The sequence below is a fragment of the Anopheles arabiensis genome, chromosome 2 (assembly GCF_016920715.1).
Source record: "Anopheles arabiensis isolate DONGOLA chromosome 2, AaraD3, whole genome shotgun sequence".
In the NCBI taxonomy this organism is placed as follows: Eukaryota; Metazoa; Arthropoda; class Insecta; order Diptera; family Culicidae; genus Anopheles; species Anopheles arabiensis.
The window spans coordinates 33,239,214-33,341,159 of NC_053517.1; the positions used below are offsets into that span (position 1 = coordinate 33,239,214).

General features: G+C 45.8%; 3 protein-coding genes and 1 pseudogene across 14 annotated transcripts; 2 read left to right on the forward strand and 2 right to left on the reverse strand.

Annotated features, from left to right (window-relative positions):
- Nucleotides 1-1,619: 1,619 nt before the first annotated feature.
- On the reverse strand, nt 1,620-36,613 carry LOC120904298 (signal peptide peptidase-like 3). Of its 9 annotated transcripts, XM_040314220.1 has the most exons (8): nt 36,500-36,515; nt 34,385-34,507; nt 33,616-34,280; nt 4,126-4,827; nt 3,935-4,057; nt 3,206-3,854; nt 3,019-3,139; nt 1,620-2,926 (listed from the first exon to the last, which is right to left on the reverse strand). In XM_040314220.1, exons 4-8 carry the CDS (start codon nt 4,481-4,483, stop codon nt 2,858-2,860), a joined length of 1,320 nt encoding a protein of 439 aa, XP_040170154.1. In that variant the 5' UTR covers nt 4,484-4,827; nt 33,616-34,280; nt 34,385-34,507; nt 36,500-36,515; the 3' UTR covers nt 1,620-2,857. The 9 variants fall into 9 exon arrangements, with proteins under 9 accessions (XP_040170154.1, XP_040170128.1, XP_040170136.1 ...); XM_040314194.1 differs by lacking the exon at nt 34,385-34,507 and having other exon boundaries at nt 36,500-36,613; XM_040314202.1 differs by lacking the exon at nt 34,385-34,507 and having other exon boundaries at nt 36,429-36,542.
- Nucleotides 5,613-8,348, forward strand: LOC120904345 (solute carrier family 25 member 44). The gene is made up of 2 exons (XM_040314266.1): nt 5,613-5,945; nt 6,276-8,348. Exon 2 carries the CDS (start codon nt 6,752-6,754, stop codon nt 7,715-7,717), a length of 966 nt encoding a protein of 321 aa, XP_040170200.1. The 5' UTR covers nt 5,613-5,945; nt 6,276-6,751; the 3' UTR covers nt 7,718-8,348.
- LOC120904354 lies at nt 21,792-23,191 on the forward strand (annotated as a pseudogene).
- A 3,058-nt stretch (nt 36,614-39,671) lies between the features above and the next one.
- On the reverse strand, nt 39,672-86,212 carry LOC120896462. Of its 4 annotated transcripts, XM_040300597.1 has the most exons (5): nt 57,019-57,360; nt 54,180-54,439; nt 43,748-44,257; nt 42,407-43,685; nt 39,672-42,129 (listed from the first exon to the last, which is right to left on the reverse strand). In XM_040300597.1, exons 2-5 carry the CDS (start codon nt 54,237-54,239, stop codon nt 42,107-42,109), a joined length of 1,872 nt encoding a protein of 623 aa, XP_040156531.1. In that variant the 5' UTR covers nt 54,240-54,439; nt 57,019-57,360; the 3' UTR covers nt 39,672-42,106. The 4 variants fall into 4 exon arrangements, with proteins under 4 accessions (XP_040156531.1, XP_040156529.1, XP_040156530.1 ...); XM_040300595.1 differs by lacking the exon at nt 57,019-57,360 and adding an exon at nt 85,752-86,212 and having other exon boundaries at nt 39,672-43,685; XM_040300596.1 differs by lacking the exon at nt 57,019-57,360 and adding an exon at nt 76,876-76,955 and having other exon boundaries at nt 39,672-43,685.
- Between the last annotated feature and the right edge of the window lie 15,734 nt (nt 86,213-101,946).

Genomic DNA, 101,946 nt, shown 5'->3' on the forward strand with positions numbered 1-101,946 from the left:
CTTCCTTTGCCGGAACCCCCGGAGCCCTCTTCTGGGACCTTCTGCTGGAAACCGAAAACCGACACACGAGATATTCGAGTAGCACGATGAGCACGATATTTTGCTGCTGGTGCGCCCGTACTACACGCGGCAATGGGCTCGTTCGGCTGTGTTTCTGTTTTCTTCTTCTTCCTCTTCTTTTCCTCCTGCTCTTCGCGCTCTCCTCTGCGTTATCACCTGGTACCAGTGCTTTACAGGCCGCCGCGTTGCGATTTCCGTTCCCTTTCGATTTTGGGGGCCGTTCCCCACTTTATTGCGCCCGAGCCACCACTGCCCGATGATACGGCCGTCTCTGATATCGTGCCGTCGCTCGAACGGCCGGGGGGGGGGGGAGGAAGGGATAGGTGGTCGACCCCACCAAACAAAAAAACCCGCGGCGACCCAAGTGTGCGCGCGGGTTGCACCAAAATTTATGAGCGTGGTACGACGGCCCGATTAAAGGATTAACACGACGGCTGGCAAGACACGGCCGCACGCACACACGGCGGTCCGAACGGTCGAAAACGTAGCGCCACCACTCGTGCCATTTTTGCCAAAAATTAGTGTGGGCTCTGCTCCACAAAACATAAACAAGAGAGCGCCGCTGGAGCGCGTGCAGGGAGCGAAAGAGAAGGTGGGAGAAACTGTTGTTTCTGTTTCTTTCTCTCTCCGTTGCAATAATTATGGCAATAGGGCACGGGTTGTGGGTACCTTGGGTTTGGAACTAAATCCACCGCTTGCATGTATGCACCTTGGGCGAATGTCAACCCGCGCGCTCGGTAGGGTTTCGTGCAGTTTGCTCACCTGTTCGAGCAGTGCGCGCTCACCGTGCAGCGAGGTGTAAGTGGATTTGTGTGCTCTTTTGAACAGATTCGTTTGCATTCGTTTTAGTTGTTTTTCTTTCCATTTTTGCAACCACTTTTGCACAATTGTGATGAGTGTAGTTGTATTTGTCATCATGAGTGAAACAATAGCTTTCGATTCCGTAGCATTTCTCTTCAGAAGATTCTTTTCTGGAAAAATTAAAAGTTATATTTCTTTTTCACTATTATTAACAGTACTTTTGATTATAGAAAAAAAAAACGTATGTAAAGTATACATTCGAGACGGGGCAGAGATTTATATGAAATTATATGAAAATTAAAATAAAACAAAAAGGTAAAGAAAGAATTATCACATTATGTATATCGAAGTGTTCGGGTTCCATGCAAACTCACGTATGCCCAGCAGCACACGGTGAAAGCAGTTTCACCGGGTACAACATTTATCGGCTAAAAAGGTGTACGATGATCATGATCTGGATGAACGAAACGCTGAATCTGTTTGTAACGAATTGCCTTACCGGATGCCTTTGTTTAGCCTTCTCTGTCCCTCTCTCTCTCTCGTTCTCTTTACAATTCACTCACGAAAATAAAAGTTGTCAATATGAGTCAACCCGGAACGGAACCGTAGTTAAAAGGTGATCTATGCTCTATACGGTTTTTCGTTTTAGTATTCGCATTTTGTCTTACAGGCCAAAGATGAACCAGCAGATGTAAGCAGTGCTGGTGCGGTGCGTCGTATAGGTACGTTCAGTTTTTACATGATAGTTTTAACATTTGTTTTTTTTTTTGTATGAGAGCAATTGTATATCCTTTGCTAACCCGGGTACAATGCGATGCATCTATACCAATTCGCACCTACTCAAAAATTCAGAGATGAGAAAAAAGTTTAAACATAATTAATATTGTAGTTGCATTAAGCCAAACAGTACTGTGCTGTAACGGTCAATAAAGTTATCCATCCGATTCGCTAACAATGCTAAGGTACGAAGAAAAATGCGTTCTGCTTTAAATTTAAAATATCCACGGCCATATCATGTTCCTCCGGGCAGAGAAAAGAGAGACGGAAAGAGTGATAGAGAGAAAGCGAGAGATAGCGAGAGACAAAAGCTGCGCGATTAGAAAAAAAAAACACAAAAGTATGTCGCGCGCAAAAACAAAAGAACACACCTTTATCCGGTATAGCAGGTAGTAGGCGGCAGGCAAGTCAACGGAAGCTTGCACTGCACGCTGCAACGTGACTCACCAGGCGTGTATGAATCGTTCGTTGGTGTAATATGCATAGGAAAGTGGGTTGTGTACAGAGACGATGCAAAATGAGATGTAATCCTATAATAACCTAACTCGTACGTCCGCGCGCCCGAGCGTACACCTGTACCGACGACACTCTGTCGTCTCTGCTCTTTTTGATTAGCGAACGTTTTCTGCGTTTTCTGCCACCGGCACACGGTTCTGAAAACACACACACACATACAAACACACAAACGGCTCTACTAATTCCCTAACGCCTAATCACATTCAAATATTGTTAAACTACCTTAAATGATTCATTCGTGCCATGTCGCCGCCCGCCCCTGTTGCTTGCATTCGATCCCTTCCCGTCACGTTAAACCTAACCACAATCTAAACCTACACTGCTGCTACCGTGCCCGGAAGGTATTTTCCGTGCTGGTCTCGAGTGCTTTCCAGGAAAGGGGGGTGTGTACTAGAAAAAGGGATCTTTGTTCAAGAGTTTTGTTCAATCTCGGCACATCCACACTGCCCACTTATTGACTTTCCCCCCTCCGGCCCGGTACCGTCAGTTGGGCGGTACCAGCATGCGATACGCTATGTACGGTTGCATATAATTGCAGTAGTAGTTATAGTAGTAATCCTTTTCCTAGTACACTACTACGATCGATCGTTCGCCCCGTGTACGTGTGTTTGTGTAGTTAGTTGCACTTAATACTATTTTGCGTACAGAGTTGTGTGTTGCTGTATTGTATTCGCTTCCGTGGAGAGCATGTGATCAGTGTGGTTTATACCTCTAGCTGCTTCGAAGCTTGTTGGATGATGAACGGTTCACTCCACATGCGTCGCAGATCACCCTGACGAAATGGGGAATGAAAATTTGAAAAAAGAAAAAGAAAGGGATTAGCATATTCATGTCGCCCGCGGTAACGCGCCAGTCCAGATTTACCTTCAGATATGCCATCGTAAGCAGAGGTAGCAGTGTAAACGGTACGAGATACAGCAGCGCAGGCTGTGCTGCTTTGAATACTTCAGAACTGACAGTCGCGGTTAACAATCCAAGGAAGTAACTGTGGCGATGAAAAGAAGACCAATCATTAGAACGTAACGACCTGCACCCGGCCACCCGCACTCACCCTAATAAGGAACAATGAAAATAAGTAAGCTTCGAGCCAACTCCTTTCGGTGGTGGAACGCCGGCCTCTGCCGTCTGGGTAGACTGGGACTTTTTGTAAGCGTCGTAGCGCAGCACAAAGCACAGCAGCAGCCCCGGCATCACGATATCGCCCAGACCGAGCATCGAAAAGTGGCCGCTGTTGTGGATGCTCGGAAACACCAGCTTGCCGGGCAGGTTCAGCTTAGGCGGTTCCTTCACGATGCCCCCCAGGTTCAGCTTGCGCGCCACAATGCCGACCGGATTGTCGGCCGGCCGGGTCGCCACCTTCACCATCACGTTCGTGCTGAAGATGTACGAGGAAAAGAACACCCAAAACACGTCGTAGATGAGCAGCCCGGTCAGCAGCAGCGTCGACACCTTCAGGCTCGGCAGTCGCACAAACGCGATGAACGCGACGCACAGCCCCATGCCCATGGCGTCCATCAGCAGCCAGTGCCCGGTCAGCACCCAAATGCACACGATCGATACGGCGAGCGAAAAGCTAAACAGTTCCGCCGCCGTGAAGCGTCCACACACGCCGAACGATATCCGATTGCCGTCCGTGCACGGCCGGATAATGTACTGGCACATCGGGAGCAGCAGAAAGGCTAGGGCAACGGTGGCGATTACTGTGGCGATTGGAGGAGAGAAAAAGAGAGCATTAGAAGGGTCACTATTCCGGATATGGACGGGTTTGCTCGATACATACTTGCTGTGCAGACCGCAAACAGCATCTGCATTGAGTCGAAGAAGAAAAACATCACTAGCAGCGAGATCGATGCGCCGAGAGGTAAGCACAGCGCGTGCATCGTGTCCAATGTGGCGAATTTGTCTGCAAACAAAAGGAAAACAGTTCATCAGGCGTCTGAAAGGGGGGGGGTCCACAACTCGTTGTCTTACTCTGTTCCTGCTGGACCGGTTCACCGGTCAGTAGGTTGTTCATGCTTTCGCTCTGTCGTTTCTTTTCCTTCTCCCGCTGTTCCTGCTCCATGTTCAGGCTCCGGAAGCTGCCGTACACGATCAGCAGCATCGAGATGAGACAGGTCGAGACGCGGGACGAGTCCATGATCGTGCCGTACGCCCACTGGTATTCGTTGCCGTCACCAGCACCACCAGCACCACCAGCACCACCGCCGTGTCCGAGAAGGTTGTCGTCCACCACTAGCTGTCCTGCTGCGGCAGCTGCTGCCGCTGCCGCTGCTGCTGCTGCTGCTGCTGCTGCTCCTTCCTGTTGGCCGTTGCCAAATCCTTCCGACATGGCGGTACGGCCGAGCCAGGTAAAGGAGCTGGTGATACGCGGCGGGGCGTCGTCCGTGTGTGTGTTCGCTTTTGAGGCAGCTGTCCAACTATTACCGACACACAAACACACACAGGAAAATGAAACGAAAAAGCTGATTGTCGCACCGCACCCACACGCCCACCCCGTTCTGCTCGCTATGCTCGCCTTCCGGTGCCCGTCGCGGAGCCGGAGCACAGTACCGGACAACGAGGAATTATAATGACAGCGTCATCGTGGGGCCCATTGGTGGTGGTTTCGGTGGACCTTTCGCTAACCTGATGGCAGATGTTTGACCGGCGCACCTTCTAATTCGGGGCTCTTATCTGTACCGAAAGGGTGAGGCAGGAAAAAAGAGAGAGAAAAAAAGATAAGTAAAAGCATAAATATATGCATGTTTGCATGCAGGAATGGTACCACCAGCGGGAAGTTGTGTCTGTCGTACCGAAACCCAGCTAAACCAAGTGGATGATCACAACATTGCCCTCAAATGTACACAAACACACACGGTACAGCCGATTGACTATATCGAACGCCTTTTATCATTATGCAAACAATATCAGCGTAAATAGAAGGGTGGCCATCGGTACACTTCAGTGAGGAAAGCTTTTTTTCCTCACACAAACAATCCAGCTGATGGATGAGAAAACATCAATTCTGCGCTGTCAACAAATGGTTACGAACATTGGTGCAATGTATTGAAAGATTGAGTTTAGATATTTAGATTTATTTGTTAACATTGTAAAAAATTCAAGAATAATAATGCAAATCACAGTAAACAAAAAGTTGCACAAACATTAGTAACTAACAATTATGCAAATGCATTGATTTTTCATAGTTTCTTCAAGGTGGCAATTCATTTTAAATTTAATTGTATAGTTTTTTAGACACTTAAAACCAATTAATATTTTTTAAACCATCATAAAAAAGGGACAAACAGCATAAAAAACGGACGGAAAACAAATTATGCACCTCGACCACAGTGCATTCAAAACATTTTTGCATCGTAATTGCTATAAAAATTATAGCAACCACATTGCCATAAAATTTTGACAGCTTCGCACAGCGTGAAAGAGAGACGGCGAGGCAAACCACCTGTTTTCTCTTTCTCTCACGACGTCAGCTGTCACATTGATTGTTTTTTTCCTGCATCATTTGCAACACACAGAGACACGAGAAGTTTTCTCCCTCGCCTCGAATGTGATTTCGAGAAAAAGACGGACTTTTTGGTGCAAATATCAGCAATACACTCCTTCGTCTACGCACAATGGATAACGGCAACCGGCGGTGGCACCACAAATCGACGGAACAGGCGACTTTCTAGCCGCTAAAACCGTGTGCCGTGTTGGACCGATTGGTGGCTGGGCAGATAGCTTTCGATAGGACCGTTCCATGCCATGAAGGACACTGGAGAACGGGGAAGGCGTTGCAGTGCAAAACGAAGGTGAGTGGGTTTTGGGATGTGACTTCCGGAAGGCACTTGTGGTCGAGCGTGCTGTGGAAATGCACTTTTGACCAACGTAGTGAAGCGAGAGGGACTGCGTATGTGTGCTGTCGGTTGCGACCGTGTGAAGGAGTGAAAGAGCAGCTACCGTGTCGAAAGAACACCATCGCTACACAACATTACATAAACAGTGGCTGAGAGACGTACCCATCGTTCCCATTGTGATGATGATGATGATGATGACGGTGGTGATAGTGTGCCTGATAATACAACACGAAAAGGGAAAACGCTCCTGATTGCACTAACTGACGTTCGCTTTCTTTCCGGCAGGATTATTGGCTCCGGTAGTAGTGGTCGACTAAAGCAACGGTGAACCACAAACGCACAACGAACCTAGGAAGGAAAGCTGCTAACACAACCAGTTGACCTGTGCTGACCCTAGGCACGGCCACACTGCCATACATCATCAAGGTCACAGCCACATCCGGCAGCAGGTTGCTTTTAGGTTCGTGATGAAGTACATGCAACATATTTCGCCATCAGTTCAGCAGCTTCTGGTCTGACGTCACTCTCGCCGAAAGGAATTTACATCATATAAATCAGTGCAAACATCAGCACGCACAAAAACACATACACAGTGACTGCCAAACCGGCGATTATCAGCAAGATAAGTCACTGGAGGCACCGTCGTGCCATCAGCTGTTGATAGCGTGCGCATTTGGTTATTTAACAACCAAAGGTAAAGAAGGCAGTTCCGCATAGGAAAAAAAAAACAACACACACTCTGTTACCCGCTAGTGAGAAAGATGGCAGACCCTGCAACGAACGGCAAGTTTCTGCGCACCATCGAGTGGGACATGATGGACAAACGCAAATTTTTCCCACTCTCGATGCTGAGCTCGTTTTCGGTCCGCTGTGCCCTGTATCCGCTGACCGTGATCAAAACGCAGCTCCAGGTACAGTTCCGGAACGACATCTACAAGGGCATGATCGATGCCGGCGTTAAAATCTACCGCGCCGAGGGCGTGCCCGGCCTGTACCGGGGATTCTGGATCTCCTCGGTGCAAATCGTGAGCGGAGTGTTTTACATCAGCACGTACGAAGGGGTCCGGCACGTGCTCGGTCAGTACGGGGCAAACCAGCGGGTAAAATCGCTCGCTGCGGGCGGGTGCGCTTCACTCGTCGGCCAAACCATCATCGTACCGTTCGATGTGATTTCGCAGCACGCGATGGTGCTCGGGATGGGTGCGCACGGTGGCAAAAATGGGGCAGTGAACCCGCTCGGTATCAACTTCGACAAAGGCAGCAGCCGATTACGCATTACGCACGACATTGCGCGCGAAATTTTGCGTCGTGACGGTGTGCGCGGTTTCTACCGGGGGTACACCGCCAGCCTGATGGCGTACGTACCGAATTCGGCCATGTGGTGGGCCTTCTATCACCTGTACCAGGACGAGCTGTTAAAGATCGTACCGCCGTGGGTGTCGCACCTGTTCGTGCAGTGTGTGGCCGGTAGCTTTGGTGGGTTCACCACCACGATCATAACGAATCCGCTCGATATTGTACGGGCCCGGTTGCAGGTGCAGCGGCTCGATTCGATGAGTGTCGCGTTCCGGGAGCTGTGGCACGAGGAACACTTTCACATGTTCTTTAAGGGGCTGACGGCGCGGTTAGTGCAATCGGCCGCCTTCTCCTTCAGCATCATTCTCGGGTACGAAACGATCAAACGCGTGTCGGTGAACGAGCAGTACCGTCACATGATCAAATGGTAACGGTCTACACGGTCATGCTTTGAGGTGAAATGTTTCTTTTTGTGTACAGGCAAGCAAGTGCGATCGTTGGTAGCGTGTATCATCGTCGTCATAATGTTCATTCGTTTTGTAGATTCGTTTACACCAGCGTGTATATCTCATCATGGAATGTAGAAGCTAAGGAAAACCAATGTTAAAATGCTAGAACGTGTTCCACAGTATCCGTTGAACAATAATAAGAAGAAGAGAGAAAGTGGGTAAGAAACATAGCAAATAAGCAGGTTACATTAACAAAAAAAAAACACAGTTTATAACAATTCGATTGATGTGCAATAAGTAGGTATCGCAGCTAGTAAAAGGCACGCAACAATGCACGTGTGAAACTTTAAGCTGGACGCAAAAAAAAAGTTGCGCATAAGCATAACCAGAACGAACGATCAGACAATATCTATTGCATCTAGAACCAGTGCTTCGCACACACGCAGGAGAGGGAAGCAGCAGATAGTGCAACTTTTTGTAAACCAACCCGTTCGGGTGCGCATAGACCATTATTTAAGTTGGACTTAGAAGAAATTATGTATATTGTTTTTACCTCGTAGGTTGCTCTCGCAAAAAAGCAAATCCCGACCGGTGGAGCCGATCGACTTCTTGATCACTTTGCCAACTTACACTTACAGTATCACATTTACTTTTATTTCTCCACACACACACACCCGAAAACACGGAGCATGTTTTGTGTTGTCACCTAAACAGAGTTTAGTAATACTTCTGGGAGAAACAGAGAGAAGGAGAGAGAATGCAGGATAGAGAGGGTTGTCTTTATTTATATTGTCATTTGTAAAACAAAACAAAAGCTGACAATAGCAACACAGCACGATATTGAGAGATATACCGAGTGTCTGTAGCGGGTAAAATTAAACCAAAAACTATATACAGAAAACAGCTTTAATAAAGCATAATCAGTTTAAACTGTTACCAAAAAAAAAACTAGGTTGCAAATGGAGGACGTGTCTGTTTTACATCCGAAGATATTTGATTAGTGTTTCTATTTGTAAATGAAACAAAACGGGAAGCTTTAATGTCTTTTAAAACAGCTGTTGAAACATGGTGTCAGCAGCGTGGACGAGGCATATTCAAACTGGATGCTGGAGAAGAGAATTCGTTTGTATACACAGTTGCCCATCCTAACGAGGCAATCGGCTAGAGCCATTGAACACTTGCGTACAAAAGCGTCGCGATTTGTTGTAGCTATTTATGTTAAACTGCTGCTTGCGATGCATTTCTCCCACGTTCCAGCAACAGGATGGTGGCGCTGGTTAATTAAACAATGAAAAGCTGAGAAGAAGCTGAAAGAAGCAGCCTCTTGAAACAAAAGCGTGGAAACAACGGGTAAAGTATGCCACCGCGGTGTCTAGGGCGCGTTGCGTTCGTGCCTACCGAATTGTTGGTGCAATCAATGGCGAAAGAGCTGTACAAACAATCTAAAAGAGATGTGCATTCTTCCCTCCCTTCGACCATTCTCGGGAGAGTACCGCAAGCCCCCCATCCTCCCCGCCCAGGTGCCCATTGTAATGCACGCCCGCTGTCCTCCACGGTGGTGTGGTAAGATTCTTAACCCAATATTTGAACGTTCTGCTGCGGCCCTTCGCGCGATCGTGATGAAAACATTTGGACATGGATTGCGTTGCGCCCCGCTTTAGCATTTAATTGTCTGCTGCACCAACGTGAGGAAACCAACGGGAATAGCGAAGGCACTCGGAACTACAGATACTGGGGCGGATACTGCTGCTGCTGCTGCTGGTACTGCGCCCATTGCTTAGTAGTATGAAGATACCATGGCGCGATCGCTCTTAGCCAAGGGATGGAGTGCCAGCAGTATCGGTTGCATGCTCGTAACAAAATCATAAATGGGAGCACCCGGTACCTGCAACATAAAACATGGGGCGGCGAGAAAAAGCATGACACTCACAATGCAATAAAGCCAAACCCGGCAACAGCAACAACAAAAGCAACCAAATAGAAAGGCAAGAACGGCGGGGCTACACGGCAACCCCAGTGGATGAAAAACAGAAGATTAGCCTTAAATGGATCAACCCCAGAGCCCGGAGCCCGGCTTGCGATTGGAGACAAACTGAATTCTCACGATGATGATTTTCCTTCCTTGCCCCTGCCCGTGCGATCATCACGAAACGATCTTGGGTTTCTTTCGCTTCTTTGCAGCAATTTGGGTTCGGTTTGGGTCACGGGGCCACGCAAGGGCGGATTGAATCTGGTGCGCGGGTATAACAGGGTGGTACCGGGAGGAATAAAAACTAGGTGTATATGTTTTTTTTTTTGTTGCTTTGCCAGTAAGCTCGTCCCCAAAACAAGATCATACCATTGAAATGAAAGGGTCTATAGGTAATGGGTTGCGGCTTATTCTCAGGAGGAGTGGAAATGGGATAAAGGGGGATTGTTTTCTCTCCAGTTTTTTTAGGGAAACGAAGCTAAAGCTTTCATAGCACAACTGATAAGATCATACTATCCCTTACTGAAGAGATCGAAAGGATTGACATTGTGATAGCTTTTTAATGATTTATGATATGATTTTTAATGATAATTTAGAAATTGTTTAGACCAGCGTTTCAGTGATAATGAAAGACGTGATCATCTAGCCTTTAACCGTATCGACAAATCGTAATAAAGTTATTACTAAATAAACCTTATTGTTATATTTTAATATTATTCCTATCGGGAGACCCAAAACAACGAACCCCAGAGCTGAAACCCAGCTGAGGCAACAAATTAATAGATAATTTGACGATATTTCCTTGTAGTTATGTTGTGATTTCTTGTGTACGTTCCTGGGGAACGTACACTTGCTTAATTAATTAAGATCCTATAAAGTTATCCATAAAATCTCCTTTCTGTTGTATAACTACACACGAATAACACACCATCGGAAGATACCATTTTAAAACCAATAAAGCGCGTGAAAACCAACGCCACTGCACAGCGTTTCAGCCATACATTAATGCCGTTCGTACATTTGGGACTAAAAGATTAACAAAAACCGAACCGTACAATCGTGCCAGGGGGGTTGGTGCAACCCCTTGCTGGCAAATCGCTTGCGGGGCTCGTCTGTGCAAACTCATTTATCACCATTAAAGCAAATGTCTAGTGGCGTCACCTTTAAAGGCTGGAGCTTCCGAGAGACCGGGCGGGCCAGTTAGCGCTCCCAATGCTCCTCCCCCCCCCCCCTTGCGCCAATGGCACCCAAGAGAGGTTATAGGTTGTGTGCAGAAGTTAAAAGGTTAGGAAAGATGTTGCTGCCACCAAACTCACTGGACGTGCGCACCCCGCCAGTTGTGTGTTTGTGTGCCGGCTGGCCGGCTGGCTGGCTCTGGCTGACTGCCTGTTGCAGCAATTGCGCTCTCGCGTGCGACCCTGTTATAAAAACAAACACAATTGTGGCTTCATTTTCGCCGCCATCGTGCCAGTTTCTTTCTTGCGCGCTCTTTGTCTCTCTATCGCGGACTCTTTTTTTTATTAGCTGGAAATCTATGCCACCTACCACTATTGCTACCACTTTTCCGCCCGCCCGTTCACCGGCGTAGTTTGAAACAATGGAGTCACATTCATAAATACACGTGTCCTGTCCTGGGCAAGCCCACGGATTGCATTCGTCAGTATCAACAACCGGCGCCATGGTTGTGCAGCAAATAGCAGGGGCCGCCGACGTCGTCATCCTACACCACAGCCACCCACAATCGGGCGAGAAAAAATGGCCAACACAACCGTGCCCAGCACCAGGAGGAGCAGTGAAACAATAGGCCAATGCCGCTTGCTGCCTGCACAAGGGAGCGTAGAAGAGGTAAGGAAATGTTATGAAAGATTTTAAGTGCTTTGTTGGCTGGAAACACACAAAGCAATTGGCCAAGGGGGAAGAGGGAGCATAGCGTGTCTTTCTCCTTCCCATTCCCCAAACTTAAGGGTTCACGATCGTGCAATCTTCACAATTCGCTCACAACAACAATCTAGAGCGAGAGAGAGAGAGAGAGAGAGAGAGAGAGAGAGAGAGAGAGAGTGAGAGAGAGGCACACTTACAATGCAAACGTACGAAATGAAAGAAGCACTAAAACACAGCCGCCTTGGCGATGCCCGCGGATGAGGAAATAGTAATTCCCCACCGCTCATCGATCATCGGGCGAGCAGGAAAAGCGAGAAATGGCGACCCGACAGAGTATGACATAGTTTTTTGCTTAGTTTTCATGTTGTTTTCCCCCCTTTCTTTCCACTCGCCACCTTCGCAGCAACTTCCGCCTCTTCCTTCCCGCGCGCCGGTCGGTATACACACCGGGGTGAAGGAAAAAGTTCCACCGGGCAGTGTTCGATGATGGAGGGGTGCATGACGGGGAGCGAAGGAAAATTGCTCGCCAACGTGGAATGAGGAAAATGGAACGGTAGAGCGAAAACTCACTCCACAGACGTTGGGGACTTGGAGCGGATGGAGTGTGGCAGTGTGGAAATTGTCTGCGATTGCATTCGTTTCTATTGCTTCACATACCGACGGCTCAGCGCCTGTGCACGACGGGACTAGGGGGGGGGGGGGGGGAAGATTAGAGTAGACATTATTAGCACACGCCTTTTGCAGCAATACGCCGTCGATGTTGAGGCCGTTCCTGCACGGGGAGCGGAGTAAATGGTATAATAAATATTGATTGATTTTCTACCCTTCCTCGTGGGCGGCGATAATTTACGGTAAGGAATAAGTTGTACAAACTAGTGATGGATAAATTTGGCATAAATCCGGAGTCGACTCCGATCCGACTCCGATAAATTCGAAATCGACTCCGGAAGGTAGGTCTAGCCTGCATCATCCAGAGCCGTCCGGAGTCGTTCGGAGTCGTTCGGAATCGCCCGGAGTCGTCCGGAGTCGTTCGGATTCGTTCGGATTCGTTCGGAGTCGGAGTCGTTAGGAGTCGTTCGAAGTCGTCCGGAGTCATTCGGATTCAGAGTCGTCCGGAGTTGTTCGGAATCGTTCGGAGTCTTTCGAAGTCGTTAGGAGTCGCCCGGAGTCGTCTGAATTCATCTGGAATTGGCTATAGATGGAGTCATCCGGAGTCGTCTGGAGTCGTCTGGAGTTTGGATGTCGGCCTTTGAAACAAAGGCCTGTATAAGAAGTGCACGCGCAAAGTAAAAGACAAAAAAACACAACGAAAGGAAATGCCTGATCAGAAGCACAAAGGCTCCTGTTGACTCCGACCAACTCCGATTCCGGTCGACTCCGAACGATTCCGGACGACTCCGACTCCGAACGATTCCGGACTACTCCGACTCCGACGACTCCGGACGACTCTGAACTACCCCGGACGACTCCGACTTCGAACGACTCCGACGACTTCGGACGACTCCGGACGACTCTGAACTACTCCGGACGACTCCGGACGACTCCGACTCCGAACGACTCCGACCGACTCCGGACGTCTCCGACTCCAGACGACTCCGGATGACTCCGGACGACTCCGATGGACTCCGGACGACTCCGACTCCGATCGACTCCGACTCCGATCGACTCCAAACGACTCCAAACGACTCCGACTCCGAACGACTCCGAACGACTCCGAACGACTCCGGACGACTCCGGACGACTCCGGAGGACTCCGGAGGACTCCGACTCCGAACGACTCCGACGACTCCGGACGACTCCGACGACTCCGGACGACTCCGGACGATTCTAAACTACTCCAGACAAATCCAGACGACTCCGACTCCGAACGACTCCGGACGACTCCGACTCCGATCGACTCCGAACGACTCCAAACGACTCCGACTCCGAACGACTCCGGACGACTCTGACTCCGATCGACTCCGAACGACTCCAAACGACTCCGACTCCGAACGACTCCGAACGACTCCGAACGACTCCGAACGACTCCAAATGACTCCGAACGACTCTGGACGACTCCGGACGACTCCGAACGACTCCGGACGACTCTGGAAGGCTCCGGACGACTCCGGTTCCATTTTTCCATTTTAATCTAGTGGTTCCATTTTACCGTAGTCGTAATCGGACTAACAATAGTTGGAGTCGGATCGGAGTCGTGGGTGCGCTCCAGAGCGCACATCACTAGTACACACCATCGGAAAACTTGCCATTCCATTGCTAGGAAAGAGCTTTTCCCCCTTCTGCAAGGGTTGTTAAAATGACGCGTAAATAGACCGCCAAATGCCAGCGAGGGATCAAGTTTACACTTCACGGTAAGCAAATCAGTAGAAAAATTGAAATTGAAATTCAAACAATTAGCTGCATTTCAGTGGTTGCGTTTTTTCTTCTCTCTTCTGCGTGTTTGTTATGCACTCACAGGCTCACAAATTATGTCACACTTCTTGTTATGCTGGGCGGGAAGGAGGCCTCTGTCTGGCGGGTGCGCTAACTTTTACGCTTCGCCAAGCGCGGTTCTACGGTTTCCGTTCGATTGTGCGATTGTTTTAAGCGCATTGTTTGTGCGGGCAACGGTGTCGTCCCCCGTGCGCAGCGTGACAAACCAACCCGCCCGGCAGGTGGAACAATAATTGTTACAGCGAGGCGAAGAAACCGAGTAGAAAATTTAATTTCACACTTGTGAGCATCAATTATAGCAGGAGGTTTAGAATTGCAGGGTTTATTGACTTTAACACACGATGACGGTGGAAGCATCTCAACCCAGTGCCTATTATCGTACTGATTTGCGTTGTTGCTATTGTGATTCTTAATTGATCGCAAAATTGCAAGATGATTTTTAAAATTCAAAATGATTGTTGTTTAAACTCATACCCATACAGATATTGGGGATGTATATATTCCGTGTACTTGCTTGAGCGGCGGAGGGAACACAATTAACGCGTCCACAATTAACCAATTTTTAACGAACAACAATCCCAAAAACTCAATCACCTTCTTGAGTGCGCTCGTCGCTGCTGTGTCTGTTAATTGTGGTTTCCTCCTTTTGGGTAAACGGGCAAGCCGCTATTACCCATACCGCTGCTCGTTCGGTTCGTTCGGTTTGGTTTTGAACGCGAGCCGCCGTCAGACAGCCAGTCTATGTTGGTGGTAGTACACTTCCTGATGGTAGCCTGATGCAACGTAATACTACACACGCTACCAGTATGATGCACCACCGCACTCACACACACACACACGCGTTAAATGGCGTCCCAAAAAAGGGGGCCAAACTAATGTTTCCTGGTGAGAGGGGCTTGCTTCCTGTCGATTGCTCGCTTATGTCATCAACACGCCGCCATGGAACGCCGTTGGTGGTGGTGGTAGAAATGGTGTAAATGTTTCTGTTTTTGGTAGCGGCTTTTTAAAACCATTTCTCCAAATTTACCCTGCATCTCCAGGCACCTTAAAGTGCAAAATACTTTCACAGCGAAACATTCAACGTAACTGGCTCATGTGGGGAGCGAACAGGATTTTTTCGCTTGTTACTGTACTTCATGTTTCATCTAAAAAAAACCCTTCAAAAGCGTGAGATTCAAAACGACCTCGCGCGCAACCTTCAACACGCAGCCGAAAACGTCCGCAAACACACACACACACTGGCTATTCAATTTGTTTAATGTGAAATTTAGATCCATATTCAGATTTCCGTGGCGTTGGCGGTCGGTAGCGCTTCCTGATGATTAAATTAGCCATTTCTATTCGCGTCACTTCCCACTTCCCAAACACAGTCACCAACAAAAGCCACCGCCATCATGTCCAAGCTGGTGGGAAGCTTTATTCAATCAAGCAGTGCTTTAGCAGAGGTTATGTTACGATGACCTAGAATGAATGGAAACAGTACGAGATCGCTGGTTTGTTATTGCTTTGCTCTAAACTATTATTTTCAATTTGTCAAACAACTTGTTTTGCCTCGAAATAAGATACAAACAATTAAATTCGCCATTATTCTAATGTACCACCAGCATGTGAACATCGCACTATGTGGCCAGCTGCCCGTCAGATACAACCAGAAGCATCCCCCAATCAACCCCGATGGTGGAAGTGAAAGAGCTTTAACGCTGGCAAATGCCTGAAGAGCACCGAGCAAATGCTCATGTGAACTTTTTCATTTTCCCCACCGTTGTGCTGACCGCTCTACAATTACTTAATCCCCCCTCCTGCCGTCATACCCACATCCTCCGATTTCTTTTCTCCCCCCGCGTCCGTGGCCACCGCTAACCAGTTCGAAATGAAAACGGAACCGGGTTTTTTACTGCCCGACCGGGTCCGAGAGCGCGAGTATGGCCGCGTGCACTCGGTACGCCGGCAGCATACGCAGCATACAGTGCCCGGACGACGACGACGACGAACATGACTACTTTCTCTTTCAACTGCGCTCTCACCACTTTGTGTGGTCAGTTTGTGCAGAAATGGGGTTTTACTGGCACTGGCTGGGTTAACTTTCTGGGGCGAAAGCACTACCGAGCGTTGATGATCGTGTTTGTTTCGCATTTGACCCCGCGCGCGCGCAAGCTCTGTGCGACTGTGGTAACATTAACATATGCAAAGTGATCTGATTTAAGCGTCATTAAGTGTATTGTCCGAACAAAAAAGAAACACTGTACAGCGAGGGGTTTCACTGTGGTTCGTTCCACATAAAGCATAACCGCTGGTTAACATCGTCCCTCGACGAAAGTGTTATATTGTGAGCTTATTAAATCAAAGTTTTGAAATACAATTATCTTAATTGCATGGACTTAAAGGTGCCTAAAATGTACATGTTTTACGGACTATTTAGCAGTTTTCATACAATTTTAGAGACCGATTATTAAAAAAACAGTTGTTTAATTTAATTTTCTGAAGCATATGAAAATACTTTTTTAAAGACATAAAAATAAAACATGAAAGAATTAAAAAACGGACCAATAATATAGAAAATTTATCCAAAATCCATGTAAAATTTATGATTTTCTGAGCAAAGACAGCGACTTGTTTTTTTTTAAAGTTCCTTTTAAACCATTTTCCACGCGTTTTTTTTTTAATTTTTACGTTATCAACAGTTTATGCCACCAAATACTGTTCTAAAGAATTTGAATAGACCTAAATTTTCCACTACAAACAATTTGCTTCATTTCCGCGAATTCAACATGCGCTTCGTACTGTGAGGTGATCTCCACATACTATTACAAACTGACTCTGCACCAACAAACTTAATTATTTCATTTTTCATCACACGTTCATCACAATGCATTCAAAGCCCTAATTGGCAAATCCTAAACCAAGACATTTGTATTTTCGCAGCAAACCGTCACGTGCATACAGATCAGCAGCCAGCAACCAGGGCAGGTCTTACAACACCCATAACACAACGCACAGTAACATATTACTCAACAAGGATCTTAAATTCCTTCAAACTTTGCATTCATCTGAGCGTGCGAGTACGAGTACGAGAAGTTCCACCACTTCACTCGCATTCAACGCACAGCAAACGTTTGCGCGGGAACCGTTTAGCAGGCATGTGAGTGTGTGCGGTAGGAGGAAAAAACGTGATACGGTTTCCCCGTTCGCGGCGACGCTACCGATTACGTCGTCGTGCATGAGCTGCGGCGATGCCCTTCTCCTTGGAGGTGTGTTACTGGTGATCGAATTTCACCACCATCGCAGGATCACGGGCAAGGCGAGACAAAGAGAGAGAGCGGACTGAGGGCCGCGAGTGAATTTCCGTACACCTACTCCGCACGGCCAACGACACAGCGAAGTCGACAGGCGAAGCCGGAAGGGACCACCACCACCACCACCATCACACCCGGCGAATGAAGGCGGTGCAAGAAGACGAAGAAGACAAAATGTAGCCGATCCGCCAAACACACTCCACAGCACCCCCTGCCGCGCGCTTTTGTCGCTGGTAGCAATTTGACTCCGACGTTACAACAAAAAAAAAGAAGCTTTCCAATCCGTTGATGGGATTGTGTGTTTGCCTTTTTGCAGTGGAGAGACACATTCATGGCAGAAAAGAGCAATAGAAGGACGTGTGCTTACGTGCTGCCGGTTGGTTGGTTGGTGCTAGCAGACGGAAATGATGGTCTAAATATTTGGAGCATAGGTTGCATAATGGTACGCTACAGCTGGTCATGGAAGTTGGGGCTGGCCGCACAAAAGCCCTGCGAAGCCGTGGGGCACTGTCATGGCTTGGAATTTGAGCGTGGTAGAAATTGTGATTAATATTGCAATAGTAAAATAGTGTCTCGTAGATTGTTGTACATCGTCTAATTTTCTTAACAGTGTTCTTAACAAACAAACAGTTTATTTAAAAAAAACTATTTTCAGCACTGGCTTGTTCCCAACACTTTTCATCGTACTACATCTTCTCTATGTCACTCCTGCATTAGTGACATTTCCCTCAGCTTACACTACCTAAATGGCTTCCCTGCAATGGATTGCAATACCCTTGCGACCACTACTACCATCGCGAAAGAGGAAAGCCATGGCACAGGCCAATCGGCCACTACAAAACTAGAAAAAAATCCGCCACCTTCGTCGATTCCCACCGTTTCAACATCGTGTATCCCCCAAACCATCCAAATGCGTGCAACAACCCGCTGGCTGGCCACTCAGCAAGGGACTGGGAAAGCCACCGGACTCGCACTGGCCAGCAATTTGACAGTGATTGATTGTGGAACGACAGAGAGCAGATTTGGCAGATTCGTTTCGGCGACAAACTGGCCACACTCAAAACGCGACCGAACGAACACGTTTTGGGCTGAAAATGCAAAACGAAACTACATTACTACACACAAGTGTGAGTGTGTCGTTGTTTTTCCCTTTTTGGGGTGTAAGTTACACTGGTTCACTTTCGCTGTTTTTGGATGGGGTGGGTGGGTTTTGTTTGTTTTTGACGAACAATTAATGCTGCAGGGAAGGAAGGAACGAACACAAAACAGCTCCACCGGGGTATGGGAAATTAAAGCCAACCTCTCCCGCTAATGGTCCTGCCCACCCGACTGCCTGCCTGGAATGAAATGTGAAACCAAAAGGGGTAGAGAAAAAGGGGAAGGCAACAAAAAAAAAACCCGGCGTTTGGAGACGGGAGGCATCGGTGGTCATGACATGTGGCCGTCGTTTGATGACCTGATTGATATAATGCTAGCGCGCGGTGTGATGGCTAACCCACGCCTTGGGGAATGTTTACAATTACCATCATTAACATTAATTCTTCCACCGTTTTTGTGCTGAACTCGCGGTGGAATTTGTTTTTTGTTCCATCACGAACCGATCGATTTTTCCCGTTCCGTTTCGGCGGACGAAGGGGAATCAATTTATGACACCGAACACCTCACCAAAGACAAGGAACAAATTGATAGTAAGTTTCATCGCCAGCGATCAAATGATAGGGAAAGTAAACTCTACCAAAGAACGTAAAGCTTAATGCGGGTTTTTTTTAGTATCGATTGGATCTAGAAATAAACGGTTGATTAGAACAGCAATTAACGTTCGTGGAAAATAATTTTCAAAAATAATAGACACAACAAATTCTTTTATATTACGTCACTATATGTTTTCACTTAACCTTCACACCTTACTCTTTAAGTGCCTTTAGGTGAAACAATGCTTTGAAGAAAATCTTTCCCCTACCATCACTAAAGGATGGTGAATTGATCCGGAATCGGCTCCGGAATCGGAATCCGTTCTGGAATCGACTCCGGAATCAGAATCGGTTCCGGCTTCTAAATCGGCTCTAGAATCGGAATTGGCTCCTAAATTAGAATCGGCTTCCAAACGGAGTCAGTTTTGGCATCGCGTTTGGGTCCAATCATACTACGTATGATCCAATCATACTCCGGAATCAGCTCTATAATTGGCTCCGGAATTGGCTCCGAAATCGACTCCGGAATCGTAATCGGATCCGGAAATGATTCAGAACACGGAACCGGAATCGGGTAGGTACAATTCCGAGTTCCCACCACTAGTTTACATGGGACAAATCTTTCGTGGATTCGCAAATGGCAAATGTATAATCTTAAAGCGAAAGGCCACGGGAGTGACAAAATGCTGACAAATTTTTCAAAATGTGAGCTTTTGTCACTTTTTTGAGCTTTTGTCAAAATTTTGTGACCTGGAGCAGCCAGGAAAAAAAGTTGACAAAAGTAGACAAACTTTGACATTCGTGAAAAAGCGTAAACAAACAGCTATTTGGCGCAGTTGTGACCCATTGTTATGATAATAATGCTAAAATGCATGATTCTAATTGATTTATGTACCTAGTTAGTGCTTCTTAAACAAAATATCGATGATATTCAGATGTTGGAGCTTTTTGTCGCTCTTGTGTATGTTTTTGGTGCGGCCACGAGAAAAGCTCTTTTTTGCAGTTGACAAGCAATTTTGACAAAGTTGAAAAAATTTTCAACATTTTTTCAGCTCCGTGGCCACGCGCTATTACATGTATTGCACTTTGTCGAAATCCGTTGACATCCATCCTCTTGTTCTTGACCTTCACTTACTAAAAGCAAATGACTTTGGATAATCATGGAAAACACAGGAGGATAAATACTTTCTATCTAAATAAGAAAAAGAAGAAGTAGCTCTTGGTCTTCAATGGCCAACACAAGTCTTTAAAAATCAATTTTAAATTTAGTTGATTCAGAGAATTCATTTGGTTTTTACGATTAACATATATACAATAACGTTTGCATTAAAAAAATGGACTTTTTTCAGTTGGCTATAGACTAAGCTTATTTCCATGTACATCCTTTGAAAAGTAATTAGTTAGGCTCATTTGCAAAAATAAAACTACGACCTTGCAAACTTCTTGCCGTGAGATATTTATAATTTTCATCATATCGGACGAAAACATGTGCGGAGGCATGTTTTAAGGTCTACCTTCGATTTTTATCAATTCTTCCTAGGTATTCACATCAAAATAGTTGAAGTAGAGCGTTTGCATCATGGAAATTTTCGTTGGGACACAGCTAGGGGATGTTGGACCAGTTCGCGGACTAGGGTGTCATATAAAAATCCCCAAAATTTAAAAAGGTCGCATTGTGTTTTGGCGTTATTGGTTGCCGCTTCGAAGCCAGTGGGCGCAATTTCTGCTTCCTGATATGTTTGTTCATGTTCCCCAGGTACTAATTCACTGTTTGGCCGGTTGCATTAAACTCCCGGCTAAGCTAACGCAGCAATGTAGCCACATATCCCTCGGTCTTCATTTTCAGCTTCCTTTGGAATCTCTCAAGTCGCTCAGAATCGTCGGCCATTCAGAACTGGGCTTTCTTTCGATGCTCTGACTGTTGTCTAATAGTGCCAAGATGTTGTAGATACCGGAACAGGCTTATACGACGTCCAAAAACTGGCACACGGAGTCTGTTTTAGACGCTACAGGGTGTCGTTCTATGTTCGCACACGCTTTTAAACGAAGTTGCTTCACTTTTTTGGCAACCACTAGTTAGAGTTCGACTGATAGAGGTGTCAAATTTTGTCTACTGTCTCATAGGATACTATACAAAAATATCATAAAATTAGTTATAAAATGTTGCACAAATTGCCTAGCCTTACAGACATGTTTCGAAAAATAAAGAATTTAGCTAATGTTTGCCGTGTAATGTTCAAAATACAATTGACATCTAAAATAAAAATTTAACCATCCGAACACCGTCTGAACGAAAGTTCTACATTTCAGGATTGCTTGAGCTGAAGTGATTGCGGGCATAACACAATCCAAAATAGAATAACATCACAACTTTCATCTAACTTGACCTACATATACTACCAACAACAAATGGCTCTATTTATTTACACGAGTTTTTGCCACTCGCCTACACCACTGTGTTCGTTGTCGCTAATCAGAATTTCATCACAAGCGCACGCGTCGCTTTAAAAACCTCAACGCTCAATTCCGTTTCGATGTTTTCCTTCGGCATTTACGAACCAATCTAATTCCATTGCCACCTCAATGCCCCTTTCACCTGATACCGTCGTATCGTCATTTCCTTCCACTCACTCGGTGCACACGCGTTGTAGGGGGGGGCAAAGGTTTCTTATCTTATCATGGTCAAGCCAGTGCGGGCACCACACAAGGATTAACGCGAGTTCGATTGTAACAGCAAAGAAAAATGTGGAAAAAAGTGCGCACTCCAAACAACGACCAACGCTAAAGCGTCCATCACTTAATCGACGACGTGCGGGACGTACGGTTGTGGACGTCTGTACACATTCGAAAAGTTAGTAAACATTCAGTGAAGGACGCGGAAGGTGTGCTCGACATTCTCTCTCTGTGTTTTGCTGCTGCTTGCAGTCGGCCGGCATTGAAAATGGAGTTGAACGTTACAAACCCTGGCTATCTACAGCAACGGTGGGATGCATTCCTGGATGTGGTCGGTAAGGAAGAGGGTGCAGCATCTTCGTGCAAATCCGTTCTGCTACACGATGTGACAGACCGATAGTGATCGATTTGTTTGCAAGTGACTTTAGTCGCTGTTTCCCCACTGTGCACTAATCAACGAACTTTCTGCTCTTTTCTCTCGCATCTAACATCAATCCAATCAATTAATGATGCAAATTAACGACCCCAGGCGATGATCCGGAACGGTTGTACGTGTGGGGCCTGTCCTTCTACATACACACCCTTTACTGGGTGCTCGGATCGTTCTTCGTCTTTATGGACGTGTTCCAGTGGCCGCCGGCGCTCAGGAAGTTCAAAAACCAACCCGGACTCAACGAACCACTCAGGTGGGCCGACCTGCGAAAGGTATACGGCGTAACACCACGGGGAGAAAGTGCTACACATACATACACACTAACGCAATCAATTCTTCCAGATCGTTCGCACCGTACTGATCAACCAGCTGTTGATCAGCGTTCCGATAACGTTCTTCGGGTTCCGGGCCCTGCTGGCCAGCGGTGTCGCAGTGAACGTGCGTACCCTCCCGTCACTGTACGAGGTGGTGCGGGATCTGCTCGTCAGTGCCGCCGGCTGGGAGCTCGGGTTCTACTACAGCCACCGGCTGCTTCACTCGAAGCATCTGTACAAGCTGATCCACAAGCAGCACCACGAGTTCACCGCACCGGTGGCCTGGGCCGCCATCTACGCGCATCCGATCGAGCACATCTTCAGCAATCTGCTGCCACCGCTGATCGGCATTCAGCTGATGCGCAGCCACGTGCTGACGTCGGCGCTCTGGCTAACGTTTGTCATCCAGGACACGATCACCGGACATTCGGGGTACCACGTGCCGTTTCTGAGCAGCAACGAGGCGCACGACTACCACCACATGAAGTAAGTGCAGACAAAAGAGGGTATTATCGAATCATACGATCGTACATAATTCTGCCCCCTTTCTTCGACAGATTCAACCAATGCTACGGTGTGTTCGGTTGGCTCGACTGGCTACACGGTTCCGATGCTCAGTTCCGGGCATCGCGGTACTACAAGCGGCACCAGATGCTGCTCGGCACCAAATCGGCCCGGGAGCTGATACCGGATGACAAGAAACAGCACAAAAAGTGAAGTTTGTAGAGTATTTTGTATAATAAAACGAGAAGGCTGTATCAAAAGATGATTCCTATGGTGTTTGGTACTACATCGTTCGTTTTCTTAGAGTGGTCTTTGCTGACGGTTGGTATTAGAACTTGGAAGTTAAGTGTTCCTTATAGACTTCTTACGAACACTTAACTTGGGAATCAATAGATGTTGGTTAGAGTTAAAAGCTTATCTATGGCCTTCTATATCCTAAGTCGAAATGCTTGGACTTCGCATTAGTATTCCTCTGTAGTATTCCCATAAATCTTGAGGCTTGATCGTTAGTACTTCTTTACGATTTTGATGCTTCAATCTGCTATTGGAATTGTATTTGGAAATTGTCATTGTATTAATCCTATCATGGTTTTAAAATAAATTTACCTTTAAATAGTTTCTTGAATTGGTTTTAGTACATTAAATTAAATGAAAATCTTGTAAAACACACTACTGCACATGCAACGGTGCATCCTTATCCTACCAGAAACAGTGTGTCATTGCCCTAATCAATTCGTTGTCTTATCGTTGCCCGGTCGATAAGAATCAATCCACTTACAGCACAAATTCTGCTGTTTCATCGTCTTCGAAGGGCTTTAAAAATCACCCCCCAAACGGCAGTGTCGCTCAGGCTTATCAGATGCGAGCACAAGCGAGCGAACGCGCTGTGTATGTGATGGTGGTAGTAGCGCGTACGATAGGCAGATAAGTAAATTAGAATAGAGCATCCTCTATGGTTCTAAGCGCCTAGTATCCGAGCGTACTAGGTAGTGCATGCGGAAGGAATGCGGTACACTATTAAAAAGGATCGCGTTCGATCCTCGAATAAATATTTTCCCTTCGTCCTCATCAGGACATTTTTCGAGTAAGGCCAGGAATTTCCTAATAAAAACCTAGTATGCACTACACAGAATTAGAAACATAATTTAGCGTTAGAGATAGGTGTCCAGGGCGCGGTAGTAGAGGATCGCGTTCGATCCTAATATATTTTTCGCCTCACCTAAGGAAGAATATTTTTCCTAGAAAAGGATGTTATCCATCGCTAGAAAAACACGCTGTAAAATCATCCCTTTCCTAACTGAAAATAAACAAAATGAGCTAAGCAAGAGAAACGAAACGCAATATATTATTTCACTCCCGAAGCGATATAATCTTCGAAAGCTTATTGATCCGCTATTGGACCCCTCCAGTGGTAATCCTCGGCGGACACCAGTAGGCAGAAAGGCGAAGTCGAATCCGATCTCTGCTCGCTCACTCTCTACTCCTTGAGCTTCTCCTCTTGAGAGTTTCTGCGGTAAAGGTTCCCCTTCCATCTGCATAGCCCCCCGAAAGCCTGGGGAAACTAGCTGGAAGGCAGTCGCTGTGAGGCGCGAACTTTTGCCAAAGGGATCTCGAAGGCGGAGTTCCTGGCGGTGTTAGTGAAGCGGGGCTTAGTTCGAATTGCTGCTCGTCTCCACGGCGGACCCAGGCACCAGCTACCTTCGCGGCTGGTCGGTGCGGCGGAGAGGTCGGGCAACATTGGTGGCTCCAGAGAGGAACTAGCATCCGTTAGTTCCCAAACGCTTAGACGACTCTAGGCGTGCGGATACGTACCGCGAACCAAGGAGGTTCGTACGAGACCCGATAGCGTGATCGGACCGGTGGAGGAATAGGAGCTGGTGGATGATCGTATCCTGAACACAGACAGTGTTACAACGGACGGCGCTGCCAGACCATCGCATTTCATCGAGAATTCCGGCAGACGACATCAGCGGTACTCGGCAACCCCGCAACGAAGCAGGTGAAATGGCTACGAAGCAAGATACCAGCCAGACGGCCACGACGGTATCTAAAAGGGCGACCACGACGGCGCCCATAAAAACGACCACGAGGAAGGAATTTTTTGTGGACAACAAGAAAGGGGCATGTAGATTATGCCACGACCCGGACGAAGAAAAGGAACATATGGTCCAGTGTGACGACTGTGACCGGTGGTTCCACCTGGAGTGCGCGAAGCTTAGCGTACCCCCAACGCCGGATGAACCTTTTTGTGTATCAAGTGCGTTCTACGTCCGAGCACTTCGAAAATGGAAGAACCGGCCATGGCTGGCAACAACGATCGGTCGCTTATACAGGAGCTCGTAAAAGCTCTAAAGAATGCAGCGATTGAGCCCAACCATGGTGAAAAGGCGCTTGAGGTGCTCATAAAGAGGGAGAGCATTCTCTCACTACCCAGTTTTGATGGGAAGCCTAAGGATTGGCCGCTGTTTAAAAAAAACGCTGCTGGATACATCAAAACATGGAAATTTCTCGCAGCTAGAGAATTTGCACAGAATTCAGCGCTCCCTACGAGGGGAAGCGGAGAAAAGCGTGAAACCTTTGATGCTTGATCCGCAGAACGTTCCAGCAATCATCGATAGATTAGAAGAGTCCTTTGGCAGGCCAGAATTGGTGTATCGCGATCTGGTTAAAGACGTGCTGAAGGTGCGTATTGATAATACGTCCAAAATACCAGAACTTTCAGACGCCATAGACAATTTGGTAACCAACATAACGGCTCTGAATTGCACTCACTATTTGAACGATGCAAGACTCATCGATGACATTGTGGCAAAACTGCCGATGTCGTACCAGCTTCAGTGGTTCGACGTGGCAGAGTCGGAAAGAGATGCCACGATCAATGAAGTGAATGAATGGCTAAAAATCGCTGCTCGAAAGATTCGACGCGTAATAAAACCAGCGGGACGAGATCATGTTTGCATCCACGAAGGTGAGTTGGAACGCAAGCAACCTCAAGCAATCCCAAAACGAAATAACAAGTCAAAGCTGCGCTGTGTGGAATGCGCGAACGACCATTCGTTACCACAGTGTGAGACGTTCAAGGCGAAGACGATCAGCGAAAGATGGAAGACAATAGTAAGGGCTGGTCTGTGTCACGGCTGTTTACGCTTCACGAACCATAAGCTTACTGATTGCAGAATCTGGAAGGGCTGTGGTGTGAACGGGTGTACGGGACCGCACCACCCCTTAATGCATAACGAAAATAGAGCACAATCGGTAAATCAACACCACGAAGTTGTAAGGGAGCACCATCCTATCACATATAGTGAAAGCAACGCCCAAACATCATATCATCATCTGCAACATGACGAAGTTTCAAGGGCGAAACAAAAAATATATTATCAGATAGTGCCAGTTACCCTACGAAACGGGACTTTAGCCGTCAGTACATACGCATTCCTTGACCCAGGTTCCTCATTAACACTTTTAGAGGAAAGTATAGCCAAAAAACTGGATCTAAAGGGAGATTGCGATCCCCTTAAACTGAAGTGGACTGGCAATATAGAAAATTTTGATTCGAAGAGTCGTAGAGTAAAGTTCAACGTAACTGGAAGCAACAACGTAGAACACTTCATAGATGATGCAAGAACGCTCATGAACTTGAACCTTCCTATGCAGACCATTAATGCAGAAAGACTTAAAAAAGAATATCCTCATCTTTCAAGCATTCCACTGAAGAGCTTTGCAGATGTGAGACCAACCTTGCTAATCGGCCTTAACCACAGCCAACTAATCCTTCCGCTTGATCGGAAAACAGGGTTAGACAACCAGCCCATCGGGATAAAGACTAAACTTGGCTGGTTAGTATTCGGAAAAGAAAACGTACTCAGTGACGATCCAGAACGAGTAATGATCATGCAAGAAGAAGAAAGCATGAACACAATGTTAAAAAACTACTTCTCTACGGAAGATTTTGGGGTAAAGCTTGAAGCTAAACAAGTATGCAGCGAAGAACATGAAAGAGCTTGCAATATCATCAAACAAACGATGAAGTACGAGAACGGGAGGTACGAGATTGGGCTTTTATGGAGAACGAATGAAGTTCAATTCCCCGACAGCTATAGGAACGCTCTAGGCAGATTACAGAGCCTAGAAGGGCAACTGCAAAAACAACCCAAACTAAAGGAATGGGCGTTGCGCACATTCAAGGAGTATATCTCAAAGGGTTATTTGCGAAAGCTAACGGCAGCAGAACTATTGAAACCACCTACCCGAGTGTACTATTTGCCACACTTTATTGTGACAAACTCGAACAAACAAGAACCAAAACCTCGCATAGTCTTCGACGCAGCATCGAAAGTGCAGGGAATATCTCTTAATTCGCAACTGTTGGCAGGACCCGATGCAACGACATCACTCTTCGGAGTATTATTGAGATTTCGGGAAGGCAACACGGCAGTTGCTGGTGACATCAAAGAGATGTTTCACCAGGTGAAGGTGCGTTCGGAGGACCAATACGCACAAAGCATACTATGGCGAGAATGCAACGAGCAGAAAACACCAGAAATATTTGTTATGCAAGTAATGACGTTTGGCGCTACCTGTTCTCCAGCGTGTGCTCAGGCCGTAAAAAACGAAAACGCTTCACGTCACAAGGCGTCCCACCCCTTGGCATACGACGCCATCGTGAGCCCGCACTACGTGGATGACTACATCGATAGTTTTACCTCTGACGCTATTGCCCAAGAAACAACCAATCAAGTGATTAATGTTCACGAACATGCCGGGTTTTATATCCGCAACTTCATAAGTAATTCGGATACGCTTCTACAGTCAATTCCAGCAGACAGAAGGCAGGTCGGTGAAACCATTGTTTCGTTTGAGGAAAAGAACGGACCCTATGAAAAGATTCTCGGGGTATATTGGAACACCAAGTCAGACGTTTTCGGCTACAACCTCAACAAACTGCATGTACGAAACGATTTGCTGCGTTCACAACGAAACCCAACAAAGAGAGAAGCAGTAAGTTTGGTAATGAGCGTCTACGACCCAGCAGGCTTGATAAGCCATATCACCATTCAAGGACGAATACAGTTACGTGGAATACACATCGCAGTAAAAGATTGGGACCAGCAAATACCGTCAGACCTAGCTGACGCCTGGCGTAGTTGGTTGAAGCAGTTAAACAACATCGGTGACTTCGTCGTACCACGGTGCATCAGACCAGCAGCAGCCTTGTTTACGGAGATCCATACGTTCGTCGATGCATCTAAAGACGCCTTCGCCGCGTGCGTTTACGCAAGAAGCTATGATGGCAACATCTTCACAAATCATCTACTTGCGGCAAAGGCGCGAGTGGCACCCATTAAACAGCTGTCAATTCCTCGTCTTGAGCTACAGGCAGCGCTACTAGGAACTCGACTAGCGAAGACAGTGATAGCGGAACTTCGCATTGAGATTAACCGGTCCGTATTTTGGAGTGATTCCCAAACTGTCCTCGGGTGGATCAAAAATAGAAAACGGAAGTACCAACAATTTGTAACCCATCGTGTGAGTGAAATTCTAGAAACAACGACAATGGACCAGTGGCGTTGGGTGCCAAGTAAGGAAAATCCTGCAGACGCGGCAACCAAAATCACGAACAACGAGAATCTGTGGAAGTATGGACCCGAGTTCTTATTGAAACCAGAGTTTGATTGGCCTACGTCAAAGCGAGAGTATGAGACCCAAGAAGAGATGGTATTGACCATGTCAGAATCAGGCGAATTAATATCCGTAGAAAACTATTCTAGCTGGACAAGACTGGTTCGCCACACGATATTTCTTCGAAAATTTGTCCAGTACATAATCAACAAAAGGTCATTTGATCCGACGATCAAGATGTCGGATGCAGAAGCAGCACGATCATATCTTTATAAAATGGCGCAATCACATGGCTTTCCTGAAGAGATCAAGGCTTTAGGAAATGGTCAAAATGTGAAAAGGGAAAGTGCGCTAAACAAGTTAGTTCCTTTTATGGATGAAAGAGGTGTCATCCGTTCCAGAAGCAGATTGGAGAAAATCCAGGCCATGCCGTCATCAGCAAGAACTCCAATCATCTTGCCTCAGAAACATCGAATCACCAAACTTGTTGTTCGTGATTATCATGAGAGGACATTACATCAGGCGGACAATGTTGTGATCGGCGAATTACGACAAGAGTTCTGGATAATCAATGTGAGAGCAGTCCTAAACAACGTAAAACGATGCTGCCAGTGGTGCATCCTGCACTCTGCGAAACCAGTTTCTCCGATGATGGCCCCGCTTCCAGAATATCGCGCTACGCCATACAACCCACCATTCCTGCACACCGGCGTAGACTACTTTGGACCGTTAGAAGTAGCTGTAAAACGTTCGACGGAGAAGCGTTGGGGTGTACTATTCATGTGCATGTCAACGCGAGCTGTACACCTTGAGCTGGCAAAGAAGCTGGATACAGACAGCTTCCTAGTCTGTCTAAAGAACTTTCAGCACCGACGAGGAAAAGTCAGCCACCTTTACAGCGACAACGGGACGAATTTCGTCGGAGCAGAACGAGAACTACGTCAACTACTGATGGATATAGATGCCTGGATGGGCAAGGAAGCAGCGTTGCAGTTCAAAATTGAGTGGCATTTCAACCCGCCATCGGCTCCACACTTTGGCGGAATCTGGGAACGGCAGATCCAGACTATAAAGAAGGGACTTCGACAGATGATGGAAGAATACAGGCTGAGGAAACCCTCACCAGAAACGTTAATGGCTACGTTACTTCAGATTGAATTCATTTTTAATTCACGGCCATTAACACACATACCCACCACTAGAGACGAAGAGGAGATCTTAACCCCTTTTCATTTTTTGATAGGTAGGAGTGGTACTGCAATTCCACCTATGGCGCTGACTACCTCTAGCATCGAACGTCAGCAATACAAATTAGTCCAACACCACTCTAAAATCTTCTGGGACAAATGGAAAAAGGAGTATTTACCAACGCTTCTTAAGAGAGACAAATGGACGAGCAAAGTGGTACCCTTGAAGGTGGATGACATCGTGGTACTATCGGACGACAACGCGCCTCCGGGAAAATGGCTAAAGGGGCGGATAGTTGAAGTGCATCGAGCTGCAGACGACCAAGTACGATCGGTAGCAGTGCAGACCGCCAGCGGTATAATCAAACGTCCAGCGGTAAAGGTAGCGTTGCTGGATGTCACTGCGAAGGAACACATATTAAACTTACATAGCAGGAAAAGAAAAGGGTTTAATAATGGAACAACTAGCGTTGCTAAATCAAAAAGGTGTAATCAATAGAATTGAAAGCCATTCACTAAGGTACAGGTAATCCAACCAACGGGTTGTATTACGAGGGGAAGGATGTCGCTCAGGCTTATCAGATGCGAGCACAAGCGAGCGAACGCGCTGTGTATGTGATGGTGGTAGTAGCGCGTACGATAGGCAGATAAGTAAATTAGAATAGAGCATCCTCTATGGTTCTAAGCGCCTAGTATCCGAGCGTACTAGGTAGTGCATGCGGAAGGAATGCGGTACACTATTAAAAAGGATCGCGTTCGATCCTCGAATAAATATTTTCCCTTCGTCCTCATCAGGACATTTTTCGAGTAAGGCCAGGAATTTCCTAATAAAAACCTAGTATGCACTACACAGAATTAGAAACATAATTTAGCGTTAGAGATAGGTGTCCAGGGCGCGGTAGTAGAGGATCGCGTTCGATCCTAATATATTTTTCGCCTCACCTAAGGAAGAATATTTTTCCTAGAAAAGGATGTTATCCATCGCTAGAAAAACACGCTGTAAAATCATCCCTTTCCTAACTGAAAATAAACAAAATGAGCTAAGCAAGAGAAACGAAACGCAATATATTATTTCACTCCCGAAACGATATAATCTTCGAAAGCTTATTGATCCGCTATTGGACCCCTCCAGTGGTAATCCTCGGCGGACACCAGTAGGCAGAAAGGCGAAGTCGAATCCGATCTCTGCTCGCTCACTCTCTACTCCTTGAGCTTCTCCTCTTGAGAGTTTCTGCGGTAAAGGTTCCCCTTCCATCTGCATAGCCCCCCGAAAGCCTGGGGAAACTAGCTGGAAGGCAGTCGCTGTGAGGCGCGAACTTTTGCCAAAGGGATCTCGAAGGCGGAGTTCCTGGCGGTGTTAGTGAAGCGGGGCTTAGTTCGAATTGCTGCTCGTCTCCACGGCGGACCCAGGCACCAGCTACCTTCGCGGCTGGTCGGTGCGGCGGAGAGGTCGGGCAACAGGCAGTAACATAACATTCAAAACAAATACCATACCACCACAATCCACTTAAATAACACTTGATTCAACGTTAGCCGTGGAATTCAATAAGCAATCGGTTACGAGTCGAGTCTGGGCCTAGTAATGGAAATACAATATTTACAAAACCACGCGCTGCCCTTTTCCATGCAAAGTAGGAAAGTGGGAAATGAAGAAAAATCCAAAAACCTCCAGTTGCACTCAGCAAACCGTATTGCAACCACACGAGCAACCACAACATTCAGCAAACTGCACGCACGAAACGGTTGGCCCGATGCAACGCAGCATATCCGTGCAATCGATAGGGTTGATCTGATTACCATACACCCGCATGGTTCCGCTTACAAAGCGCCACCGGAATGAAGATGTAAATAAAGGAAAGCAACTGATCGCGAAGCAAATCTCCGTTCCACGATCGACGTCACGCCAAATTTGTTCCATAAATTCACGCAACGAACTACATTGAACCGGGAAGTGTTTTCGTGATGTTCTCTTTTTCCCCCTCCGATTCTTCTCCGAGCCCTAAGGAGAGTGGCGATTGGGCCCAGGGGATACCATTTTCCATGCAGCCGGCCACTTCCTCCAATGAAGAATGCCGCCTCGAATGAGTGTATGCAAATGGTTCGCCAACATCCGGTCCACCCCGGCCCTTTTTCTTCGTGCGAGTGCGTGGTCGTACGTAATTCCAGCTTTAATGCACATACACACTCATTATCGGTTATGTAGCCGGCACGGGACGGGAGAGGCAAGCGAGCGAAAGAAAGGTCGATCCTCGCTCGATCCTCGTCAAGGTGTATGTGTACTTTTCTTTTCCATCAGAAATTGATCTACATTTTAGCACACAGCCATTTCACCACGAGCGTACGTAGTACGTGCCAGGATGGCCGTGTATGCTTGGCCGTGCCATGGCAACTTTCCAAATTCGATCCGACCGCGCCGCGTATCGTTAAACGTTTTAGCTTCAAAACGTAGGGACGACGCAAGAGTAGCTTCATTGAAAACGTGCAGAAAAGTGAATTTGCAATGCAAACAAGTCGCAGGAACGAGATGCAAACATGCACGCTGGAGGGAAAATGCAACGCTACCTTCTCGCCCAATCTCTACTCAGGTATCTAGTGCCGGTTGTGCAAAGTGTGCGGCGAAGGCAAATGAGCGTGGCGGGCACATCGGGACAGGGTACACTATTTCCCTGCTGTACACTTTCGATCACATTTCCCATCAATTCGCACCTAATTTAAGGGAACTTGCCAAGCTACAGTGGACAGGGCGCTTTACGAAAGCGCTGGCGAATCTTTGACTGGGCGTAACGTAATGGCCCTAGGACTGTTGAATCGATCCAAGCGATGGCCATATTTACATGCCGTTTTTTCGCCTCCAACGACCAACGTTTGATGATGCGAGCAGCTAAATTGCATTCAATTTTGCTCAATGATTGAAAATTAGCACTTGCACTGCAAAAACGTGTGCGCAAAGTGGTTAAATGGTCGCGTGAAATTTGATTGGATTGGGTGGTGCAAGGCACAGGGTATTAGATTGATTGAGCATGCATTTTGTCTGCACAGGCGTCAATAGACGCATTATGATGATAATTAATCTGCGAGCATGATTAAGTTATATTAAATTATCATTTCAAGCGCAGGAAAGCTCCTGCGGAGATGATTAGTTTTTCCCTAATAGGTGAAAAGTGAGGTCATTGTACATGTCTCGAAAGGGTTGCAAAGGCTTTCAAATTAAAGCGGCTAGGGCTCAATTAAAGCGGCTTCATATTCCACATGAACCTGGCAGGAGGTTTAAAAGACTTTCTTGTGCTTTCATCTCCATACATGAATATGAACATAAACTGAAGATCATATAATTTAATTCACTTGAACCTTTTTTACGTATTAAAAACAGCAACTTTAACAAAATATAATTAAAATGCAGTGAAAATGGTGTGCGAATTTTACTTTTGATTGTAAACTACTACTACCGGAACTACTACATTCAATTCGTTCTTAGACCGATTTTTGTTTTATCGTTCTGCTCTAAACTATTAACGATTACGACCCATTGAAGAAATTCTTGATTTGTTAATTACATAATTGATTTTTTCATTACTTTTGTTGGCATTCATAAAAAAATGGGAAATCACAATACACAATACTACAATAGTATTCGGTACCACGTTATATCATATGTTTATATCAGTGTTATTTCAAAGATCTTTTAAATCGTTAAGTTAACATATATATAAGACCTTAACAGCAGCACTCAAGAGCATAATGTTAGTTTGTTGCACCATCGAAATGACCTTGGAAAATTAGCAAACAGAAAAACAAACATCCTTCCAAACTTCGTCCCAAATACATCCTAAGCGAACGGAGCAGATTCGAACTAAATTTAGCATAAATATTGAACGCTTACCATCCAAACCGCTAAACTGGTTCCAGCCCGATCCACTTGCGCCTGTGCAGCCCGGTGAATGTCGTCCACTTCGGATCGCCGCCGTTGTCGTCGTCGAGGTCAAGCACAAGATTCAACTCGTACAATCATTTGATCATCGGCGAGCGTAGCTGCAGCAACCCCACCAACAACGTCCGACAAGATCCTCGGGCCCGATGGATTATCGGCACCCACACACAGCCACGCGCAAACGATGCGGATAAAGCGATGTATTTGAAGCTTTACTTAAATTTTTGCATCCAGCACCAACAGCGGGGCACCGGGAGAGAAGGATGTTCCAGTGTTCCAACGAGCGTACGATCTGGGCCCACTACAACCGATTCCGCAACGTGAATTGGGAACAGACTGGCGGGACGGCTTCTCTTTCCACCCCCGCCGCTTCGATCGGGAAGACTGGTGCTGGTGATTTTGGTTTGGCGCAAAAGGTCAAACACGACGCAGCGCTACTACGCTCAGCTCAAAACAAACGCACACGTACGCACACACCGAACACAGCTTGCTTCTATTGGGCAATCGCGCACACTTTCTCACGCTCACACACACACTCGCTCACGCACGACACAACACGACACAGGGAGAGGGCGGATGAATGGACGCCGTCTGCTGTCAATAGCGCGCTGACACAGCTGATTGGGTAATAATTGAAGCAAAATTAAATTTCTTCTACCATTAGAAACCTTTCCCCGTTCTTCCCACATTCGCTTCGTTCGGGAAGGGTTTTGTGACGTACGTTTTGTAGTTATTAATGGAAGCTTTTGGGACAAGCGAAGGAATCCCTCCAATGTGTACCGTATGTTTGTTTATTCATAATGCTGATGGCGATGAATGAACGGTGGAAACGTTCATTTTCGTGCTGGGCAAAAGGATGGAAAAAGGGGGTTAGAAAAACGCGGTGAGAGCAGAGGAAGGTTTACCGACAGCAAACAGTAAACAAACAATGATGTCACATTTATGGAGAATGATTTCCCTCTAGCCAGGCGAAAAGAGAACACAACCCCATGATGTTTGACGTCCCTTCCCCTGTCGGTATGTGAAAAAAGAAAAGCCAAATCTGTTCAGGTGACAACCGTGCTGTTGCACCGCTGTCGACAGTCTTCGTTCCCCACAGAACTCCTCCTGCTTTCTATTTTCGGGGAGGAATCGTACAAGGTGTGAAAATGCTGTACATCGAAGCAGCCCGGTTACCGCTGTAACCCAGTTACCATGCCAGTTCACTGTCGCTGTACTGTAGCGACGCGTACAGCCCTTGTACCTCGGTACAGCCGCGTGAGGCGATGGATTACGTTCGCTTCTCGTGCGCCCTGCTCACTTACGCCCAGGTGAGCCAGCACAGCACAACACGGCACCGAGCCGTGCCTTTCACTTGTCTGCTAACTGAGCGGTGCTCACTGCTGTTCACTCTTTTCCACCCATCTGGCTGTGTTTGTTTTCCCTTTGGAAGGCATCTCAATTTTCCCCATGCAGCTTCAGGCCGACCAGAATCACTACCCACGCAGGAACACTTTTTTGTTTACACTGTGTACAGAGCAGCACTGCACAAGGACATCGGTTGAATGGGGTTATTACTTCTTCTCGGCAGCACATACACCGTCCCGGTCGGTCACAAACGTTTCTTGAAACTGTATGCAAATTGAACTGAATCCCACGCAATTTTCCATCGTTTTTTTTTCACCTTTCTTATTTTTGCATTTACGAAAATATTAATCGCACGCGTACGCAAACGAAAAAAAAAACTACCGGAAACTGAATTTTACAGGGCAGGGGGTTTCTTCACGCTTCTTGTTCCACTCCGCGGCTCGAAAGGAAAACCGCACAACTCGCTGGCCACTGGCACGGACGGACTGGGCGACACAACACAACGGCAGCCACACAACGACTACCATCACCATCACCACCACCACCGACGAGAAGTTGGTTGTACGGTGAGCGTTGCGGGTGCTTCCCTTACGCGTTCCGTTTCTGGGCCAGAGGAGCATAGCTTTCATTCAGGGTCCACCACTACTTGCCACACGGCGCATTCGCTTTTCGCCCCTCTACCACCCCTTCCCCTATCAACCATTCGCCTACTGACAATGGTTGTGCTTTTTTCGAGACCTCTCCTATACACATCTACACAGAAAACACTCACACACACACAACATACACAACTAGACGTGCAACGCACACTTCTATGCGCAAGCATACACACGCATACACACAATGACAGGGGGTATCTTTCCCACCCCACCAGCAGGCTGAGGTGTGAAAACTCTACCCCTGGAGATGCACGAGCTGCATTTTGGAGCAAATGTTGCTCTGCACTCCACGGCATCGGGGATTGTTTTTACACGCTCAATGTGCCCTTTTCCCATAAGTGCGTTACTACAGTGTAGCGATGGAGAAGAATGCATGCTTCCACCAAAATGTGTGGAGAACGGTCCCGTTTCTCTTTTCCTTTGCTGTTTTCATTTTTCCCCCACAGCTGTCAATTGCTGTATTCGCTCGAAGTTTGGTATCCAACAACGCGTTTAGGTTGATGATTTGTTTTAATGTTACTGCTCGCAAGTACATTCAGCTCAACCAATCTGTTTTGCGTTCTCGTTGTTCACGTTCTCATTGCTCCAGCACCGATGCCCTCTGGCATTCTGTTAACTTTGTCACTCTTCCCAAGATCCAGCACCAACAGCTCCTGCACAAACCTGCCCTTGGTGTGGATAACAAAACAAAAAACCTGCCACCATAGCTGTATGTTGCCTTTTCCTTTCCGGCGTTTATTCCGTCCGTTCAACACTTACTTCGCCACAACACACCAACCGAAAATGGGTAACAATTGTGTAAAGCAAACCAATCGAAGAACTTGACCCACCGTAATTCATCCGCAACAGCGTGCGTTCGGAACGATATTCCTAGGCTAATTCTTCACAACCGAACGCAAAGCCTGCGAGTGTTTGTTTATGGTTCGTCTGACATTTGGTGAAGTGGCCTCTCCACCTGCGCAGCTTTTGTCACGCGAGAACTGTGCCGAGAACATTGTTCACAATCTGTTTTTGCTTGATTTACCTTCTGTTTTGGTTAAAATTTCCATTATTCTTCATTTTACATTTCACTTAACATATTCCACGCAAATATTCGACGCAGGTAACGAACATTTTGTTTTTATTAGGAATAGTACAGCGAGCAAATACTTTATGAGAAATCTGACAGTTTGCAGGGTTCGCTCTGCCGTACGCTTGCAGTGCTACTCAACCAGTTGCTCTTTTTATTGCTGAGTGTTGTAAATGGTCTGCTCTAAAGAAATTTGAAATTGTTTATGTTTTACAATATGTCTGCTATTTCATTGCGATTTTTGAAAAATTTCAACAATAGTTTATAAATGATGGTGCGTGGAAATATTTAAAATCTATTTTATAATCATCCTGTCATGCTTTCCATATCGTGTCGCATATGCAGTACAGGTTGACTCCGAGTTCTCGGATTTTCGCGTATGTCGAATCACGCGGTTCAGGAATCACAAATCACCAGCCGAAATATAGCTACTTTTCGTGTAATTTGTAATGGGTTTTTTTTCCAGATAGACCGGAATCAGCCATGGAACTTCATGCTGCGGTACCACTTTCTTGGAAAGTTGATCCGGCTGTTAGATCCGGCGACCCCATCATTAATGGGGTGCAATGCAAGGTGAGAGTATCGAAAATGACGTCGGAATCGTTCGAATCTCACAGGGGTCTGAGGCAAGGTGACGGACTCTCCTGTCTGCTCATCCACATTGCTCTGGACGGTGTCATTCGCAGCACGTGGCTAGACAACGACATCCGTGGCATCCAGAAGACTAAAGCCCGCACGAAATGTGAGATATATCCCAGTGGCTCGCTATGCACAAGAGTCGTGAATCATCCGAGCGGAGGATTCAAACGCTCTGGGCGTGTATGAGCGACTCATTCTCCGGACCATCTTTGGCGGTGTGTTGTACGTTGTAAGTTTCCTAACGGAAGCGAAGGATGGCAGGATACGATTACTGGGGCATGTTATGAGGATGCTGGACTCGTGCCTCACCAAGAAGGTGTTCAACAGCAATCCCCAGTTCGGCATAAGGCGCACGGGAGCACAGCGAACTCGATGGCTGGATCAGGTGAAGCGAGATCTGTCGGAGATCGGGTGTCTACATGGATGGCCCAAGCGCCACAGATTAAGCTTAAACGACTGGAAAATTGAATATCCATAGAAAAAATGAAAGCTTCACAGCTTCATTGGTTTGATCAATAGATGGCATATTACAACTCATCATTATATTGCTATCCTTTTCTTGCAATGTGTTTCGACAAGTTTCATCTTATCATGACCTATATAGCCTTCTAACTTTCCGAGCAAAAATCTATATGTGTGGGCCACGCGAAGGATGCGGCCTTGTAAATCAAACCCGCTCGGGTAACAGCGATCTTCTCAACCGTTCAACACCAATAATAAACCTTCCCGCTAGTTGCTCTCTCAAGTAATTTGAGGAGCCTATGCAGAAGGGGTGAAGAGGGATGAGAGATTTCTTTCTTGATCCGAATATGCAAAATTAAAAAAGACGAGGTTTCTAAGAGTTGCAAAATCCGAATGGTTTGTTTATTAAAAGTTCGGTCCCTTTTATACCCCCGGAAGCCCATACAATTTTTAGGGTGTTAGTTTATCCTTTCCGAGGATAATAGTACATAAGTGTACGTACGCGTGAGTGCCGCATGTTAGTGTATGTGACGCATTTTTATTCCGCTTTTACACGTAGCGTTCCCGGTTTCTAGATTAAGGTGATCGCGCACCACGCGAATTTACAATTTGACACGTCCGTTACGAATTTAATAATTGCGAACGTAACAATATGAATGGTCGTGTGGTCAGATACGTGGGTATCAACACCAACTACCATTATTCAAATCTCACTTGCTTCAATGCTGGTGGTTTCTATTGGAGTTTAGTCCATCGTGAGCAGGCCAACAATAGAGAGAGAGAGAGAGAGAGAGAGAGAGAGAGAGAGAGAGAGAAAGAGAGAGGGTGGTCTCATCCACTAAATTAATAATTCGATATAATTCTGACTAAAGACTTCAATTTTGAATATTTTCGAAGAAATTTTAAAATTCGATTGAAAAAATTGCAAAATATTTGCATTTGACAATTGATTTTACTATTCAGAAAACCGTGTATCCCCGCATCTGCGTAAAAGGTACATCTCGGGGATTACCTGTATACGGCATTTGCTAGAGCACTGCATAAGCCATCTGTACGAAGAACGAAATACAGTTTCGCTACTTCCACATAGATGGCGCCACTATGAAGGCCGTGGACAGTGCTTGGCAAACGTGTTTTTCTAATCGATTCGATTAAAATTAAAAACATAGTCAGAATGCTACAATAGCTATAAGCTATAAATTCAAAATTTATACACTCCTCTTGTAACGTGTATTTTGTTTTACATTCTGGTCGTGTTGAAGAGACCTTCAAAATCAACAAAACCACAACTAGAAAATCAACAAAAAGACAAACAATAACAAACCAGTAATAAACCAAGAAACGTTATGTATTTCAACGACATTTTTATTGGAAAAGATTATTTTGAATGACTACATCTACAAGATGATCTTCTTCATGTCGGTCTTTACATGGTTCCTAAACATAAGCACTGCACAACCAGATAGTCGACTGCAACGGGAGGTTGGTCCGGTTGGGATTCGATCGTCTCCTGGATTGTTTGCGCATGTTCTTCTTTTCTTTTTGGTGTAGCAATTTACACGGTCGTGCCTATACAGGCTTTCAGCATTTATTTAATATCACGCATTCGGATAATCAATTCTCAGGATCCTCTGATCCACACCGGCTTCAGACGCTGTTAAGTCGATCGAGTTGACGACTGTATCACGCGCCCGTATTTATTATTGCGTATGTAATATTCTGAAATCTGTTGTGATATTAGGCAAGACAGCGTGCAATATTACAGATGCACATACATCAACACTAAGGTAGATAAGCTATTAGACAACAAAAAACAAGGATACACAATAGTCTTTCATTACTAATCACTTTATTTTCTTCAACTATCTTTCTGTTCAATAAATATTTACAATAATATCCACGTCGCTGATATTTGCAAGGAAGTAGTACCCGCAACTACGCGCTGCTCGATCAACGGATTTCACGAGTTTACAATACACACAACAACACACCCTGTTAACTGCCTGTTTCCACTAGAGTTTTGGCGAGCGAGAAATGGAAATTGAACAAGAAACCAAAACAAAAATGATACACATTCCTAAAAAGAAAACAATCCAGAACACAATTCAACCCTAACCATTACTGCAGCTTCGTGCTTCGTCCTATTGCAAATTTTCAAACTATTTTGCTTTTGTCTGTTTTTTTTTCATCTCCTTCGCGCAAAACTTTTCTCGCCCTCGCGTTACGCGTTCGTGGCCTTTTTCTACGCTTCCTCGGCTCGCACCACACACCACACCTTTGCGCTTTTACACCTTATCTTTTACGGCCCCTTTGCATGGGGAGCAAAACAAAAAAAAACACAAAAAATACTGTTATCAAGCACAATCACCAAAAACTATTCGTACAGTACTGGACCGGAGAGAGGGGGAGTGGATATAGTGACTCCGCAAACGGGCGGTCGATCCATTTTTCGTACTCCTTTTCACTCCAACAGGAATGCTTACATCCTAACCCTATTTCAATTCTACGTATCAAACGTTCGTGCTGCAGTTTGTCGTTGCTGCGGCGTGCCGCCTTGCTTTGCGGCATCCGTTTCTTGTTTGCGTTTGCGCACGGTATAGCGCCAAGCGGAAGCTTCAAGTCATGTCGCGTCTTTAAACACTTGAACCGGTGCACCGAACGTCTCCGTTAAGACTAGGGGCGACATCCAGCAAACGGTCAACTTTTAAAAACTTAACACACTCTAAACCACCTGCTCTCTTTCCATATATATATATTTATATATGTACGGGTAAAATGATGAAGAGGAGGGGAAACAGTTAAGAATGGTACAGGAAAAAGGTGCACCAAGCAAAAGCCAAAACATAAAATATCCAAATAACATAACATAATGAACCGTTTTTGTGCGTGCGTGAAAAACAGCGATGGAAAACAGAAAAGCGTCGCTCACGCAGTATTACACCCCGTAGTTTGCTTGTGTTTGAGGAGGTGTGTGTGTGTGTAATACAGTGTAGTTGTGTGGGTGAAAACAGACCAACGAAAAAATGGAACGTGGTGACTAAGAAAAATAGACAGAAAATTAGGGAGATTAAATAAATACTCTTTTGAAGCAAAGATACACGTCCTTCATAAGATCGAATGTCCGTGTCCGTGAGGATGTCCTCTATCGCCGCGAGAAGGCTGAGAGGACGACCAAATGGAGACGACATTCTCCCCAATGAATAAGCTGATGGGTGATGGTGATAATTACTATAATAAGTGCCTTTACAAACTATCCAGCACATCGTCGAAGAACGAGAGAGAGAAAGGGAAAAGTTGGCCCAAACTCTTCTTCCTAGGGATGTTCTGTTCCCATGTTCTGTTCATCTGTCCAAATTTTGTGTCACTGTGAGATGAGCAAAAGATTTCTCTTCGCTAATGCCCTTGCCCTTGCGGCAGAACTCACTGTCACACACAGCGCGCAAGCAAAAACCTCCGAACAGGTAGCGCTGGAGATGAGGGAAGGGAATGATCGGTTTGGATCGGTTGGGGTGATGTACAGGATGATAGTATCGAGTTTCGAGTTTGGAAGAGGGTGGAGCAAATAAATTAAATGTTGGTGGTATGGTAATACACAATCGTTTGGTATCGTACACTAAGCGCAAGAGAAGCAGCTTGGAAGGACTGCCTGAGGGAGAGGGGCATGATAGAGGGAACTCGTTCGCGATCATATTAACCGATTCGATAATAATAATATAATAATAATAATAATCGTAATAAATTAAGAGGCAATCGTGTTAATGGTGGCGCGGGCACGCACCGGAAAAGGGGACGATGAAATGAGGTTGTTAGATGGTTGCTAGGCTACACGGTTGTCGGAAGGAGGGAGGGTGGATGGATTTTAGCGCATCTTCGCGAACTGTTGGAGCAGCCACGATCGTCACCCGGTTGCGGTGCGATTGCTGCGACAAGTGGTAGTAGATTGCATTTCGTACGATTTCACAACGGTCCCTCGTCCTTGTCTTTCGATCTCCAGTATCGACCTCTCCAGAAGCTTCCTTTCCTTTCCCTGCACTAAACCGCACCGTCGTGACGCGCGAACGAGCAACTGATCTCTAGGATGAGATGGTGCTCAGGTAACAGGAGTGTTCAAGCTGCAGAGTGAGCCCGGTGCCGAAAGATGTTTTCAGATGAAGGATGAAGATGCTCCGGCGAAGGTGCAGAACGGAGGGAGAAACTTTCCCGAGCTTCATGCGGGGTCAAGGGTCGCTCGGGACACGAGGACCGACCCACGGACGGGGTTCGTCGCTTAGTGTCCGGAGAAAGGATTGCCTGTGAGGGTTCAGAATGAGTGCGCAAGTGCGGTGCGTGGAGTGCGACATGGATCCCAGGGTGATGTGTGATGTCCCACAACATGATTGAAGAGTGCAATCCGAAATCCAGGTCCACACGAACCGGGTGGCGTTTGCGTGCGATGAAAGAGAGAAAAGAAAAGATAGATAAGATGAGCTGTTCGCAAAGGGAAAAGGAAGCCGAGACATCTCGCTGCCTGCGCCTTAGGTCCACAGCTCCGACAGTACAAAGTGCGGTCGGCGGCTGGCGGTCGTACCTTTCCGGTCGAAGTGTCGCACGCGCACGAACAGGAAGGCCGCTACCAGGGACGCCACGGCGAGCACGAGCAGCAGCATCACCAGTCCGCCGACGAAGCTCGGCACCGACATGCAGATCGTTTCCGGGTCGACGGTTCGCTGCGACTGGATCACGACCGTCTCGTTGCCGGACGCGTTGTTAAGCGCAAAGTTGACGTCTCCCGGTGCCACCACCTGGATGATGCGCTCGGTGTTGACGTCCGTCATCTCCTGGGCGTCGCGCTTGTAGATGCGCGGCCGGATCACCACCGACATCGTGTCCCGTCGTCGGCGCACACCGCGCAGATCGTCCAGTCCCTCCACCGAGCGGGGCCGTCCGCCCAGGCTCACCAGATTGCCGCTGTTCTCGCCCGACAGTCCATCGTCCTTCTTTTGCTGCTTGGTCACGGTGACGTACGACGTCTGGCCTGGTGGCGGCGGTGGCGGCATGTTGATGTGGTCGTGGATGTCGTTGGACGACGGGTTCGCGGACTGTGGCTGCGATTCGATGCGATCGTTAGCGTTCACTGGGCCGTCCGATTTGTTCTCGGCCGAGTTGGCGGACGTTTGGGCTTGCGGGGCCGGCACCACACTGTCCTGGTTCTCCGAGTACGCGCCGGACGCGTCGGACGGGTGGCGTGGGTCCGGGTAGGCCGCTGGCGGTACACCGTACTCGGACAGGTGCGGTGGTCCGTACTCGCCGCTCAGCGGTCCCGGTGCACCGTACTCGCCCGAGATGCCGTTACCGGTCAGCGCTGGCAGTCCGTAGTCGCCGCCGGCACACTTCGGCTCGGGGCAGTTGTACCGGCACACCTGGATCACGCACTGGAAGTGCACGTTCATCGAGTCGGGGAACTTGAACGCCTGGAAGTAGGCGAACGAAACGACCGACGCGGACGGGCCAAAGTTCTTGATCTTCTGGAACTTGCTCATAATCTTCGGCCGCACCACACAGCCATGCTGGTCGACCAGCTGGATCGGGGCGCGCTTGCCGTCGTGGGCCACGCAGTTGCGCACCAGCATGTCGAACTTGTTCTCGTCGTCCTTGATCGCCAGCACCATCGTCATCGTTTGGCCGATCTTCACGATGCCCGACACCTCGGACGCCCACGGGCCCTTGCCGACCTGGATCTGCATCCAGCACTGGAGGTTGTCGCCCAGGAAGTTGGCCGTGACGGCGTGCAGCATATCGACCTGGAACGGCCGGAAGGTGACCGCCTTCTCGTAGAAGTCGTACCACGTGCAGCGGAGTTTGCGGGCCTGAAAGTGAGATTGTCGTTAGCGCCACGACCCATCAACGCTGCGCGTCCACGCATACATACCTGATCCCAAACCTCCTGCACGTACGGATCGTACTGGATGATGATCGTGTTCTCGACGTAGCTACCGGACGGCGTCGGACCGCCGAAGCTTGCCGCATTGTGGTTGGCCGAGCTGGACATACCGCAGCTGTTCAGGAAGATCTCGAAGGTGGCGCTCAGGTGGCCGGTGCCCGGCTTCAGATGCACGCAGTGCGGATCGCTGTAGAAACCCTTGGAGAAGATCATGCCGTAGAACGGCCGGTCGAACTCGATGTTGACGCGCATGTGCGTCTTTTCGCACTGCACCTGCAGATGCTTGATCTGCGGGCTGTCGTTCGAGGCGGACAGTGGCCACGGGTCGTCTCCGCCGCCGCCACCGCCGCCGCCCCCGATCAGGCCGCCGCTACCTCCGCCGCCACTCAGCAAACCAGGCGTACCGTATACTGGTGAGGGTGCAGGCGGACCGTAGACGGCTCTGTGTTCCAGCGGCAGCGCTGCCGAATCGACCAACGGTGCATCACAGTGGACATTCTGTGAAAAGAAAAGAAGAGCGAAGTAATTAGTAACGTAACGAATTAGTACTTTGCCAGTCGTGTGTGTGTTTGTGTCTTACAATCTCTACGGTGTTTCGTTCATTTTCGTTCAATTGTTTTCGTCCCAAAGCAACAAACGCGAGCGCAGAGCGCGCGTACTTTCTATTTTCCCTTTGCAATTTCCATTTCTATGCGCGAATTAATGCTTGGATTCAATTTATTCCCGTCCGCCCGTCCGTGCGATGTGCGCCGTAGCATTGTGGGGATGCGAAGTTGCAACGGGGCGATGGAAATGGTGCGCACTGCGCTGCGCTTTCATTTGCCAACCGGCCCCGTGAGAGCCGCAACATCGCTTTCCCAAATGTGTGATGCGTAGTTGTGTATGTGTGTGTGTTTTTTGCCGCTTCTCGTCAAAACTCCACCAACCGGGGAAAGATTCATGCTTTTTTCTTGCCTCCTTTCTTGTGCCCTCGTCAACTGGACTGGTACCGTACGTCGTACCGAACCACCCGCCTTAACGATACCGAACACCATTACGGTCCAGCGATCATACCCGGTGTCCAACTGCAGCCGGAGAAGCAGGCCGCTAATAAAACACCGGCCACATTTTCTTTATGAGTCGATGAGTCGTCCCCAAGGGAGGAAGCGGATGGGGGGAGAAAAAAAAGGTAACACAGCGCAGCAGTAATTAAATGAAACCGGTACAGATTTTCCTTGCGCTTTCTTGTTTAGGCGGCAGCCGTATGGAGACCGCAGGCTGTGTGGAGGTGCGCGAACGGCCTTCTGGATGTGTGTGGTAAGCCTGCGTACGTTGTGAGCATTCCAGCGTTGATGTTGGTCTGCTGCAGTACCGTACGGTCGGTCCACACGTGGTTGATGCGCTTTCTCTTCATCGTATCTTAGACGGTACGGCTGAAGATTTGAGGCTCACGAACATCATTGCAAAACTGTTGCCGTACGTGTTCCAAAATCTATTGCTTGAGTAGTGTCATGAGACATTCAAACATTCGTATTGATCATTTACATTTTTTTGTTAAACAGAAAACATGTATCTATTGTAAATCTGATTCTTATATTCAATTGGAATCTTTTAAAACCAAAATAAAACATAAACAAAGATACCAAAACACTTTCTTAGTACATTAGTGTTTGTCTCTATCAAAATCTTCAACGCGATCGCAGCACCATCTAGCGGATTCTTAAGTAAAGCAAATCGACATTTCTCCAGAATCATACATCCACTAACCGTAAGATGCGCTCCGATTCCTCTCCTCTCAGCCGCACAGTGCAACGTTTGCGTCTGTTTGCGCCAAACAATCCGCCAAAGACGCTCGCCACATAATTGGGTCACTCCAGCAGATAAACAAGCTACTGTTCCTCAAAACCGTTCGGTACTTCCCATACGCCCATAGAGAGGGGGAAAAAACAGTCTCCACCCCATTGCTCCTACTTGCTTTTGCTTTAATTCGATTTTGACGAACAGTTTGCGCTGCCCGGCGGCAGATCCACCTCGGGTTTAAAGATGCGTGACTGATAACCCAATTACAGATGGGGCCGGCGTGAAGAAAGTTGACTATCCTGCCATTCAACAACAACAACACACAAAAAAGCATCTAATACCACGTGAGCCCAACGATTTTGCTGAGAAGTTAACACTTGAGCGGTCTGTCGGGCAGGAAAAAACAATCTATCCGCCCACCGAACATGCTTAATGCACACTCACGAACATGGAGGCGTTTGGGAAGAGGCGCTTCGGTCTATTATTATATGTGCCGATTGATTTAATTCCGTTTTGTTTGGCTGATTTCGGAGCGAGGCACATTAGAGCAGCGAACATCATTTATTTGAAGGGTTCTTTGAAGTAGTTCCCTGGTAGAGATGGTAAATCTTACTCTCAACTGTTGTTCTGAGAGTAGTAAAAGATCGTGCATCGACAACATGGGCTCGGCTGGGTTGCGTGCGTGTTTGTGAGCAGTGCATCAAAACATCCGGTGAACCATCGACTGTGGCCGGCTTTCTACTTCCACAGGAAAGGGCAAATTACGATGCAAACATTACCATACACTAGATCATCAGTGTGTGCAAGTCACGGGAGTCTTCCACCCTCCCCTGTTTGCTGCGCTTTACCGAAGTTGTTGCAAAAATTTAGTACAAAAACAGACAACAGAGATTTGTGCGCTACTCACAAGCGTAGTGCAGCAAGCGATTTAGCCTTAGCGCTAAAACCTTAACCTACAGCCAGATTCCTTTTCTACCAAGGCATTTAGCGAACCTTTTCTTTCCCGATGGTTAATTCCACTCAGCAACGCATTATTCAAATCGCTTTCTCCGTCTTTTATCCAACCGTAAAACCGTATCTCTATATCATCCCCTTCAAAGTAGCCAATGTTGCTCCGCACTCTGCGGTGCGTTTGCATCGAACAGGCTGGCTCTGGTTTTACGCAAAAAAAAACTACCCCTCCCCCCCCCCAACCCACCTATGAAAATGCACTCCAAGTGCACCAACGGTGCACCAACGGACAGGTATGGTCATAATTGCGGGCACAGGCTCGACAGTGTGCCCTAGAAAACGCTAGTATCGTCGTCGTCGTTACACTTTCTTCTTCGATTTGCTTCACCATCGCCCCACCGTTCGACGTGTGCCGGGCGAACTGAATCGAATCGATGCCAAACCGATGCCACACGCACGGTGCAGCCAACCGCCTGATGGTGGCTCAGGGTAATGTCCCTGAGGGGGAGGCGGTGTCGCCGGTGTCCGGAATTCCGGAGCGCTTCAAAGTGACAGATAGCTAAATCCCTCCGTGGACGTGGCTTTTGATTGGATTGGAATCGTACCACGCGAGTGTGTGTGTGTGTGTGTTTGAGAGAGAAAGAGACAGATAAAATGGGAGCTAAGAAAAGTAGCCGACACCTTCAGCGAGAGTGAGTGTAAGAAATTCCGAACCTGTCGAGCAAGAGCAGCAAAACGAGTCTACACGCATCAGTATCACTTTAGGCAGGTTTTGCTTTGCGCAGAAGCAAGTTGCATTTGCGGTACAATTTGTGTTGTTTTGCAACAAAAAAAAAGAAGTTATACTTTTTTGGAATCCGTTTTGTGTCCTCTGTGTGGAAAGTATCCTTCAGTCAATTAGCTGAGTGAATCGGAAATAATTAGGGATGCCGTTGCCGTTATTTTTTTCTTCTTTTGCTCCAACCCGCTTGTTTGTAGGGGCGAAAAGTGAGTGAAATGGTTGGTTACGCTCACTAAGTAAACAACCATACCGGCAAGTGATCATTAACCTGTCGACTAATCGATCAGTGATCGAGCGAACGAGTTGTCAATGGATGCGCCCTGAGTGTGCTTGAGCCTGTCAATGGTGCGATTTGTTTGCATTCATTATCGATCAGCCGATCGATAAGCTGTTTCCGAGTTGGATTTACATACTTATTGGCCTACATTAGCAGGAGGAGAAGATAGAGAGCATATGGAGACTGTGCTGGAACTGGTACCGTGATTCAATAACGATGACCAGGAAGTTACATTGTAGAAGAGCCGAGAGAGCAGGAAACATTGAGAAAATGTTATTTATCTTCCTAGTCTATGTATTTGGAGTAGTTCAATTGAGTACTCAGTACTGCGAATTTGAATTTTAACGGTTAGTTCTTTGTATTGAAAGTACTTTTCAAAGATATTTCCAAATAAATTAGAAGCGCGTGAACTACATAAATACGACTATTATTGAGAATTTGATGTTTAACTTAAACAAAAGAGTTATATTATGTGACAGTTGATTTTTATTTTATAAAAAAAGCTTCGCACCATCCCACATTGAGCTAGCATGATTGATGAACAGCTCGTAGGTTGTCACATTCCTGTACTTCCTCTTTCAGTGTTACCTTTTACACACCCAGTTCGTCCTAGAAAGGCGAAGGAGAGAGAGAAAAAAGTTCGCCTCAATCGTGCAAACGATAGGCAGTGGACTCGCAACCCCCCATCTACCCTAATGACAGTGTAAATGACCGAACGATCCTGTTTTCACTGCCAACCCTCATCACATAGATAGCATGATTGAAAGAAAAAGTGATCCATCCATTTCTCCTTCACCGCGGTCAACAGGCGGCGGCGCCCACCGCAGTGAAACCCGCGGCTTGGTTGGAATAATTAATTTCCTGTCCTGATCACCTTCCCAACTGCCTACGGGGTGGCCCGGCCATGGCTTCCCTGCTGAGGGTGTGCATGTGTGTCGTCGTGTGCATGTGCTCTGCCGAAACCACCAAGCATATGGTGAAGATCGTTTCGATAGGAACTGGGTCATTGTATCCAAAATAGCGAAATTCGTTAAAGGGTTGTGCGAAGAACGATCGAAAACGATGATGTAGACGCGTAAGCGGATGGGTGGACCTTTGAATGCTGCCACACCATGACACCGGACTATCGAGCACTCTTCAAGCGCTTTCCTGGGTACGGCCGGCACGATCCAAAAACCGGCCCGCTAATCGAAAATCGATTCCGGACGCTAATTGCTGGTGAATGATTTAATAGTAGTTTATTGCAGATTACTCTTGGGGAGGGTGTTTCCAAAACCAAATCAACACCCATGATTAGGGCTTGTTATGGGTGCGGGATGGTGATTTGACATCATTTTTATCAACCCCAGACCGGAAGGCAAAAGTTGAAGACACAGTACATCACAATGTATTCATCATTTAAAGGGGGAAAATAGTTTCTTGCATTCAATTTGCCCACGAAAGAATGAAAAGAAAGCCTTCAAAATTAGCATTCAACATCAAAATTGCTACAATCGATCATCAATAGGAGTTATTGGAAAATAGAACCCAACCGTTCGTCCTGTTCAGGCTTGCTAGCCATCGAAAGTAAACATCAATCAGGTGCCCATTGATGGTCTATTCAGTAAAACATTGTACACAACACCCTTCGCTAATGACTTTCCAGGCCAATGCCAAAATAAAGGATTATCATAAATCAAAGATCGTCCGCTTGATTTGGTTTGACGCGAGAGAAATGGCCGCAGCGAAAGGCAAAGAATGACAGCTTGCTCACCCGCAATCCTTGCCGACAGGTGTTTGGCGCGCAACCACACGCCACCTCCAACCATATATGCCTGCTAACGGCCACTAACCGTGGCGAGATCTTGTTTGCCGAAAGAAGCTGCGGTTCTAATCCCGCAGTATTGACACTCCCTGTGCCAGTGTGGTGTGGCAACACACACTCATGCAGGCCCCGGCCGATTGCTTCCATTTCGACACGAGCGACAGCCGTGGCCCGTGCCGTGAAGTGGAAAGCAAAGTGAAAGTTTTGTGTGAGTGTCGCAGTACACAAACTCTCGCTGTGCCGGGGCAAAGTTTCTCCCTGGCGCGTACGGCTTTGCGGACACACATTCGCGCGTCCGATGATCGAAATGCCGCCAAAGCGACGAACCCTCCCTGACGAGCAACACGATTCACAAATCATCACAAGCGGCTGGAAAGACGAAAGACGTTTCTCCGTCGTGCACGCTGTGGCGCTACAGAGCCTGCCCGTTTTGTTCACCCGTCTAACAGGGCCTTGTATGTTGTGAAGCTGGTGAACATGGGGTAAATAAATTCACAAAACCCGGCACTCGTCTACTGTTGGCGCTTTTCACCTGGCGCTTTTCACCGGGCCTGCCCAAAGGGGAACTCCGAATGGATGCAATTTTCAAATTTTCTCCTACGGAAGGAAGTAACACAACAGCTCACACGATCGTGTGTTGCATCTTTGCTTTTCCCCTTCGGTGTTGTGGTGTGGAAAGCAATTGTTTGTGGAGCGGAACTGCTCCGATGCGATCGGTTAACAACCGATTTCTAATGCGTTACTGTTACCGCTACCTGTAGTGGTGTGTTTATGTTTGGCAGCTTCATATATGTATATGCGCGTCTTCTAAAGACTGTAAAAGTATAAGCATTTGAGCCTTTTTTTACTAATTCCTTACACCACTCACACTTCATATACATCAAGCCTTTAAACAAGCTATGAGCAAATGTGCTCCTTGAACAAGGATACCGAAAAGCGTCATCTGAAACATTAGCCAAACTTCGAAACCCGATAAAGGCAGCAGATGGTCAAACGGAAATTAAATTAGGTCATGCTGATGTAATCGTATATCATTTATAACGGGTTCAGTCGGGTGCATCGGGGCGTATTGAGTAAGTTGCACTGGGTCGAAGCCCACCAGCAGGTCTTCCCATGGGCAGTGGGCAGGAGCGAGAAAAACGACAACGACAGGGAAGCCAGACAGTGTGCGGGGCTGTTCTGTTTGAGAGCCAGTACACTTTCACTGCAAAGACAAGAGTTGAAGAACTTGCGAAACGGACAACCCGTTTTCCCTTTCAACGAACGCACTTGCGAGTAAAAAAAAAGGGGGATAAGAAGATGTTTTGCAGTTCTAGACTTGAGTATCGCCATATAAGCTTTCTTTGGGGTTTTGGGCAAAACAATTTATGGAGCACAAGCTCTTTGTAAAATCTGGGTAAGATTTATAGCATCAAAACACAGGACCTCGAAGCCGCTCCTCGTTTAGTGCGTGCTACCTTCGATCCCGATTATTTATTGTCACTTTCGAAACTGGTACCATTGTTTCCGCCAGGATTGATATTCCAAAAAAAGGTAAGACTTATTTATCGAATGTTAAGACCATATTAAGGCTATTTTATTGCTTCGATGTTTCGAAAGTTGAAAGCACGATACAAAAATGTAAAAGGAGAAATAATCATATCCGTCGTTTCGGTGCGCATGATCAATTCTTTTTTTCACTTCTTTAAAGATAAATTGAAAGAAAAATCGATGATTTACTTAATCAAGATTGATTAAATGTGATTTATGGTAAAATTGCATCGAATTATCGTAAATTAATGCCAAAGTGAATACAAAAAATGGCTAAAAACAAAGCTTGTCTGTGTTAATCTTGCACTAATTATCTCATTTTCTTTTGATCTATTCCTATATTCCTCCCTCAGATGAATCAGTGGAAAACTGGTAAACCAAATACCGATAGAATTTGCAAACAAGCGATAAAGCAAAGCGAACACGAACCATCGATCCACTTGTCGTGGTATGCTTTTTGGGTTTCATCATGGAGAGAACGCCCGAACAGTTGGGTGAGATTTCCCATAAACCGCTATTTAGCGGTGAAACAAATAATCGACCTCAAGGTAACGAGCAGAACCGGGTAACCGAATACCGGCACGCCGAACAGAAGAATAGAAAATAGGGAAAAGCCTAAACTCTTTCTTCCATACCCGAACGCAGCTAAGCTGGTGGGATGTGTTTTGGCGCTGCGTGTGGTTGCTGCATGAGATAAACATAATGGAGAACTGTGAACGGTGAATAGGCAACATGCAAAGATTCCAGCATAATGCATCATATAAAATTGCCAACTGCTAATCTGCTTCCCGTAACCTAATCGGCCACCGTTCGGCACTGTGCGAGAGGGTAAAAAATGAAAACATTCAAAATTGCACAGGCAGCTAAGAGTGAGACTTCCCGATTGAATGTAATTCAATTAAAAGCAAGTGAAGAAAGTAGCACACAAAACTAAGCGGCGAAAATAATGCAATTGTAGAAGGGAAACCCCACTTTTCCTCTATTTTCGCTCATTCACAGCACACGATCAAACTTCAGTTCATCCCGTCGGCAGGGTCGGCTGGGCCGATTTTCACCCATTTACTGGCGACGATTTAAAGTCCATTTTGAAGAGTTTTCTTTGAGTGCATCTACTGTTGTGGCTGTCGTAGTGAGAGTTTTCCCTTAGATAAGTTGTACTTTTTCGCACGTGCATATCCGCCCGATGGCTGAAAGTGGTGAAAGTGACACAAAATAATGCACAGTGCAGTTTTATATTTTAATGAGTGCCGATTGTCTGTGCACCTTGCCGGGTGCGTGCAGGGTGTGTGCAGTGTGGCCGATCGCTCGGAATGCAGCGATCATTCGGCACCTTCCATTGTTATTACGGCGCGATGGGAACGCGATGGTGAAGGAAAACAGCCCCCCCAGTATGAACGATCGATGTCACACGTAGCGGCAATCTGCATGGAAAACCAAACCGCATAGTGCTGGCGCGATGGATCGCGCACTGGAAAGCGTTTCAGGCGAAGGTGAAAGTTTTGTATGCTGCAGAGTTTGGGTTTTCCCCGGCCTGGCAGGAGCAGCGAAGACCTTGGCGAACGAGCGTTTCCCACCAAAGAGGAGGTTAACCGTTCTTCGCTCGGCGCTCATTATAATTCTTTGTTTTGTCACCGATTTACCACCGATCTGGCGCTGTTGATGAGTTTATGAATTGTTGGAGCTTTTAAGGGGAGGGGAACTCGCTTTTTATGGCCCTGTTGAGGGTTTGAGCAATAAAATGGTACCGAATGGCTTTCGCGCGCTAAGTAAGACGGTAAAGTGTACCAATTACGTGCACCGGATTTCGGTAAAGTTGTATTTGCTTCAAAAGCTCACGGCAGGTAGTAAAACATCGGTGTCGAGTGTTTCGTCAGCAAGGCGATTTTCTAACTAGCTTTATGAGTGCTGTAAGCTTTATGAAAGTCTCATTAAAATATCGGACAGATCATTGTGAGGATCGTTTCTTCAATTCACATTTGTTTGAATTGATGTTTCTACCATAATGTATCTTTTGTTATATAAAACATAAAATCAATTAGTTCGTAAAAAAAAACATTTCATATTCTAGCTGTAAAGTGTTTTCAATTTGTTCGCTATGCATAGAGAAAATACCATCACAAACATACCCTGTTATTACAATACCGCCCAGTCGTTACTCTACTTCTATTTTTTGACTTTGTTACGCGGCTTGATTGCATCGATATGATACGACAGAGTGCGGCACAGAGCCTCGTCAAATCGATAACGATCACATAAGACACATTATGACCTCACGTAATCCTTGTCTAGCTTATCAACGTGATCCGACAGACATTACGAATACATGGGGTACTTTTCGTAGAAACACGAGTGCAAGTGCCGAATTATGTTAGTGTAACACTCTTCACGTACCAACGGCTAATTGTTACTAGGAAACGTACGTACGCGCGTTACGTGATGGTTCCAGCAATCGAACAGAAAGGATCTGCGTACGCTACGCAATGATAGCAACGCAACTGAACGGAATTACCTAAATTTACATCTCACTCCGAATGTGGCACTTTGTTTACGTCTTGCTTTATGATTTGTATGCGCCGCACTTCCTGCTGCGTATAATTGTGAGGATTCCAATAAAAAAATGAAGCCCAACATTACCTACACACGAACCTACGTTTATAAGCGGTTTTAATAAACCTTTTAGATAACCCTTCCTGCTTCATCTTCTTCACTCTTCTTCAATGCAGTAAATCTGTGTAAAACTGGGCCATCTCTACAGAAAGAGAGAATGAAGAGAGAAAGGGAGAAGCGGAGGGATAAAAAAGGCCTCCCGCCTCTCATTGAGTTCGTTCCGCACATTAATGTGCAGCGGCGCAGTTTGAGGCAAGGCCTTGATTGCAGCTAAATGCTAAATCGCCGAAAGGGCAACAGGTAGCACCTTCCAGGCTGTTAAACCAAGGTGCAAGGAGCAAAGAAATGCGAAGAAAAAAACGAAATGTGCTGGAAATAAAAATCGAATTATAAATAACGATTTCCAGCCACGGCTATCGCGGACGCGAGCGGCCGAGTGAGCAAGCGAGCGAGCCACCATAACTGTTGATCGTTCGCCTTTTATCCGGGTGGAAAGCTGCCATGTGTTGTTTTTCGTTTTCATTCCAATCGGCCGAACTGTTTTCCAGCAAGCGTTTTTGCTTTTGGCTTGTCTCGATGGGGAAAAAAGCCAATCGGGAAGGAAATACATCACCAGGAGTATTGTGGTGTGCTCAAACCTTATGATTGCCTTAAGGACATTTCCTCGTTTCGGTCCCATAGCCCGACTTACCTCGAGTACTGTGAATAGTAGCACGAACGTCGCGACCAAGGATCGCATTCGGTTGCCCATCGTTTTTTCGTTCGCTGTTTCGTGTCGCAGAGTTTTTCGTGCTCGCAGTTTGTTGCTGCGTGGTTTTGTTTTTTGGTTGCAAGGGCCGCTTCGTTTGCGGACGTCCTGTTTCGTTCGGTTACTTTTTCGTTCACAATGTTTGCTCCTCAATATCGCACTACAACGGTCTATGGCAGCAGTTGGTACAGTTTATCCGTTATCTGGGAAAGGTAAGAAGAAAAATGGGAAAATTAGGAGAGTTAGTTACTGGTTATATGGATATGAAACATGGAATCGATTCTCTCACACATCGCTAAGCTTGATTTAACAAAACAGCTGAAAATGCTTTTAATCTTATCCGTATACAAACTATTAAGCTAAGCACGGTTAAGCTTTTGCCGTGTTAAACAATCCTTTTTTCAGAAAGTGACAACATCATATCTTAAACGCGCTAAAAGACACACTCAGTTAGCAGAATCGTGTCCCGAAGCTTACGTATCGCAAATCAAGCATTGCAAACGCAAGGGCGCTTAAGCCGTCCTACTTAATCCATCGTTTTCCGCTTGTGCGTCATGATGGTCGCTGCGTACAAAAAACTGATCCCCTTTCCAACGCCACGCAACCTTCACGCTTCTCCTCTTCTCAGGGTGTTTCGTGAAGGCACGGCATCAGACGCTCCGCTACAGAACGGTAAATCTCCGGTGCGTTACTTGCCACCGTGTGGCACGAGCTTTGAACCCGTCCAACGGCGAACACGGTTTGACAGCGACAAATTACGTAATGGGCTCAGGCCATCACACAAATACGCCAAAACGTTACGATGCACACGTCGAAGCCGACACTACAAAACGACTCAGCTGCTGCTTTTGGGCAACCGGGGAATTTACTGCGATGGAATTAGCCCCAGCTGGAACGGGCAACCCAGAGGCCCGAATATTTATTGCACACTTTTTTTTTACCAGTCGCTCTTTAGCGGTTTTCTCCGCTTCTGTTTATGCTACCATTTATGCTACTTTGCAGCAGCTCATTGCACGGTTCTCGGCGAGATTTGGCACGGATAAGAACGAAGAAGCCTTTTTTTATTCCTTCTACCGAATCATGACCGAGTGGTGTAAAACAAGTGCGGACAAGCTAATTGAGCTGTTTGGAGTTTAATTGTGGTGTGCGTGTTTTTTCTTGTTTTCATTTGTATTCCACACAGTGATCGATTTCAACAAGATCGAGATTTTAAACCTCTTTCAACACAAGTATTGGTAATGGAAGTCGCACTCGATGCTGTATTTTAAAAGTCGAAGGCAATGCTTAGCGCTGCTAACCACTGAGCAAAGATAATCGTCCCCGCAGTGTCTACTTTCTCCTTCACGATCGGGACATTGGCAGTGCTGCTCCATTGCTGAGGGAAAAGCACACTCTGCCGGGATGGCGCTCGAAACGTGTGTGTGTGTGTGCGTTTGTGTGTCCCAGGCAGATCCGGTTCCGCTGCACTGCACCTACTGCAAACCAGTTGCCATTCATTCACTTTCACACACATACACACGGTCACGCGGTCACGATCGAACCTTTCTTTCGACACTACGTTTGAATCCTCAATAAAGCGATCGTTCCGGGGTCCGAAGTTTTTCACCGCTTCACCATTTTTCACACATCACACTAATCCATCATATTTCTCAGACGAGGAAAGGTTGCCTTTAACTTTCGATGTTCTACATTTTACAGGTGTTTTGGTCGAAGGGAGAGGATGTTGGTCGTTACACGTTTGCTACCAAACGGAGGACTGATGATTGATCGGTATGAAATTTCGAACAAAAAAAACCCTGCACACACATCCGGAAACGGCACTTTCACGTGGTTGGCTGACGTTTGGTAGCGGACAGGCATGGAAGGCATTTTTTTTCTCGGGTCAGTTATTCCCCATAGTTCACAGCGTTTGACCTCGGGGCCGTACTGTTAAGAAAGTAAAGATCACTCAAGAAAGTACAAGCGTTCGGCGCAATATGATCGAGGATTTTAATTTCATTAAATTTCGTAAAGGCAGGATGATAATATTTCACTTTCACTACTGCTTCGTACGATAGTTGATGTTTAAAGCAACAGAGAACTAAACCACATAGTTTTGTTTGTTGAAATATTTCGTCCTTAGCCATCAGCGTCATATTTAAAACCCTTCAAAATATTCGTTTTAAATATTCACTACACAGATACATATGTACACACAAACACACACAAGTACACAATTTGCTAAATAGGATATCATCAACCATTTTTGAACCAATTCCAATGCATCTGCGCAACTTAATATCCGCTCTTACACTGCGCGTTTTCGAACCGTTTTTTGCCCGTCCCGATTTTCACGCGTGTGCAGGCTACAGGTGTACTACATCCGCAACCGGCTACTCGCAACCGTTTTGGTTCGGGGCTTCGATACGCATCACATGCGCGAACTAGCTGTTGTTTGCCGTTTCTTGCCCGCGGTCCGAATAAAAATATGTAATAAAATTCCGAAAAGCAGCGCTCGACGCCCCGTGCTGCAACTGTTGCGGAAAAACGGTGTGAGAGTTATATCTGGGTCACTGGGAGAATGTAGTATAATTTCACTACATGCGTTCACGATCGATCGTGATTTCTTATGGTGCTTTAAACGGCTGCCAACCGGGGCCCCGCATTAGTGCGAGCGTCTTAAACGGGATTAACGTCAACGGATCAAGCCTAACAATCGCTTCATCGCTTAACTCAACCTTCAAGGCGCGGAGGGACTGTATGCCACAGTGGCGGGGCCCTCTTCCCGGGATCTTCAACTTACACTTTAACATGTAAAAGCACAGGCTCGCTGGTTTGGTGTGGAAATTCGCAACCACTGCGTTGATGCGCTGCTACACGGCACACACTAACCTCGGGCACAATCGTACACAAACACCTCCAGTGCCCCTGCCCCACACGCACCGGTACACAAATCCACACGCACAAAACCCGTACGACCTGTCCACCAAGCGGTAGCACTAAACTAGCACTCCAAACTCAGCAACTGGACCCGATCTCTGTTTCCCTGGATGGACGCCGACGTGATTCCGGACGTCGGTCTCGCGGACTGTGGTACCACCCGTGCTGTTGCTCCGTTTGCGACCGTCGCGTTTCGAAAGTAGCGCTCAACTGAACGCTGGCCGACCGGTGCGCACCGTGCCGAGCGCTTTGCCGCATGCGCTGAGTGCCCGTTACGCCGGCCTGCCCGGAGCTCCCACTTGCTTGCTTTCCAATTTTCCTTCCCTCTGTCTCGCTCTCGTTCGTCGTCGTCGTCGTCGAGACGAGACTTTCTTTTCTCTCCCCCTTGCTAGCAGTCAAGTACTACTACCGCCCGTTCCACCAAGCAACGCACGCGCAGCAAAGCTGTCTGTGGAAAGCTGTGTGCTCGCCGTGCGGCCTTCACTCATCCGTTTTGCGTGCAGCTTCTTTCTCTGCTGGTTGGTGGTGGTGTTGCTGGTGGAGAGCAAAAAAGTAACAACGGGAAGAAAGAAAGGTGCAGCAATATCCCCGTTGCTCCCGCTTTATCTTGAAGCACTAAACTGGGAGGGGAAGGTTCGCAAGCGATGCTGCCGAGGGTGAGCTGTTGTGAGCGGCACCGGGCAGTGAGGGCAACTTTCTCGAAACTCGATCGAGCAGGCTAAGAAGCGGGTGGGGGTTGAGATGTAACGTTCGGTGAGGGGGATCGGGGGGATCGCCCCCAGCACACTCAAACCCTGCCGGGTGATCTCACTTTCATTTTCGTTGCGTGAGTGACCGTGTTGGTGGTGCTCTTTTCTTTTCCTTTTTGCACCATTGGTGCTCCGCCGCAAAGTAACTCCCGTCGCAAGGGAGGGGGAGATCGAGGGGATGGTATCGAATTCCAGAAAACTCCCCAAAAGCCACCTCCTCCACCTTCAGCAAAATGGTCGGGGGATGGTTGTCGCTCTTTTTTTTATACACAGTTTTCTTTTATTAACTGACGAGACTCTCAAATCAACGTGGCGATGATGATGATGATGATGATCGTGATGATGTTTGCGCACTGATAAATCATTCAAACGAGAAAGTTGTGCGTTCGGTCGGATCTACGGCCGATGCTGCGCCCAGGGTGTTTGGCCTAGGAATTTCAAATGGTTTCGCAAATAGATTTGCAGTGAATTGTGTATTCCGCACGAAGGTACAATGCTTTGGCGGAAGAAATTGAGAGCATTTTGTCAACGACAACCTTCAATCAGGATGTATCAACGTGTGAGCATCCGGGATCAGGGATCAACACCAAGCAGACTGGGGTTTTTTGACGTAGTAAGACTTTCTTTTTCTTACCTTCACTGTCGCAGTCGGGTTCGTCGCTTCTGTCCTTGAACGACATGTTTAACTTTCCGTCACTTTTGTGTCCCATAAACTGTTTTTTTTTTGCACACGCTCCCCATCAGGTCAATCGACAAGCGTAGGCCGGTATGGCTTGCATAATTTCACCACGCCTGCACCCGGATACCGTCTAGTGAGCCGGATGTGGGTTATTTGGCGCCTGGATGCATGTTTTACGACCTGCACGTCACTTGTTTGCCTGTTGTTCGACTGTACAAAGCTTGGCCAACCATGGACTGTTTGGATGTAGCGTGCGTTCATTGAACAACGTTTTACCACAATGATCACAACCGGGGCAAAGAAGATCGTGGCGCCGTGGCGTTTACTTTTAATTTCTTCCCTTTCCTATTGGGCTCTTTCTCTCTCTGTCTTCCTTGTGGCCCTCCCTTTGGGGGCGCTCTGGTTACGCGCTTTGGAAAAATCCCTTCACGTGATCGATTACAAGACCGACCACGACCTACTTCCCTTTCCGCAAAAATGCTGTCGATCGCTCGGCAAGGATGGGCCTAGTGGGGCAGTGGCGAAGCTTTGCGTCACTTCCATTACGTGATTATCCGGGGGCGGACGAGCGGTTGGGGATCGATGTGAAGATCCGTTTTGGCTTCCGGTGACTCATCGAAACGTCCTGCTCGTTTGGAAGTGAAATTGCTCAATAGATGTAATGGAATTATGATGGTTCGCCGTGCATGATTTCATCGCCGGGCACTTCACGCTCTCGAAGTTTCGGAACGGCACGGACGCACCACTGAGCAAGCGCTAGCCCATTATTCGGAGAAAGCTTGCACGGTGGATGGTTGTAACATTTTGCTCGCACGTACCGAAAAGGTTAGTGAAATAAATTACTAACGCAGGTAGATGCACAGTTTTAGTGATGATTAGACACTTTTTGTTTTCTTCTCTCGTGCTCCTTGCGGCGGCTTTCCCTCGGCCGTTTGGGGCTGAGTTGTGTTGAATTCGCTTTTGCTCGAAACAGATCGCACCATTTCTAGCAAACGCCCTGTAACCCATATCATATGATGGATAACCCTTTTGTCCCTTTGATCCTTGCTTTCGCGACCCCGTGTGCATCACTTTCCCTTGCGGGTCCCGGTGCGCGTGTTTTCATCGTCGATTTCGTCTACTGATGGTGGCCCGTGCAATCGAGACACCGGTCAACGGCACTTGCACCTTTTCGGTAAAGGCACCGAAGCACACACACCGCAAACATCAACAAGACCACCGGCCTGCGAATGTGGGTCACAAGCGGGCGGCCTGCTGCAAGATAAAAGAACCGATCCGAACCCGACTGAGAGGAGGGGATCCGGGGATCGGGGTAATTATTTCAGCGCCGATCATTACGTATCGTACGCGGTGCGGCGCCCCTTTCGACGCTTGCTGCACGGGTTCGATATTCCGCAGTTTGGTTTGGATCCGGGCAGTGTTCCGGAGCGTTTTTTTTGTGGTTGCTGTTATTGCAGCGGAGTGCGTAATTATTGTTGTTTCGTGCACCTTATCAACGGTGTGGTTATTAAATGGTGGAAACAAAATTTTTACTACAACAAAAAACTGTGTATTCGAAGATGAGAGCTCGCTGGGGTGGAAGGAAGTGACAAGGTGGACAATAATTGGATCTGGTACCTTGGACGGCAGTTTTTTCTTTTTCCCTCTTTCCTGGTTTGTCGCTGTCGCGATCTGGGTGGATTCAGGGATGTGTAATTTTCCAATTACAAATTGAAACAAAGTGAGAAACGTACTGATGGTTTTGTTTTATTTTTATGAAAATGAATAATTATACCAGGATTGGTTTTGTATTTGATACTTGCACATATGTTGCACTACCACATTTCATATGTTTCATACAGCAGAACAGAACAATTATAAGTGATTGATTTTCATGACTTCAAATTCCATCACGTCTTTCATTCACGTTGTGATCGCGAATTGGATACTTTGCTCAGACTTAAATGATTGCAAATAAATAAAAAATGACCACACCAAGCCGGAAAAAGCCCATGCCCTTTTAAATTTTAAAACAGCATAAACGAAAAAACCAAGCTGACCACAGCGCAACAAAGCAACGCCCCGGGTCGGCACCCCAACAACAGCTCGTGGTTATTTGTCAGCATTAATTTAACCCGATAGCATCCCCGCGAACGACGGAAGTGAAGGCAGCCAAAAATTAAACCTGTCATTTAATTATCGACGTTTAGCGGCGATGTTGATGCCGATGGTTCCCTTTTTTTTACTGCTGCTGCTACTGACTCTCGTCTGTTCTGGAGCGGCTCTGCGTATGGGCCGCAAAAATGGACCACACCACCAACCTTGAAACGGGACAAGCCCACAGTGCAACCGGACGAGTTGCTTCTGATCGAGCGCGATCGAGATCGCTTCTCTGGCAGGGGTTTGCCTGCTAATGATGATTGTTCATAATGCAACCGCAAGCCACTCGTGCACCAGAGCGCATTCCAAAACGCTGGGAGTGATCCGTTTGTTTGCGTATGTTTGTCCCGTGCTTCACCGTTGCATTGGTTGTTGGGACGACTCGTATGCGAGAGCTCTTTCTTTCCCGCCCGTTTCGGTTTCTGCGATACTTTCCCCGGTGATTCTTTCTGTCAAAATCACCAGACTCGGCACGTAATGCGCGATTTTGGGGGGTAACGAAAAAGTGAAACTGGCTTGTTTTTATTTTCCCATTTGCAGTGCGAAAGTATTTACGGATTTCTTGTTCGATCATAAAATTGTACCATATTGCAAGCACCAGTTTGCGATACGGCACAGTGTCGAGATCGGAAGAGATCAAGCGCATTCTGAGCGCGGGGTTCCGCGGTACGCCACAGTACAATATATACGGATGTTGTGCGTTGTGAACCAGAAATATTGCTGGAACCACCAATCACTGTTTTTTATTAAACCACGCTGCGCTCAGCGAACACGATTTCGAAAGGAAATTATTTAACGAAATGTTTACGACAGGACGGCATCAATATTGACTTTCTTTGTCGAAAAAGTGCGATGTGATAATGCGAATATAATAATAGCCTTTATTCCCCGTTGCTATTAGAGCACACAGAACCGGGAATCGTTTATAAAAAGAAGTAACATTCATAAAAGAAAACCACATCCCCAATAACAACACCTTTGGAAGAAATGTTACATTCAACCATTCTGGCGATGAACAGTCGGCTTTACTCGGAAGCATAAATATAGCCAAAGCAAAGGGGGGAAACGACACAAACCGATGCATGTCACAGATGGGTCGTTCAATAAATAAGCTTTATTTTGTGCTGTCTGGGTTTCCATCGCAGAAGAAAGCGGTGCTCGACTTTCCTTTGCTTTGGTGGAACTACACTTTATACAGCGAATGGTACCGAAAAAAACGGCAACGATACCATAACAAACGTGTTTGTTTGCAGGTAAAAGGCAGGCTGTACTAAATTTCAGTTCCGCCTTCGAAATATCGATCGTCCATTTAAGTATCGTATTAACGCTCCAAAACGGAAGACAAAAAGGTCGATTTTTTTTAGCGAAATTATATTGACAATCAAGCTCCACGCGATCGGAACGATTCATACTGAATATATAGAAAACACATAAACAACTGAGCAGGTAAGAAACCACGTAACGTTAAATTTTTGGGCTCTCATTTCCTCACCGTTGCATAAAGGAGCATCATCTAATGATTCCAGCAAATTGAACAAATTTCTCACGTATCTGACAAATCTCTCATGTCATATCCATATACACCAACGATCGGACTCTTCATCAGCAGTGCGCCGTAGCAGGTGGGCCCAGTGTGTGCACCCGTGGAGATAAAACCACCCGCAAGGAATCGATCAACACACCATTAACCGTCGCTTCCTCCATCGAGAATCAATCGACCCCAGGCACACGTTCCTTCACACAGACACACACACGCAACCGATACCGGTAGGGTTTCGGAACCCTTTTCTCGAGTGATTGATTTATTGTGCTCACCCACGGTTACGGTATGCGCAAGCGCATCCCAATGCACGCTGGCGCATGACGATGCGCATCGAGTTTCCGTCCCACCGGGTGTAAGGAAGCTGAACAACGCTGAATAAGAAAGACTGACGAGTTTGATTTCTTTTTACTCTTCACCGCCCAACTGGTTGCTTTGATGTGGTGAGCCAAAACGGGGGGCGTTGCCGTGCCGAAAAGGATACAAACAACTTCAATGCGCGGTGTATGTCAAACAAGCGACGAACCCTCCTTGCCTTGTTACTCTCTGCACAGAAATCAGAGTGTTCTTCCCCGCTTCCCGCGTGCTTTTACACTCATTTCCTTTTGTTTTGATATGTTTTTTTCTTTCTCTACTTAGTGGCCGTCATCAATGAGTTCAGCTGATCAGTGAAGAATGGAATTTAAATCAATTTATGCACGTTCCCGCGTGCTTCCTTTTAGTGGCATGAAAATCGATACTCTGTTCTCAGCAAAGCCATCCGATTAGATCAGGCGTGTTTACAATCTTTTATCCCTTTTTCGTCTACAAGAGATCGGGAGCCACAGGTATGGTGCGTAATTAAAAATGTATTAAAAGGATTCACTTTCGTTCCCGCATTAACCAACGCGGCGGCCATCCTGCGGCAGGGCAGCGTGACTGTTTAATGTGTATGGTAGAAAAATAAGGTACAGGAACATTGTGGGCATGCTGTTAAAAGAAAACGTTTCGTTTACGCTCAATTTCACGCTTCATCAAATGGGTAGATTCGTTGCCCTTGCGCAACTGTCCTGATGATTAGAATAAAAATATATAAAGGATCCGCTTTGTATGCAGCACGGTCGATCAATACCGATGCTGATTGGAGGTATCGCTCTCTGTGTACCACCCAAGTAGGACACTACACAATATTGTGGTTATTCAGAAGCATAGCAGTACACATTCGCTCAACCTGCATCCTGCAAGGACGATGATGCGTAAAATATTTCTTTCACCCCGCGTACGCTAATGTGTTTGGGGCGGCATCAATCAAGTTTCCTTTTCGGCCGACCAAGCACTGAAACTAATGAAGGTTAACCGACGCACCAGGCAGTGGAGTGCGTTTCTTTAGCTCGCTACATTACTGCACCGAACAAATGACAAATAGAAGCAGTCAAATTTAAATTAAAAAAAAACAAAGCTTCCCCAAAAAAGGGCAACTCGTTAAAACGGGCATTAGTGTTTGGTGATGGTCTAACAAAATTTGAATCAAGGAAAATGCTTCATCGTACGCTCCATCATAGCCATGAAATCGGTCTGAGTGACTTGAGGAACTCAAGTAAAGTTGAAGCGAAACAAAAAGAGGTAAAACATATAAAAAGTGAAATGCTTGCCGTCAGTTCAAACGCCGGACGGGCTAACGTGAAAGGCATTTAAATTGTGTCTTTATCCATAGTTCACCGCTGCCGGTACCAACACAAAAAAGAGAGGATCTTTATTCTAACGCTTTTTGCCATGCATGAAGTGGGAACCGTATGGTTTAGTCGTTTTTTTCTTTTTAATTTTTTAATGGAACGACCTTTAATGCACTTTCTTGCGCAAACGTCACGGCGACGACTCCGCGAGAATCTTTTGCATGCCCAGTTTCAAAGACAACCAAAGCTCATCGTCAACACCAAAGGTAGTGAAAGAAAAATAACAAAACACACATCAAAACCTGTTCCGAAAACTTGACCCACTGATAATGGGATGCCTGGGATGGCTTGGCAAGGGGTTATCTTTTACACTCTCTTTTTCTCCCTGGCCTGTGTCGGGACACCATATTTGCGTTTCGTTAATTTCGTTGTGTTTGCGAGCCATTCGCTTCGATGCTCGTGTGATGGTGAGAGGGTGCGATAAAACATAGGGAAAGAGAGAGAGAGAAAAAGTTTTATGTACATATGACATCCATTCAGGCCGTGCGCAGATCGCGTAGATCGCATACCCGCGATCTTGATGACGGCACAGTGCCGAGACAGTGCAAAGGAAGGGGACACACCGACCGCACAACAGTTGGGTGAAATTGTAAACAACCATCAGTGGGTAAGCGTGATGAAGAGTGCGGACGTGGTCGTCGCACATCGGCTTAAGCCGAAACCGTTAGCGTCGGCACGTACGGAGATCTGCGCTCACCCACCAGTACGAGACGTTTCGAATCGAGATTTGTTTGTGATTTGTCTTTCTTTCTTCCGCATGAAAGTGTGCTGCTCGGTACGAAGTGGCGTCAACGGAAGCATGACCAGGAAATTGATGCTTTATAGCGAACTTAAGTGAGCAAATTTACAATCGCCACCGCGTTACAAGGCGAATCAACGCGGCAAAACTGTACGATGTGCCTGGAGGAACACATAATGCAACAACTCTGCACAGAGTTTAAAATAAGATCATTTACAAACAATTAGAAAATATATTTTCAAACATTGTTCGAGAAAATTAATGTTGCTCGTGCACTTAAAATACATGAAAAAGCTACATATTTGAGGATAATCAGCCACTATCAAGCATGCACAGCAATGTTCCTGCTTCCCGGCATTCCTCCAAATGAGGATGAAAAATTACCCCACCAACAAATCATCTCCATTGAGCTGAGCATTGAGCGAGAAAAAAAACAACACTTTTGCTATCGTACCACAAACATAGCATCATAACCCAGAAACATCGTTCTCAGCCAATGACACACCATCCGCAACCATCGCTCTTTGCTCTTGAAGGTGATAAATTACGGTGCCGTGCTGAACCACCAAATGAATAGAAAACTATGTGTTTCCCAAAACATGCCACATCACGCATTACCGCTTGAGCGGGGCACGAAGTACTTTCATTCCACTTGTCCGGGCGAACAATTGTGCTGCACCCACAAACCATCACCGAAAGTGTCCATCGCTTCCCCAATCCCCGGGGGCAATTAGAATGAAAGCCACTTGCCTGCCGGCCAGAATGTTGCTGCTTTGCAGCGAATCGTCATCGCCACTTTAAAGCTCACAGGCAACCACTCGCACAAGGTGTTGTAATGGCCCTTCGGCTGGCGGCTAATGCGCGAGACATTTATCACGCCCGTACGTACCGTGTCACGCTTTCGTCGGTGGAAGTTGAAAGATGGTTGCCGTTTAAAATCGGGCCATGGTCACTGTGCTTTGACCGCAGGGAGGGCGAGATAGTGCGAGATAGAGAGAGAAAGAGAGAGAGAGAGAGAGAGAGTGCCAGTTGTGCTGAGGTATGATCCCGATTTGATGGAGTGGCGCGTTTGGGACTGCTCTCGCGCCCTGTTGATTGACAAAGCAACAAGAGCTCTTCTGTTCCTAGCTGCCTTCTGTGAGCGGTTCTATTCGCCCTTTCATACCGGCTGCATGTTAATTAAATTCATCTTTTCACGCTGGAACATAGCATTCCAAGCAAGGCGTAATCCATTTGTGGTCCATCCATTCGGTAGGAAATGTTCTCCCTTGCCGCCAGTCATCCAGGCGCATAAAAAGGGGATCAATGCACCCGATCGACAATTTATGCATTCCCGACGCGTACGCGTTCGATTGTGAACGTGGTCAACGACCCACTTGGCCTGCGTAGCACCAGTTTCTCGCTGCTGTCGCTTGTGCCTGCCAACTGCAGGCCAAACCTGCTTGCATTCCGCTGGGTGCGTGTGGTTGCATTTCCGTGTCCGTGCCAAACCTTGGCACTGCAAATCCAGCATCCAATCGATTCCGCTTCCGCTGCACCATTTCTTGCCCCCCGCCTTGGTGCTCTCCCACTCGATGTTCCCAATCACCTAACGCGATCGGAGAAACGAAAGTCGGGGCACACGTTGCCCGTTTACCACCGCTGCGGTGAAAAACTTTCAGTTTTTATTGACCTTTTACTGCGTTCGGGCGTACCGAGCAATCGAGTGTCGATGATAACACGCCTGCAAATATCGAACTGCGATAAATGGCAATGGGAAACGCGCGTAAAATGAGTCTGTCCAAATGGGAAGAAACAAAAAAAAATCACATACACACACACGCATAATAACTGAAAATGAGCAAACGGTTTAAGCATGGTGAACTGCAGGGAAAGTGAATGATAGCTACAACCTGCTTCAGAAAAAAGTATTTCAGTTTTTAAAACCACTGTTCGCACGATTAGTGCCAAAACAAAATCGCAAAGGTTAGCGTTTGCGATCGTGATTGCAAATGCGGGATTTGCCGCGCACACGGTTTCGCACGATCAACTTTACGCTGATGAGCTTCGTTACAATCTAGCAAGCCAAACGCAGCCATTAATCCATTAGAAAGTGTGCGATTTAGATTTTTGTTTTAAAAGGCTTAGTTAAGCATGGTTTGCAGCATTGCAGCTCTGGTAGGGGTGGTCGGAAAATGTGCTCATCATTTCCACCATGCACAACTTCCTGCACAACAAGAGAGTGAGGAAAAATATGCTAATAGTGGTTCGCTGTTTGGGGTCAAAAGCGTTAATGAACGGCGAAGTGTTTTGTTCATTTAGCATTTGCTAAGCAGCTTCATCAACCCGATTGCTGTGCTGCCAAATCAAGGTACATCAAAAGAAATACATGATGTGTATGCAAAAGAAAGTAGGCAACAAACCTGATGAATTTAAATTTTAAAACAGTTTTTAATATATCACAATCCAGAGGAAGGTAAATGCTTCAAAAACTACCGCAATTAAGACAGCTAGTGTGATTCATGCGCTCTTGTCTGCAGTTGAGTAGGCCATACCTGAAACGAAAAAGAATTCGAATATAAGCATCTTGAAGCTCGGCAGCTCGGTGTGATATCGTCCCAGAATCATTATCGTCCCTTTAAACTGTACACGTTTCTTTGATTGTACCATCAAATACCAACAACTCGTCTAGCACCATCGATGGATATTTCTTAGAATGCTCTTTCAGTAGCTCTGAACACATCTCACGCTGTCCGTAACGCACCAAACTCGTCATGAGGATCTGCTTTTCATACCATAGCGTACATTCTAATCTTGCCTTTGAGATTACAATGCTGCGCCAACCATGTCACAAACTTTAAAATTCCGGGACGAAACTTAGAATCGATTTTCTCAACCACAATTGACCGCAGAACCTTTCTAAAGGGAAGAATATCGGTCAAAGCAAAGCAGAATGAATGGTAGGCGAACAAACGCGCCCTGCGTCTCACTGCGTCAATCAATTATTTATAATTTTGTTTGCCCAAATAGAAAAAGCTGAAGAAGTTGCAACTCGATGTTTTCTCCCCCCGAATGATGCGTTCCAACCACTTTCCGGATGTTTTGTGCCTCTTCTTAGGTGTCTTAGCTTCCAGCCAATCGTTGCAATGATTGACATTTCCGAAGCGACATCCGGACTGATGCATTTTTCGTCTATTTCCTCCGTTGAGTGCATTGCAAAGGGGATTGATAATTGAGAGAAGCACAGGAAGGATGATTACAGAGCGGTAAAAATAGCTAGCCCATCCGAAATCACTCAAATTGTTACATTCTTGCGTCTTTAAACAAGTGTAAATTAAAATAAATACTTTTTTCTGCCATTCGCAACAATCTACGTTTGTTTTACGACCTTTTTACGATTTTCTTAGACTCATTTTGTACTAACTTTATAATAGCCTTAGTTCATAATTCCATTTTCCATCTAGAGACACTTTACCAATCAAAGTGATATGCTCGTTATGTTTCATAAATCAATAATTTGTCACAGCTGGTATAAGTCCTGTTAAAAATTAAATTCGTCTGCTCTCTTTTTGCCTCTTCTACGCCATCGGGCGACTTATTAAAACACATCTTTTACCATGTTTTATTCATGTCACGCGTCTTTCAGCCATGGGATGATGAATCAATTCATTAGTTTTGTTCGAGATCATAAAAAAACAAGTCTTAAGCATCCAACTACCCCAAAGAAAGCTACCGCCTTTCAACCGATGTCATTGACGTCCGATTCAGTTGTCTGTTCCTTATGAGAGAAACTGCAAAACTTGTGCCACGGCCTTCGCACCCATTAACCAAGATCGCTCAAACGGAAGCAGCTTTCGATGGTACTGTTATTTTTTTTCCTCCCTGCTTAGTGTGCTTTGTTTATGGGGAGAGGAAAAAAACAACTCAACAAAAACTACCACATAAACTAAACACACACGCAGCACTTGCTCACACATGAAGCCCATGCTCAGGCCACTCCACTACCGGTAACTACCGGGTGTGTAAATCTCTTTCTCTTTATACCATCAAACGATCATCCAACTCATCCAATTCACGCAACATATCGGCGCGCATCCAAATTAGGCTTTTCTTTTTCGGCACTACACAATTGCGCATGGGGAGGGCAAAAGAAAACAGACAGCCAGCCAGCCAGCCCGCGTACCAAACTGCCCGAAGCCACGTGGATTTTCACTTTCATTTTGCGCACGAGACTGGCGCGACGGGGCGTGTTCGATGCTGCGATGATTAGAAGACGCGGAGAGTAGAAGATGAAAGTTAATGTGCCTTGTTTGGGAAAGGCAGGTAGCGGAGACTGTGCGTTTTTTTTTCTCCACTACGGTTACAGTTTGAGCATGAGTTTTTATTTTGTGCTGCTTTTTGTTCCAACTCTCGTTTGCTTTTTAGTTAGCCATTATTTTTGGAAGCGTTCCGCGCCTTTGCAACCATTGAAATCGTTCGTTCATTGACTCCGCCATCGATTGGAGTCGTTTCGTATTTCTTTTTTTCTTTTTGTTTACTTTTCTTTTCAATGCATCAACCTCACTGATGCTGGGCTTTTGTTTTGGGGAAATTTTTGTTGCATTTTCATTGCACGTCATTATCAGTGAAACGCGTTTTCGTTGGTTTAAAAGGAAAAGATGATAACCGATTAGATGGAAATGGATGCTACATGTGGGGTACAATCGGTACGTTGATAATTTGTTTTTTTTTCAACGGTTTTTGTAATTGTCTGCCATTTTGCTTTCGACCTAAAGTTGCTTTCCTCTAGAAATAGTTTTAAACAAACGATCTCCCATGCCTAACATGATTCATTATAAGTAACCAAGAATAGAAGTATTTATGCAGCGAGGCGTGTACCAGCAGCATACTTCAAACAGCATGCGACAGCACGAAAAGACTCCCCGGAAGGATTTGCCCTCCGAAACAGCATTCCATTTTCGAGCAGTTCATTAGTGGTACGGTTTGTGTCGTGCACGGTACACGGTGAACAGTAGGACAAACCGGAAAACGGAAACACACCGTTCGGTGTAGGTTGATTGATTGATCCTAGATGCGAAACGTCTGGATAAGGAACGTCGAGAACGGACCAGCCAAGCCTAAGTCTCCCTCCGTCCCAAAAAGTGATAGTAGTAACTTCAGCGGCCTCGGTGGCGTCTAGAGAGTGAAACTTTTCCCACTTTTGTCCCACGTAGGTCCCACAGCACGAACGGGTTTGCCCAGATGCATTCCATCTTGCCACGAGACCGCTCGTCGACCGCACATTTCTTAGCGTGGTCCACCTTCTCGTTAAGCCGCTGCGTTAACCACTGACATTTAAAGGAAAACATGATCTCAAGGTGATACACAACCCCGGCGCACGCTAATGCCGACTAATTCGGTTAATTTTTATCCCCATCTTGCTGCTCCCTCGGGGAGGGTAGAGAATGGCGCTGTTGGGTTTACGGTGCTTTCTTCACTCACACTTTTGTTTCACATTTCGGAACCTCAAATCTCGTGGGACGATTTCCGTAGCGCCATTCGTGAGCGAAACTGGAGCAGGACTCAGTGGGAGCGGCGAGCCTGCTGTGAAAATTGGAACTTTCTAAACCGATTCCGCTCAGCTACCCACCGATCGGGACGTGACGAAAGCGATGCTTATTCCAAATGAACTTACTTAAATATACATTGATTTCGTTTTCAGGGTCCTTAGCGATGCTATAATCTATAATCAAAAGTTTACAATCAAAAAACGGCGCAAGCTGCATAATAAATACCAAATTTATTTATTTGCGTAAGAGGGTAAGCTGGCATGTTACACGGTCACGCAATTCACAACAATTTGGCGCAAAATCTGGTTCTGCTATGGTCTAGCGCACGTGATGCAACCGCAACGCAGAGCTGCGTATTACACAAATTTGAAACGCGCGCCCTGTGACCCGAAAAATCCACCTGACAGTTACATCCATTGGCGCAACTCTAACCGCTATCGCGTAAAACAATAGCGAAAGCAAACAAGACGACTTAAACCACGATGAATCAAACACAAATACGGATGCGCTACGCTGACAGCAAACAATGTGTGTTTGTCACCGCGGCGCCACACGCGATCGCAACGGGTGGCAGCAACACGCGCGTGCGCAGTGGACGATCAATTTGGTTCGCTTCTGTACGATCGAATTTTGGATTGCATAAATTTTACGGAAACTCTGCACCAGCGCCAGCTAGGTTCGACACCTTTTGGTGTGATAAATGGGCCCACGTTAGTAAGCCCAACGCTGCAACACTGCGGGTGACAACCATGGGCCATTCACCTATTGTTCAACGCGGGTGTTGAGTAGGTTGCCACCCGGTACGCTTCCTGTCCCGCACAATTTGTGACTACCTTTGCCTAAGGGACAGGGTAATCGGTGCCTGCAGCGTGTGACGATATATAGCGAAAGTGGTTCATCGCTTGGTGGCGACACCAAATTCACTTTCATTCTGCAATAAAGCCATTCTGATAGTGGCAGGCAAGTTTGTGTTATCTTTAAGCACTTTGTAGCTTCTAGTATATTGTTTTAGGAGGTTTTACTTTAGGAGGCAATTTATGATAAAACAGATGTACAGGTGTTGGAGAAAGACAATTTTGAACAACTTTTTAAAATATTGTTTATACACATACGCAACACCTTCTGCTTCGTGTTCTTTTTCGTGTAGAAACGATAATGATGATTTGTTTTCTCCTTGTTTTTGATACACAATGGAACAAGAAAACAATTAACAAGCCTCGAACCTTTTACGGTGGCAGCAGAAAAGGGCAATAGAAATGCAATTTCCTTTGCCTTTTTATCACACGCAGCAATTCATCAAACAATTGTCAATGGTCGCATTGGTAATGGTACAGCAATAACAACAACAGAAGAGTTAATCCGTATCCATAGAAATGATTAATCATCGTGCCGACTTTGGAAATCGATGTTTCTTTCTCTTTGAATCAGTTTTTTTTTTCTTATGTTATGTATTACCACCGCTCGTTGGTAGGTTAGTAATAGTGGGGGGCAGAGAAAAATGCTACCCATTTCACCTGATCTACGCCGCGCGTATTGGTGCGGAAGACGCGAAAAGCGATCACGGTGAAGGTGCAAGGTGGATGATAAGGTAAGCGGGGCAAGGTTTCGTCCACGTTCCACCACTCCGAACTAGGAAGTTTCCTACCTATCTGGTTCACCTAGTTTCCTCGCATGAACGATCCGGTAGCATGCGAGTCAAACACACACACACACACACACAGAGCCGGTCGTTCCATGGGCTGTGTCCATTCGTACCACTGAGCCATTCGAACCGTGGATATTGATAGGGTAAAACGTTTTTTTCCTCCCTTTGCACTTTACGGCTGTCGCAGTGGGTTAGTTTTTCCTAGTGCTACACGCTAATAGGACCGGGCTAGTTGATATGAAGCATGTCCATTCGCAGCCGTATCTCGTTATCACGCCTTCTGGGTGAGTTTCATGATTTCTACTCATCCACCAAAGGGTGTGGAAAGATGTGGTTGAAAGTATAAAAAAATGCTCTTTTCCAATAAGATTGAGGTTTTTCCCTAGGGATCAATAGCAACGTAAGGAATTTGTTTAATCTTTGATCTTTTCAAAAACAAAAAAACATTCGTTACGTTGCGTATAATTTGCAAACAAGAGGCGTAAACCGTGTCAGATTTAATCAATCAAAAGACAGCAATGCTTAACAAGCGATGAACCTTTGTTTAATTGGAAGTTAAAAGTGCTGCTTTTTTTTTTTGGTTGGCAACCTTGCTCAAACCTCTCTAAACTCTCACTTTATTTCAACTTGCCGCTTAGGGGCAAGCTTTACCATTTCTACGGAGTTGCATTTTTCCACCGTTTTGTGACAGTACAGAAGGCCCCCCTCCCCCGTTCACGTTCGCTCGTTTTCAATTGGTAATTGGGTGGCCGCACTGCTCGCCGTGCTAATTAAATTAGGTCCCGTGAAAAGTTTCACATATATTATTGATGCGCTCCAAAAGCCGGCCAGAAACGCCAGCCACTGGTGGCAAACAGCGATCTGTGGCAAAAGGTGGCGCCCAGCCACTCGTGGTCGCTGTTGTGCTGCGAGAAAGTTGGGAGAAGAAAGCGTCGATAAACCGGGTGCGCAATTAGTGCGCGGCGTGTTCGTTCGCTCGTTTGAGCGATTTACGATAGGGGGCGCTCTCTTGCCACATACACACACACACACACACACACACAAAACGCGATGCGTGCGGAAACGATCCAGCGGAAAAGTGACGGAAATGGGATGGGAAAGGTTTCGGTTTTGGTGATTGAATTTCAATGCCATGTGCTATGCTCCATCGACGGCAGTAATGATGAGGCTGGCACGATGGCTATCGGTGTGAGAGCCGTGTTGTGAGCGAAAAGCTACCAAGCTGCCACCTTTCCCCCCGATGCCGCTGATTAGGCAAGTGCAGTGCAGAAAAATATCAATAACACATGTGGCGGGGTAGAAATGTTGACCCGTACGCCCGTTTAAAGTGCAGCTCAAAGAGGGTGCGTGATGTCGATCGGTACGATCAGTCATTACCATCTCGAAGTGTACAATAGCGGGGATGGCTTGACGGGGAAGAAAAGAAGAAGAAGAAAAAACCCGATAGTCCCGCTGACGCCATGACAAGTGTATCCAGCCCACTTAAATGAGAGATTCCTCAACCCACTCGATCGGGGAGAAAGAAATCGCTTTTTGACACATTGGATTATGTTTGCCCATTAGAGGCCCGCCGTATGCCCAAATGCATTCACCCGACCTTCGACATCATCATCATCGTTTGAAGCTGGCCAACAGACGCCAGCGCTCGAGATAGTTGGCTCGAACGATCAATTTTCAGTGTTGGGCTAGTAACAGCAACAAAAATCTGCTGTCCAACAAACACGCTTCGCGCTCACTTTCTTTCCGCCACGAGCTGCCACAAACCCATTACGGCTAAGTACCCACGGTCCACGGGGAGCACCAGGGTGGACACCAGCCAGCCCCGCTTGGCTTCAAGTTGACTCGTGACTCGCCAAAACGACCCACAGTGAAGCAACGGCCCCGTGTCCCTGTTCTGTCACTTCTAACACGAAAGCTACAACAAACAGCTGCTGCACCTCGGTGTTTTGGTACGTTGTTTTTTTTTTTTTTTGCTCGGTCAGTTGAGTTCCGTGCTCTCTCGCTCGTTCGCTTCGAATGAATGGCATTTGGTCTCGTGCCTGCTTAGTCCTCTCGCTCTGGGATGATGGACCGGGCTATAGGGACCCGCTGGCACACTGACGTGTACCTTGCCGGTGGGGACCTGTTTGCCCGAACCAACAGCACAGCGAATGGCAATGCGCAAAAGAGAAAACGCTTTTCCAGTCCGACGGTTCAATGAACCGAGAAAGAGAACGTGACTTCAATTCCGGGAGTTAACTATGCGCTATCTGGAAGTGCTGGAATCCGGACGGCTTGTAAGCCATGCAGACGGGACGCGGTACAATTTGTTGGCGAGGTTTTGTCATCTATTGATAATTGGAGAATGTCTTTGGTTTTGAAAGAATTGCTACAATGTAGCGGCCATCCTAGCGTGCATTCTAAACGGTAATATCGATCAGTGTAAGAAGGCTGGATGAATCGTTTAAAAAGCGGATGCTTTTGAGTCTGAAGCTAGATTTATGCAAGCTTATTGCTCCATTTTGCGTATTTGGGTAGCATAAACTAAAAAAAACTCTTCTTTTTCACAGTTCACAAGTTGATCGTGGTTTGATCTTTACACCAAAAATCTCAATCCCATTTTTCCTGAGTTGTAGTTGAACGAAGATCTCTCTTGAAATCCGAAATCTCGATCTATCTTTTCATTGTACAAAAGCCTTTTAAAAACTATCGATAAAAGCTGTCAATATATCAAGTGTGTTCCATTGGAACCAGTATTAGAACCGACCCCTACCTACCCAATCATCTAAGCTGACAAAACAAAACGTCCCCTTTGTTCGTGGTCATGGACGCACTCTAACAGCTGAAAGCAAGCCGACGTTTATCAATCCCTATACTTGTCATCCCAAGATCAATGCTCTCCTTACCCTTGTCCTTTCTTTATTCCAACTGGCTGGCATCAGAATGGCTTTCCCAAAAAGTGAGAGTTAATAAAATAATTGCCAGATTAAGCGGGTGTGAAACTGATACGCGGCATTCTAATGAAGATATTCGTTCCGATGCGTGCCCGGTCGTGATTTGCTTTTCTGATTCCACTTTATGGCTCCCTGTCACATTCCATTCGGGTGTACGGAAGGGCACCGAAGCGTTCGTTTACGTTAAACATCCAACTACCGAATGCGAGAGAATGATATCAGGCAACAGATATGACCACAATGGACGGCTTCAAAAACGGCTCGAACCCTTCCAAAAGCATCTGGCTTTGTTGCATAGAATCGGGATTTGTTTCTCTTGTTTCTCTTGAAAATGGTCAATAATTTGTTGCATACTGTTTTAATCTTCTTTCCTAATCCATTTTAGGCAATGCTACTAAAATGAATAAATTGCGTTTAGTTGTACAATCTTGTGTGGAATTTCATTTCAAATCTTATCGCTCATCAACCGGTCAATGCTCCAGCATTAGCGACCCGCCGTAGGATGATAGCTCGTTCTCCGTTGCGGATGTGACTGACCTTTCTTAACACAAAATACAAACCCTTCCGTACACTCACTGCCCTAGTTAATCCTCATACTTTCAACACCTCAACCCAACGAAGGTGAAAAATTAACCAAATCGAATGAGAAATGAGAAGCAATTTCAAGGCACGATTGCTTTATTGCATTGGCCTTCAGAGGAACAACCTTCTTTGACGATCACAAATCGCCGTTGTTTGCGGTTCGAGAGATGGAGTAAACTAAGGACAATAACTCCCAAACGCCCTTGCTATGTTTCAAGGGTTTCTTTTTTTGTATTCTTTCTGTTCTATGGCACCATCCTCTGTGGAACGCAACGATAGAGATAGTTTGGAGAGCACCGTCAGATGAACAAATTGGTAAATAGGATAGTAAGTTACTCGGTAATGCGCTTTAATCACATACTTCACCTTGAACCTGAGAGATTAACGTCCATGGAATGGGATTTGGTATCTCGAGACTGTTCTCCGGCTCGGGGAAAGCTGAGCGTAGAAGCGTTGTAATTATGCGCGAGTTTATTAGTTTCTCCAAGCGGCACTGTTAATGATAGACTTCAATCGTTCATTGTACCGCTGAGAAATGCGCTGAGCTTCAACATTATTCAACTATTATTCTAGTAGAACGCAATGAGTGGTTTTGTTTCAAGTTAAAAAGAATCATTGGTGTGTTAAAATGTTAACATTTTAAATTTGTTAAATGACAATGCAGAAAAATATTGTATTCAATTAATTTCTATAAAGACAACTGCCGCCAACAAATGACGGGTTAGGAAATAATTTCATACATCCTCTATCATTAATTTGTTCTGATATCAGTGCTCTTTAATTTATCATTCATTCCACACCCTGCAGAAGCTCTGACCCTGGCAAGGAACCTGCCTAATTTAATCCCAGTGCAATAGGAAACGTTCTACCGTATCTCGAGAAAAAATGAATTTCTCCTGCCGAGAAAAGTAAACAACTTTCGTTTTCTACACCCATCTGTCTCTCACCATGGGACCAGATGCTTTTAGTGACCGCTGGCATATCAGGGTGCTGCTCCCTCTTGCTTCCCACTGGACAGGTGAAGTGATGCTGTTCTAACTCTAATTTGTTGCGTTTTACCCCTTAGTTCCTTTCCATTGCATCTGGTAGGCCAAATCAAACGGCCTCTCTCTCGATTGATTGATTTACGATTGTGTTCCGTTTTCGATCTCTGAGTTGAAGGGCCTTCGGAATGCAATCAAAAGTGGATCCCACCCTCCGTGCATTTAATCGAGCTCACCGCTCTATCGATTGGGTCTGATTTTATTCTGATTGATCAGTTGCTAGCGTGCATTTCAGCAACAGAGTGCCAAGAAGATAAGATTTCAAACAAATACTTCCAACGTTATCTAATCGATCTAGTAACGGATGACGTTTGGCTTCGGTCCTGGTTTATCAATTTGAGCTATTACAGTCAAGAACAAAGTCTCCTGCTACGATTCGATTTCAGCCGTCTGAGATTTATGACTCCTACAAAGAAGCTCCCACCAATTACCTCAACCAGAATGTGCACTCCCGTTTGTGGTCCAGCAGTTTTGTTTTACCACGGGCTCTCCCCTTCAACCCAACCGTCTTCTTCAGTTTATTACCTAGAACGAGTAAAAAGAAAATACCAATAAGAATCATGTACAAGGCAGGGAAAGTAAGCAGTTACGCTTTCGCTTTCGTTCGAGTAGTTCAGCGAAAGAGGGGGCAGCAAATGAGCGGAATCGAGTTTTGGTTTTTACGATCCACAGTACGGCATTGTTTTTTATGGCTCTACCCCAATAGTCAAATATTATGCTAAACGTAAGCTGAAAACATGCTTGCTGGGTATTTGTGGGTGTGCAATAAAACCATTCAATACTTGAATTTTCATGGCACGATTTTATTGGCTTTGATATGGAATCAAACATAACAAGCATTCGCTGCCGTTAAGATGATTTCTACTGAGAGATGCTCATGTGACGTTGCTATTTACAACTATATTATGCAGAGACTAGTTTCAATCGGTTTGGTTAGTGTGAATAATCGAAATAGCTGTCAACTTTCGTTTTCATTGAATTTATTTCTGTATTGTAGTGTCTTCTTACTTCCCTCACTTCTATGCATCCCGATGGTATTTAGTCATCCATTAGTCTTGCCAATCAAATTGTTGTAAATTGATGAGTAATGTTCACATGCAATCGAACGATTGCGGTCGACAGAAACACTAGGCGGGAAAGAAGTGGTAAGCAAAGGAAATGACGTTCTCCATTCTCAAGCGATTTAAATTCACACCACTTTAGCGGAGCATTTGTACCAAGGGTGTCAAGTACAGGGAGTGAACTTTCACTGCCAAACGAAGCAGGTGAACAGGAACACGAACGCTCCTACACTTTCAAATCGATCGTCCAATGCAAGCAAACTGGATCATCTCACCGCACTCGATTGAGTGGAAAATTATATCAATAACCCCGGTGAGGATCACGCAGTCATCACTCCACTCTAATGGTCGCCCGTCACGCGCTTCCTCATGGGGCGAACGTTTGGCACATTCGCTGTCACATGGATGAGGCTGCGCATTTTCCGAAACGCGAAACGCTTTCTCCGCACGTGTCACGACCAGCGTTCGATTTGGCGCCTACAACACCGTCCCGCTATGTTTCTGCATTCTTCTTTTTTTCTATGAGTGGTGTGACAATTTGTTTCGTCACCTGATTTAAGTATCCATCGAAAAAGTGGCACGAAATGCACAAGCAAAAGTGACATCACAATGGGTTTCTTTATAGCCAAATGAAATCGAGGGATAGAAACACTCACAACAAAGCGGTTCTCTTTAAACCGCAAAATCCAAAGACATCGATGAACAAGACAACCTGATCATTGTACAAAATCGAACAATCGAAAGATTTCAATGCTAGCGACGAACCTTGCCTTGCCGTATACCCCAAAACATGTATGTATACCCCAAAACATGATCGCACATGGCTCTAATAACTGGTTTCGATTTGAACGAAAGTAAAAATTGCTAAACACTGAGATCATTGCCGCGCGTTTGCAGTTTTCGATCCTTAATGGCTGATGTGTCTCGCTGAGCAGCAGGATCATTTACAGCATTTTGTGAAAGCTATGATAATTGTTATTCGAAAACAAAATTTCATTTCAAGTCGTTAGCATAATTGACCATTTGTAGCCGGTAAGAAGCTTGGTAGATTATCATATGAAAAGAGCTGGTGTAATTTGTCCGCTGAAAGTGAATTTTCGATCGATTTCGTTGAGATGAAACACGATCATTACAAATATTTTTTTTCTTTCTTTTTTTACTTTCTCCAATATGTTCGATTCGCTAGCATTAAATTTCATATATTGAGGCAAGTAATCAACACCAACGTGTGATGCAGTATCGTTGGAATAATAAATACTCGGACAGTAGCAAATCCATGAACCAAATTATGTTTGTGTGTTTCCCCTCATAGACGAACAAAAGGCGGCGCAAAACAATCGATTGATTAATTTGTTCTTTCGAACCGTGCCTCCCGGTAGATTGTTGCCCGGTTGCTTCGGAAGGTATTGAAAATGGAGCAATTTGTAAACGTGCTACCGGTACGCCGGATGGGAAGTGAGCAATTATAGCCAATCGGTTATGAATTGAATTGTAACGAAGATTAATGTTTGTACCACCCAAGAGAACAGTAAAGAAAATGAATCTGTTTTTGGCCCGTTTAGGCGTAACACATCCTTAAAGTCTTAAAAATATCATGATTTGTTTCAAATAGATTTAAGCTAGTTTTATTTATTAGAAACTAACACATGAAGCTATGAAAAAGAAAAACAAAACCTTATCCATACTATCTGTTTATGATTACTACACCGCACAAACAAATCACCAACTGCTAAATCACTCTGCTGCAATGTGTTATCACCCTCCAAACCATCGGCGCCAAGCATCAAAAGTAATGGACTTCACGGAAAACCCATCCAAAAACGGTACCCGCACACAATTCAGGGCGCTTTCTCACTATCATCAGTGATCGCGCTGTTTCGGCTCTGGTTGCACCGCGGATCGCGTCTGCCATTAGCCAGTTAGTCGATTGAATTGCCGATTCAACGAATGTGTGCGTTAGTTCCACCACGTGCACACGCTCAAGTGCAGTTATATAAAGCATCACGAGAGAATAGAGACCGGTGGTCCGGCCACTAATCTGCAGGGTTTGCTGTGGCAAACCATTACTGTTTTGTTAATTAAGTTTAATAAATAGAGGGTAGAGCATCATCGAAAAAAATACCGAGCAAGCAAAAGCCATTAGAGTGAACAGCTTAAGGCAACGGCCCACAGACGATAAACGTTACGGAGCAGAGTGTCGGATGATACTACTGACCCGGTTTATCAATCGTGAAGTCTGTAATAGAACATTCCAAAATTAAACAATTGATTTTAAAAACAGTTGCTTATCCGTCAACTGAGACATGTTTTCACATCAAATGGCAATTTATTTGGATGCACGAATAACATAAAATAACCATCAATAAACTGTTAAATGAGTTGTTTTATTATTATTATGTTTTGTGTTAAGTAAAGAGAACAAGAATCATTAATTTTAGGAATTATTCAATTATCATTGTCATTATCATTTATCAGGAATTATCATTGTATTTTAGGAATTTATTACATTTAAAAAAAATCTATATACTTCTGCTATTTTCTTTATAAAAAAACTTCTCAACTTGCTGTACTACAAGTCTAACCGAATAGGTGAGTTTATTATCCACACCCCTGACCACAAACCTTCAATTATTCACTTTGAGCATATGATTTTCCCTACGTTTCTACGAGCCCTCACTCTACGCTGTCGACCCTACTACCGTGAACAATGATTTCTTTTTGTGTGCCTCGTTCACTTTTAAACCGCCCCCATACGACACGATCTGCTCTGGTTGCAAAAAAGTGCAATACAGTACAATCGTATACTCGGGCTGTTTGCTTCATCCCCGCACGGGGTACGGTCGTGCCAGGTAAAGTGAAAGTTATTTTGCATTCCCCTCAATGCTCCACATTGCCCGCCCAGCACACAGCTTCCCGTCGGTCTACGGTCGACTTCGTTTAGCTTCGTTCCTGCTACCCTCTCTCTCTCTCTCGCGCTGCAGTAACGGAACAAAACCCAGTGCCCAGTGCCGGTTATTAGTAGGCGGAGGGAAAAGAAAACTCTCCGAACCGGAACTTGCCAGTTAAGGCAACAGAAACAGAATCAAAAACACCAGCACATGGATGTTTATTAAAGGAACACGAATCATGCATCAAGCAATCGATGGCGTCACTCGGCCCGATGGAAGTGGTGCTGCTTCCTCACGCGGCATTTTGTGACTAAGTTGCAACTGGAGTCGACGTGCGGAAACATCAACCTTCAGCAGCAACAATAACAATATCGTGGGTGCTAAGTATTACACTTTCTCCCGTACGGAAGCCCATACACAGACGTTCCGGTAGTACTACTCCATGTAGCACGATGAATGTCAAACGTTCGACCAGTGTTTGCAGAGAATTATTAGCCGACCAAGCAAATATGACCGTTTCTTTTTGACGCTTTTCAAGGGTCAATCGTTGCTCACGATCGCCATCAACGTCTAGCCCCAGCATCGACCTTTCCGGTGGATATGTTGCAATTTTATTACAGCCTGCTCCTCGGATTTTCTTGTTCGCTTCAAACCACAAACTATTCCTGCTGGTGCCTGGTAGCGAGTACACCGTGTACCAGAAAGCGAAAGTACCATAAAAATACACCCCACAACCGAACCGGATGCATGCCATGGGTGATGGATCTACAGCAGTTGCCAGAACACGAAACGAATCTCGAAACCGTGCGGTGGAAACCCGAGAAGAGCGTGTGAGGTCGGTTTGCTCTCGCCCCTCCTTTCTTTTGCTTTGCTTCTTTCGTTGGGGTTCGTTGCTTAGCTGCTAGAATACAGTTTCACTTTCCACCCGGCCGGGGAGCCGTGTTTGGCTATGCTGTGGTGTTTGGCTGTGGCTGTGTAGGTGTGCAACTGGTAGTACTTTTCTTTGCCGTTTTATTTTTGCGTTTCGTCTCGTTTACGGGGTCCCGGATTTCCTTTCTTTGCTGTTTCATCGTTCCTCCAGACCGACGTAATATTTGGTTGCGTTTTCTTTCTCGCTTGTTGGTTTTCTGAGGTCTAGCAAAGGGTTGCTGCTTTGCTGCCGAAGAACAGTAGTGGTGAGAACTACCAGTGGTTGTAAAGCATGGAACGAGTAGCCTTGATGGTAAGGGAAAAGTGAAAGCTTCGCACCACAAACGATTGACATGGTAAGAACATAAAGATAACGTTGGTACAGAAATAGCTTCGGTGAGCCAAATGTTGGTTGCGATACTAAAGTTTTTAAAACTGCAGTATCTATCTCAAATAGTGTTAAATCGTATGTCAATCCTATCATTGCCAGCCCTAACGCAAAAGGCCCTCATCGTTGACTACCACTCAAAGCAAGTGGTGTAGTTTCTTTTCTTATTTTGCTTTCTTTTTTCTCACCACCTGACCACAACACTACCATTCATTTGGAAACGAAGCGGAAGATAAGAATTTATTAGAGTGCATCAGCCTTCCGGGCACTGTTAGCACGTTGCGTACGGGAAAGTCAAGGCACGTCGGCGTTCAGCCCTTCGGGGTCTATAAGTATCGAACAATTTTCTAACCAACGGTAAGAATTGATTGAAACAATCGAATCAAACCATGCCACCGTGAACCGAATCCCGACCACGATCGCATTTCCTATTAACACGTAGGTGTGGAAATTAACTCCTCTGTTGTACTGTTGGTCAACGTTGAGTTTTCTTTTTTTTGGTGGCTACATTTTTAACCCATTTCCTTCATTCTCGGGCTCGAATATCGAAAGGTCACGAGAAAGGTTTCGTTTTGACGCGAAGGGAATTGTTACATGGTAAGGTAAAGGAACGAATCAACACCAATATGGCTGAATGGTGTTTTGTTAGTATTGCCAGAAATGGAAGTGAATGAACATTAAACTCACAACCGACAAATGAACCACAAAATCGGTAACCATTTGGATGAGCAAAAGAACAAAAAACCAGTTTTACCAAAAAGTTTCAATGAAGATTGGAAAATGACATCGCTGGTATAAAATTTAAAACATGTGTATTCTGCCAGAAGTAAACAAAGCTATAAGTTTTAATTGCAAATACCAATCGCTAAATATTGAGATGGTTGTAAACATTGGCAAAAAATGTAATATGAATAAAAAAGGGGCTTGTAAACTCATTATTACGAACGATTAAAAATGCTACGTTTCGTCTTCTTCATAGCTGAAGGTCTTCGATTCATTAAATTTTACGAGCTGGAAACCATGCGCTGGTTTGGATGCGCACAGTAAAAAGATGAAATAAATGATGTACAAGAAATTGTGCACAGTAGGTAATGTGGAGAGTGTTTATCAAGGTCAGTTTGTGCGTAATTAAAACGTTTTAACCATTTCTTTTTTTGGCAGTGTGGAATAAAATGAAATTGTTATCTACCTATAGTCTCTACCACACCCCTAGAGTCAATTTAAATCGCGATAAATTGAACACATTTTATGAAATAGTTTGGTGAGATATGAAATTTAGTTTTATCTTTCACTTCCTCAACCCTTTCGAACAAGGAAATCATTATGAATGAAATTTTCTCTTCAACAATACTTGGGCATTGGAGAAAACAGTGTCATATTCATCATCCATCATGCACCGTTGGCACATGGGAACAAACGAGTATTGTCAAGGTACCCTTGTTGAAAATGTTAAACAGAGAAGAGGAAAAAACAATCTAAATGCCATAAACGATCATGATTCATTAGCATAGATATTTTTTCCCTCCTTCCCCCAATAATAATCTATTTTTGTGTTGTTTTTCCTCCGCTCAAATGGACCTGCAAGCGCTATTTGAAAATGCTTCTGTTTCCGTAAATCAAATACACTACAAAAGACTTCAATGCTGTTGATCGACTTTCAAGTGACGAACCTTCGGGCGGAAGATAAATGACCATCAACCGGTGGTTCCCTGTTGCTTATCCGTTATATTTTCCCTCCATTCAGTCACGATGTGGTAGGATAGGTTTTCCAAATGAAATTGACACTACTTAATCGTTTGCCCAGGCTAAGGGCCACCTAAATCTATGTATCCAGCAGCTTCAAAGATTGTAAAAACTAGGCCAAAGGTGAAGGTTTTTGTTGATCGTATTGGTTCCGCATGTTATGCAGTTGTTGTTTTCGTTTCTCTTGTAAATACATGACAAAGCTGTCATACCTCGTAGTTGTAGAATTTCTGTAAGCGAAATACTACTTTGTTTTTTGACATCGCATACCACTTTTCCAAACCGTTTGAAAAACCATTCAAAACACTATTAATCATCGAAACGGGTTGTACTTGATATAATTCAATCCGATCTTTACAAACATTTCTCTTCAGCTATAGTATGAGGACAGTCAGTATTGTGTTAATTGAATGTAGTCCCTTTGCTTTCTTAATCATACGCTTCGTATTAAATATATCGCAACAGACGGCACGACATCACCAGGAACAGAAAATAATGATTGCAAAAGAAACTCTATACCAATACCAAGGCAAGTAAACATAGTGCCTTTTTAATGGATTTAATTAGCACGCCTTTGCTGCCTCATTGGGCAAATTATTTATTTCACTTTCTTTTTACTTGACTATCATTCATTTGTCATTAAAATCAGAACCACAATCAGCTGATTGGTGCCCATGTGTTTCTCACTGAACCACCCATTACATGCGATAAGTCGGCAATGCGCAAGACATCGCGCAAAAGAAAAATAATAAACCAACCAACCGTCTTGTTCACTTAATTAAACGCTTTCCTCGCCCAGCTTATCGAAAGTGACACGGAACCGCAACACGCCCCAAACCCGGAATCATAAACTGCGCTAAATTATGTTATTGTAATTTTGGCCTACTTCGATGCGGTTGGAGCCTTTGCAAAAATTGCAACGCAAATTGCAATGACAAACGCATGCACACGGGCTGTTGCACATTGTTGCAAGTGCGTTGTTTTTTTTTTCGTTCAACCAGCTTGCTGAGTTTTTTTTTCATTCGTTTTGCTATCTACCTCCTCGATCGTCGTTTAAACGAGACGCAGCGTCCGGTTCGTACGTTGCGGTTGGAATGGCAGGTAATTGGAGAAGAAAGGGGTTGCAAAATGAGTGTGGAAAATTTTACGTACTTTCTTCTCGCTTTGGCTACGAGCACCAACCAGCGGTGGGGTTCGTCTCTTCAACCACAAACAAAAGACACTACTCGCAAGATGCAAAGAATGCGGCAGCGTTAGTGTAGCTCCGAGCAAAGAGAAACAGAAAGTGAATCTAGATCGTTGGCTCGTTTGCACCAAAGTACCGATCGCAAAGCAAGCTCTCAAGCACTGTCACGATGCATCATCAAGTGCCGAGGTGTAGGGGAGGAGATGCGACTTGACGGCGTAGACAATACCCAGCTGAAGGGTGAGGATGCGGTTGTAATTTAATCCAATCTCTCTCGCTCCCCGCTGAAAGAACCGCTGGGAACGGAGCGAAGACAGGCAAACGGGATTAAAACTCCCGCTCGGGTGACGTGTGGCGTTGACTTTTCTCACCCAAGCGTCGGGCAACGGAGAGAAGAAGAAAAGGTTCCGCACACGCTCTTGTTCCGTCAAAATCCTTCGAAACAAAAGTCAATCATCGTCGGCCGGTGCGCAATGAGTGGGAGCAAAACAAAGCCGCCCAATTCGCCGTACTGGTGCATTTCCCAATCCCGTCACCACCAGTGGCAGTGCGTGATCTGCATCCGACACGAGCGTTATTAGTTTGGATAGCTTTATTTCGGAGGGGGGTAAAGGGGGCGCGTATGCAGAGCAACTCGGCAGTGAAAGTAGCGCCATGCGACGATGCTGTGTTAAAATCGTGCAACCATTACTGTTGCACCTTGTTCCCAGCGGTGGAAATGCGAAACGGTGATTCAACGAAATGGGTAGGTTTCCTTTCGATCGCTTTGCATCGCCGTAGCCCACAGCCCACATAATTGGAGCACCTTGATAGCACGCATAAACGCAACACCAACACAATCACGCACACACTAGCACATGTAAAGCAATTGCACTTTTTTAATGTAGGCATTAATTTCCGGCTGTATCAGGGTGGAGTGGGATCGCTGGCCCGTCAGATTAAAATCACACGAACTGATCAGACAGTTTCATTTTCGCTCAATCCTCCAATCACGTGGCTTTCGATCGATCCGATAATCAGATTAACTTTCTTGCGTCTTGGATTTTAATTATGAAGCATGCTTTTTTGTTTGTTTTAAAACTAAACTAGACGCCAGTTCAGCTTCCTACACCTCCAGGCAGTCTTCCCTTACCTGTTGTTAGCTGCCAACAGGCTTGCAAGCTGCCGGATATTGATTCACGTTTGCAGATTTGTCTCCGATCACTCAATCACACATACACACACACGCGAGCACACAGCCCAGCTCACTCAGCGGAAAAGTGTATTCTTACGAATTCGTACACTAATAATACGCGATAGCTTTCACTTTCGGGTTTCAGATCAGTTTGAACCCCTTTTTGCATTCGCACTGCAGGGTCACTTCTTCACTTCGGTTCACCAATGTCGAAACCAATCTCGAACGAAATGCACCAGTTTCTTTTATTTTGTGATCAATCTTTCTCCACTGCTTATCACACTATCACACCGTCTTCGCATCCACTAGCTCAACGCACCAGCGTGCTGCATTCAGAATGAATGAAAAACAAAAGCAGTTCGCTCCTATCCAGCGGGAGCCGTACGGTGTGCACTCGCATAGACGCTCGGTATGGCAATAACGCCGGCAAACGGTCTGCCCGGCGATTTTATATGACGTGAAAGTTGTGGCCCTGCGCCACCGCGACTCACCTCTAAGCGAGCGCCCTCTAGCGGCAATGCAGGCGAAAGAGAGAAGCACACTACGCAGGGGATAGTCGATTGCGCACGCTCGGGATTTTTTTTCGTTGGTTTTGGTTCGGTGGTGCGTGTCGTGCTGCAACTACTGTCTATTGCTGTTACTGGTGGTGGTGCTGGTGCTGCTGCTTCTTCTTTCATAGAGTGTGCGTCACTCACTCAACTGACACACTGAACCGACGCTCCTGCTCTGCACACTTCGCCAAAGATAGCGGGTTGAACGACGGCTGCTTTCGCTTTCATGCCATGCGCGTTTGTGCTCACGTTTGTTGTTGTCTTGTGTCCACGAATCATCGCCCCCCCTCCCCCCTGAAATGACGTCAGAGGGCTGGCGTCGGGGGTGTATACCGGGTCAATCTGCTGCCCACCAGTGGTCGGTGAATCAACTGGCCATCGCCGCTCGCGTCCTTGAGTGTTGGGGCCTGCCCAGCCTGAAGGATTTCCGTTTTCCAGCCAGCGCTAATACGCGTCAGTGGACCAAATGCAGATGTAGTTTCTTAATTTCACTCGGCCGTATCACTGCCACGCAATGCTTATGGCAAGGGGAATAATTGAAGGCGGATTCGCACAGCACGTCAGCACAAATCCGGGTTATGTAATGCGGCTGTACCGTGGGGCATGTTTGTGCATTCCATGCCGGTAGTGGGTCGATGACTAAGCGGGAACAACGGTGTCCTGAAAGCACAACACCGCCGCTTTCGCAACACGCCGCTGTGAGTAATTTCGATGTGTGATCAAATAGATTATTTGACTGCTGGTACTGTGTCACGTTCACGCTTAAAGAAATTTGTTTTAAACATCAAATCCTATCCCATTAATGCATATCTTCGCAATTATCTGCTCAAAACTGAAAGTATCGAGGAACACTATGTTTTATATTTTACAATCTGTCCTCAATTTCTGAGTTTTGAAAAAAAACATTAATTAGTCACTGGACGAGACAACATTCGGAGCGATTGTGATAAATATGTAACGTTTTGTGATATGCTCGCCGTTACGCCCCGTTACGCCCCCCAAAGGCGCAGGCGGATAATATACACTCGAGCCCACTGGAACGTGAGGTGACATATCATTATATCACACACCATTATCAGACGGTAGCACAATCGTTACACCCAGATCATTGGACCAGAAGTTTCGCAAAGCGAAAGACATCACCAACTAGGAAAACACCGTGAAAATGGCTGCTAAATGGCCAAATGTTGCAATGCAATATGGCTTTGCTCATCGTTTTTAAAGCTGATTTTATTAATAACTTGTAGACGGTGGGTGCTTTAACAATATCAAGGATTGGGAAATGCGCGTTTGATGGTGGAAATTTAAAAGCTGTTTTCCTTATCTTACCTTACAGGGGTTTTCAGCGGTTCTTATAGTTGTGGGACACTTTATTGATTATTTCTTACGGATTCTTACGGAAAATGAAATGCATGTGATGGGAATTGGATTTCACAGCACCATTTCACCAGAAATTCAATGAGAATTTCTAAGGAACCTGTCCAAAAAAGGTGTCATCGAGTCCAATTCCCAACATATAAAGTTCACTGTCCATAACAAAATGTCAAGGAGGTGTCAAACAACTATGGGAACTCTTGAAAACCCCTTCATTTGAGATAATTAACTGAAATTTCTTGCATTGAAAATCTGAACAATTATTTTGTGGTTGAAATTTTTAAGTTTTATCGTTTAAATAATAGTTGGGAAATATGATTAAGCAATAACAGAAAATTTACGTTAATTTACGTTAATTTACTAAACAAACCATGTGCATTTATTCAATATTGTACAAATGTCTCGTGTGAACAGTTTCATTTTCCACCGACTATTTTTCACTTTCTCACTCTACTGTACGCTTCATTCTTCAAACAGACCGCAAAATGAAAGTGATGACCTAATTCTGGTTCCTGTCAGAGCGACGCATGCGACGGTGCGGGAACCAGGCAGCTACCGTCGGGTCGTTCGATCGTACGGAAAGCAGCAGTGAACAAAAAACAACAACGGTGAGCCCCCCCACACACAGGTGGCTGATGGCAGAATTCATTTGCATATTTGTTTACGTTCGACCGGCCTTCGGCCTCCTGCAGGCTTTTGCATATCAGTGGCGGTATTTAATTTTCCTTTGTTTTTGCTGCCTTTTTCGCTGCCGATTCAAGCTTCGCTGCGGCGCGGAAGATTCAAACATGCGAGCCGAAACGGAAACGGGACCGTCCAATTACATGGTTTTCTGCCATTTGCTTTCCATGCTTGCGTATCCTTGCGGTGAGTTGATCGCGAACATCGCTTTTGGCAGTGACAGCACTCGGGAAGGACGTTTCTGGGCAAATGCAGACAGGGGGTGAGGGGACTTAGCTTTTCCGTTCAATAAATCGCTGCAGGCTAACGCAGGGAGAGCGAGAGCGTTGAAGAAGATTTTTCGATGGCGATCAGAGGTGAAGATAGTCCACATGATCGATGGACGTTTAAAAGAGGTTGTTTGTATTTTTGTTGATGAAAATTGAGGCGATTTAAAAATCATGTAAAATAAGGTTGTTGTTTTTTTTCCTTTTACATCATCACGTGTGGTCTCTTTTACTGTTATTTTTGTCTTCACTTAAATTTTTCTTCCTTCCCTCCCATTTTCTGTGTTTTATGTATTATCCTATGTGTGAATTTAAAACATCACATCTTAGCAGATAGTGCAACACAAAAATCCAAAAGTTCAATCAACTGCTGGGATGTGACATTTTTCATGCACTCAAACTACATTTCAAACACACAAGATGAAAACATAAGCTGACAGAGAAAACGCCACTGCTATCGTTTGGGCTTATGGGCTTGTGCAGTGCCATCTTCTCACCGCGCCTCCAACCCCCTCAATAACGTACTTGGACATGCTCATTGCATCCCGGCCACAACGATACAGCCCGGTTCCATATCGCTCCATAAGTGCAAGTACATTGGCACACTACAGCCAATTCCGGCTGCATCCGTTGGTCGATGGCCGATAGGGAACGTTAATGAACCGGTTGCTCGTTTTCCGATACATTGGACGACATGCCAAGATTGCTATTATTATTAATATTATTATTATTATTATTATTGCCCGTCAACAAAAATGCATACATGCGATGGGAAGAAAAAGGGAAGAAAGGAAGCAATGGCGCTTTTCAAGCATTTCATAAAATGCCGAGGAAAGTTTCATTTTTGGTGCTTGGTGTAGGTTTGCGATTTTTTCCCCGCTTTAAGGAGATAATAGATTTCCTATTAGCTACAGATCTATAGCTCAATGGGAAGCAGTTGGATGGATCGATAACAAGGAATGCTTAAAAAATCGGGACTTTTAATTAAAATATGCCAGTTTAATAATGATATAGAGCCTTTACTGGTTCAAAGATTCTGTATTTGTACTGTAAAAAATATTCCATATATAAATATTCAAATAGCTATACAGCACAAACAACAGCAATAATTAATATTACTCCTTAAGTAAACTTAAAACACACCTTGTCCCGCTTTATCGATCCGCTCAACTGGTAAACATCGCAATAAAGAACGATTAACGGTTGAAGGCGCCACACTCGTCGCGACAATCTTCAATGGTCGTAAAATTTCTTCCCCAAACCGATCAGTTCGATCCTTACCAGTGGCAACGGAGCTTTATGTTTCGGGCAAAATCTCCAATCTACATTTCGAGCCGCTCGAGAAGCTCGACACGATCGCCTAGCTGCTGGACGGTTGCATTCAAACCTGATAAAAACCCGCTGCCGGCAGCCGGCAGTGGAAGCTGTATCAATAAAACCACCGACGCGAAAACGGAGAAAGTGTCTCAAACGGTTATTATTTTTCAAAACCCTCCCCCCCCCCCGCTTTGCCTACCCAGCGATGCGGTTAACTCGGAACGCCGAACGGAATGGGGCACGGAGGAAAACACAAAAATTGCACCAAGTGGTTTGTTAGTGATGCACCAGTTCATGCTCCTCCATCCGCCAGACGCTCGGACAGACGCTCGGTGCATGGCGGGCAACGTCCAGCTCCAGGAAGAACTGCCGCTGCTCCACAAGGCACTACTGCAACTACTGCAGCAGCATTGCAGGGGAAAAGTACACGAGCAGACGGACAGGGGGGCTCAACATATAACGCATCTGAAACTAATGCACTGCGGCTTGCGGTTGTGGGGCCAATTCGTTGCGGCTGCAGAATCACAGCCGAGCGCTAAAACCGTTCGCACGAAAGCGAAACGGAAATGGCAGGCGGACAGGCGGAAGGCCGGACCGCCGGGCACAAGGGATGCACATGCAACACACCCAGCGTCCAGCGTCCAGCGATCGCTGGCACAGTTCATTGGCACAGTTTTGTCTTTTTGGTTTGCTACTTTTCTTTCGCGCTGCTTCACTTCACCTTCATGCTTCGCCCAAGGCTTTTTATTCGTTCATTCAATTCCATGTCGCGGGTGCATGCCGCTTAAAGCAAATAGAACGGGAGAGGGATGGTAGGGGCACCGACGACGCAAACCAGTGCACCAGCCGCACCATGTCAATGACCACGAAACGTGTCGCAAATGGTAAAATGCCATCGGACGTGTGAATGTAACAGACAAGTTCGGCAACGAGTTCGTGTTTTCCTTTCCGGCACGCAACCAACCGATAGGCCGATAGGGAACGGAGATAACAAATCGATCAAAATAATGCCTAGCGGTAAGAGAGCGAAGAAAGAATGGGGATGCATCTAATGCACTTTAGCTGTCGGACGTGTCCACGTGTCTTGAGTTCATCTTAATTCGCACCACTTCAGGAATAAATCAAATGTTGCCCGGCTCCAAACTTACACACCGGTCGGTTCGTCGCTTATACCGGCGCGGAGATTTATAGATTCATTTTTGCTCCCGTTCCGTTTCTCTTTACGTGCAGCCCAGCGAGCGAAGATAAAGCGCGTACGTCATCGTTTAACTGCACGTGATAAAGATCATTGCGCTGGGATTTTGCGAAAGATGAATGGATGGCCAAAAGGTGAATGCATTGCGCATGGTGAATATACGAGCGAAAGACATTGCGATGGACGCTTGTGATAAATGTTGTCTAGCCGTAGCGGGTGAGGTTGATTTACAACCATGACCATTAGGTTCCTTGGCACTCATTGCCGGTGTGACGCTGTGCAAAGAGTGTGTGTGTGTGCCGTTAGCGGAGCTTCTAATCGCTCCATGCAAGCAACACAAGATTTGCTCGGTACTTGATGCCCATCATGTGTTTGGTGTGACCACATGCGGCATATATTTAAGTTGAACTTCAGCATTGATTGGTTGTTACAGTCCCAATCTCTTTCACATTGAACCGGAAATGAAAAATAATATTAAACCACTTTCACACTGATTTTAAACCAATGTGACGCCATCGGCTGACGCGCCGTGTGTCGTTTGGCGACGTTTGTCAGCTGAAAATTATGAATAACCTCAATATCGTTTTACATCCGCTGCGCTCCCAACCACAACAAACGGATCCACCAGTTGACTGTGACACCATTGTGAGTCATTTTATTTCTATTTCACAAAAAAGCGCAAAAGCTGTAACGCCGCTGCGCTGTCAGGTGACGAAAATTGTATTAAAATTTCACTTTTCAAACCTCCCTACCAGCCGCTGAGCTGCTTTGCTTGCTTGCTTGCTGCGAACCAGCTCCTGGCCCTGGCTCCTGTGTGCATTCGTTTTTCGCTTATTATCGCTGCGCCCGTCGTAGAATCGGCAGCAGTTTCCAATTTTCCCATTTCGGCCAAACTCGAGCTCCATCACAAAAAAAACAAACGCAGCGGCAGTGCCGGAGAAAACTGGCCGTCAAAATCGGAGGCCCAAAAAATTGAATTTGAATTTTTCCCCCTTTTCCGAAAGTGCATGAAAGAAAGTGAAATTTGTATCACGCCGCAACACTGCCCGATCCGAACCGGGCGGCTGCTTATCTCCGGCGGACTCCTCCGCCAAAAGGGAAGGAAAAATCTTTCTCGTCGAATCGCTTCCTCGCTTCACACCACACGAATCGTTTCCGTGGCAGTGGCAGTAGGTAATTTCTTCTCCTTGTCACTCTCTCTTGTCGCTGGCTGACCGCCTGTCGGGGTGCGTTGGCTCATTTTCACTAACAAAAACACCCCCGAGGCGGCTTTCATTCTTCGGACCGGTGGTTACGTGGTGCCCGTCGTTGTCGTACGCCCTTGCCCGTGCTGAAGGACGCCCGGTAGTTGGGCGGCTGGAATAGAAATGCTGGCAGTGTAGTAAAATAGCAACAAACAACAGGCACACGGAAATTGATCGAAATTCAATTATCGAACGCTGTTCGGCAGTAGAAAGGTGTGGTTTTTCATTGGAAAACCAAATTCGATATACTAACCAGAGATGTACTAGGAGTTTATCATCTCTTTTTCTTTTAGCCAAGCTAGTTTGTAGAGAAAACATACGGAACCCGGAAGTTTTTTTACAATTTCGATAGTTTTCTGTGTTGAGGTGTGTTGAGATGCCGTACGGAATAAAGTTACGTAAATAAATTGAATTGTTTTTGTAGCTGACTAGCGCATTGATGAAATAATACATGCAGGGAAATGAACTCACGTAGGACTAACACTATCATATATCTTTGAACGACGGTAGTGAATTTCTTTTAGTATCAAATAAATATTATTACAGTTTTAAAAGAGATTAGAATATGATGATCACCGAAGGTAATCCATCGTGAATAAGAAAATTGTAGAAGGAAAGGAGGATCAGAGCATTTTAATAAATCAGGACAAAATTAAAAACATGATTGATTCACTAGCATTCAACAACGATCATTTGCTTTCCTTTCTTGAACCAAAGGCAAGCCTTCTAGACCTTCTACCATGTTAACCTTAGCAAATGCAATTATCGTAAAAATGCATGTGAAAACAAACCTGTTGTTTCCACCCCTACTGCAACGGTCGTTAGAGACGGACGTTTACGATCCACAACACAAAACTTCATCCATTCGAGTGATAAGACACTCCAACCCCCAGCCCATGCTGCCTGCAATTGAAAAAAAAGACGACATACTAGAAATAGTAGCATGAGGAGCAACAGCAACAAACTACACACGCTCGTAAATCAAAGATACGTCGTTAAAAATGTTGAACGACCATTAGTCAAGTTTTTTTTCTCGCTCAAAGCAAGTACAGCCGGTCCCGCGGTCGCATCATTCAACCCACTACACCTGCCGGCAACAACAACAACCACCACAACACCGTTCTGCTATCGGTCGACTCCACCGCCGCCGAGCGCAACCTCTGGGCCGCTTTTTGCAAGTGCACGACGGCTTCAAACGATGGCAGAAAAGGTAAACTCTTCCTATTCGCATCCACAGTGGGCACACCGAGAGTGAGGAGAAAAGGGCAACAACCCCCCATCATTAAGTGGTGTTGATAACACACCGTTTTACTACCGTCCGGGCTGCCGCACGGGAAGATGTTGCACGCTGTGTTGCAAAGTGTTGATAGCAAACGCGCTCGGCAGCGGGTGTTTTCTTTTTCCGCGAACGCCACACACATACACACACCCGCGAGCTGTTTGCAGATGTTGAGGTTTTCGGTTTTCCGCACCGGTTGTACGCCGTCCATGGAACGTCCATGTGCGCGGGAATGTGATCGAGCGTACCCCGGTGGCTTGAAAGCTGGGCCATGGCGGGGCGTGGAAAATGAAGTAGAAATGAAATTTAGTTTTAAACGTTATTGACAACTTATTTATTTATGATCCATTTTAATGGTGAGCCACTGCACGACTCGGTAAATCATGGTTTCAAAATTTTCACTACACTGCCGTTAATAAAAAACATTTGCTTTTCAACACCTGCAAGACGGTGAAACTGATGATGCAGCAACAAAAACAACTACTACAACCGAAAGCATCCGAAGATAACGTTGCGTGTATGACATGAGGAAATATCCTCCTCTTAAACGTGATCATTTCGAGCCGTCTCTCGCGAACATATTTTATGCTCGCGTGCCTACATACGCCGAGGTGACCCTTTCAGCGCGTACGAGCTGCGTTACTGCGGTTACTGGGTTTGTCGTGCAATGGGATTGAAAGTGATAGCCTAGCCTCAGCCTTCCGCTGAAACCCTGCCTCGCCCGTCCGAACCGGTGCCGGTGGAAAGTGAAACATCAATGATAAGCTGCCCAACGGCACTTGTCGAATCGTACCCGGGCCACGTTGTCGCGTTATCAGGTGCCTTATAATGGTGGTGGGCTTACGTAGCTTTCTAGCAGTGTGCGTGCGTGCGTCTGTGTGCGGCACCTGGTACGCATGCCTCGGGTGGTGGTAAACATTGACACATCATCGGCCCTGCTTGTTGAGTAGCGCGGCATCGCTTTCCTCTGTGCTCTCTAATTAACTCTCTCGAGCGACTGCAACGAAATCAGGCGACGAACCCCAGGCCGACTCCAGCGAACCGCGCCGCAATTGTGATCAAACCCGCCCGATCATACCCTGCACACTGCTGCCTGCCTTCCATCGCCCTCGTCAATCCCAGCGCCCGCTGCCCTTTTCTTTCTTTCTTTTCGCACACGCGTGCTTCAACCCCATCTCGCCTGATAAGGTGTCTCGATTGAGTCAGATAAATTAATCGCACTATCGCAGCGGAGATGCGGTGCCAGCACGCAGACAAGGCAGCTGGAAAATTTGGTCCCCTCGCTTCATCCCTCACTCCGCCCGGTTTACCCGATGGCAGTGGAAAGCCGGCAGTAGGTAAAAAACAAAAACAAAATCGAACGACCACCCGAACGCCAGACACCGTACCGGGTGCCCCATTTCTAATTACTCAACCAAAAATGGTAAAATGGAGATCGTACTTTCCCCCAAAATAAAAATGAAATGAATAGCGAAGGAGAGCGAGGGAAGTGTGGAAACAGAGGCACGTAAAAATCACATCCAAAATGCAACCGATCGTAGCTAATGGACGGGGTGAGAAGGGGTGGACACGTTCACACCAAACCAGAGGCTGTTGATTGCTGCACATACGTACACACACACACACACACGCACGCACGCACACTCTTTTTATCTCGGCATCTCTAACAAGCAACATCTGTGGACGACTTGATACGACTTATCACCCGGTAGAGTAGGTGACCCACAACGAAGCCACGTCTCCATGGAAGGAAAGCAACACGATCACGATCAAGCCGGTGCGGTGATCATGCAAGAAAATACCAGACCAGTCGTACAAACGAAAGTGAGCGTTAAGCGCAGCAGAGCAGCTCGTGTAAGAAGAATTTATTTCACAGCATCTGTTCGCGTGTAGTCAGGTATTTCTGGAATGCGACGATTTTTAGCATTTTTGTAAGCAAAATTTCTTTCTTTTCTTTTCTTTCGAAATTTGATTGGTTTGAATTTGTTGTTTTCGTGTAACCTTTACATATTATCCCAGGGATGAAATACAGTCTGTTCCCGAATCACGCAGATCTAGACATGCGCGGATTCGGAGATACACGTTTTTCTAAATTTGACAGATTGGTTTTAAAATCAGTACAATTTGCTTTAAGAATTGTCCAATGCAGTATATTTGCAAACAAACAAACTGCGATTTTAGGGCCAATTATGCGACTTGAGTGTTAGAGAAAATATACAAAAATGCTGATTTTCTATTATAGTGATCCTTTCCGTTTTAAGTTGGTAGGCTGAAATTTCGGCCTGTCAGCTGTTTGCATTGTATAGCAGTTTTCGAGCAGCTATCTAAGTGGGTATAATATACAGGTGGGCTTATCCCAAGGTGAATGAATTTAGAAGGCTGTTTTTTATCGCTTCTGCTTCTTAATGAAGATTTTAAGAGTGTTTTGTGTATTCGTCAAGCCTCCAGAAAGCTTGTTTGAACCAAAATTTTCACCCATCCTATCAAAAAGTGATATTAAAATTTGGTTAAAAACATGCTATGAGACTACCAGGACTACATACACTTTGATTCTGGATTCCATCACCAAATTTCTTTCATGCACCTTGGGATAAAGGTAAACAACACCTTGTTTTGCCATTTTTCGAGCAAGTACTCCAATCTATTTTTAGATTTTAGGCTATAATAATCTAGACTGAAAATTTCAGGCTAGTTTTGTGTGTGGTTTTGTATGGAGTGTTTATATGATTTCAGCCTCCAACTGTCAAATTCCATACAAAAAACTGACTAGAATCGTGAAGGGCCCCATTGTCCGAAAAAATAGAGAAATCACTTACAAGTTTGTATAATACCGATTTTGTTTCCGTTATTGTAGAGTGATTTTGTTTGATATTTTGTTGAGTCAAACGAAAAAGGACTCACTTAATTCGCCCTGATAAATGTTTAAAGATACCAAAATTTATTCAAAAATACTGAGTAATCCAATGTATTTTAGCTGAAAAACGTAAAATTCGATTACACGAGAACGCATAAACCGCAGATTTCGGGAACAGACTGTATACGACACAATCACTTGGAATATCTTATTACTTGTCCTGAGCAAAATGTTTGGTAATTTCTATTTTAATTTCAAATAAAAATTATTATACATACCATACGATTCTATCTGTATTATGACCATAAAACAGTAACATGTGCTTTTTACATTTCGGCTCTCCATGTTAGCCATTCGGTTCTCTCACAATTAAAAGTAATGATTTGATAAAATAATTCACCCTTAACCTAGCTTAAACCGAAGCACAGGTCGGTTTTGTTTCCCAGCCACAAAACGCACCCCGCACGCAGCGATTGTTCTGCTCCTTCCCCACCCAGTGAAAGAAACTCACTTTCATCTCACTTCCCAATCCCGGGGCGATACTGTGGCAATTTCGGCGTGCCTGGCATTGTAGTCCCCCCCCCCTCGGGGGCCGCACACGATAACGATCTCGTGTGCTTAGGGACATTCATGCATGCAGCATGCATGCGTACGGGCACGCATGCCAAGGCGGTACCATGTCACCCGTTTTCCACCTCTCCCCGCTAGCACCCATTCCCGCTGGGAGTTCCCGGAGACCGGGGCGTTTAGGGCTGCACTGAGATTCCGCCCCTGAGGCGGCCGAATGAGTTTGCGGTACTGTTGGGCTTTGCTGGGAAGTGAGTCTACTAGTCGCTAACGAGGAGTGAAACTGAAAGCGAACAAACGTTTGCTGCCGTTGCCGGAGGCTGCAGATCAACCGATCCTCGAACCCATGTAAACTTGACCACTCGACCCTATCCATTCCCGGCTGCCCGGGTTTCGGTGCGGATGTTTTAAGTCAGTTCATTTGTTTTGTCCACTCGCTTGGTGATGGAAATCGGAAGCGGTTGAAAGCAAGCGGGTCAATGGAATGTGCATTTATTGAACTTCCCCTGAGCAAATAGCTCAGGTGGGCGATCCGCTTTTACCGTTCCAAAAGGCCCGGCACTCCAATCATAATCCCTCTGGTGGTAGCCCTAGCCCTACCGTCCTTTCGACAAGCAACACCTCGACAAATTCGTACGCTCGTGAAATGATTAATGCTTCTCCATTGCATCGATGTACGATCGTGGTAGGAGCATAGAAAAGAAAACAACCGCGTGTTACATATTCCATCTTCTTGCTCGCCCGGCTCGCCGTGACCGTTTCTAAATTGCTCGATTGCACATCGCCCTGCCTCCGGTTCGCTTTTGAGGTCAGACCTGGCTAGACCTAAGTCATCGGTACCGAAATATATCGTGTCGGGGGTGAAAACACGAAACAAGATTGATGACGTTTGCATCTGCAGTTACCGCGCTGTGCAATAAGAAATCGAACACTGAGTTCCGGGTGGGTCACGTCCCGTTGTCTGGCATTGCTGTCTGGGGTTGCAGCTTGGGGCTGTCTACCGCTGGAGTAATACGGTACAACGCGCAAACAAATGCCAAAGACAGACAAGTGAAACAACGTAAGAGCTGTTTTCATCAGCTTATTTGCAGTAATTTGTATTATGCGCTAATAACGGCGATCGTATATGTGTATGTGTGTGTGGATTTGGTGCGAAGAGTAACGCGATCGCGATTCAATGAGCGTCATTACATTTAAGAAGGATTGCCGTAGTTTTGTAGCTTATGCAGTCATTGAAGTCTTTTTGTATTCGATATTTCAACTGCAATGTAATGCAATGTAATGTAATTATGCCGTGAATAAAACAAACGTAGAAATACAGTTATCACTACATTGTGTAGATCCTTCTCTTGAAACAGTACCGAAGATGTCATTTGAACTACATACAGCAGCTCTTATAAAGTGAAAGATCTTATTGTATACATCCCCACGACGATCCACGACATACGTACGGCTATAAACCCAATTATGGCGCTGAGATACGAACTCGGCTTTCGCTCTCACATGTGCCCGGTTGAGGGGTGTCGTACCTCAATCAAATCAATTCGCCCTGCAGTACTGGGTGTGAAGCTTTTCACACACACATCGTTTCAAGTGAGAAGGTTTGGGGGTATGCTACCAAAATGCACTTTATTAATAAACCGCCTCGCAAACCTGCAGCCCCGCCTGAAACCTTACAGAAAGAAAATACCACATAAACTGTGCATCACACGTCACGGGCACAACTGTCTCCCAGCGCATGCAGATGCAGCGGGATAAGTGGCTGTGGTGGGATTGAGGAAATGGAACGGATTGTTTGAATTCACACGGTAAGCGTTTGGGATTAACGCCTTCTCGCCTTTTTGCATGATTTTCTCTCACCCTACCGATTTGATGTTACATTTAACATTGAATCGTTTTCGAAAGTGTTTCTGTGATGCCGACTGGGGAAATGGCTGTTCTATTTTTAGGCCCCATTTAAAGGTTACTTGTTTGGCGAGGATCATCATACAACAGCCATGCTGTGCTAGCTGCACTATTATATTGTACCATTACCATTTGTATAGTTTTTTCCGGTTTTATTAAATAAGACGTTCGTCAATTAAACATCGCTACACTTATTAACTCATTAAATGATTCGCCAATGTACTTGAAATATGCCATCGATGCATATTTTTTGGCAATTATGCATAGCATTACAATTGCTCATGCTAATCTTGCCACAAGACTATGATAATTATCGTCATGAATTCCACCCGAGCTAATTATTGCAAACAACTGTGCAGATTCTTCCACTCTTCCACAGGCCGCAGCCAGCGTATCGAATCCACTTTCGCTACTTTCGTATGCATCTTAAGCAATACTGATCGAACCAACGTAAAATGGGACCATGGACACATGTACTCAAACACTGGCCAAACCCCATCCAACATGCATTGTCTTCATTCGGTTGGTTTGTGCGTGTTTTTTTTCATCTTCTTACAATTTACTTTGACTGTCCGTGCGGCAATGCATGCCCTACTTGCAGCCCCAACGCTTTGCGATGCATTTTGCCCACCTACATACGTCCTGCAAGGTTTCTTTATTTTTAAAACAAACATACTCCGGTTGCTTAATACTTCCACCTCCTGCGATCTAGTTTAAATCCACCTCCTAAATTCTGTCCATCTAATGGCTCTATTGCAACAAAAATGGCACCAATCAGCAGCGCATCTGTTGATTCCGGATACGCTGCGGCATCCGGCTATGATCCAGGCACGGTATCTAGGCGAGCTCGAATGGATCGCGAGCAAACATAAACCATCGCACACTTGCCTGCCCAAAGGGGGTACTGTGTTAATCAAACAATCGATTAGCCAGCGCGCGTTAGCATTCGCCGGGCAGCGGGCTCACTTCAGCGAGGCACCAATTGCTAACCGAACCGTGGTACGGCGACACGAGAGAGCTTGCCCGGCCAGCTACCAAGCGGCATCTCTCGCATGCAGTTATGCTGGCCTCCTCCGGCTCCTCCGGTGCATGGTGCGCTTCGTGCATGTATAAACAGCCAACATTCGCATGCACAGCGAGCAGGCACGGTTTCTCATGTGGGGCGTTGGCTGGCGTTTTTATGCTACCAGCTTGGGCGATGTTGCAGGTGCTGATCAAGGTCAGTATGCTGACGCTTTCCTGGCTGGCTCTTCCACACAGGCACGCACACTGTTCGCGCTGTTAAACGGTGTCGTCTTCGAGCCAGCACGCCAACACGATCGTTTGTAGTGGTGGTGGGGTTGTATTCAGAGAGCAAATGGATCGTACTGTTTGTGGAAACAATTTTGAAGCTAACGAGTGATATCGGTTGTGTGTACTTTGTCCGTGTTTGTGGTTTTGCTCAAATAATTGTACATAATTGAGTAAAAGTGGCAAACATAGAGGACACTGAAAGCCATTGAAATAGGTGAAAAAACAAATACGTTCACACGCTAAAGGCGACGAAAAAAGATTTACGGAAAAATACATTCGAGAGCTTTATTTATTCTTGTTGTTACTATTGCTCTTACTTTAACACAACTGACATGAAGCGTAACCTTATGATTTTTCTCCAGGAAGGTGGTAATTTATACACACTTACATCCATGCAAACGGTAGACTTTATATGACGAAATATACAGCCAGAAGGATAAGCGAACAAAAGATTATAGAATAATCGCAACGACATTAACGCATCATCTTGATCACATCGGTCTAGGAAGACTCTGCGGATTATTCAGCCTCGCTCCAACGCTAATCAATCCTACCATATGGTCCGTATGTCGGCTAATACTATTTTGGATTACTTTGGCTTTGGTGTTTGAACCCAGTGCCTCAAAGAAAGGCTCCAGTTTATGCCGCAGTCGCTGTAAATCGCAAGCCTTTTGTCTATTTTCCTGACTACTTAATCCTGTACTCACTGTATAGTTTCTCAATTAGACCGTTTGGTCCGGTTAAGATTAAATAAATAAATAATAATTATAATAATTAGCAAATGGCTACCTAAAATCATATCTTCTAATTCTAAAAGCACAATACATAATAATGGAATGTTGACAAACTACCAACGAACGACGTTTCTCTTTGAATCATTTTTAAACAATTTTAAAGGAACATAGGCTATCTCTATAGAGGGGGAGGTATATCTGGTTAAAACTAGAAAGAAATTTAGATACAATTTAGATAGCAGGTTAACGTTTCATGGTCATTACGAGCTCTGAATTTCCAAAGAAAACCGCTTACTAGCTTTCATTTTACGCGTTTGTAAAGATTTTAAAGACTCTTTCAGCCTGAAATATTTCTCTTGGCTATTCCCCGTCCATTCTTTAACATGTAAACTTTCATTCAACAAGACCATTACTTTGTGCTGATTTTAGAACGAACGAGTTCCAGTGTCCCAGACTCCAGACTCCGGTTTCAAACATGATTCAGGCTTATTCCTCTACGAATTGCACTGTCGCTTTTAGTGTTAGTGTTAACAAATTTAAATCACACCTGCGAAGCTAATTTTGACCATTTTTTTAGCGGTCTCTTGTTACATGTATCTTCTTAAATATTTATTTTATTCCTATCATTCCTACAATTGTGTGATGCAATAAAACGTTTAAAAATAAGTTATGTAGGCCTATAGTGGTTCGATGACTTTTGTTATTAATAAATAAATAAACCAATAAAATCGAGCGATCTTTCTCCAGCTCCAGTGTTCTATAAAAGTTTTCTTCCTCGCTTAAACTGGAATCTGGTGAAATGCATAGACTTTTGAAGATAAAGTATATTTCAATTTGCCCTCGGCATTGGACACGATTTGATAGAATAATCCTATGTACATGGACTATGCATT

What these genes read in the sequence shown, in the direction of transcription:
- LOC120904298 (XM_040314194.1), bottom strand. Translation starts at nt 4,483, where the DNA reads ATGTCGGAAGGATTTGGCAACGGCCAACAGGAAGGAGCAGCAGCAGCA. An exon ending in ACCGGTCCAGCAGGAACAGA is followed by an intron (nt 4,058 to 4,125) that starts GTAAGACAACGA and finishes TTTTGTTTGCAG; the next exon opens with ACAAATTCGCCACATTGGAC. An exon ending in TTTCATTGTTCCTTATTAGG is followed by an intron (nt 3,140 to 3,205) that starts GTGAGTGCGGGT and finishes TCATCGCCACAG; the next exon opens with TTACTTCCTTGGATTGTTAA.
- LOC120904345 (XM_040314266.1), top strand. Translation starts at nt 6,752, where the DNA reads ATGGCAGACCCTGCAACGAACGGCAAGTTTCTGCGCACCATCGAGTGG.
- LOC120896462 (XM_040300595.1), bottom strand. Translation starts at nt 54,239, where the DNA reads ATGGGCAACCGAATGCGATCCTTGGTCGCGACGTTCGTGCTACTATTC. An exon ending in TACTATTCACAGTACTCGAG is followed by an intron (nt 44,258 to 54,179) that starts GTAAGTCGGGCT and finishes TTCTTTTCACAG; the next exon opens with AATGTCCACTGTGATGCACC. An exon ending in TGCAGGAGGTTTGGGATCAG is followed by an intron (nt 43,686 to 43,747) that starts GTATGTATGCGT and finishes TCTCACTTTCAG; the next exon opens with GCCCGCAAACTCCGCTGCAC.